The 141,294-nt window shown below is 42.5% G+C and overlaps 2 protein-coding genes, 1 long non-coding RNA gene and 1 pseudogene across 6 annotated transcripts; 2 read left to right on the top strand and 2 right to left on the bottom strand.

Moving 5' to 3' along the window:
* Window positions 1–18,220: 18,220 nt before the first annotated feature.
* LOC138834707 (uncharacterized) lies at window positions 18,221–39,252 on the bottom strand. Of its 3 annotated transcripts, none has more exons than XR_011374235.1 (5): window positions 39,145–39,252; window positions 37,825–37,962; window positions 36,492–36,652; window positions 36,212–36,379; window positions 18,221–18,820 (listed from the first exon to the last, which is right to left on the bottom strand). It is a non-coding gene; the product is annotated as an uncharacterized lncRNA (long non-coding RNA). The 3 variants fall into 3 exon arrangements; XR_011374236.1 differs by lacking the exon at window positions 18,221–18,820 and adding an exon at window positions 29,807–29,993; XR_011374234.1 differs by lacking the exon at window positions 18,221–18,820 and having other exon boundaries at window positions 33,654–36,379.
* Window positions 39,253–54,835: 15,583 nt separating this feature from the next.
* Window positions 54,836–64,962, top strand: LOC138834706 (periphilin-1-like). The gene is made up of 2 exons (XM_070033342.1): window positions 54,836–55,062; window positions 64,294–64,962. Exons 1-2 carry the CDS (start codon window positions 54,957–54,959, stop codon window positions 64,917–64,919), a joined length of 732 nt encoding a protein of 243 aa, XP_069889443.1. The 5' UTR covers window positions 54,836–54,956; the 3' UTR covers window positions 64,920–64,962.
* A 28,344-nt stretch (window positions 64,963–93,306) lies between these two features.
* On the top strand, window positions 93,307–120,929 carry LOC138834918 (semaphorin-4D-like). Its single transcript, XM_070033717.1, has 15 exons — window positions 93,307–93,412; window positions 95,233–95,378; window positions 99,345–99,407; window positions 101,097–101,195; window positions 102,412–102,505; window positions 103,494–103,607; window positions 104,461–104,612; window positions 108,339–108,514; window positions 108,599–108,746; window positions 110,631–110,853; window positions 111,723–111,838; window positions 119,021–119,193; window positions 119,268–119,315; window positions 119,926–119,941; window positions 120,639–120,929. The coding sequence occupies exons 1-15, from the start codon at window positions 93,307–93,309 to the stop codon at window positions 120,927–120,929; spliced, it is 1,965 nt and encodes a 654-aa protein (XP_069889818.1).
* LOC138834708 (ubiquitin-conjugating enzyme E2 D3 pseudogene) lies at window positions 112,886–114,308 on the bottom strand (annotated as a pseudogene). Its single transcript, XR_011374237.1, has one exon. The product of XR_011374237.1 is annotated as a ubiquitin-conjugating enzyme E2 D3 pseudogene (transcript).
* Window positions 120,930–141,294: the final 20,365 nt, after the last annotated feature.

Raw genomic sequence — 141,294 nt, forward strand, 5'->3', positions numbered from 1 at the left:
CTGGATTAAGACATTGAAAATTGGATTGTTTTGTGACCATTTTGGTGACCAAGTTCACTATGGAACCTGAGGATTTTGAAGAAATCCATAGAATTGGGCAACATTTGGGTTTTGGATAATGTGACTTCTGGTTTTGAAACTGTGAGGTCACTGCCCTGATGTTGAACAGGGCTGTGTGTCACTGTCCCAGAATATCTTGCAGACAGAAGACTTCCTAAGACAACTGCACTTAGGTCTGCCAGTGGTGACATCATTGAGTGACCCCAAGCACCTCCCTAGAAGTCCATCCATTGCACAGGTAGAGCCTGTGCTTCTGATGTGAATCCATCTATTTCCTCCTGCTGTATACAGCCCTCTCCCTTGACTGCACATATATGCACCCATTATAACCTAAATATTCTGGCTTGGTAGAGCCCAAGCAGATTATTCTTTGCAAATCATAATTTCAGGAGTGGAAGTATGTGTGTGTATGGGGAGGAGACTGTACATTTGTAACATACCCTGGGTGTTTTACAGTGTTTTTGAAGTTACCTACAGGGTTCCCCAGACAGGGTCTGACAGGCCTAGCCAGGGGAGATGGGAGATCCAGGCAAGTACAGGCACAGGACTCAGTGCTTTGGGGCAGAGGTCTCTCATAGTCTCCTTCAAGTCTGTGTTTAAAAAGGGCTGTTTGTACAACTCTGAGAAACTGCTGCTTTGCCTATTCTCTGTATTTTCTTTTCACTGAATGGTCCAACCTTGACAGACTATGCAGAAGATATGGGTCCTTTCAGAGAGTGGGGTGTGGTGGGTTGTTGAATGTAGCTGGGACTGAAATGTCTCCTGAAGGGGGAGCCTGCCTGGCAGCAGAGGGAAGCCTTGCTCTTAGTCTCTGCTGTCCTGACTCCTGCTGTCACTCCTCTACCTTCCATCTGGCCTGGCCAATGAGGACTGCATAGCTCTCCTCTTAGGGTTCATTCAGTCCTCTACAGCAGTATATGTACAGTCAGTATGTGTTAATGGTGAAATAAAGCATAGATAACAGAGATTTGTAGAAAGTTGTACAGGGGTTCTTAGAACAGTGGTCAGTGTAATTTAGGAAATACTCACCAAATGCCAACTGTGGGACAAGCAGTGTAATGAAAGCTGAGGAAATAAAGATTAAGATTAAATCTGGTTCCTTATGAAAATGTCCTGATTTATTTAAGGGGCACTGGCAGTGACTTTTAGAGACATCTCACTAGTTTGCAACCTGTTTCTTCTGCTAAATGCAGAACTTCTCTTTTTCCTTTAGAATCATTATGCTTCTCAGAAACTTGTCCTGGGTACATTTAAACCACAGAGTCATGGAGTGAATTGGGAAGTTGCCATTTTTTTTTAATAATCATACATTGGAATACTTATTCTGGAGAGAAGTAAATTTCTTGAGCCTTGCTGTAGCATTCTCCAGTTTTATGTGCTTATTATTGTACCTAGCTTGTTTCCCCCTAATGTGACTATTCTCCAAGTGTTACTGTGGGAAAATAGGAATTTGAGAACACTCTGGAATGGAGAGGTTTTCTGCAGGCACGACTGCTCTCTTGCCTGGGGTGCTCACATGGAAAGAGCTCAGGTGCCAGTCTGTGTTTAGCAGACCAGCTACACTGTTCCTTTTGTGTAGAAAGGGACCCAGGAAGGGAATCACCTTCCCTAAAGACATAGCACTGGCTGAGGCCAAGAGAGGATGAACTCCCTTAGCTGTGTAACTGAGCCACCTGTGCCATTTCCCCTCTACACTACTTTTTTCATGTCCTCTGGAAGCAGCAGCTCATGCCCCCGCTCTGTCCCCTCTGCTCACATTGTACTTCTCTCACCACTCTGCTGCCCCCTTGGCTTGCTGCTTCCAGAACAGACTACAGAAAGCTCTGGGTCAGGCACCAGTTGTCTGATCTTGGAATGCTTTTCACTCTTCAAAGCCTGGGTTTTCTCACCCACACAAGTTACTGAGAATCTTACCCAGCTCGCAAGGTTTGCTTTGCCTATTTTCATGATGTTGAAACCACTCACCATACATTCAGTTCCCTGACATTTTTGTGAGGATATTGCCCCCATGTAAAGAATGCTTATAATTTTGTGCTGTCTTCATATTCATTTTTAACTGTAATTGAACTAGTCCTCACAAAGGCAGGGGCTGCTCACTGTGACACCCTTTCTGAAGGGGTCCAGCTGGAGGCCAGAGCAAAACAGACACATCTCTCTCCGCTTTCTCCCAACTCCTTTTACAGAAAGAATTCAAACACTTGTACTGAAAATAAATGTGACCACATTAAGCTCCTCCTGAACTATCATGTGTGCCTCATACTCCAGGATAGAGCACCCCTGGGAGCCTATTTGGATATCATCCTCAATTCTCAACTTCCTGAATAGGTAGGATTACAGAGGTGAGCCTGAGGCTCAAGGCTGAATTAAGGTTTTATAATCAACATGTTCAAGGCTCAATGCTCATCCAGTTACAAACATAAAGATATAAAGCTTTTGGGACTTCAACTGACCTCCATAAAAGCATACATGAAAGAAAGAAAAAAATGAAATGAAATCTCAAAGTCCAGAATCATCAAAGGACAAAGAAGAAAGAGAGGGAGGAGGGGAGGAAAGTAAAGCACTAAAGTCAGTGCTGCCCTCTTTTCTATTTACAGCACAGAATAGAAATAATGCCACGCCGACCCCAGTGGAGTCTGCTTAGCATGGGAAACCATCTATCAGACCAAGATAGGGGCTTCAGAGACCTATCTCTGAGTCTTGGGACTTCACTGAAGTCTACCTCAGAGAATGGGGCTTTTCAGAAACCTATCTCCAAGTTTTGGGACTTCACGGAAGTCTACCTCGGAGAATAGGGCTTCTAAGAGGCCTACTCCTGGAAAAAGGCTGGCAAACCCCTGGGAAAGATGTGTTTCTGCCTTTCTTCTCCTCATAAGAGTGCCTATCAATCTTTTACTGTTTCTGCTGTTCATTGTACTTACTCATTGTCAACGTTCCCTTAATCAAAGCTCTTTCTTTTTTATTTATTTTTTTTAAATTTTATTTTATTTTATTTGAGAACATACTGTACAGAGGGGCTACAATTACATGGGCAGGATAATGCATACATTTCTTACCAAGCATTGCAGCCTCCTCCTTTCTTTTTTATTTTTTTATTTTATTTATTTATTTATTTATTTACTTTTTTTTGTGAAAATACCATACAGAGGGGTTACAATTACATGGGCAAGATAACGAATACATTTCTTATCAAGCATTGTAGCCTCCTCCTTTGTTTCCCCTTCCCATCCCTTCTCATACCCGCCCCCCTGTCCCCCCTTCCTGATCCCCCTCCCCCACCAAAGTTGTAAAGTTCCTTTTTTGACATAACAACTTGTACGTCTCATTGTTGCAGTGGGTCCATCTGTATCCCTATTTAAACAATTTGTTTTTTCCCCTCCACAAATTATAACAACATTAAATACAGTGAAAAGCAGGGTTATACCATGGGGGAGGGACATACAAAGCAACAAAGAAATAATCTTATAAATGTGTTAGAAACAATCGCATGAAAGAAAAAAAAAACATTTGAATACTTATCTTGGGGTTCATTTCCCTGACATCAACTTATCTGACCTTTTCTGCTTGACTCAGACATACACAGGTTATTGCAAATGAGGGAAACCATGGGACCTATGTTTCTTTGGGCCTGGCTTACTTCACTTAATATAATTTTTTCCAAGTTCAAAGCTCTTTCTTAAGAGTGTTGACGACTACAATATCTGATGAGTTTCTTAAAAACATGACTAACTCACCAGAGTTAAGTGCTACCCTGAAACCCCTCTTATGGAGGCTAGTAGACAAGCCATAAGCAAATATAAAAGTGTTGGGGGTTTCACGAAGTCATTTCAGCAGAAGGAATTGTTTGTAAGAAATTTACAAGAAGCTATAGGTGCGGCTAGAACAGAAGGAATGTATGGCAATTGCGGAGATAACTACTTAGGAGAAAGAACTTCCTGGTACTCTCATTTACTAAGAGACTTGCTAGATCTAGGCCTCCATGACCTTACTATTAAAGAAGGAACAGGAAAAAATCTTATGGGATAATTAAGGCCTCTATAGAAATAAGGTAATGGTTAGTTGGTGACAAACGTCGAAACCCATTATATTTCTTAGAGATAAGCCGGAAACAAGTGCCTTTCAGGCGACCAGCTGGTGACCACCAAGAATGAAGTCCTGCAGCAAGATTGTGTAAACCTTTGCTCTTTCCGGCGACCAGCTGGTGATCATCCAAGAATGAAGCCCTGCAACAAGATTATGTAACCTTTTGCCTTTTCTTATGAAGACTTCTGTTATAAAAGTTTGTTATCCTCTGCATTAAATCGCACTCAGCACTCAGCACTCGGCACTCAGCATCCACTCCTAATGTGTGTGAGTTGTCTGTTTGCCATCTCCCCATCCTATTCAAGATTCCTCCCTTAGGTATCCTCCGTCGTCCCGACAGAACCCGGTCGGCGGCAAAATTCCATGGAAGTACACTCAAATAAGTATATTACAGGCATCCCATACTACAGGTATTGTCATAGTTTATAAAATACATCACATACATATTCCTGATAAATTATACATGTACTTTTTACCAGTGATAAGGTGTGATCTCAGAGCCTTACACTTGCTGATACTAAGATTGAGAAATGTTGGCCCTGAGCACTGGCATTTTAGCCCTCTGCTTCCTGGCTACCATGCTGTGAACCACTCTGCTGTCACAAACTCTCTGTGGCCTTGGAAAGAAATACCAGAAACGGCGAGCCTAAATGACACTTTTCTTTCCTTAAGTTATGTATGACAGCTTGGCAGAGCCATGACAGAGCCAACACAAACACACATCCAAGTATTCTCCCCTGCTCCTCAGGAAGGCTTTACATACTATGGAGAGAAACGTACTAAAACGGTGACTGAAATAAGAACTTTTCAACTTCCAGTACTTAGAACGTGGTAAACACCTAAGAAAGATTTCTTTGGCAATTCTTCCTAGAAACCCCGTGTGCTTCCAGCACCATCTCCTGGACAGATCCTCATTTGCCTCATCCCTTTCAGTCCAAGGTGCTGAGCTGAACTTTTTTGTGCTGCAGTGCAAAAGACAGCCCTAAGTGACCCAGGACAAGATCTGGAGCAGGTGAGGACAAGACTTCCAAAGTCTAGACCCTCCAATGCCCAAAGACTGACACCCTTCAGTTAACCGGAACCCTTCTGACAGCCATAGACAGCCTCATAACCTAGAAGCCTTAGAAATGCATGCTTCCTCAGATGTAGCTGTTCTTGCTGAGGCAGAGGGCAGCAACAGAAAACTACCAGGGAGCACATGGCTCAGCCCCAGTCACCTGTGACCCCATCAGTCCTCCAGCCCCACCCACATCATAGGGTGCTGCATACCCTCACAATGCACACTGATGTTTAAGAGTACCTGCAAACTTCAATTGCCTTGGATCCAAGCGCGAGAGCGAAGGCGCAAGCCAGAGCATATTACTTGGATACCTCATTTGCTTTTTTGCGTTAGAGTTCAGAGAGTTAGGAAGAGGGCCTGGGACGTGAAGGGAGAGCCAGAGGGGCACATAGCATTGCTTTTGGTGATGGAGCCCAATGGGCTAGGAGCACAGGGCCAAGCCACCACCAGCCAGCCATCCAGATCCCCAGGGGCGGCTCCGACCGACATCAAGGAGGCCACACCACGCAAGTGTTCTTTTGCTAGTTACCATCGGCGCTCTGCTACTGTGGGCACCCAGGCAGTAAGCGTCCCAGGGGATCCAGGGGCTTTCTTGAGGGAGGATTATTTGACCAAGCCCCCCTGGCTATTCGATATCGGGCGGTATCCAGTCACCCTGTGCCCGCACTTAGGGAGTGATGGAGTCCCCCAGAAAACACCCTCGGGGGCCCCAATCTACAAAGCTGAGGAGCACAACGTGCGCAAGCCTTCCTGGCTTGTTGATACGAGCCAGTGCGCCCGCATTGTCCATTATGGCCCTCGAAGAACATCTGCCACCGGGGCTCCCCACTTTGTGACTGCGGAGCAGGCTGAGCGAAGACCAGGTTCACTACATAGGTAGGTCTCATTAGGTAGCCAATGAAGAGAACACCACGCGGTATACAGGCAGGAAAAGAGGTTTATTTACCCAACTGCTGCCCCTGAAAGGCATGGTGGAGAGGCATGGCTGAAAGGGGAGACCCACCCCCAGGCCAGGATTTATCCAGGTCAGGGACAGGAAGAGGTGTGGCCAGGTGGGGGAAAGGGGTGGCCACATTGGATCTGGACAGGACCTGAGGGCCTGGACCATCCTGTGGTCAGATGGGAGGATGACCAGAGGTGGCCCAGGATGTAACCTAGGAGGAGGGGGAGATGACTGCTTCCAGGTGTGCCAGTTACCTAGGTAACACAGATAATGGGCAGAAACCTAGCCAAGGGGTAGGGAGGTGTCTGCACAGGGCCTGCATGGCTCAGGGCAGACCTCACATTCCAGCCTTTAGATAATTATGAAAAAGGGCACAGATTCTCTCTGGCTACTTCCTGCTGACAAGGGGCATGCAATGAGGGTAAAAGGCAAGGCAGAGGTGTGGTCCCCTCTGGGAGAGGGCAGCAGGCAGCAGCTGTCCCTTGGTGGTAGCCCTTGAATGGAGTCTGGAAGAAGTCTCATGGGCCAGGGAGGGGATGGGCAAAGAAAAACAATACTGGAGAGCAAACAAATGGCAAGAGGAAGGGTTTGGGGCAGAAAACTAAACACTGGATGACTCGGCTAGAATGGCTACTTTTTTTTTTTGGGTCCGGTTGTGGGGCCTGAACTCTGGGCCTGGGCGCTGTCCCTCCTCAGCTCTTCAGCTCAAGGCAAGCGCTCTACCACTGAGCCACGTTCCCAGCCCTAGAATCGCCGGTTCTTATCTGCTGCATTCCAGGCTGTCCTGGATTTGGTGGAAATGTCCCTAGCTACTTCTGACATCTGACAACTAGGTAAAGGGAGAGTGTCAGGTAACAAAGGCAAGACTGTCCAACTAAAAGGTAGACAGCTATGGACATTAGGACATTAGATGAGCGGGCTTCTAACTTCTATTGACCTCCTGGCTCTGGTTAGTTTTGAAAGGTCAGTCACAACAATCCCTCATGTGACATCATCTCCTCTTATTCCTCTCCATGGCCCCTTGATCCCCAGACTGGCTGAGTCCCAGGGGTCTAAGTGCTCATTTCTGGGATTGCTCGTCCCAGTTGGTATTCACCGAGGTTTGAACTCAAGGCCTGGGCACTGTCCCTGAGCACTTCTGCTTGAGGCTAGGGCTCTACCACTTTGAGTTATAGTACCACTTGCAGTGTTTGGCTGGCTAATTAGAGATAAGAGTCTCTTGAGCCATGCTTCCAGCCTGGCTCTTTGCTGGTTAGTTGGGAGATGGAGTCTCAGGGGTTTCTCTGCCTGGGCTGGCTTTGAACTGCAATCTTTGCCACAAAAACCCTTTATTATTTCCAATGAAAGCAACAAGCAGGTGAAATAGAAATAAGTAGAGCTTATCAGCTCCTTACCAAGAATTGGTGAACAAATATTCTGCAATGACAAAACTCATCAGATTCGATGTGATGAGAATTTTAGCACAGATATTGTATTGATTTCTGGGGACCCTAACAATGCCTAAGTTAACCAAAGTTCACCAGAGGCTCCCCTGTCCTACACTTGTTTCACTAACATAACAACATAGCCAGCCTTTTCCGGGTCAGGCTGGGTAAGATTACAAATGTAATATTATAGAAAGAATGCCACACAAGAGACTTAGTTTTCACAAATGCAAAACAATATTTCACCAGCAATCAGCTGTGTGAGGTGGAGTCAAGCAGGAGTCCAGTCTACTTTTACCATGGTGGAAGTAGTCAGGATGGTCTAGGCAATAGGAAGGCCATCTTCCAGGTTGGAAGAGATGGACTGGATCTGGACTACATGTAGACTAGCTGGCACTGAACTATGAATCCAAACTGAACAAACTTCAGGAATCTCAGACCATTTAATCCGAATAACTTGATTACAATGCCAGATACGTGGTTTATACATAGCTTAGTTCTGGTGATTATTCCTGTAATCCTAGCTATTCAGGAGGATCTGAAGATAGGGGTTCAAAGCCAGCCTGGGCAGGAAAGTCCATGAAACTGTAATGTCCTAAACCAGTAGAATGCTGGAAGTGGTGCTATGGCTCAAGTAGTAGAGCGCTAACCTGAGCTGAAGAGCTAAAGGACAGTGCTCAGGCCCAGAGTTCAAGCTCCAAAACTGACCAAAAAAAAAAAAGAAAAAAAAGAAATTGACACAGACACAGATATACACACACACAGTGTGCACATTAAGTTTTCCAGCACACACACACTCTTGGAATTCCAGCAGTAAGATGACATTGTTTTGTCCAGTATTCTAGCACCACATGGTCAGTGCTAGAATAGGCAACACCAAACAAAAAAGGCATAACTGAAACCCCAAAATTTTTGACAACAATATTTAGACAGCTTTGCTTACAAGCCTCATTTTCCAGGGCCTGTTTAAAGAGGCAGAATCTTATTAGCAAGGCACATTAGAATAACTGGATGGAGGAGTAGTAACCTTGGTAGAAGGGTAGGGGTCACATGAGGCCAAACTCTTAACCTATCATGTGGCCAAGATGGTGAATTTCTGAAAAAGTCATGATGGTAAGAAAACTGGGTGGAGCTTTATTAAATAAGCAAGCAAGCAGACAAGCAGACAAAGCAGCAGAAAGGAAGGAGCAAAGGAGCACTCTCTAACACTGTGGTATGCTCAATAAAAGAGAGACACAGAGAGATACAGAGAGAGAGACAGAGATAATGATAGAGAGAGAGAAATTGAGAGAGAGAGAGAGTCAGAGACAGAGATCGAAATATAAGACAAGGAAAGTTACCTTTCTAGAGGAGATGGCTGGGAGGCAGTGGTGAAGGGCTTAGCGAGATAGAGGACAGGCAAAGAAACATACAGAAACTCTGACAACTTTCAAACCTAGAATGGCTAGCCTTTTAGGGTCTCCGGGACCCAACCTGCATCATCCTCTTCATGGCACAAACCAAAAGGTTGTAGAAAAGAGAAAGAGGGAGAGATAGGGAAAAGTTTGACATGATTGGCAGAAAGAGAGCAAAGAGAGCCTGAAAGTAAAGACTTCTGACCTTTTACCATTGCAGTGGCAAAAACTGTCAAAATCTGAGAATGGTATAAAAAAATTAGGTGTTCTGGATTTCCAGGGAGCACAAGAGACATTTCAAAGGGGCTTCTGGTGTGACTCACAGCACCCTAGAGAATCAGTGTGGTGAATGAAGGAGAGCTGATCAGGCAGAAGTGGCATCCCAACTTCCCCCAGAGCTTTCTAGAGAGAAAGGGCCAAGTCCCCCAAACCTAGCATCCTTGGTTCCAGGACTCACCAGCCTCTCAGTTAAAGGCCATGTGAGCTCTCTGGTATGGCGCCACATCTGGACAGAGAGTGAACAACAGAGAACCAGTAGAGAGTAGTTTCACTCACCATAGTAGAGAAGTGGTATGGATGTGGAGGTGAAGGCCAGCAATGGTATTAGTGAAAAGTCTTGAGTGGTGGCTCAAGCAGTTTGGTTCATGGAAAGGGCGTGGTCAGGAAATTTAACATTTCCAACTCAAAAACCCCATCTGAGTCACGACACCACATGTAACATACATTAAATAAGTAGGTCTTATTGGGTAGCCAATGAAGAGTACATCACGGTATATTCAAGCTGGAATAGAGGTTTATTTACCCAACTGCTGCCCCTGCCATGCATGGGGGAGAGGCATGGCTTAGAGGGGAGACCCACCCCCAGGCCAGACTTATCTAGGCCAGGGACAGGAAGAGGTGTGGCCAGGTGGGGAAAGGGGTGGCCACATTGGATCTGGATGTGATCTCAGGGCCTGGAACCCTCCTGTGGTCAGATGGGAGGAGGAGTGACCAGAGGCAGCCCAGGATGTTACCTAGGAGGAGGGGGAGATGACTGCTTCCAGGTGTGCCAGTTACCTAGGTAACACAGATACTGGGCAGAGGTAGGGAGGTGTCTGCACAGGGCCTGCATGGCCCAGGGCAGACCTTACACACTCTGACAATTTTCCACCCTTGTCCAGTGTCTCCTCAGTGGAGGAAAAACATCAGAGAAAATCGTTTCTGGCTTTCACAACTGAAGATGGCCACCTTCACACACCCTCCTGGCTGGAGAACACCAAGAAATATACCACCATCTCAGGGCCCCAACCGCCGGGGGGTGGAGCCCACAGGAGAACATCTATTGGGGCTCCTGCTTTGGGTACCCCAGAAGACCTTCCAAATGGATCCTCCCAGGTGGCGGCTGGTGAGGTCAGCCCGGAAAAACATCCCCGGAGACCATCAGACCTATCTGACCAAGTCCCGGCTGGCCTCCGTGTAGCACACCTAGGATCCCTAGGGGCTACTGGTCTATTGGCCACACCGGATGATCATCCCCACTGCCCCTCAGAAATTTCTGACCAAATCATTAGTGCCAGGGGAGTACACAGAGCATCCCGAAGATCCCTTGGGGCTGCTGGATCAGCCACCCAAGAGGATCATGCTTGCCTCCCCAAGTTGGTTGAGGATGATGGGCCAGTCACCAGGGAGCATCATTCCCGCAGACACTCCGTGGTGGCCGACCGTGAGGTCAGCCCGGAACAACATCCCCGGAGACTGTCAGCCCTGCCTGACCAAGTCCTGCCTGGCCGACAGGGAGTGTACGGAGCACCCCAACAATCCCTTGGGGCTGGTCTATTGGTCACACCAGATGATCATGCCCGCCGCCCCTCAGAAATATCTGACCAAGTCATCAGTGCGGGGGGAGTGCACAGAGCACCCCGAAGATCCCCTGGATCAACAACCCAAGAGGATCATCCTCGCCTACCCATGTTGGTTGAGGGTGATGGGCCGGTCATCAGGGAGCATCATCCCCGCAGACACTCCGCGGTGACCAACGACAACGGTGAGGGCGGCCCAGAAAAACATCCCCGGAGACCGTCAGACCTGTCTGACCAAGTCCTGGCTGGCCGCCTGGTAGTGTACGGAGCACCCCAAGAATCCCTTGGGGCTGCTGGATTGGTCACACCGGATGATCATCCCCGGCGCCCCTCAGAAATTTCTGACCACGTCATCAGTGCTGGAGGAGTGTACAGAGCACCCCGAATATCCCTTGGGGCTGCTGGATCGGCCACCAAAGAGGATCATCCCCTCCAACCCACGTTGGTTGGGGTTGATGGTCCGGTCTCCCCGGACCATCGTCCATGCAGACCCTCCATGGGTCTTCCTAAATACATGTGCACTGCCCCCTATATAGGGGACAAAGCACCCGATAAAATACCAACAGCGGCCCCTGTGTTGGCCGCCAAGAACCATCATGTGCACAGAGCCTCCAGTGCACAGGGAGAGGACGGAGCACCCCGACAAACATCTCTGGGGACTCCTGTTTGGGCCACCGAGGACAAACGTCTGTGCAGGATCTCCCAGCTCAAGGAGAACTACCCATTCTGTTCCATTCTCAACAAAGTGGATGGAGCACCCCAAAAAACATCCACGGGGGCTCCTGTTGCAGCCACCAAGCAACATCATCCACCAAAGTCCTCTTGGATTTTAGACAGCAACTGGAAGGACGGAATGCACCACACCTCTGTGGAGGTGGCCAGACCCAGCACAGGTGCCCAGCTGGAGGAGGAGCAGCTCTTGTCTCTAGGGAGCAGCGATGACGACAGGAGCAGCATGGACACCCAATCATCATCTGCATCCCTCACTCCTCTCATCAAAGGGGGAAGCATTGGGAATCCAGCTGCCAGTGACACTCGGGCAAGCAAGGGCAAAGTGTCCCCTGAGGTGCCCAAGACAATGGGGTCTCACCTGAGCTCCTGCAGAGGCTCCAGAACTCCTCCTGCCAGGCTTAAGGCCACAGTGGAAGAAAATTCTCTGCTTCTGGCCCACTCACACCCCAAAATAGGGCACCAGCAAAAACAGAGAAAGAAGTCCCTAAGGACTCCCACCTCCACTACAGAAATCCAAAAGGGACTAGAAACAAAAACACCTGCCCCCTCTCTAGCTCTTAGGGGCATATCTGCAAATATCTCTACTTCAAAAGTAGATCATGCTCAGTTGAGTGGGTCATCCCTGAAAACCACTAAGAGGGTGTCCTTTGCCATGACCCCCAGCAGAGCTGAGCACCAAGCCACTGAACACCTGGCTGATAGGGATGCAGTCAAGAAGCTGAAACCTGGCAAGGCTGTGGTTACATCTGCTGCTGCTATCCAGGATGCTGGAACTCATTCAATACCCCAGGACACTACAGTGGACAAGGCCACTGAAAGCTCCAAGATTCCCGATCAAAAGGCTAGCCCCACAAAATTAGCAGGCAAGCCCACTCGCCTTCAACCTCTTCGGGCTAAAGAATTAGCCCCACTCACTGTCCGCAGTGCCCATAGTGAAGATGATAACAGAAGTCCCCAGCGACAAGCCAATGGACTTTTGGCTGGCAGATACCTTCAGAAGCCCAAAGAAACCACACTTCCCCAGCATAGCCCACCCACAAAACGAGTGCTTCAAACCTTGCACATTGGCCGTGTAAAACTGCTGCCTACAATGTATAAGCCGGTACAGGAGTGTGCTCTCCAAATCAAAGGCACTAACATCTGTGCCCCAATGGAGAGATCACAGGAAAACCCACAAGATATTAGTAAGCCTAGAGAAAAATCTCGGGGCAGTGTGAATCGGTGCCCAGCACCTCCCCCCAGTCCAGGCTCTACCATCTCAAGTGAAAGACTGAATTCTAACTTCCTCATAAATCACCACATAAGTCACAGAGAGTCATCCAACAGGAAAATCATCAATGAAACCTGCAAATCAGATAAATTTCCGCAGCTGAATGATGCCTTACAGCAAAAGAGGTTGAGTACTCTAAGGAAAATAGTTGTATAAGAAAAAGAATTTCGTCTTCAAAAGCAGCTGCAATGAGAAACAAGAAGCAGAAAAAAAGAAATATCCAAGTATAACACATCCTTTAGGGAACATTGAGACACCAGTAATGGACTGTATAAGAAAAATACGGATCATTGAGGATTTGTTGTTGGGTGGTTTAATTTTTTGAGTTCCAAGTATATTTTAGATATGAGACCCTTGTCCGTTGTATGGCTAGTAAAGATCTTCTCCCAATCGGTGGGCTTTCTATTGATCTTGCCAGCTATGTCATTTGCCCTGCAGAAGCTCTGCAACCTTATGCAATCCCATTTGTCCAACCTTTCTTTGATTTGTTGTGCTTCCGGGTCTCTATTCAGAAAATTTCGACCTGAGCCAAGGAGACCTAGGGTTTCTCCTATTCCATCCTGTAATGTTTTCAGAGTGTCTGCTTTGAGTTCAAGGTCTTTGATCCATTTGGAGTTGATTCTGGTGCAGGGTGATATATAAGGATCTAGCTTTAGTTTTCTACATGTAGTTAACCAATTTTGCCAGCACCATTTACTGAAGAGGCTGTCTTTCTTCCATTCTATTGTTTTAGCTTCCTTATCGAAGATTAGATGGCTATAGGTCTGTAGGTTCATTTCTGGGTTTTCAAATCAACTGCCCAATAAATAAGTGGGCGAAAGACTTAAAGAGAAGCTTCTCTGAAGAAGAAAGAAGGATGGCCAATAGACACATGAAGAAATGTTCAACATCCCTAGCCATAAAAGAAATGCAAATCAAAACAACATTGAGATATCACCTCACTCCAGTTAGAACAGCAAAAATCAAGAACTCTAATAACAACAGATGCTGGAGGGGATGTGGACTGAAAGGAACCTTACTTCATTGTTGGTGGGAATGTAAACTTGTTCAACCACTTTGGAAAGCAGTATGGAGGTTCCTCAAAAGACTTCACATAGATCTCCCCTATGATCCAGCAATCCCACTTTTGGGCATTTACCCAAATGTTTACAAACAAGACCACACTAAAGCTACCAGCACAACTATGTTTATTGCAGCATTATTTACCATAGCTAAGATATGGAACCAACCCAGATGCCCCTCAGTAGATGAATGGATCAAGAAAATGTGGTATATATACACAATGGAATTCTATGCCTCCATCAGAAAGAATGACATTTCCCCATTTGTTAGGAAATGGAAAGGTTTGGAAAAAATTCTATTAAGTGAAGTAAGCCAGGCCCAAAGAAGCATAGGTCCCATGGTTTCCCTTATTTGCAATATCTAGTATAGGTATGAGTCAAGCGGAAAAGGCCAGATAATGTGATGTTAGGAAAATGAAACCTTAAATATGTATTTTAATGTTTTCGTTTCTTTCATGCATGTGTTTCTAATGCATTTATAAGATTATTTCTTTGTTGCTTTGTATGTCCCTCCCCCACAGTGTAACCCCCGCTTTCACTATATTTGATGTTAGTATAACATGTGGAGGAGATGGGGACAAACAAGTCGTTTAAGGATTCAGGTGGACCTGTTGCAACAATGAGAAGTACAAAATGTCATGTCAAAACCAGCTTTACAATTTCGGTGTGGGGGGGGAGGGGGGTATAATTGGGTGGGGGGAGGGGGGTAAAATTGGGTGGGGGGAGGGGGGAGGCGGGGAAGGGAAGTGAAGGGTAAACAAAGGAGGAGGCTGCAATGCTTGGTAAGAAATGTATGCATTATCCTGCCCATGTAATTGTTGCCCCTCTGTACAGTATGTTCTCAAATAAAATAAAATACAATTAAAAAAAAAAAAATTAAACAGACATGCATGCTACACATGGAGCTTTCATGATTAGATTTATAACAAAATAAGATCACTAATAACCACAATGCATTTACTATGTAAGATTCTTGACAACAACTACAAAAGTAATAAAAAGCAACAGGAATTCAGGGAAGGGAAAGAGATCACTTGTGGCTGGGATGAGGGAAAAGTCAAGGTCATAGTTGATTGGCTACTTGATGGGATGGCTAACACTTAGTAACTCTCAGGATGAAAATCCAGGAACTAAGGAATAATGCAAATAAAGGCATCCTGTGAATGAGAAGACTTAATAAAACTGATGTGTCCATATCACCAAAAAAAAAAAAAAAAAAAAAAAAAAGAAAAATACGGATCAGCCACCATAAGGAGATTTTCAAAAAAGAAAATTCTAGAATGCAAACTCATACTTTAAAGACCAGAAGTTACAATTATTAACATTTACAACTGAAGACAACAAGTAGCAAAACACCTTCACAGTTTTTAAGTAATGGAGGTACCGACACACACAGGTCACAGCACAGGAAGGAAAAAAAAAAGGAAGATACACCTGCTGGGGAATGGAATGAACCCCAACAACAATAACTTCAACAGAGAAACAGTTGACAAAATAAAGTGAATGAACTACACACTAGCCACCCGAGAGACTACCAAACAAAAAGACAAAAGACAAAGCCACGATTGTGAACAGAGATCTTAGGAAGGATTTCTGACAACACAGACAAGGAAAAAATGGTGGGATTCTAATCAGAAGCAAGAGAAATAATGTATAGGTAGGAATGAAGGGAAGATATTAAAACAAGGAAAGGAGTGTTCATGAGAGAGAAAAGAGCCCGTAAAAATGATATGAGCATAATCAATGCCCAATAGAAGATGCTCAAAGTATCACAAAGAACCATCCAGAAGATGCCAAGAGTAACTCCAATATGGTTCCAATGACTACACATAAACAGAACACTGGAAGAGAGATGCATGAATTCTCTAGAAGATAATATAGAATTATCCTACTAGATAATACTAGTCTAGAATCTTACTAGGCATATTATGAAGTAGAAAATTTTTTCAACATTTTGTTTGAAAATTTTCCTCAGAATTTGCTAGATAAAGTATACTCATTTCCAGTATCAGGAAAAAATTTTCAAATGGCTACAGTCTCACTAATGACTGATTAAGTGTACTTCTATCATTCTTGACAGACTGCGTTTTGAGGACCAGTTATCTGTGGGGCTGTGAACCCCAGCCTTGGAACAGGAGCCCAAGCTGCAGCAATGCTCCTGAATAGGAAAGTCTGGTCAATTGTGTGGTCCAGAATTGTCAGTGATGGAAAAGTCCAAACATAAATTTCCATTTTTTTTATTTTTAGCTAAGACCATTCAAACCAATTTATGTTTAATATTATTTATATTTTGTATTTTTTACTTTTATTTATGTTCCCATTAGTAAATACTTTGTTAAAATGTAAATTTAATTTATATTTATTTTTATTATTCCTTATTTTTAATTATTTTTATTTTTATTATTCTTATTTTTTAGTTTTTGTTTAATATTAAAATATTTCTATTTAAAATTATCTATTTTTATTTGTTTATGCTTATACTATCAAAATTTATGTTTAAAATAGTTTATTTGTTCATATTTCATTTTTCATTTTCATTTATATTAACTTCTTTGTTTTGTTTGTTTCCATTAAAATATTCGTTTAAAATTATTTTACTCAATTTATATTATTGATTTTAGTTACATTCATCTATACTTTTATATTTATTATTTATATTTAATTTATATTTCCTCTTATTTATGCTCATATATCTCGTATTTTTCCTTTTATACCTCTTTCTAATTTTCATATTAATATATTTATGTTTATACTTATCTGGTTTATTTTTTATATTTACTTTATTTTAATTTTATCAAAATATTTACATTTTTAGTTTGCATATTATTTGTATTTAAATTTTCATTTTTTTCTGGCTTTTATTTTTTATTTATGTTTTATTAAAATATTTATAATTTATTATTTACTTTCATTTTTACTTATATTTTATTTTACATCTAAACTGCTTGTATTTGATGTAGATTTTTTATATTTCTATTTTTATTTAAAATTGTTTATATTTATCTAAAATATGCAAGATACTGTGACATTGGTTTCAATGAAAATTTTTTTTACAATTTTGAAAAATGGCAAACCACAAAAGTCTTTGAAACAAATTTCTGGAAATCTTCATTTGTATTTGAAATGAGTTTATATACAATTGGATACAAGGTAGCATTGCCCTTCCAAGTGCTTTACTTTGTACATGAGCATTTTGTATATGTTCTTTGTGACGCTTATAAGAACATGGAAGAACTGCAAAATTTCCAACTGTCTTTTCCCTGAAAGGTCCAGAAAAAAATTGCACTATCATCGAAATCACCTTCAAGTCAATTTTAATTACTAGTCTTTACTTTCACCAGTAGTATGTGCTGTTAACATGTTATTAATAAAATCATTGAAATCCTACTTGTGATGTAATTTTGAAAAGAAAACATTTTCCTGAGAGTGAGAGAATGGCCTATGTGAGAGAATGGAGTCGGAGGGATGGGGTGAAGGGGAAAGTAGAGACGCGGCCTAGGGGAGACCAAGTTTGAGGTTCGCGAGGGAGTGGGGCATCTGTAATAAAGCAAAGAACACTAGGGGTACTGAGGCATCAGTCTTCCCAGTGAATTTGATGTGGGACCGGACTGTAACATGGAAGACAAAGTCACAGAAGAAGAGTCCAGAGGATAAAGTCATGAAACTGTGCTAATGACTTTTTCCTTGCTGTGAAAACAGCTTAAGGGGAGTCAAGTGTGATCTGGCTCACTATTTCAGACAGATATGGCATGGAGGGAATGGCAGAAAAAGGAAAAGGGAGGGAGGAGGGAAGAGACAGAAAGAAGGTGAAGAGAAGGAGGGAAAGGAAGAGAGGGGAAGAGGCTAAGGGAAGAATGGAAGGAGGGAGGAAGAAGAAAAGAGGGCAGAAGTGAGAGAAGAGGAGGGAGAGGAAGGGAGAAGAGAAAAAGGCAGCCCTATTCCTTTATCTCGTGTGTGTGTGTGTGTGTGTGTGTGTGTGTGTGTGTGTGTGTGTGTGTGTGTGTCTGTCTGTCTGTCTGTCTGTCTGTCTGTCTGTCTCATGGCAAGTGGGGCGGGGGAGGGGAGGTGGTCAAGGGACTTGAACTCGGGGGCTAGGGCTCTACCACTCTGAGGCACAGTGTCATGTCCGGTTTGCTGGTGGTTTATAGGAGATAATTTCCGGATAGAGCTTACTTCAAACTATGACCCTCAGATCTCAGCCACTTAAGTAGCTAGGATTATAGGTGTGAGTCACATGGCAGTTAATGGTAGAGGTTTATTTCTTTGTAATGAAGTAAAAAAAAATTAAGAACAGGAAGAAAGAGATCAAAAACATTGCTTTTCAAAAATGTTTTTATTATAAAAATGGTGTACAGAGGGATTACAGTTACATCATGTGAAGAGTAAGTTTCTATCTGGACAACGTCAAGCCTTTCCTCCCTCTCTTCCAGCTTTTGCCTCCTGTCCCCACAGACAATGCTTGTAGTGGAACATAGGAATTCTATCAAACTTTCTGTGCACTGGGTTTTAATTTTATTTATTCTATTCTCCATGCCCCAGTATTTTGTCCATTAAACTACCTTTACAGAGCATACTAAGATTTACAGGAAATACACTTGTTGGAAAGCTTATCTTGCAGATGAATGAGTTCTAGCTTGAAGGCCATTGTTCCATAGATAGGCAACGCCATACAGTAGTTTTGAACAGGACTTTAGAATCAGATAAACTTGAGTTTGTATTTCCAAGGGGTCCTCTCACCGATATATGATCTTAACTGTGCCTCAGTGGCATTGCATACACTGGGTTCTCACACAGTTGTAAAGACTAAATGAAGAACACATCTAAACAAGCATGAATCTGAATTTAAAAATTGTTGGGGCTCATCCTGATAATCCCATTTACTCTGTAGGCAGTTTGGGAGGATTTCGGACTGAGGCTGGCTCCAGGCAAAAGTTGGAGATCCCCACCTGAAAAAATAACTAAAGCAAAAAGCAGAGAGCGTGACTTAAGCGGAAGCACTTTCTGTCTTTTCTTTGGCAAGTTTGAGTAGTGTTTGGGGTCATTATCAAGTAAAAGGTTACTGACACACAAACGCACACTTGGATACTGGAGCAGTGACTTCACCCTGGTAAGGAGTACCTATTGAGATTTCCCTATGCTCCTTGGAATAGTATACAGTGTCAGAGACTGGAACTGTTTTACCTCTGGAATTTTCCAAAGGATATTTTCAGATCACAGCTGAGTTCAGGTAACTGAAACCTTGATCAATACAACCACAGATATGTGGAGGGGGCTACTGCTATCAACTGAATACAAGCAATAATCTTGGAGGGAGAGGGAGAAGGGTGGGAGGAGGTATTTATGGGGAGAGGGAGAAGGAGGGCGGAGAAGGGGAAGAACAGGGAAGCAGGGGGAAGTGAGGCAGGAGCAGGGGGAAGAGGAGGAAGAGGGACAGGAGGAGGGGATGGCTGTGCAAATTCTTGGATGTGGGAGCCTTTGCACTACAAATCCCCAGGAGAGCCTTGCCCTGGTACACACCAGCATGTAGCAGGAGAGAACCAGGCCTCCCAAGAAGGAGGTTAAGGGAGATACAAAATGGAGGTAAAGAGAAGGCTGGATCATCTAGGGCAGAAGAGCAGAGAGAAACTCTTAGAGGTGATGGAAATGGATGTCACCTGGGTTGTAGTGACAGTTTTGTAATAGACATATTCAAGACTCAAAGCTCATCCAAATACAAACATCACAGGGTATTAGCTTCTTGTACTTCAAATGATGTCCAAAAAGTGAAAAAGAAAAAGAAAAAAAACTTAGAGTCTCTGAGTCCAAAAGGGAAGAAATCAGCAAAGAAGGAAAGCAGTAAAGTCAGTGATGCCCTCTCCTCACTGACCACACAGAATGGAAATTCCATGGAAGCACACTGAAATGAATCTATCACCTACAATAGGTATTGCATTTTATGAGGTAAATACATATTGTATGATGTATAGAGACAGTGATAGGATTTGATCTCAGAGCCTACCACTTGCTCTGGTGTAACATTAAGAAACCTTTGGGCTGAGCGCTGGCATTTTAGCCCTCTGCTTCCTGGCAGCCATGCTGTGAGAGGCTCTCCTCTCACAAACTCTCTGTGGCCTTGGAAAGATGCACTAGAAACTGTGAGCCTAAATGACACTTTCCTTCCCTCTGACGCTATGTGTGTCAGCTTGGCCCAGCCAGGACAGAGTTGTCAAACATACCACTAAATATTCTCTCGTGCTCCTCAGGGCCTCTTTACTTAGAGACACATGTACTTAAACACTGACTTAAAGGAATTCGGAACTTTCAACTTCAAGTATTTAGAACATGGTAAGCACATAAGAATAGCAACTACCAGAGACAGAGCATGCTGCAGATAATCTGGACCCTTCCGGCAGCCATAGACAACCTCATAACTGCTAGGTCTACCTGGGAGAAATGGCCCCTTCCTTTTGCTCTCTCTCTCTCTCTGAGAAGGACTGTACAAGGCACTTCCTGACAAGTTCCTATCCAGCACCTATAACCCAGGCAAGAGGCACACCTCGCAGCCCCCCAGGCTCTGAGGTCACCCCTCCTCATCCACTGTAGCCACACCTCCTACTCACCCTCCCCTATATAATCTCTCTCCCCACCATAGTTCTCCCTCTTGAGAGAATTCAGCTGGTCCTGTGTGGGCTGGTAGTACAGTTTTTGCTAATGAGCTGTGTTCTCCCTGAATGGTGTGGGGGTCTCCTTTTCACAACTTTTATGATAACAGTGAAGCCAAATGAATCAAAGATGTCTCAGATGTCCCTGTTCTGACACACAGGGGACTAACAGAAACTATCAGGCTCTCGCCTATAATCCTAGCTACTCATGAGGCTGAAATCTGAGGATCGCTATTCAAAGCCAGCCTGGGCAGGAAAGTCGTTGAGACTCTTACCTCCAATACACTACCAGAAAACCAGAAGTGATGCTGTGGGTCAAGTGGTAGAGCCATAGCGTTGGGCTGAAGAGATGAGGGACAGCACTCAGGCCCAGAGTTCAAGACCCACCACTTACAAAAAACAAAAAACAAAAAAAAACAAACAAAAAAACCCTACCAGGGAGCACATGGCTCAGCCTCAATCACCTGTGACACCATCTTTCTCCAGTCCCACCCACAGCAGCATAGAGTTGCTTCAGGGCTAGAGATTCACAATGTAGACTGGTAGTCTGACTCAATGCAAAGTTTAATTGCCTCAGATCCCAGAGTGAGAGCCAAGGCACAAGCCACAGCTCATTATTAGATATTTGGTTGCAAAATTTGGACTGCTTTGGCATAGCAGTTGAGCAAGTTTCCATCTTATTTTAATGTAACTGCTTCCTCACCTCTGGCAGAATCTTGGCACACTTGTGATGCTTCCCTAGGGACATGAAAGGCTGACAGAAATTGACAGGTGTGGGCTGGGCCCACCTTACTCTGACCCGTGATTAATAAAAATGACCACTGGTCCTGCTGCCCCAGGGTGGACACTGCCCTAAAATACATGATCATGTCACAAAAAGGAGACTTACTAAGGTGAACAGCGAAAAAAGTTCATGTCTTCCTGAAGTTTCAATGAGCACAAGAGCAGAGATGCACAGGGGGACAAATCCTAAGTGATCTAATGAAATAAACGGAAGACCCATTCTTCAGGGCATGTACAGACCAAGCAAGAAACACTACATTGAAACTTGTGCCACACTAAGCTTCTCTCCAAGGCCACTGTAATATTGTTTCAATGCAATGTCATCTAGCTACATGCCTTCCTTTCCCCCTAATGACTCATTGGGGTTCCAGGACATGATATGGCAAGTGGGGAGCGGGTGAGGGAAGCAGGGTGTTCCCTCAAAGGTCAAAGGTGTCTTCAGGGAAGACACAATCAGCTCAGTGCCTGCTTCCAGGACACCTGCTCAGAACTCTGGGCTTAACCTTGAGGATTCTTTACCACTCATCCTATTTCATGGTGAGTTAAAGCCTTTGCGTTAGCTTCTTTTATCTTGGGAAACGATTTCAGTTATTCACATGCAACATTTCTGGATATGAAAATGAAAACAGTGAGAACCCTGCTCTAGACTGGTCCAAGTGTTTGCTGACTGACCTCTCTTGTGCCTACAGTGACTGTCCAGAGCACCAGCTGGAGGTAAAGGGCTGCTTTCCCAGAGACTGTAGACAGCCAAAACATTATCTGTTCAACCCATCCTACAGTAAACTAGAGCAAGTCCAGCCTGTTCTCATCACAGAACCTCTAGGAAAATCACAAGAAAAGATTTCAAATATGAACTCTAGGAGTATTTAATTCTACATTAAATAACACTAACCTGTTACCATCTCTACAATCACCAGCTTTTTCATTAGGGAGTTCTTAATCTCCCTAATGTTTCTTTTAAACCTCATTTAAGTATATAAAGTACCCCAAAATAGAAGATAAACTTTGTATGATCATTTAATAGACATTTCATATCATAGTGGCATATCAATTGTGAGTTGTTTTCATTAAATATATTGGAAATAAGTTGAACTTGTACTTTGAAATGTTTCTTCCTAGTGTTTATAGCCTCTACAGTACCCAGGGCTCAAAGCAAGGGACCCACACTCTTAAGCTTCTGTCTCTACAAATCAGAAACAGAGTACACAACCCTTTAGCCTCTTTGTTGTTTTGTTGTTGTTGGTAGTGGTGGTGGTCGTAGGGCTTGAACTCTGGGCCTGGGTGCTGTACTTCAGCTCTTCAACTTCAGGCTAGTGCTCTACCATTTGAGCCACAGCACCCCTTCCCACTCTCTGGTGGTTATTGGAGATCAGAGTCTCACAGATTTTTCTGCCTGGGCTGGCTTTGAATTGCAATCTTCGGATCTCAGCTTCCTGAATAGTAGGATTACAGGAGTGAGCTACCAGCCCCCTGCTTGAGCCTCTTTAAATAACTTCAATGCTTCCTCATTTATTATAATCATTTGGAAAGTACTAGGCAGTTGAGATGTTAGGTTGATATAGAGTGACCACTAGAATAGGATTATTATTTTGAAGACATAACTTCAGTTGTCATTTGGTTTCAATACCAATGTTTCAGGAAGAGCTAGAAATGATCGACATGGTGCTGAAAGCCTAAATCTGAGGCTCCAAAGGCTTCATGATGGTAAAAGACCATGGTGGGGCCCAGATGTGGCAGTGCTCCCCAACCTGAAGTCACTGACATTTTCATTTGTGTTCTTCCTACCAGAGTTCTTGATCATGACCAAGACCCCACACTTGACAGTGAACAGACACAGTGAACTCAAGCTATTGACTAATCCCTGATCTTTGAAATATTCTAAAACAAGGAGAAATAATCAGTTCTATAGTTATTCTACTATAACAATTAAGTTACGTGCGGTAGCATTATCCTTAAGTTGTAGTTCCCAAATTCATTCATCATGTGTAGAAAAATTAACCTTCCCATTAAAAGGTTAACTCCACAACTAATCAACTGTTTAACAAAACGAATACCAGGAAGGAGAAACTGGTAGAGGGGGGCCCAACCAAAGGGAGTCACATGAAAAGAGGGAGAAAGTTGAACAAACACAGTCATGTTCAGTGGATGTTATATAAAAGTTGAGCTATGTAACTTTAGGGTATGGAAGGGATGGGAGTAATTGAGAATGATAGAGGGATAACATCCATCAAGATGTGTTGTACTCAAATCCTGACAAGTAAGGAATTGAAATCTCTTTGTACATCTAATTAGTAGAAGGAGAGAAAGAAAGAAAAGAAAGGAAAGAAAGAAAGAAAGAAAGAAAGAAAGAAAGAAAGAAAGAAAGAAAGAAAGAAAGAAAGAAAGAAAGAAAAGAAAGAAAGAAAGAAATAGAAAAGAAAGTACCATAACAAGTGAGTTCCCAGTGCATTCAATGGTTTAATCTACCAAACTATTATTTGCTCAATAGGAAAAGCAAAGTACACAGTAATACTAGATTGGCATGAATAGACTGATACATCTTCAAAGACTGAGCCTAGTCATCCTTCACATAGTTATGATGGACAGGAATCCTTCTTTTCAATAATAGATTTCTGGCTTCCTTCCACTGAGGTACTGGGAGTGGGGCATCTCCCTATCACAAGCCTTGGCTCCTACATACCAGAGAGGCATCATGTGCTACCTTGCTTACTTTACCCATTAGTTCTGAAATTGGATCATGTCTTTGCTTTATTGATTTTAGTTTTGGTCATTTTTTTATTATGACTAGCTCACTTGACCAGTCAAATGATATTTTAAAACTGAAAAGGATGAAATAATTGGAAATAATCTATGACCTTCAATATTTTTTTGAGTTTCCCTCATCAGCACTTACTGTCATTCAGTACAGGGGAAAGATAGCCAAACAAAATCAACACAAACTTATAAGCAAGAAGAAAGCTAACAACTGATAATATGATGAGTTCTTTCCTTGAATTTCAGTATAACTAGTTTTTCATCTCTAAGAATGGAAAATAGCTAAGGATATAAAGTCTTTGGAAGAGATCAGGGAGGACTGAAAATAGCAGACTCACCATCTCTCCAATTTAGACTAGCAAATCCAGGGCCCCGGCTGCTGGACAGCTCTGAGCTGCTGCTGAAGGATGCCAGGGCCCAGGCAGAGGCCAGTGGAGCATGGCAGTTGTCTGAACAACGACAAAGACATCGTCATCCCTCACAGGCTACAGACACACTGCTAAAACTTTTCCAACCCTCTACTTCCTCATCTCCTCATTTTGAGTAAACAGGTAGAAAAATGCTTGAATTTGTAGCAAACAAACATTAGTTTTGACTGAGATATGCTAGTAGCTGTTTAACTACAGGCTCTCACTGAGAATTAAACCCTCATTTGTAGCAATTGCTGTTTCCCACGGAGTAGTTATGTCAACTTTGACCAGCATCAAACCTATCCATGGGGGTTACTGACCAACAGGTTGCATAGTTTCACTTGCAAATAGACGATATGTAAATAGCCATTGTGCTTAAAGCATAGGCGTCATGAAATAAATAACTAGTGGTGAATTTTGAGAATTTGCTTCTGTTTTGCTTTAATGAAAGTGTATATAATTTTATTTAGAAAAATGACTGGTTTGTAAAAGTAATGATTGGCTCATACTAGTAACTAAAATTAATACCAGCGACTAATTATTGAGTAGAGAAAGAAGCATTTCTTTCAAGATCAGGAATCAAACCTTATGTTAAACATTGACCTGAAAATCTTACCAGTATATAAAAGAAAAAAAAGTAAGAATAACAGGAAATAAACTGTCAACAATTCTAGATACTTTCATTGTATAGATAGAAAATCTGAAATTAATTGTTCAGCTATTACCTTAATATACAAGAACTCAGTATACTTCTAAACATTATCTGTATTTTGAAAATATGAAAGAATATCAAATGACAGATGCATAAGAAATATCTGAGAAAAAATTTACAAAATGCTGTAAGACTTCTATATCATCTTATAATATAGTATAACCTTTATATTAAAAGATGTATTTAAGCTTCATAACTCTGTGCCATTGGCTCATGGCTGTAATCGTAGCTTCTAAATAGATGTGGTTATAGACAGATGCCCATTATGAACACATCCTAAAGAGTTAAACATACTTCCCTCTGAGGAGGTCAGTTTTGACATGAGCAACACCTGTGCATTAGTCTTGCACAGCACAATAATATCAAGCATTGACTTTAGTAAATAGTAAATTAGTTGAAAATGAGAGGTTAGGACAGAATTAACTACTGTGGCTTTCAGAAACTAATTACATAGAACAAAATAGGGTTAGTGTTTTATTTTGTCTATTCCTGCTTGGAAACTTGAGAGTTATAGTCACTAAATGAACAAAAACCTATGAACTGCTGGGCACTGCTGTCTCATTCCTATAATCCTAACAACTCAGGAGGCTGAGATTGGACAATCAAAGATTGAAGCCAGCTTGGTCATGAAAGCACTTGAGAGTTTATGGCCAATTAGTCTTTCCCCGTCCCCCCTCATTCCCTCTCTCTCTCTCTCTCTCTCTCTCTCTCTCTCTCTCTCTCTCTCTGTCTCTCTCGCACACACACACACACACACACACACACACACACACACACACACACACACACACACAGTCAAAGTACAGCTGTGTCTCAAGTACCAGATGAGAAAAAAAGCTCAGGAAAGGCACAAAATAACCAAATAAAACAAAAAGAAACCTAATTTGAAAATGGCACATGACATCAACTGGAATTTTTCCAGTGCAGTTGTACAACCTCATGAAACATCACTAGTCATTAGGAAAAAGCAAAGCCATGGGGTAGTACTCCTTTATGTCCACTAGGATAGCTGATATATGGCTTAAGTGGCACAGTACTACCCTTGAGCAAAAACTCAGAGACAATGCCTAGGTTCTGGGTTCAAGCCCCAGAAGCAGCGCACACAAAAAACTAAGTGAAGCCCATCCTCCTAGGCCTATCTGTTGGTGAATAAAGTTTGTCTCCTGTCTGCTACAGCCATCTAGGGAAGTTCAATGACCCCAGCAGCTTTTAGCACTTCTTAAAAGGAGATGCCCTAGGTGAAGTTTTCAACTCACAATCTGCTACAGCCTACCCATCAGTGAGGCACTCTGAGGAGGACACATTCTCCAGCACTGTGTCTTCAAAGGCTTGAACAGCTCCTTTAACCAAGACCTTGCAGTCTCCGGAATCTACCTTGTCACCAGTTCAGTTAGGTTCCTCAGTTTTTGTTGAGTCACACGCATCTCAGAGTGTGTCTCAGCCTCCAGAGCCATTGATTGGTCTAGGAAAACAGTCTTCTCCCTGTTCTCATTCTCCTCAACCTGTGCCTGCACTCCACCCAGACACCACTCAAACTCAAGTCTTCCTCCATGTAACATCACGGAAGTCCCACCAGAAACCACCCCACAGAGCTCTCCAGCCAGTAGCTCTAGGGTGCCTTTTCCTATCCCAGCCCTGGACTCTGACATCCTGGCACTGCTGGAGATAGCTATTAGGAAGAGAGCAAAGCTGAAATCTTGTCAGGAGAAAGAACACCCTCTGGATTCTCTGGGGAACATGGTTAAGTCACTGGGCAGTGCACAAGGCAATGCCATCCCTCAGCCCTTCTGGAACACAGAGAGGGAGAACCACAGCAGCTTCCTGATTCTCAGGAGCTGGTTCCCCCATGGTCTTGCAGAAATGCAGCCAGCTGTTCTGGCCCTACCTTTCTGCACAGTGAGTCCCTGGTGGCTCCTGTCAAAATGTCTGGTCACCCACTAGACTTACCCTCCATTTTATTCAATAGTTTTTCTCATTTCATGCCAGTACGAGTCCAGCTAAAGCACCTCCACAACACTTTCCACCCCAGCCCTTACTCATCACTTGGCCGAATCACAACACTTCACTCCAACCTTACCCTGGCCTCAGCCTTCCCCAGTGGCTGAGATCCAGGGCTATGCCCATGGCCCATTCCCTATACTGATCCTATCATGTCATTCACCGCCAGTGAGGTCCTGTACTGTCCCACTGTAGTTCAACAGCTAGAACATCATCTTAAGAAGAAGCACCTGGAAAGTCATAGAATTTTACCCTCTGTGGTCAAACAGTCTCACAAAACCTTTTGTCAAGATCAGGGCCCCTGGAACCAGAGAGGCTTTATCAACCATTCAGGTGATTTATCTGCTCTGAGATGAGGAAAAAGCTAGAACATCACCTCCAAGAGAGGTTCCTGCAGCACCTCTGTAAAACAAATGGCAAGATCCAGCTGTCTTCTGCTAAGAATTTCCCAGGAACAGATCAGAGAGATGACAAGCATGAGTCTTTACAGAACTCGACAGATGTAGACAATTGCTACTGGAATATTCAGAAAGCAACCTCAGAGTGCCCAGTATCCCAGGGATGGGAGAACTCTAGAAAAGACCTGGAATACTATGTGAGCACAGTAGTGAGACCTAGACCGGGATGCAGAAAGCTCCTCAGTGGATTTCCTAGATGCCAAAACTGAGAGAGAATTAGAAAGTGACCATTAGAAAGGAGACCATCAAGTAGTGATTCAGAATATGTTCCCCCAACTTACTCAAATAAGAACTATCGAGGAGAAACTCTAATAGCCCATCTCATCACTAAATGGGAGCAGATCAATAGGAACAAGGTCCCTAATCATGTTAGTCATTCCTGGGGCATGATAGATCATGCCTTGTTCCCCCTTGAAAACGCCAACTCTAGCATGAACATTGGCAGAGATCACCCTTGAGACTAGGGAAACCTGCAAGAGCTCCTCCCACTTAGGGCCGCCCCTCGACAGCTGCTAGACGCACAGATTAAGAAGCTTTGGGTTAAGCACCAGTGGGGCTTGTGCCTCAAGATTCTCAAGCCCATAAATGCCCTTACTTTGAAAAAGGCTCCCCCTGTGCCAGCTTCACAGGGAGCTTCTCAGAACCTGGCCTGTAGTGATTTCAAGGCCAATCCCACAGTGAAAGGTGGAGCGTGCCAGGGAGAAGCTCTTCACAAAGTAAAAATAAAGAGATAGGAGAAAACTGAAGGCCACACCATATAGCCTTCTCAACTACCATCACCACATGAAACCCTGAGAGAAACACTGAGTAGTCACAACTGTGGTCCCTCAGAGGTTTCTCCAACTGCAGAGGAAGATAGACTGCTTTCTGAGACCTGATCTTAAAGCCTAGTAGGAAGAGTGCCAGGATCAGAGGGGAGCAGTCTAGACCCAACTAAAAGCCCAGTAATGCAAGAGAAAGAAAGACTCTGCCACAATGTGTCGATACGAGAGGTCTTTTTGAATCCACATCTGAAAGGACAGAAGATCTCAGGGAAATGGCAGAGAATGAAGAGGAACAGCCCACTAACTTGACAGTCAACATGGATTCCAATAACTTGAACCTCAGAAGTTTAGAACTTCTGAGGACCACTCAAACGCCATCCCCTCCAGAATTTCTATTTCTAAGCACTCGCGAGATTCATGCCTAAAGAACAGGCAGAGTCAAGCAGTACTAGCGAAAGCCCACCCTTCGGTGTTATCCTGCAGGACTGTGATGCTGACGCATTCCTGCAAGGTCGTGCCCCTGAGGTGGTGAGCACAAGTTGGCTTCCCAGAGATCTCTGACTAGCTCACAGAACCTTTCCAGAAGCAGCACATCCACTTTCTATGAGCCACGTTCTCCCTTGCCAAGGAAGGGCACATCATGAAGCAGCAAGAGCCTAAGACATCTAACCTCCAGCACCCATGGTACAGCAAAGTGTTTCCTGGCCCTGATATAACACAGAGCCGCAAGAGGCCCAAAGCTACAACACAGAAGGCAAAGCCTGCAGGAATGAGGCCCTCACAAGGCTGGAAGCTGAACTCTCCTGCCCAGGTCTGGAAAACAAGAACTGTGAGGAAGAATCCTCCCCACTTATGCCCGAGAAAGGACAGCAGCCCCCAGCGAGTCATTTTGGAAACTGGATAAAGAATTTTTTATGTCCATTTTTCCTACAAAAGACAAAAGTCAGGCAGACTCACTACCAAATTCAAAGATCCAGACAGCCAATAGCAAAAACCAAGACTTAAGCACAAGCAGAAGGTCCAAGACAACTCAAGAACACTATTGGGCAAAGAAGAGGAAATGGGATTTCACCGTGGGCCTTCTGCCTCCAAGAAAACTTTACACAAAGAATTTCAAGCCCTCACAGGTAGACATTCTCACTACCACATGGCTCCTCCTTACCAAGAAGGAGGCCCAGTGAAGAAAAGCAGGATCTCTTTTCTCCAAACCAACCCTACTGGCCATAGCCGTCCTGTCAATGATAGGAGAGTCTCATACTGTAATGATCCTGGGACAGACCTGCCTCCCAGAAAGCCTGTGTCTCTACTCAGCCATGCCTGCCAGCATAGGCAAAGGGGGACAAATGTCTCAGGCCAGAATATCCACTGCCCACAGCATTGTCATCCTAGTGGTTTAGTGGTCAGGCAAGCATACCATGGTTCCCTGTGAGGTGCATTTTTCTCAGGAGAAACTCCAGTCCATACACAGCAAATATGATTTTTGCTGCCATCTCCCTCCTCAAATGCGTATTGCTTAATACAGTCTTTGCATGTCATGAGATGTAGTGGCTTCTCTTTGTGCCTTTGGCTGGGGTTGGGATGGGTAGTATGTCGTCTTCCTCAAAGCAGCTTCTAGAAGGGATGGGCACACAACATGAGCTGCTGAAGACTCACCCTCGATCCCCCATTTCACCTATCATGTCCATTTAATCACTACAAAAACAAACTTCACAAAGCCTTTTGGGTTTGTCAGGATGAGGAAGCCTGTGAAGACATCTTACTAGGATGTTCTTCAACCTGATGAACTCAGTTCATTTGAACATCTTCTGTTCTCCTTGCTGGCTACTCACCTAGTACAGAATATTTTCTAGCAAAGCTTATATCCGCCATTGATACTTCTCTGGGAATCTTCACAGAAGCTGTCTCAGCCGCTGCATGCTAGGGGTCTGCAGGGAAGGCAATGCTGCCAATCATGTCTAGTGATCCTTGGCCCTGTTGGGTCACTGGTTTGAGCTGAATTCCAGAAAGCATAGCAGCAAATTAGCCTGTTCTCCAGAATGTTGACAGTCAACTAGCTAATGATTTATTGAGAATTTTGGAGTTAGATGTTAAATCCTTTCATTATTCCTTTTGCTGGAATGTAGAACCCTAATTAGGGATGGAGAATAGTGTAGTTGGTTTGGGACAAATTATGGGACATGGGCCTTGTCCTGACCTGAGCCACTTTGGGTAGGGGCAAGGTTTTATCTAAAATTCAGGTTAATTCACCATGATTAAAAGCTTTACCTGGATAGTCTGTTCATTATTCTTGGTGTGGGGGCGGGGATATGGGGCTTGTACTCAGGGTCTGGGCACTGTCCCTGAGCTTTATTTGCTCAAGGCTAGCATTCTACCACTTTGAGCAAGAGTGCCACTTTCAATTTTTTGAGTCTCAGACTTTCCTGCCTGGGCTGCCTTTGAACTGTAATCCTTAGATTTCAGCCTCGGGAGTAAGGTGGTTTGCAGGCAGGAGCCCTAAGTGCCTAGCAATGTACCAGCTCTATCAGTGGGAAGCTGAACTGGGAATGTGTGACAAAGTAACAAGTTTGAGTTGTTTCTTCTATGGACTCAGGCAGTCTAGACCAGAAACTGCACAGAGAGGCTAGGCCCAGTACAGGTATGTACATTTCTGCAACACATGTTTTTCACATAAATCCACATGCCATTTTGAAGTAAGCAGTAACAGTACACATTCTGATGATCCCTGCTGACCCACCCAAAAAGAGGCTATGTTTAGTAGGTTCTGGATATAGGCTAAGCTTATAATCTCAGGATAAATGCACAGCTGGTATTGAAAAATTCAGACCTTCCCTTTCTGAAGGCTGGTGATAACACTGAGAGAGTGTGTGTGTGTGTGTGTGTGTGTGTGTGTGTGTGTGTGTGTGTGTGTGTGTGTGTGTGTGTGTGTAGGGGGGGGTTACATGGACCTTCTGATGCTGGGGAAAGAATGTGAGAGGATCTGAGCAGAGAGCGTTCCCCTTCCATCACACGACTCCACACCAACATCTGTCCAAGCTTGCTCTGTTGTGTCCTATCTCCTTCCAAGAGCTGCTATCATTTCAGACAAGCTTTGGTATTCAGTAAGTTATATTACTATTGAAGAGCCCGTGGGCACATTCTACAGGAATCTTGTTACCTTTGTCCTATTAATATTCATAATATATCTGCAGGACCCTTTGGTTGAATAGAAAAAATACTGGCTTAAAAATAGATGACTGTATGTTGAAAATGAACTATACAATTGTGTCTGAGTATGGGTGGGAAAAACAATTGTTGAAAAGAAATGTACTCTTTATCTGACATTTGTAACTGTAAACCTTCTGTACATCACCTTTATAATTAAGTGAAATGATATGACATAAGAGAAAACAGAACATCATTTGCCCCTTTTAAGCCTAAAACCTTTTTGGAAAGCAAAATAAATAATTCAGAATATGAGGCACCCACCTTTAGGGAAATTTGTGTGTTTCTTTACTGTGGTTTGAGTTTGCTTCATATCAGAACCATAGGGCAATTGCACTGGGTTCTGAAGAAAAGATTAGAACACTATCGTGACTAATTATGAGTCTAAGAAAAATATAAGGAAATTTTACTGTCATAAGATTTACATACTATATATTATAATTATATGTTATAATCTATATATTATATGTATATATATATATATATATATATATATATATATATATACTATTTTGCAAATAAATTTTTACTGGATAACGCTCCTGAAAAGTCTTTTCAAAACTAATCTAGTGACTTTAAACAAATTGTCTCAGTTTGTTACACAGGGGAGAAGTGTTAAATAGACATCACATGAAATTTGTTTTCCTATAACTCAGAACATCCTGGTGCTGGGAAAAGAATCCTATCCTTCTTCCTTAATGTGAAGAAGAACCTCTGCAGTTGCCCAAAAGAACATACTTTCACAGATACTGCACTTTACATGGGATCTGGGAAGCTCTGACACCTGAGCTTTTATTAAAGATATAGGATTGGCCATGTGACTAAAATCTGTCCATCAGCCACCATCAAGGAGATTTTACCATAATATGGGGGATAGAAGAGTGGAGAGGTAAGAGGAGTGGCTAGAACCCCACTTTTCTATGAGATTTGTTGGGATTTTTGTAGAAATGGACATTGATTTTGTATAAATAGAGACTAATAACTTGGAGTACTCCTGCCTTCCAGTTTCTTGTGAACATCAACTTCTCTCCTCTTTCCTCTGCAGCTAAGGATTTCTTGATTTAATTTCCAGTTGGACTCACTTAATAAAAAATGAACCCATGAATTCTCCCCTCGGTTTTTGTTGTTTCCTTGGGAACCAACAGGCTGCTGTTCAGAGCAGCAGCTGCCATTTGGCCTGGTCAGGTTCAATGGTGGATAGAGCCGAGACAGTCAGCAGGTTTTCTCACTTAACCTCCTGGAGAGGTGGCCCAAGAGCAACTACTAAACCTCTACTTTAAAGTTTTATTTTATTTTTTTTGGGGGGGGGTCCGGTCATGGGGCCTGACCTCTGGGCCTGGGCGCTGTCCCTCAGCTCTTCAGCTCAAGGCTAGCGCTCTACCACTTGAGCCACAGCGCCACTTCCGGCTTTTTTCTTTTTTGCTTATGTGGTGCTGAGGAATCGAACCCAGGGCCTCTTGCATGCAAGGCAAGCACTCCACCACTGAGCCACCTTCCCAGCCCTACTTTAAAGTTTGAATGTCGATATTTTGAATAAGTCTGTTGAACTCTATTATACATTTCAAAACAAGACAATAACAAGCTCCTTGTATTCACTAACAACTGAGTAAACATCACAATCATTTTCTGCACTTGAGAGTGAAACAAAGGGTTTCTTGTTCTTTAAATACTTTAGAATGAAATTTGCACATATTGATTTTCAAATATATTAATGGGGAGTGAAAAAGATTATCTCATAGGGAAAGAAGATAATTTTCAACAACAATGCTAGGAAAACCACCCATGTAACATGGGTACAGAAATTAATCAGATGAATGAAATATTTAAATGCAATGGTTAAAAACTACAAAAGAAGGAAAAAATAGGGTAAAGGATTTTTTCTATGAGTTTGGTAATGATTTTCAAATATAATAAGAGTAACAATTGAGAAAGTAGATAAATTGGATCCCATTGGAATAAAAATTTGTGTCCATTCAATGGCTCTAGAATAGAATGGAAAGTGAATCCATATAAAACATTTGCAAATAATGAAGAATCAAAATCAAGAAAATATAAAGAACTCTGAAAACTCAACACCACCATGACTAACAGAATAACTCTGTTATTCTTCTCCTAAATATAAGCAAATTGCAAATAAGCACATGAAAGTATGTTTCATATCACCAATCATCAGGAAAATATAAATTGTAATCACAATGAGATACCAGTTCACAGATATTAGGATAACCACTGAAAGGAAAGAAGGAGAAAGAGGGAAAAAAGAGAGTAGTAGAAAGAAAAAGAGGACATGAGGGAGAGAGAGAAAGGGAGGGGTAGGAAGGAAGGAGGGAGGGAAGAAAAAATTCTGAAGAGGTGATTAGAACTGGAAACCCTTGTACAATGCTGGTGTTAATGAAAATGGTACATCTACCATGGAAAAAAAATCAAGCATACAATTATCTCTAGCAATTCCAGTTCCAAAAGAATCAAAAGCAGAGATGTGACTAGAGATTTATGATGATAAGAGTATTATTAATGGAATTAATATGCTCAAACAAAGCACCCAAATAAACAAGAAATGGTTCTACATATAATATTACTCAGCTTTGACAGAAAGATATTCTGGCAGATGCTACAACATGGATGAATCTAGTTAGTATTATGCTAAGTGACTTCTAGAGAGACAAAAGGACAAATACTGTGTTGTTCTACTCATGCAGTACTTAGTCTATTATAGATGGCTGTATCCGGAGACAACAGATTGTGTGTGTAATTTATGGCTTTTAGGTGTGGAGACTGAGAAGTTCAATATCAAGATGCCAGCAGCTGGAAAGGGCCTTCTTTGGGGCTTATACCATAACAGAGGGTATCATATTGCAGAAGGGCTGAGGATGAATGAGACAAAAGTGGAACTGATCTTGTCAGAGGGCTGAACAGGGCTGAGTCTGGGGCAGGAGTATTTAGTCACAGTTCAAAAAGTGGGAGGACCTCAGGTCAGTTAGCAGACCTGAGGCTGTAAAGCCCCAGTTAGGTATTAGGAACAGGAGCTTTTAGGACAGCAATCTTTAGAAAGTTACATTGCAGAGTGCACTTGCATAGTTTCAATCTCAGGTGAGCATCCCAAACCCACAGAAGCATGGTGGGAACGGGATGGAAGCAGACACCATCTCCAGAAACAAGAGTTTCTGCCCTAATTCTAGCACTGGGGACATCAGAGAAGGATAGCAGGGCGGGGGTGGTGTGGTGGAATGAAACCCTGGGTGGCTATAAGATCACTCAGAAGATCTCAGGTTGTGCAGTTCAGTCAGGCTCAGGGTCTAGCCTGGTTGGATAGGGAGGTGGGTCCCTGCAAACTGCACTGTGATGCTCATTCCTTCTTGGGTAAAATCATCTTGTCTATTACTACCAAGTAACATCCTCTCTTAAGGAAATGTGCAGAGGGAAAAAGATATCCTTGGATAGTTACTACCCAGAGTCCCATATGCACTGACCAAATCTGAGCCACAGGCTGCCGGCTCCTGACCAGGTGCTTGTACTGGGGGTTCAGACTTGCATTTGCTTGAGTACATGAACATTGGAGGCTGCTGTGTGAAGCTGTGGTAATGTGGAGAGCTGTCTTCCCAGTTTGTCTAGGAGGGCTATTCCAGAAGGTTTCACTCAAGAAAGACAGATGCCAAGGCACAGCTCATCTATTGCCTGATGTGTGTTGATCAAGAAAACGTCAGGTGGTCTCTGAACTCTGATCTCTGAACTGAGATCAGACATTTCATTTAGTGAGATTTTTGCCTAAATGACACTACTTGAACCAACCATTATCCTTGTAAACTTTGCTTCAACCCCTAGAGCTCTGGGCAGGATACCCTTCATGTTGATAGCTTGACAACGTACCTCCAGTTGTCTGTTTAAATCAAGCTACATTCTTAAACCTTTACATAGCTTTAGATACATATTTGAAAGAAGAGTTTGAATATTTCAACATAACGGTGATCCTACTTTTCCAGATGAGACAAAGAAGGCTACTAAAAAGCATGAGTCACATGAGATCCCAGCTTCCTTTCCCTTCCTAGGCTTTACAATGTGGATCCTTCGCTGTGGCTGGCCATCCTTGGCTAGGGAATGGCCACAGCTGTTCCACTGTTTGATCCCACTTTGCATGCACAATGTATGGAGTGGAAGACAAAGGAGAGGAAAAGCTACAGCGTGGGAGGTAGGTGGTTACCCACCCACCTCAAACGTGTTCAGAGACAAGATTCTTGCTGATGGAACTTCATAGCTAGAAAGTAGCTTCTAGATGCCAGGTCTTATAAAGGCAGTAACCTAATGGTAGTCATATAAGCACAATATGGGGAGACATCCTGCTCTTCTCTGACTATAAACAATAGCTTCCAAAAGTACACAGCATCCTGGCCGGAGTCTCTCTCCATCTTTTTCAGCAGGTTCATTTAGTGAACAGGGGTTGGGTTTAAACAGAAAAAGCAATTATTACTTGTATTCTTTCCTAAGATGAAGAGGGACAGAGGAGAGCAGCATGGGAGGCAAACATGAAAATGATTGAATTGCACAATGGAGAATACAGCCAAGGGAAACATGGCTTCACCTTGTTGATGAATGCCTTGAGACTCATGGTAAGTGTTGCGTGCATTGCTTACCACTTGCTCTCTTCAGTTCTACACAAAATGGTATTACTTTTCAACATTTCCTTTACTCTTCTTGGAAGATCACTGAAGAATTCAAACAGGTAAGGTACGTTTTTCAGCTCGATGTGCACAACAAGGGACAGATGTATCTGAAACTTCTATTTGGTGAGCTGCCAGCATCTATGACGGAGAGAGAGAAAGGCTATGTGACTCCTGTGCAGGCTCAGGTGTCACACTGTCACAGTAGACCCTCTCACTGCCCATAGGAAAGCCAGGAATAGGTGTCACTTACTTTTGCAGACTCTGGAGTGACATGGAGTTCATCTTTCTTTTTGAAGGCCGTTCCAACATAGGAGCTGATGTCAATGTCTTGCTATTTGCTTTGTGTATGACAGACTCTTGTTCTCCTATCAGAGTAGGCGTAGTTCTTGTGCTTTTACCTCAGTTGGCGCACTAGAAGGACAAAAGTAACAGAAAACTGCTGATTCCCCCATTGACCAGAACCTAGTCAGCTATTCTGTTTCTTAGCACAATTGGGGCTGCAGGCTTTCCAGTGTGTCAAGGAAAATGGAGGAATGGACTCAGAGGATTCCTACCCATATGAAGACAGGGTAATTGCTGCTCTTTAACTTTGTTAGCATTCCTGCTTGAATTAAACAATGGACCCACTTCAGAGAAAAGATGCCTTCTTCTGAAGTTCGGCTTTAGAAGATAGGATCTTTTTCTGTCAACTGTCTGGTCTGTCACTGTAATCAATTGCCTTTCAGAGTTTTGTGAGTTAACAGTTAACATATAGGTGATCTTATTTCTACAGACTATAAAGTATAGTCATGCTATTCTGTAGCTAGTGTATGTGTCCATTGTGAATGGTTTGTATGAACCACTATTGGTAGAACAACCCATTAAAGAAATATGAGAAGATTTTCTGTTTCAAATCAAGTATTAGCATTGTGTGGCCCAAGACACAGGGATCTTTACACAGAAAACTTTTTTTGATTGAGACACTCTTGTGATTCTTGTCTGATCTGTGTCCGGTTTATGTCTACATCACTGTGGCAGTTAAATGCTTGTTCTTTACTCAGGGAAAAACCCTTCTGGATTAATCCCCGCTTTTCCAAAGAGAAGATACAAATCCAATATACTACTGCAATAGGAACTAAGTTCAAAGACAATGAGAAAAAGGTGCTCAATGAATCAATAGGGTCTATCTCTAGAATACTGGAGGAAAAAATTAAGAGTCCAGAAGAAGACAAAGTGGTTGTGTGTGGGGGGGTCATTTAAAAATCCTGAGCAATGCCTGGATAGTATCCCTGTTAGCATGCCCTCCCCTATTCTGGCTTCACATCTTCCATCTCAGGTCCTCAGCCCCTCCCCCAAAACCAGTTGGTCTGGCCAAGCCGAACCACCACTGGCTGTTCGGCCCTGGTTGTTCCTTTACTTCACTTCCTAGAGTCACATGCTATCTCTAGCCAGCAGCTGCAATCATAAATTGTAGCCCCCACCATAGTGGAATTCCTCGCCTTCATGTACCTCACATACTCCACGACTCACACAAACCACAGAGTATTCCCTGCCCCTGGTCGTATAAGACAACCCCTTGCACAAAGACAGGCTGCTGTCCCTACCTGAGAGGATCAGCTGGTCAGCTTGCTGACATTACACTTCGCTGTACGAGACTTGGTATCCATGTGGTCTTCTGGGCCGAGGCGTTCATTGGTGCTGTCACTCGGATCTAGGTTCCCCTAGTGGTCCTTGCTCTTCCCCTAGGGAAATTTGAGCAGACCCAGGCAGTCTCAGACCCACCCAGAGGACCCCTGACCAAGTGCTTTTTCTTCATCCACCAGTGACCAAACTGACATTTTTTTCTGGATGAGTGACCATTCAGTGTTGGGGCTTGGAGTTCACAAAGGTGAAAGCTTGGTACCGAGTTCTGAGCTCTTCCTCGGAGGCCTATGCCTCCTAGCTGGTTGGTATAGGCCAGGGGATCCAACAATTGCACAGTGACAACCTCTCTTGTTGCATCCCTTTGTGTTCAGGACCCAGCAATTGTGGGTGACGACCCCTCCCCCCTTGCTGCCGGCTCCCTCTGTTAGTTGCCCAGAGTCCCTCTGGGGATGCCCATGGATCTCTAGCATCAACTCTGCACACTCACCATGGGAGGGGGCCAATCCAAAATTCCTCGGGATTCCCCTCTGGGCTGCCTGGTACACAAACTAGAGGCCCTGAAGCTTTTGCCTGACGTTGAGCCTCATGAGCTTATACACTTACGTAATCACATTGAGACCCAATGTTCACTAGACCATGAGTACTCGTGGCCTTTACATGGGACACTGGACCCGATACTTTACGGGACCTATACAATTTCTGCAAGCACACATATAAATGGAAGGAAATCATCTAAGTACAAGCTTTTCCTCTCTCTCTGCCTCGGGCCCTTGAGAGTTGAGACACGGGCAGGGTCACAGGGTTGTTGGCCTCTTGGTTCCCTCTCTCAAGGCTAGCCATCTTGGCTTAATGTTTTCTTAGCTAAAACTAGGTCTCTCTACTCACCCCCCCCACCTCCAGCCACCCCCCCCACCCTCCACCCTTTCTTCCACTTTAGTTCCAGTAACTACATTCTTCCCCTTTGCAGTCGGTAAACTGTCTGTCCTCTTTAAGCAAACTCTCCTCTGTGCCTGCCTGCCTGCTTGTGTAGCTGACCCAAGGTGGGGTGCGCCGCCAAGCCTCAAACGGTAAGGCAACTTTGTCTTTAAATGTCACTGCAACAAGCCAACGGCCCTGCTTGAACTCCCATCACTTGACAGTCCCTGGCCAGCGAACACATTGGGGCCAGCTTCTCCTTTTTACCTCTCTTCTCCTTTTCTCACCTCCAAATCCATTAATGGGTGCCATTAGATATCCTATCTAAAATACACTAGTCCTTTTCCTTTCCTGAGTCTGCTCACCTTAGAATCTGGATGCTTAGTTTCTGCCTTAATTTCTGCTGCAGGAAATGGCGGCAGGTGACCGGTGTGGCCCCAGCAGAACCTGGTGGGCAGCAGCAAGCAGCGGGGTCCGGGTGGGGAGGGGTGGGCAGCAGGTGGAAATTGGGTGGGGGCCGGCAGCCGCTGGCGGCTGGCGGGCAGCGCAGCGGGTGGTGCCAGGCAGATGGTGCGGGAGGCCGAGGCGGTGCAGCCAGCGGCGGAAACCGTTAGGTGGCGGTTAGCTGCTACTGGCAGGCGGTGGCCGGTGGCGGTGACGGGTGCCGGGTGGGGACAGTGGCAGAAGGTGGCAGCAGGAGGAAGGCAGTGGGCAGCCGCAGGGGCTTCTGGTGGAAATCAGCAGAGTGCGTAACCGCAGCGCGTCAAGACGCAGGGCGCAGGCTCCGGCGGGGGCGGGGGGCGGCGTGCTGCGTGGCCAGAGGCAACCCGAGCCGCAGAGGGCGCCCAGGGGCAAGCAGCGGGAGGTGGGCAGCGAGCTGTGCGCGGGGCAAGATGGTACGACAGTGGGTGGCAAGCTCTGCAGCCTGGCTGGCCGCAAGCTACTGCACGTGGCGGCGAGCTGTGGTCGGCGATGACAAGCGGTCAGAAGCTGCAGGCCGCGGCAGGGGGCACGGAGTGGCAGTTGGAGCGCGCAGTTGGAGCGTGCAGTTGGCGCGTGAAGCGGAGGTGAGTGCTTGTGGGCATGGATGGAAGCCGGGATGCACGCTGCGGGTGGAGCCCTGCAATGGCTTGAGCTGCCCAATCAGGTCCAGCTCCTGGTGCGGAGCCCCTAATGTGGTCTCTGCACCCTCAGAACCTCGAGCCATCTGATCCTCTGGGTCTGGGGTGCAACCTAGGCCCTGGCCCCGGCCGATCCTCTTCTTCTCGTCCTGCAGTTGTGGGATACCTATCCGGCCAGTCCTCAGCCACTTTGCCCAGGGCTTCCCTGGAACCTCCGCCAGCTCTTAGCCCCCTGCTGCCCTGAGAAGCAAGTGGTTCCTCAACTCCTCATCCCCTTGTGCCTGTAGACCCTTGTTGGCCTTCAGCTGCTCAGCCCAGCTGTCCTGAGACCTGTCCTCAGCCCTTTGCCTAAGTTTTTCCTGAGACCCTTATTGACCATTATCCTTTACTCTGGCACTTTCTGGAGATTCCAGCAGGCACTAACACCCTTGGCTTGGGCTTCCCTGAGACCACCTCAGCACTCAGTCTGCCCTAAGACCCCAGCTTGCTCTCAGCCCCTTGCTTCAGGCCTCATAGAGAACCAAGCAACCTGCAGCTTGAGCTACCCTAAGACTTCCCTGGCCCCAGACCATCCTGAGATCTACCAGATCCTCAGTCCCTACCCTCTCATTGCCCATGAGACACTGCTGGGACCCAGGCTTCCCCGAGACCTGGGTAGACCCTAGGGCCTCTGGTCCTGGGCTGCTCTGAGACCCTGACTGATCCTTAGTTGCCCCAAGCTGCTCTGAGACCCTCCTGGCCAGTCCCTGGCCTGTCATGCCAGCTGCCCCCTTACCTGCTAGACTGGCCCTTAGCCTCTTCACCTGTTACTCAGATGGAATGTAATGCACTCCATCTGCCAGATGCCCCTCCCTGACCTAGCTTCTGTGCTTATTGCACTCACAAAGCATGCCCCCTTGTCTACTTATTCATGCGCATGTAATGACCCAAACTCTAGTGGCCCAAGGAAAAAGAACAGAGGCAATAAAAATCACTAAACATGAATGGTGGCATTGCCTTTCCTACAGACCTTTAGCATCCAGTGGCTGAGACAGCTTCTGTCTATCCATGGCGGATATAGGACAAACATACATATAATTAGTCAACACTTCTGTACACATTGTGTACAGAAGATATTCCAACTGAACAGAGTTCATCAGGTTGAAAAACATCTTAGTAAACGTTCCATGTATCCTCAGCCTGACAAATCCTGAAGGCTTTCTGAAGTTTCGTTTACAGTGATTGAATAAAGGATTCTTAAGGTGCAATGAGAGATCTAAGCTGAAGGTGAGCCTTCAGTGGCATTATCTCATGTGCCCATTCCTTCTAGAAGCTGCTTTGAGGAAGACCACATACTGACCATCCCTACTCTGAGTGGTGGCACAAAGAAAAGATACAACGTCTCATGAGAATACAGTATGTATTAAGAAGCAACACACCGTTGAGGAGAGAGCCATCATCAGTTTGCTGAGGATGATCTTATACACAAAGGTATTTGCCATGCATGGACTGGAGTTTCTCCTGAGAAAAACGCACCTCACAAGAAGCTACATAGAAAACCAGAAGTGGCACTGTGGTGCAAGCGGTAGAGTGCTCGCCTTGAGCTGAAGAGCGCAGGGACAGCACCCAAGCCTAGAGTTCAAGCCTCACGACCGACTAAAAAAAAAAAAAAAGCATGGTATGCATGCCTGACCACTAAACCACTAAGATGACAGGGCCAGGGCACTGCTGGCCTGAGGCATTTGTCCCCCTTTGCCTATGCTGGCTGAGTAGAGACACAGGCTTTCTGGGAGGCAGGTCTGTCCCAGGGTTGTGATAGTATGAGACTCTCCTATCATTGACAGGATGGCTACAGCCAGTGGGGCTGGTTTGGGGAAAAGCTGTTCTTCATTTGGCTTCCTTCTAGGTAGAAAGATTCCATATGGTAACGAGGAAGGTGAGCTGTATGGCAGTGGAAATGTCTACAGATGGGAGGCTGAAATTCTTCTTTGTGCAAAGTTTCCTTGGAGGTAGAAGACTCATGTTGAAATATCATTTTCTTCTCTAGGATTCACCCAACAGTGCTCATGAGTGTCTGGGCTTCGGGAACTCCACTGTCCTTTAACCACATTCTGCTTGTGGTTCATTTCAGTCTTGCTTCTGGGTACTGGCTGACTGGATCTTTGAATGTACAGTGACTCTGCCTAACTTTTGTCTTTACTAAGAAAAAAAAAAGACAAAAAATATTCATCTGGTTTCTGAAATGACTTTCTAGAGATGCTTTTCTGTGTTATAGATAAGGAAGAGTTCTTCCTTGTGGTTCTTATTTTCCTGACCAGGGCAGGAGAGTTCAGCTTCCAGCCTTGTGAGAGCCTCATTCCTGCAGACTTTGCTTTCTGTGTTCTAGTTTTGGGCCTCTCACAGCTCTGTGTTTCATCAGGTCCATGAAAGATCTTGCTGTACCATGGGTCCTGGAGGTTCGATGTCTTGGCTTCTTGTGTCCTCTCCTTAGTAATGCAGAGCTTAGCTAATAAGCAGTGGATGGAAGGCAGCATGTGTGCAGCAAGCAGCACCTTGAAGACACAGTCCTATGACTTTCCAGGCGTTTCTATACCTTCTACCTGTTCAACAGCAGGTAGACTAGGACATTTGATCTTTTTCTGGGCTGTAAAGTCAGAAAATGTACAGGTCCACATTGGAGGTGAATGGCATGTTAGGAATGGTGCACGAGATATAACATGGGCAAGGGCCTCAGACTCAGCCATTGGTGGAGGCTGCGGCCAGGGCCAAGTTGGCCTGAAGTGTTGAGATTGGACCAAATGAGGCAGCAAAGCTGGGGTGGAAAGAACTGTGGAGGTACTTTAATCTGTATTTAGAGAATCTGTTGAATAAAATCGAGGGCAAGTTGAATGGATGACCAGACATTTTCACAGGAGCCAGCAGGGACTCACTGTTCAGAAAGGGAAGCCTCCCAAGACAGTGGGGAAAAGTAGCTCCTGAGAATCAGGAGGCTGCTGTGGTTTTCCCTTTGTGTTCCAGAAGGGCTGCAGGAAGGAAATGCCTTTTTGACTGCCCAGTGACGGCATCGGGTTCCCCAGAGGATCCAGAGGCTTTCTCTGACCTGACAAGCCTTCAGCTTTGCTCTTTCTAATCACTATCTCTGGCAGCTCCAGGATATCACAGTTGAGGGCTGGGATAGGAGAAGGCACCGTAGAGCTGGTGGTTGGAGAGCTCTGTGGGCTGGTTTCTGGTGGGACTTCCCTGAAGTTACATGGAGGAAGACCCAGTTTGAGTCAGGTTGAGTGGAGTACAGGCCACAGGTTGAGGAGACTGAGAAGGAGGAGAAGAATGTGCAGGTGAGCACAACAAATGTTGTCTAGAGCAATCAAAGGTTCAGAGATTGAGACACATTCTGGGATGAGCGTGACCCAGCAGAAACTGAGAAACAACCCATGCGCACTTGTGACAAGGTAGAGGCCAGAGTCTGAGAGAACTCAGGTAAAGGAGTTGGGGAAGTCTTCAGGGACAAAATGCTAGAGAAAATGTCGTCCTTGGAGTGCCTAGGTGACTGTTGGGCTGTAGCAGATTCTGAGTTGAAAACTTCACCTAGGGCATCTCTTTTTCTTTAGTTAACCTTAATTTTTTAATTGTTATTATAAAGGATGTACAAAGAGGTTGCAATTGCATATGTCAGGTAAGGGGAATGTTTCTTTTTGGACAATGTCACACCTTCCCTTGCTCTCTCCCATTTTGCCCCTCCTGTCCCCACCCACAGGTTGTATAGTTCATTTTCAACATAGGATTCAGTGAGTACCATTGCTGAATTTATTTACCTGTTGTTCTTCAATATCTGTGTCTCCATTTATACTCCTTTTAAGAAATGCGGAAAGCTGCTGGGGTCATTGAGCTTCAGTAGGTGGCTGTAGGAGACAGGAGACAAACTTTATTCAAAGATGGGCAAGGGTGATTACCTGCTCTCAAGGATACCCACTGAACCACAGCCCTTACGTCTCTACATCCTATGACTTCAGCCACATGCAAGGCCAACCTGAAGTGTTCCTCAACCCCAAGGTAACTCCATTCCCTAGTCACAGGGAAACTAGATCATGAATCTCCTCAAGCTGTTCCCAACTGTTTCCACAAGCTAGACACCAGACTGTGGTTATGGCAGATGAGGGAGGCCTCTGGATCTTTCAGGAGGCTAAATGAGACAGCTTTTGTTAGAGAACATGGAAGATTAAACTGGATGTCAAATCTTAGTTCATGGCCACAAGACTGGTGCCAGTGCTGGGAAGGCAAAGGAGAAGGTAGTGCTTCTTTATTTTAAGGCAGCTCCTGCTCTGCAAACCTCTATAACCTACAGAACGTCCCTTGTGGGTTAGGGAGAAAGGACGTGTCATCTCTAATACTCAGACTTCTTAGAGAAGGGATTTGGTCTACAAGTGGGCCTGGAGGGCACTCCTCCATATCAAGGCATCTCGTAAACCCTTCTGGCTTTGTGATGAAATGCATCACCATCTCATATCAAGCAGAGAACCTGAGAATTGTCCACAGTTCCTATTTCTTTCCCAGGAGCCTCCTTTTAAGAGCTATACAAACTGACATCCTTGGTACCCTGGCTCTGGTTGTCAGAGACTGAGATCAGATCTCCTTGGGAGAAGGTACTTTTCAGAGCACTTCTTTTCTTCCTGCTCTTGATCTGGCCTCTCCACACGATGCAGAGAGATGAGTAAAACAGGACTTCTATAGACCTCTTTACTCTTCTCCTGTCCCTGGACAAGTTCAGATAGCTGGTGCTTATGGACAAAACGATGTCTTCACCTGTGTCCCTGTATTTCCTTTCCTCATAGTTAGTGTGGCTGAAAAATGACTCCTGTCTGTTTTTATGAAAAAATATATTGGGTTTTCTATATGAGACAACACAGATAACCTCAGTACTTTTTCTGTTCTCGGGATCACAGACCCTGATTTCTTTTCTTCTTTTTTTAAAGGTTTTTTTTAATTGTGAAAATACCATATGAGGGGTTACAACCACATGAGCAAGGTAATGAGTACATTTCTTATCAAACATTGTTACCTCCTCCTTTGTTTCCCCTTACAATCCCTGCCCTCCCATCCCCTTTTCCCCTCCAAAGTTGTAAAGTTCGTTTTCGACCTAATGTCTTGGATGTCTCCTTGTTGCAATGGGTTCACCTGTATCCTTATTTAAACAATTTGCTTTTTCCCTTCCCCTCTACAAATTTTACCAGCATCAAATACAGTGAAAACAGGGGTTATACCGCAAGGGAGGGACATACAAAGCAACAAAGAAATCATCTTATAAATACGTTAGAAACAATAGCAAGAAAGAAAATCCATTTGAGTCCTTATCTTGGGGTTCATTTCGCCTAACATCAACTTATCTGACCATTTATAGACCCTGATTTCTAGGTGCCTCTCAGCTCCCAGGTTGACTTTTGTTTCCTGAGTCCAAAGGTGACCTTAGCCTGTGATGGGAAGCTCTCATCCCAGGGCTTTGGACAGCCCTCTAATCAATCTAACTCTGGGGAAACTGTGGTGTTCAGGCCCCTGGTGTGACATGGGATTGAGAGCTCAAGTCCCCAGCTCTCAGGACCCCGGTCCTTTATTGCTGGGTTTCAGGGTTTGATTTAACCTCGGCACTTGCTGCACACTGCACAAATGTTTTGAGAGCTCAGTATATTATCTTATGTTACTCTTACCCTGCTGTATTCTCACAGTGCCTAGGACAAAGTCCCTCTCCATGGCCTTGCTACTTGATTTGGAGAAGTGGAAACATCTGTAGAGAAAAGATCCATTTTTCCTTAACTTTAAGTAGTTGTACAAAGAAGTTACCATTTAACAAACACTCTATGAAGGCAATATATCTTTTTGTTTTTTGGGTCCAGTTGTGGGGCCTGAACTCTGGGCCTGGGCGCTGTCCCTCAGCTCTTCAGCTCAAGGCTAGCGCTCTACAACTTGAGCCACAGCACCACTCCAGGCTTTTTACTTTTTTGCTTATGTGGTGTTGAGGAGTCGAGCCCAGGGCCTCATGCATGCAAGGCAAGCGCTCTACCACTGAGCCACCTTCCCAGCCCTGAATGCAATATATCTTGATCAATGATAACCCTTCCAACATCCGTACCCATCCCTGTCCCACTGACTCTTTCCTTCGTTCTTCTTAATTCCCTAGGACATACATTGGAATCTTGTCTGTGTTTTCCCCCTCTTCTCTTCTTCATTGACTACCCTTTCCACTTGACCCCACTCTATCCCTTTCAAGAACCTATTTCCTGGTGGTTTATTTTAATGAAGTTTGATTATGGGTTTTAAAGAAACTACACTTTGAGATCTCCCCTGAATATACTGTATTCCCTTAATACATTTATATGCACTTACCTACAACCCAACTTATTTACTTATGAAGCTAAACCTACCTTCCATATATAAAGGAAAGCATGGATCCTTTCTGTCTCTGAGCCTAACTAAATCACTTTAATGTAATTTTTCCGGTTATTCCTATTATTTGCAAATTATGTGATATCATTCTTTCTAATGGTTAAGCAAAATTCCATTGCATACACACACACACACACACACACACACACACACACACACACACATCCATTTTGGGGTGTTGTTTCTCCATGGTTATTACCTTCTTCAGCTTGTTCTATCTCTCCAGTGTTGATGAGGATGGATTTCTCTGGAAGCAGAGATATAGTAACATAAGAAGAGTTCCACTCCTCACACAATGGCAAAGGGCTCAGCCCTGGGACATCAATACTTTTCAGAGAAAAGAGAGGATTCTGCATGATGTGAATCACGCTGTTGCTCTCGAGCAACTGAGCTCTGGAAGTTGCCTTTGGAAAAACATAGTAAATGAAGGCTTGTGCCTGGCTTTCTCGCAAGTCCCTAAGGGCAGGAGTGATGTGTGGCCAGCTCAGCACATGCACCTTCACCTGCTCAACCTGTCAGAGGCAGGTGGAAAAGAGAGGAGCAAACCCCGTTTTCTGTGCCTTCCCCTTTGCATCCAAACATTAGCTGTTCTTTGGAGATCACTGTTTGAAGTCCCTATTTTCCAGAGGTTTGAAAGTTTGGACTTCACTCTGGAAATTGTGTTGTTTCACAAAGCTTTGTAGTCTCAAGATGATCTCTGTCTGCAACTCCCAACTTTCCTGTGTTACTGGAAATTCAGTTTCCTGAATTCAATATCCATTCACAAATAGTGAGATTAGTATCTCTAGCTAAAGGAAATAAAGGCTTATGAATTTGCAGGCAAAATGAGAACTACTTGAGCTATTGTGTGAGAAAGAAGAGCAGTCCTGCTGGGTAGGGGAAGAAGGACAGTTTTTATAGGAAGGCCCAGGAGCATGGACTTCCTGATAGATTTAAGTGTTGAGGCCTGCTGTAGGCCTAATGGTGGTCTTGGGCCTGCTTATTTCTAAAAGTGCTGACCATTAGTCTCTGGAGAGGTATCACTTGTCCTGAATGCTCCTTCAGTTAGAGGAGTGTGGTGACCTTGCCTGGAGCTGTAAAAGCCATCCTGAATATCTTCTCTTGGGAAATTGCAAGGGGGTACAATAGAGTGAGCAAGACAAGAAAATGCTGCCTTTTAAAACCTCAAGCATCCCGGTTAATTCACACGTGAGCTAAAACTTCACACATGAGCACATTTAGATGTCAGTTCCTGTTACATTTTTCCCATCTCAATTTTACCCACCAATTTCGTTGAAAAGGGGTATTATAGATGTCTTGCTGCTTCCTTCTGAAATGAGTAATTCCCGGATGACTTGGTGTCTCACATCTGCAATCCCAGCTAAGCAGGAGGCACAGGTAGAGGACTGAAGTTCAAGTCGGCTTTGGGAAAAACTACCAGGAAAGTAACTAAAAAGCAAGAAACAAATGGGGCCCTAGCTCTGCCTCGTTCCACACTACTTCCAAAAGGAAGGAAATAAAAGAGAAAGGTAGCATGGAATTAGGATTCAAATATTTTTAAACATTTCTACCAACATCAATTTTTTGTTGTGATTGTTTTTTTGTATGTGTTGGTTCTGGGGCTTGATCCTAGAGCCTAGGCATTGTCTCTGAGTTTTTGCTTAAGGCTAGCACTGTTCCACTTAAGCCATATAACAGCTATCCTAGTGGACATAAAGAAGTACTACCCTGTGGCTTTGCTTTTTCCTAATGACTAGTGATGTTTCATGAGGTTGTACAATTGCACTGGAAAAATTCCAGTTGATGTCCTATGCCGTTTTCAAATTAGTTTTCTTTTTGTTGTATTTAGTTAATTAATTTTGTTATTTTGTGCCTTTCCTGAGGCTTGAACTCAAAGCCTGGGTTCTGTCCCTGAGCCTTTTCTCAAGTCTGGTACTTGAGCCACAGCTCTACTCTTGCTTTGTGTGTGTGTGTGTGTGTGTGTGTGTGTGTGTGTGTGTGTGTGTGTGTGTGTGTGTGTGTGTGTGATAGAGAGAGAGAGAGAGAGAGACAGACAGACAGACAGACAGTGACACAGAGTGGGAGAAACAGAGAAAGAAAGAGAGAGAGAGAGAGAGACTAATTGGCAATAAACTTTCACATGCTTTCCTATCCAAGCTAGCTTCAACCTGTGATGGTCAGATCTCAACAGGCCTAAGCTACCAGTACCCAGCAATTCACAGGTTTTTGTTCATGTAGTGGCTATAACTCTCAAGTTTCCAAGCAGAAATAGACAAAATAAAACACTAACTCTATTTTATTCTAAGTAATTAGTTTCTGAAAGCCACAGTAGTTCATTCTGTCCTAACTGCTCATTTTCAACTAGTTTCCTATTTACCAAGGTCAATGCTTGATATTATTGTGCTGTGCAAGACTAATGCACAGGCGTCCCTCATCTCATATCTGACCTCCTCAGAGGGAAGTACACAGAACTGTTTAGGATCTGTTCATAGTGGGCGTCAGTCAATGACCACAGCTATTTATAAGAACTCTTTGCCAGTCTCCTAGCCTGGCAAGTCGTGAGGGATTTTGTGGTCTGGTATGCACATTCTCGTGGACACCACCAGGGCACCACTGGCACTGGGGCAGCCACCACCAAGAGCAGCAGGCTTGCTTGTCTCACGGTGTTCCAGGGCACAATGTAGTGTGCCAGCAAGTTGGGAAATGGTTATGGCTCACCCTCTTTGACACATAGCCTCCCCTAAAACATAGAAGAAAAGAGAGGAGCAAGGAAGCATTAGTACCAAGCAGAGGACTGAAGGACTAAAACCCAGTGGGAGAAGCCCCCAAAGTGTGGACATGGACCCTATGGCAGGAACCTAGCTAGGGACCTTTGTACTTCTTTCTACACAGCCCTGGAACCCAGGAATGTCCCAGGAACACTGGTGAGTGCAGCAAATCATTTAAAACTTACACAGGAAACCCAGAAAAGGCCATTGCTTCACTAATACATTTTTATGAATAGAATTGCTGGCCTCCTTCTGAAAATGAAGGTAACACGAGGTGGTTTATAATTAATTTGCCTTGTCAGTCTACGAGATAGAAAGCATGTGTTGATGGTAGACGTTCAAGTCTAGGCTGCTGTTTTGCAGTCACTGAGAAAACTGCTGTTTTGATGTTGATAAATCTTACCGGAATTATGTTAAAGAAAGTAAATCACTGGCCCTGACCCAAGGGGCTTGGTCCTGCATTAGTATGGTAGATGTATGGAATTGGCACTCTACCCGGTAGGCAGACCAGAGAAGTGCAGGCCTGCCCCAGCAGGCACAGCATCCTTAGGCACAGAGAGCAGGTTCAGGGATGTACCTTCTCCTGTCATTTTGTGAGGCTTGTTTAAAGGAGAAACAGTTTGCTTGGATCCCAACTCTCTTACAGTGTCTGTGGTGTGTTTCTTGATTTCGTGTACTGCTGATTCTGGAGTTTTCTTTATAGCAACATTCATTTCTCACTTCTACACTGGCACCGAAAAATTCTAGTTAAGCAGAGTGGCAGGAAATTAATCCTACAATTAAGAAAAGGTCCAAAAAGTTTCAATCAGAATCTCCATCAGAGGAGCTTTCTTTCCTGGAGGAATTTCAAGAACGTCCCTTGTGTCCTTCTCTCTGCTAAATTTTTTTTTCTGCTAATTTTTTTTTAAAAAAGGGATTTACAGGAAGGAGTATAGCCTGGTATATGAAAACACTTGGTTATGAAAACAGTGACTGCAATAACATTCTTTGAAGATATTCTGACATAATTAATGACTCACACTTGTTGACACACAATGGAGTGGCATACTTAGCAACAGAGTCTCTGAGTAGTAGGATAATGTGACTTCTGGTTTTGAAACTGTGAGGTCACTGCCCTGATGTTGAACAGGGCTGTGTGGTACTGTCCCAGAACATCTCACAGACAGAAGACTTCCTAAGATAACTGCAGGTTAAGTCTGCCAGTAGTGACATCATTGAGTGACCCCAAGCACCTCCCTAGAAGTCCATCCACTGCACAGATAGAGCTTGTGCTTCTAATGTGAATCCATCTATTTCCTCCTGCTATACACAGCCCTCTCTCTTGACTGCACATATATCCACCTACTGTATCCTATAATCTAAATATTTTGGCTTGGTAGAGCCCAAAACAAATCACACGTCACAAACCACAATTTCAGGAGTGAAAGTATGAGTAAGGGGAGGAGGTTGTACATTTGTAAAATGCCGTAGTATTTTATATTGTTTTTGAAGTTACCTACAGGGTTCTCTGACGAATGACAGGGTCTGACAGTCCTACCCAGGGGAGATGGGAGACCCGGGTAAGTATACTCAGTGCTTTCAGGCAGAGGTCTCTCAAAGTCTTCAAGTATGTGTATAAAGAATGGTTCCTGAAACTGCTGCTTTGCCTATTCTCTGTATTTTCTTTTCACTGAATGGTCCAACCTTGACAAACTATGCAGAAGTTATGGGTCCTTTCAGAGAGTGGGGTGTGGTGGGTTGTTGAATGTAGCTGGGACTGGAATGTCTCCTGAAGGGAATGTTGTGGGGGAGCCTGCCTGGCAGCAGAGGGAAGCCTTGCTCTTAGTCTCTGCTGTCCTGACTCCTGCTGTCACTCCTCTACCTTCCATCTGGCCTGGCCAATGAGGACTACAATTTGATTTGGGGGTCTCTTTAAAAATAACCTATCTGGGGCTAGGAAGGTGGCTCAGTGGTAGAACGCTTGCCTTGCATGCACAAGGCCCTGGGTTCAATTCCTCAGCACCACACAAGCAGAAAAAGCCGGAAGTGGTGCTGTGGCTCAAGTGGTAGAGCGCTAGCCTTGAGCCGAAGAGCTGAGGGACAGCGCCCAGGCCCAGAGTTCAGGCCCCATGACTGCCAAAAAAAAAAAAAAAAAAGGAAAAAATAAATGCATTTCTAGGGAAACAGCAATTACACTCAAGATTGGAGGAGGTGTTTTTGACTATCCATACATACCCTTGTTGCCTCAGGAATGGGATCAGATTTAGAAATCAGGGGAGTATTTCATAGAAAGGGAGTTAAGGGAACATCTGTTGGCCACTGCTGACAAGAGACAATGGAACAGAAAAATCAGTAAGTTCACTCACTGAGAAATCCAGGCTTCAGAAAATCATTTACCAATGTCACCACAGACATAGGAGACTGGAACCTTCCACAAGGCACTAACCCAGGTTTCCAGCGGGAGGCCATTGTGTACTTTGCCACATGCTAGCCCATACCTTCCTATACTCCCAATGAACCATGACCAATCCACTATGGATAATCAAAGAGAACTATATAATACAGTGTATAACAACAGCATGGCATGTTGGAGTTATGTACTTGCTTCTCTCTCTCTCTCTCTCTCTCTCTCTCTCTCTCTCTCTCTCTCTCTCTCTCTCTCTCTCTCTCTCTCTCTCTCTCTCTCTCTCTCTCTCTCTCTTTTAGTCTAAGATGTCTTCAAATACTTCCCCCTGCCTTGTCCTCTGGAGTGCTGGTGTGGAGGTGGTACAGCCCTCTGAAACTAGCTCAGGCTCCCTCTGTGTGTATCTCGGGCCAGTCGCCTGTATTCCTGCTGTTTCCCTGCCTCTCCATAGTTCTTTTTACTCAGTGCCTTGTTGTCCTCCTCGGGCTTGGGAGGCACAGGTTTGGTATCAGCTTCCTTGGGTGTTGCCACAGCTCCCACTACATGTCATAGACACTCACGCAGTCACTGTCCAGCCAAGGAGGGATGCCTACACATGGTGTTGAGCTCTGGCTACTTCTGCTATTGTTCAGCTCTGGTGTAGCTTCACTTCATTTCTCTCTCCTAGCTCAGTGAACTAACAGGTCTGTACCTGGCCTGAGATGCTTTTTTGTGGCACCTACTCCCTGGAGTCCAGCCTTTCCCCTCTTTCCATTATCAGCTGGCCCATGGGCCCAGGTAGTTCATGGCTGTGCTCCAGAGCCCAGTTTCACCTGAGAGTGAGAGAGAGGTGGTAGCCATCTTGTCTCCATCTTGTCTCTCATGGGTGCTCAGTCTGCCAACACTTTCCCCTGGATCTACAGCACCATCTCCCTGCTGTGACTGTCTGTCCTATATCCCTGGTGGCCTAGGAAGATGCTGCCATGAGGTACCCTGTAGTCCCTGCTGGCTACCTCTGCAATCATCCCTGCTATGGGGCATCAGGGAGCACTTGGCCTGTTCTGAATCCTGCTGCATATGCCAATTGTGATGCAAACTGATCCAGATTCTTGGAAATTTTATTGAACACAGTTTAGCACAACCACAGAATGCTTATTTTGGATACATTTTTTTTTTTTAAATCAGTGCTGGCAACAGAGGCGAATAAAGAGATATAAGCTCACCCTACTGGGCTTTACTCAGCTTGCTATCGATGTGGGTAGTTACTACATGACAATCTCATTACTATTTGAGAAATGCAAAAGGTAAATATATGTTGCTCAATAACCTAAGCTTTCACTGAGACACAGAACAACTCCAAATCAGTGGCAGAGCCTTCACTTTATTAGTACAATGGTTAGTGCTAACAAGTGAAGATTTGGTAATAAATGATAAGGAAAGCAATTTTTTCTGCACAAACTTTCAACACAGATTAAAACACTATGTGTTTAAAAATTATTTTCAAGTTACATTATTTTCTCCATGTACTGTGGGTTCTGTGAAGAGAGGTACATGACTCCCTTTCTCATCCCTTATCTACTGAGTGACATTGTATTATGTACAAAGATGTGTATTGATTAGTCTCCCTTTCCTGAGTGTCTCCAGGTCTCACTGCCTTTTGAACTTTGTGATGATGTGTTTGGTCTTCTCTTCTGGCAGCTCGGAACCTTCATTGGTATCTTAATTTTCTCTACCAAAGTGTGGACAGGATCAGATTTTCTTTGGCCCAGAAAATGCCTTTCTCATGGTAAATTCTTGGGATCTTAGTGAATCCAAGGAAGGGATGAATGATTAGAACTAGGTAAAAGCACTGGTGTGAAGATATGTCTAATACGTGTCAAATCACAAGATAAATTTTATTATGCATTGACTGTAATTTTTCTCTTAGTTTTTGTCTTCTATCCAGTTCTTTTTTATTTTTCCTTGTTAGCTGTGTGTATGTGTGTACATGTGTATGTGTATACCAGTAATGGGGCTTGAACTCAGGCCTGGGCACTATCCCTTAGCTTTTTCCATTCAAGACTGGCACTTTACACTTGAGTCAGAGCTCCACTTCTAGCTTTTTGGTGGTTAATTGTTGATAATTGTTTCACTGACTTGGCTTCTTAGGTTGATTTTGAACAGAGATCCCCCAATTTGAGTTTTCTGAGGAGCTAGGATTACATGTGTGGCTCTTTCTTAGCTTTTCTTAAGTAATTCAAAAGCTTAATGCACAATTGAATAGCACTACATACTGAGGAGAACCAACTACTACTCAGACAACATTACTCACATTTTCTTTCTATAGTACTTGGGGGGAGAGGAGGGGATAGTATTGGTTTTCAAAGAGCAAATGTCTTAAGAACATAGAGTAACAAATTACCAGCATCTCTACTCATTCATCAGGATTGCTTATTATAAAATCATAAATATTTTATAAGGAGCAATTGTTAACACTAAAAGTCTAGCACGTAGAATATTTGATCCTTGATACTCTGTACAAGTTTATAAATCACTTGTCCTCCACAGCATCCTGACTCCCCAGGAGAAACTAATGCCCTGGTAACTGATCAGTTCAGATTTATTCACCAGGGCAGCTGATACCAGGAAGCAGGCTTGGCCATTCCTTTGTTTTGTACAACTCAAAATGTGGTTTGTGAATTAGAAAACTTCCCAATAAAAATGCACCATCTCAGGCATCCCTCACCATCCCATAACTACCAGATCAGAATCCCAACTTTCACAATATCCCATGATGTTTTCTGTATACAATAAAGTTTGAGACAAACACTTATAAGTCATAGAATAAGAAGGACAGGAGATTGTGTGTGTGTGTGTGTGTGTGTGTGTGTGTGAGAGAGAGAGAGAGAGAGAGAGAGAGAGAGAGAGAGAGAGAGAGAGAGAGAGAGAGAGAGAGCGCTCAACTGAAGGGACTCGTAGATGTCTAGATGCAGAACACGTCTATTCTCAGTAGCTTCTTGCAGTCTCTGCAACTGTTGTCTGAATGGCTAGCGTTCGCAGCTGAACACGAGAGGGTGGGAACACTGCACCCAAACCAGGAGGATAAGGCACCGAAGCCCACAGGGAAAGCTTCTTTTCAGAGACTTCAGAAGCCCCCACGGGAGCGCATTTCCCCATCTCCAGGTTCTGGGTGCATTTCTCCTTGTACTTCCTCTCACTCTCCTGCCTCCTCTCATTCCCTTAAAGCTAGGTTTTCAGCTGGAAGCTGGTGTCTGCCTCCAGCCTCTCGGGCCGCGCCCCTCCCTGCACGCCCCGCTGGCCCTCTCCAGCCCAGTGCACCTGGGGCTGGCGTGGACTTGAATCTCAGGCCCAGCCCAGCTGGCGCAGACCCCGCCAGCCCGCGCCAGGGCACGGCACGCGCCTGAGAGAAACGGACAACGATCTTGGCCGCCGCCGCTGCTCTGGGCTTGTGGTATCTATCTGCCACGGGGAAGCCACGGGCAGGCAGCCGTGGGCTCCAGGGCTCAGACAGCCCTAGGGCCTGCTGTTCCAGGATGCCGGGGTCGGGGTACAGGGCGCCTGCCAGCAGGAGGATGAAGAACTTGGCAGGAAGAAGGCGAGAGAAGTTCTTGGGGAAGCCTAAAGCGCGCCCCAGCCCTGGTGAGTGGAGCCGCAGAGGGCGGTGTCTGGGCGCAGGCAGCACAGTTGGCCCTTCGAGGCCCGGGACATGGGGACAGGGGTTCTCCCGGGTGGGCCAGGGGCCCGCTGAGCCAGAAAGGGCATCGCCTGCACCACCAGGCACTGGCCCGCCTCGTGTGCGCCTGCATGAGCGGGTTTGTGATCTCACACAAGCAATTTGAGGGTCCTGGGCTTTAGAATGTGTCCAACTTTTAGGCAGATTAGGAAGAATTTATAACTCTCTGGAGAGAGAACTAAGGACCGTGGAGTTAGAGCTGTTCTAGAACAATCCTTTGGTTTGTCCCTTGAAGGGACTGTGATAGAGAAAATTACCTCTAAGCATTATGCCAGGGCCATTTGCCTGATCACTCTACAGGACTAAACGCTGAGATCTCGGTGTTCACCTTGATGAGGACCCCCTGAGACCCCTCACTGCAGATCAATGGTTCTGTACGTGAGAGTGTGCTGCAGGCATCGCAGGCCGCCTTACAGCCATCCCGAGATCTACGTGAGAGCTCTCATGCTTCAACCAGCTTCTAATGAGAGCGTGGATCCTAACAGTGTTAAATTTCTACTAAGAGGATACGAGCAGCTTGTGCTAAACGTTCCTATTCCAATGGTATTCTCAAAACAACTACTCTTCCTTCTGTGATTTTGTTCTTTACCTGGTGCATCAAAAGTTCAATTATGAATAATATTTGCAACTAGAGAAAACATTTTGTTTTATCGACAGTGACAACAGTTAGACCATGTACTTCTCTACTTAGAGTTTATCTATTTGGAATTTAATTCTCCACAGCGTGACTATGAGTAGAAACAGACAGCAGTCAGCCACACAATACTCCTTAACAGACCTTTCAAACTAGAAAGTGGTATTCAAGGCGAATGCTTTCATCTGTTCTATGAAGCTTTCTAGCCCATCTGGGCTGGGACTCAACTCCGCACACTTTGATTGTTTATTAGACCACTTTTGTGTCCTTGAAAGGAGGAATTACCACTACAGTTCTGTGTTAGGAGCTCTGCCTACAGGTTCATGAGTGTCTCCATAACATGGAATCAGACCTTCTCTAATGTTTGTGATCTTCTATGTATTCCCTTTATTTATTACTATGAGTCATTCATTGCCATGTTGTTAGTGCATTCGTAAAATTTATTCAAGATTTCTTTCTTCTTCACTTACAAGACAGCATTAGTATCTGAATGCTGGCAAACAAAAATGTGTAATCACCTTTATGAAGAAACTATCATCTCCTTATGATCCCCTTTCTTTTTAAGCAACAGGCACTTTTCACTTCTGAACCTCAAATGGTCAAATGAAATAGGTTTTGAGAAAAATGACACATAAATGTCTAGCCTTTAATGGCAACATTATGTGATTTTGGCTGAAATTTCTACACTACTGAACCAGATGTGGTGGTACAGACTGCAATCCCAGCTATTCAAGAGGTAAAAATTGGATGATCACAATCTGAGACTGGCTTAACATTTGGTATCTATTGGCTAACATTTGGTATCTATTGGCTAACTGAAAAGGTGAAACCGTGTTGACAAAGACAGTGGAAAATGACAGGAGTTAAGAGTAAGTGTTCCCAATGTAACCAACCTTCTTAAGTACTTTACAAATGCTTCAGCATTTGCCCACATAGCACTTGGGCAACTTCAATTTCTCTTCATTATTATATGGACATTTTCACCATTTCATTATTTATACATTAGTAAATCATGCTTTCATGGGTTTTTTTTCCTATGAAAGTGTGACTTGAGCCTATGTATGTCTTCAGTCACTAAGCTGCTAGGGAATTCCATGTTATCGGAACTCTCAAACTTCGTTTCATCATTCTTTGTACTATTAAAATTGCAATCCATGTGGAAATGATGTATTTGCAAAGTTTTCTGTGAGTTTCCAAGTATTCCTTACTTGTACTAAGTTTTATACTGTGTACTTTCTTCAATACTAATAGTCATTTTTCTTCTAGCTTCTCTTCATGTCTCTCACTTTATTTAAAAATTAACTTAAGGCTGATGCCAGTGGCTTAAGTCTGTAATCCTAAGTACTCAGGAGGCTGAGATCATAGGAACAGAACTCAAAGCCAATTGGGGCAGGAAAGTCTATATGACTCTTATCTCCAAGTAAGTAGCAAAAAGCCAGAAGTGGAGCTGTGGATCAAATGGTAGAGCACTAGCCTTGGGGGAAAAAGTTCAGGGACTGTGCCCAGACATAGAGATCAAGTACGTTGAAATCTTTGCATTTAGCAAGATAAAAATACACAGTTTTCTCTGTAGGTTACCAGCTTAACTTCTAAAGATAATTATTTGAATTTTTTCAGCAAACTCATAGTGGATGTAAAAATAGTCGGTTGTAATTAAAATAATTCAGAAGGTGTGAAGTAACAGAGTTATTGCTGAGTAAGTCAGTTCCATAAAGCTATTTTTGATACAGTTGAGTTAGTTTATGAATCTAATAATAAACAAGTTTTTAAAATGTTTTTTATTGTAAAAATACTGTACAGAGGGGTTACAGTTACATGAGTAAGGTAATGAGTACATTTCCTATCGAAAATAAACAGGTTTTCAATGTTATAGAAATTTCAGTATTTTTTCAGGCATCGCTCTAGAAAGATATATCTATTTTAAATATGTTACTTAAAGGTTAACAGCATTGTTAAATCAAATTATACAAAGTCTATGGGAAGAAATAGAAGATATATAAAGGAAAAAATGAGAAATATTAGGATTTAAAAAATAGTATAATAACAAAATAAACCTCTATGATGGACTAACTGGCAGAATGGAAATAACAGAAGAAAAAGTAAGTAAATTTGAGGATAGAACTATAGTACTTATGCAATATGAACAGCATAAAAAGTTGGAAAAACTGAACAGCACATTAGAGACTGATGGGACAATATTGATTCTAATATTTATATCATAAAAACCAGAAGAAATGGAGTCAAATAAACATACAAAAATAATGAAAAAACTCCATAAGTATGGAGAATAGCATATACCACTATATTATACCTGTATATTTATGCATTGAACAAATGCCAAACAAAATGGATCAACAGAAATATTTTCTAGGCTTTCTTATTCCTTCAAGCTAAGAATAACAATAATATGCTAAACAATCACTACAACAAAAAATCTGGAAAAGCAGAGAAGAATTTGCCTGGAGACAATGACTTAAAATAGATTTTTGAGCAGAAATTATGGAAGTCAAAATAAATTGGGTATATTTAAAATGCTAATAATTGTCAATCTAGAATTCTTTTTTTTTGGAGGGGGGGTTTGGTCATGGGGCTTGAACTCTGGGCCTGGGTGTTGTCCCTCAGCTCTTCAGCTCAAGGCTTAGCGCTCTACCACTTGAGCCACAGTGCCACTTCTGGCTTTTTCTTTTTGCTTATGTGGTGCTGAGGAATCGAACCTAGGGCTTCAGGCATGCAAGGCAAGGGCTCTACCACTAAGCCACCTTCCTAGCCCTTGTCAATCTAGAATTCTATGTCTAGCAGAAATATGGTTTTTGATTGAATGTAAAATGAAGACATTCTCTGATGAGCAAAGTATTAGGCTTTGTTGGCCTCATTTACTTGTGATTTAAATTCATAATCCTCAATGTTTATTGTTTTCTTTTTTAATCTCCAATTCACTTTTAAAGTCTACTGTTAATTTTTAGCTTATAATCTATTCTTTGTGTTTCTCACTGTGTGTGTGTGTGTGTGTGTATAGGGGCTTGAACTCTTTTTTTGTACCATTCTAGTTATGGCTAGTACTCTACATCTTGAGACCTGCCCGCACTTCTGACATTTTTCTGGTCCATTAGCATTTCAAGTTCTAGGGCTTATCTGCCTGGAAATTGCTTTATGCCAGGAACCTCAAATCACAACCTCCTGAATAGCTAGGATTACAGGATTACCTAGTGGTCAATTCTTAAATCAACATATGGTAAACTGGTGTAGGAAATCCAAGCTTCAATAAATCTCTGCTACAGACACAATGCAATGTGTTTGTGTGCACACACATGCATGAATATGTTAATATCTACATACATAATTTTAATTTAAAAATTAAGAGCAAAAAGAAATGTGCAGAAGCATAATAAGGTCAGTCTAAGCACAGACTAGAAACCAGACAGACATTCTGTGCCAGAAGTGGAGCTGATACTACAGGCTTCCTGAGATGTGGTTCTGAATTTAAAATTTGATCTGAGTTTTAAATGTATAGTGATGCAGGAACTAAATGTATTGAGTATAGACAAACTATCTAAAGCAAGACTTCACCAGAGTTTCCATTTATTCAAGATTGCTTTCAACATGTTCTGCACCTGCTATAGGTCTAATTTGGAAAATGTTCTATGTGCTGCTGAGAAAAACGTGTATTCTGATGCTGCTGGGTGAAATATTCGGTAGATGTCTGTTAAATCTAGTTCATCCATGCAGTTGTTTAGATCTGCAGTTTCTCTGTTGAGTTTTTGCTGAGTTGATCTATCTAGTGGGGATAGTGGTATGTTAAAATCCCCAACAATTAATGTCTTTGGATCTATGTGAAATTTGAGGGAAAGTAGTGTTTCTTGGATGAATTTGGGTGCTCCGTTGTTTGGTGAATAGATATTTAGAATTGTAATATCCTCCTGAAGGAGAGATCCCTTAATTAGTATGTAGTAAACTTATCTCTTCTCACTAATTTTAATCCTGATATTAGGATTGCAACTCCCGCCTGTTTATGGGGGCCATTTGCTTGGTAGATTTTATTCCAGCCTTTCACTTTCAGAATATGTTTGTTGTTATGAGCAAGGTGGACTCTTGCAGGCAGCAGATCGAAGGATCTTGCTTTTTAATCCAACTAGACAGTCTGTGTCCCTTAATTGGAGAGTTTAGTCCATTAATGTTCGTTGTTAGGACTGAGAGGTGTTTGGTAGTTCCTGACATGTTATCCACCTTCTTGGGGGCTGCAACAGCTGGGTTCTTCCTATGGTTCTTGGATTCTCAGTTTGGGTGTGGTTTCTTGGTCGTTATTGTGGTCTTGTTGGTTTTCTATATGTAGGACATCTTTATCTTTTGTAGGGCTGGTTTGGTGGAGATATATTGTTTCAGTTTTTCTTTGCTGTGGAAGGTTTTTATTTGACCTTCTGTTATGAAGGGGAGTTTAGCTGGGTACAGTATTCTTGGTTGATAGTTGTTTGTCTTTAGGGCATGGCATACATCATTCCAGGCTCTTCTTGCTTTGTCTCTGGTAAGAAATCTGAAGTTGTTATAATAATTGGTTTTCTTTTATAAGTGATTGATCTTTTCTCCTTGACAGCTTTAGGGATCTTTTCCTTGGTCTGAATTGATCCTGTGCAAATTATCATGTGACAGTGGGATGTCCTGTTCTGGTCTGGTCTATTTGGGGTTCTAAAAGCTTCTTGTATCTGAATAGACCTATCTTCTTGCATGTTTGGGAAGTTCTCTGCTAGGATCATGTTAAAATAAATTTCCTAGACCATTAACTTCTGTCTCTAGGTGCTCATCTATACCCATTATCCTCAGATTAGGCCTTCTGATGGTGTCTTCCAAATGTTGAATAGATCTATCATATTTCTTGGATTTGTCTTGGATAGCTGTATGTTCTTTCTCTATAATAGCTAGACTGTCTTCAATACACGAGATTCAATTGTCTTCATGGTCTAACCTACTGTCAAGACTTTCTACTTTGTTTTTTATTTCATTTCCTTCTAATTGGTCAGCTTTGATGGCTTCAAATTCTTTGCGGAGCTTTGTTTTAGATCTTGTATGAACTTCTTTACTTCCTTAATTTGGTGTTCAGTGTTTATTCTTAAATCACTTAGTTGATTAGTCATGGTTTCCTTGGACTCCCTTTCCTTCTGATGGGCTCCATTCAGCATTCCCTTTGTGGTCTCACTGGATTCCTTCAGCTCTCTGTTTATGGATTCCATGAATGTCTCTATTGATCTTTGTCTATTGTCATCCCGCTCGTGCAATTCCTGTATTACTCTTTGGTTAGCTTCCTCATGATTATGAAATTCCTGTCTTTCTCTTAGACTGTTCTCAGCCTGATCACACAATTCCTGTATTAATTTTTGAGTAGCTTTCTCAAGCTCATGAGATTCCTGTAGTAATTTTTGGTTAGCCTCAACATGCTCGTGAAGTTCCTGTATTAATCTTTGGTTTGCCTTGTCTTGCACCCTATCACACTCACACTGAGTCCTTTGCAGGTTTACAGTCTTTTCATTCACCATGTTTACCAGTAGTGTTTGTAGGGCTTTTTGAGAACTCTCCTCTGGATTATTCATTAACTGTTCTGTCACCTGATTATCCTGAGTGGGAGCTGAGATACCCAGACTTGTCATTTTTTCTTGTGTTTCTCTGTCTTGTTCTGCCCATTTGGCATGAAAATAACACCAATTTTGTGCTAGAACACTATATTAAGGCAAGCATCAACCAGAGCCCTGTAGTTGCACAGTCAAAATGGCAGATACAATTTAGTTCAAAAGATATAATCTATTCAGCATCAAACAACTATGGATTAATGGGCTAAGAACATCCAAGAGGGATTCAGCAAACCAGAAATTATTAGGTTTAGGGAGAATTGTGGGGAAAAATAGGATTAGAGGGATGTGGAGAGATAAAAGGAGAGTGAATTTAACCAAGTCCTAATCTCAGAGAGGGAAATGGATGGGACAAAATGATAGGAGAGAGATTTACAAAAATAAGAAAAATGATTAAACAAAAATTTAAATTTAAAAAATGATACACTTAAAATTATATAAGTATAAAGAAATGATATTGAGAGAAGAAAAGGATAGGATGAGAGGAGGGAAAAGATAAAAATGAAAAATGAAAAATAAAAATTCTTAAAATTGGAATACTTGAAAGTTATATAAGTATGAAGAAATAATACCTAAGAAATAATACTTAAGAAATAATAGCTTAAGAGGTTGTGAATTGAATAATAAGTTTCTGGATTTAGTATGTACATGATGAGGTATAAGGTCTAATAATCAACGATGGATATATATCTGGGGATAAGCAGAACAGCAATTAAGTCACAGAAAAAAGAAAGAGAAAAGAAAAAAGAAAAAGAAAAAGAAAAGGTCAAAAAGAGATTTTAAGAAAAGCACACACACACACACACACACACACACACACACACACACACACACACACACACACACTCCTAAAATAAAAATTGTAAAAGGAAAAAGGAAAAAAATAGAAAACAATTAAAAACTAATAAATAGGTAGAAAAAAGAGTTCGTTGATTTTTTTTCTAGTAGGAGGAGGAAGAGCTTGTATGTCCCCTGTGTCAGTAACCAGTCTCTTGGTGGGGTCTCTGGTGTTTGGTTTTCCTGTGGCTTGATTGGTTTCTTAAGTTGGATTGTTTGAGCCAGGCAGACAGCTCTACCTTACCCAGGACTTTGTGATCTTCCTCCCACGCTAGTTCAGTGGGAGGGAGATCTGCTTTGAGTATCACAAAAGAAGGAGATGGCTGTTTCCTCTAGTTTGGAGATGCTGTGATGAGGCTAGGTTCTGGGTAGGGGTGAGGCCTTTCAGCAAACAGTAGCTTTTCCTTGAGAGGCTAGCTCCTGAGACACACACAGAGCCCAGCCTGGAGCCATTCTCAGGGCTTATGTTTACTGAGTTTCAATTGTTTGGCTAGGCTGCAGCATGGGGAGGGGCAGCCTCTGGCTCTGTTTACCCAGTGAAGAAAGTCACTCTTCCAGGGGCAGAGCTTTCTCTGCCTGGGCAGGGTGACTTTCCCCTGTGTGGAGCTAAGCCTGGCAGGTTAGGTCAGGTTCCTGTGACTTGCTAATGGCTCCAATTGTTTCCTTCCAAGGCCTGGGTTGGAGCTAGTTGCTTGGCCAGGCCTTTGTCCATATCAAAGATGGAGATTTTTTCTGGTGGTGGGGGAGGAGCTGCCTTCCTACTGAGGCTTCGCTTCGTGAGAAGGAGTGAGGATGTCAGAGCTCTACTCATGCCAGACTCTTGGTTCCTGGGTTGTCCCTGGTATGTGATCTGCAGGATGAAGATTTCTGCTCCTTGTCAGTTCATGCTGGTAGTGAGTAGAATCTGCTCGCATGATGCGTCTGGCACCTTTGTCCCAGACTTTCTCTGTTGGTATGGTGGCTGCAGCTGCCGCAGCTGCGGCTACCAACAAGTGCTCAGATCTGTCTCCTTGACCAAGCTGCCTGGATTTTCCCTCTCTGGCCAAACTCTCTGTACTGTGATGGCACACTTGGTGTGATTCTCTAGCCTAGGACTGTTCACTGGAACACTAAAACTGCTTTCTATGTGAGAGCTTGTTTAGCCTCCAGCTTCTCCTCTGCCATCTTCCTTGGGTCTCCTAGTACTTACTGGTGTGTAAGAGTCCCCCTAAATGATATGAGAGGGAAAGGTCTAGAAGAAATATTTGAAAAATGGAATTTTTGTACAATTGTAAAGGTAGATATGAGCACTTTAAGATGGTATTATCAGATAATATTTAGTAAAGCCATGCTTAAGAAATTTCCATGAAATTGAACAACCTTGGGTATAAAGAGAAAATTTAAAACTAGAGGTTTGTACTGAGAGCTGGCCTTTGACAGTGGACTTGAATTTATTTTTCTAGAGAACACAGAAAATACAATGGAGAAATATTTAAATTATGTGCAAAGATAACAATCCAGGTATTCTGTAACAAACCCAAAACATTGTTCAAGGATAAAGAAAAGAGAATATACAAACAAAATTTCCAATAAACAACATCAAGTTAATTTCATCTAGGTAATTAACATAAATGAATCTCCCATTCATTTATCTTCTCCAGAGTAGTTAGGGAATGCTGTTCATAAGCAAGCAACTGGAATAGAGAAAGACTTTATCTATGGGAAATAGCATAGAAAATTTTACAGTATTACTGAGTTTAATGTTTCCTGATTAACTATACTTTTTCACTTCACAATAAAGTTAATCTTTGAAAAGATAGTAGAAAGCAGTGAAACAGATGGTTGATATGTAGAGTGTGATAATGCTAGGAATACAGAAATGTTAAGTCATTTGATGATGTTTGAAACTGATTAATCCCAGGAGAACATAAAGTTCAGAGGAAAAAACAATGTGTCTAGCCAGCAAGAAACATGAAATAAAATGTATTTCATTTCAAAATGGATCAGTAACCATAGTTTACATCAGTAGATTAAAGCTCTGATTATCTGGTTCTTTTCTATTTGCTGTCTAGCCACTATGAGGGACCAGAGAGATGGTGTTAGAAGCAACAGTTTCTACACTTCACATTATTCGTGGGATCATTATCCCCATAAAAGGGATGCTGCATTTTTCAGAGAATCACCTGGAGGTCGAAAGGACTCTCCACACAGCAGATCTGGCTCCAGTGTTGGCAGCAGAAGCTACTCTCCAGAACGGAGCAAACCTTATTCATTCCACCAGTCTCAGCACAGAAGAAGAGAGAGATCTGCTCAGTCTTTGAAAACATCAGGAGACACTTCAACTTGGAGCTCTTCAGCACTTCCTTCCTCAAAGAGGGTACCTGCTGTACCATTAGTCACTGAGAAGCCTGAAGAACCTGAGTCAAACACAACAGATTGGATAGAATTATTTGAAGATGCTCAGCTAGACAGTCGCTCTAAAGCAATAGCATCAAAAATGAAGGAGATTGAACGGATTTACAGGCAAGACTGTGAAACTTTCGGGATGGTGGTGAAAATGCTGATTGCAAAAGAACCCTCATTAGAACAGACTATACAGTTTGCTCTGAGGCAGAATTTGCAAGACATAGGTAAGCGGTGTATTGAAGAGCTGAAGAATTTCATTGCAGAGTATGATAATGCTACTCAAGGTTTTTGAAATCCTTTTTAGAAGTTACTGTTCAGGAAAAATAAATAAACAAACAAACAAGGAAGTGTTTCTAGATTTAATAACCCCTGCCTCTGGAGTGTGTAAATCCTTAATATGTGGAACTTTTGTGGTGAAGAGAAATACTTTATAATATACGACCACATTTCCAATTCAGTTAAACATCTAAATTAGTTTTGTAAAGATAGTGTAATTAGATTTTTTTCTTAATGTAAAGCCAACTAGTCCTTACTCATAATCACATCTCCTCATTCCAAAAATGAGGGTTAATTTATTAATCTTTGAAAAACAGTTTCTTTGTAAAGCAGTTTTTGTACTTTCTACTCTTCCATGTAGTGGTTTGTTTGGCCATGTGAGTATATTTTCTACTTAGAGATCATTCCATTTAAACATGAGTAGTCTTTTGCATTCTTTTTTTTTTTTTTTTTTTTGGGTCCGGTTGTGGGCCTGAACTCTGGGCCTGGTGCTGTCCCTCAGCTCTTCAGCTCAAGGCTAGAGCTCTACCACTTGAGCCACAGCACCATTTCCGGCTTTTTTTTCCCTGCTTATGTGGTGCTGAGGAATCAAACCCAGGGCCTCATGCATGCAAGGCAAGTGTTCTACCACTGAGCCACCTTCCCAGCCCTCTTTTGCATTCTTGTAGCAGAAAATGCCATATGAAAATCATTAGCATTTGAGTTGTGATTTTATACTGATTCTTTGTGTTTGTTAGGCCTTGTAACATTGAGCAAGTCAAGGGTACTGTCTTAATAAATTAGTACTCTGCTATTTTAGTGAATTCTCATTCAGCAACAAAACAAGTTTAAAACCTCTATAGTACACCTTAAAATTATTTCCCCCACATAAGTGAACTCTCTGTGCTTTCTCCATTAAAATACTCTTGAAACTTTTGAGTACTCTGACAAAATCTTAAACATTATCATGTAATAAGAATAAAAGAAAGGACAATTTGAGATGGAAGATAAATATTTTATTTTTATTTTTTTGGGTCTGGTCATGGGGCCTGAACTCTGGGTCTGGGCGCTGTCTCTGAGCTCTTCAGCTCAAGGCTAGCACTCTACCACTTGAGCCACAGCACCACTCCTGGCTTTTTTTTTCCTGCGTATGTTTTACTGAGGAATCGAACCCAGGGCCTCATGCATGCAAGGCAAGCGCTCTACCACTGAACCACCTTCCCAGCCCTCGAAGATAAGTATTTTAATGATGTGATTCCTCAAACATCTTTCTGAGGAAAAATTCAACATACACCAGAGGATTGGAGATTTACGTTTTCATAAGCTCATAATTAAAAATGGGTGATTGATCACATGATCATGATTAAACTATTTATAGATTAGTCATGCATTAATCTCTGTAATCTGAGTGTTTTGTTCTGCTTACTTATAGATGTTCCTAAACCATCAAAAGAGTTCTTGAAAGAAACAAAGGACAATAAACAGTAAGCTAGCAAACAGTCCTGTGTACCAATCCTTCATGAGTGAGCCAACCAATGTTCTAATGGTCCCAGTTAGTTTCTGAAACTTGGTTGCTTTTTGATTATTTTTTAAGATCTCAAAAAACTTTATAATATCTGCTTTCCCTCTGCTGATCATCAGGCTTTATGATAGGACAATGAAAGTTTTGTCACATCAGTTGGGAAATGAAAAAACAATAACCTACAAACAATAAGAACATTAAAAAAAATATACTGTCAGGAACACATCTGAATTTATGTACCATAAATTAGACTTTAAAAGGCATTTAAAAAGCGAAAACCCAAACAAGTTGAATTAACACTGATAAGCCTAACAGAATGCTGACAGTGGCAAGCATTGTGCAGCTTGAAATGCTTGTACCTATAACAAAATTTATGTTAGGAAAGGAATTTTTATTTAAATATAGATCAAGATAGAAACAGAATCCCAGGAGCAAATCAAGTTACCCCCTAAAGAGAGGGATGGAAGAGAAACAGAGATGAATCAGAGCAGAACAATGTGTTATAGCAGCAAATGGGCTTTGGAACTAAGAAAGAAAACCAGAACCACCTCCCAGCTTCAGAACCTCTGAGTTTCCTTATCTCTGTTTACAAAACTCTGAAAGACTGAATATATAATACTCAATGAGCATTAAAACATGGGCTAACTAGCTCACTCCTCATATGTGCACCCTCTAGCCAAACACCATCATGACTTTAGCCAAGAGAGATTGGGTGTAATGGCTTGTTACTGTTTGGAGGACCATGAATGATGTAGCTTCACAGCCAGTGAGTGTAAGCAAAGACTGGGGTGCAGGCTCATGTTTCAGTGGTTGGGGAGAAATTCACAGAAGTGGAATGTTGATCCAGATTGGAAGCTGGTAGAAAGTAGAGGTGATTCTATAATTGATTTTCCAGTAATTATTATCTAGAAAGCAGGAAGAGTAGACTAAGACTAGATGGTTAAATGGTAAGGAAATAATAAGCACTTGGAAGAGGAGTTGTGGCTCAAAATGACAGAGCACTAGCCTTAAGGAAAAGAGCTCAGGGATAGCACCCACGCCTTGAGTTCAAGCTCCACAACTGACAAAAAAATGTTAGTTAAAAAAAAAGAAATTATACATGCTCCTCTTATTCAGGAGAGAAGAGTGTTTGGTCATTTTCATGGGGGGGCATTAATTTTTATATTTGTCTGTGTTTAGACAGGATTATTGAGTACTATTATTATTGGCCTAATTCATCTCAGTTGTCTGATTCATCTCAGAGGAGTCTGATGTTGATGTTGGAGAAAGTTCTTCATGGTCAGCAGGTCAAGACATAAGGCCAGGAACTTCACAGTCCAGCTGATAGAGGTGGCCATCTCCGCTGGTACATGCTACCTTCCTTTACCACCCATAACAATCTATTAAATCTTTAGTTATTATTGAGATATTCTCATTTTAATTTACAGAAGAGTAGGTATTCACGATGTACACCATTATGTTTTCAATTATGTATATATTGTGGGAAAGCTAAATCAGACCACACAACATATAAATTACTTAGTGTACATTTTTGTGATGATACAACTTAAAATGTACTCTCAATCATGTCCAAAAATATAGTACATTGCTGCTAATGATACTCACCATGGTGAATCACAGGTATCTTGAACAAATAATTATTCTCAAAAAGTTTGTAGCTATTGGCCAATACTGCCATAACCCCACCACTCCAGTCTCTCATTTCACACATGTCTACAGCATACAGATAAAGAAGCCAAGCCTACCCAGCCACTAAAAAGGAAGAATGGTATTTGAATCCAGGTGCACCTCTGGGGGATCCTGACCAGTGCCTATAACTTCTATATAATTTGATCTCTTGATGATAGTTGGCATCACCTTAAAATCTGTACTTGAGGCATGGATGTACCCGACTTATGAAAAGCCTTCAACAAAGAAATGTGGGACCAAGTTGCTATTATTATAGGCATATTTTTCATTTTTCAGGATGCCTGCATTTTGAGTTAAGCATCTGAGAAGGAATTGGAAACTTGCTTCTGGGCCAGATTTCATCATGAGCTGACTTGGGAGGAGCTACAGAATTACTAAAAAACTCTAAAAGTCCTGTTGTCTAAAGAAGATTAAGAATGCTGAGTGAAACCAATTTGATTCTGTTTTGGAAAAGGACCATCTCTAAATAGTCTGGGTTAGGAACACAAAACAAAAATATAAAGATTCTTTCATTATTTATCCTTAAGAAACATAAATTTGATTTTAAAGTTTCCTATAGTGTTGACTGCAATTTCAAAATCAAGGTGTAACAGATAGGGCCCCTCTATGGAGCCAACATCTGAAGCAGGAATAAAACCATGGAGCTTCAGAATAACATGCATCCGTAAGGACATGCTTTTCCTCAGAATGCAAATACTATTAGAAAACTCTCTAAGTACAATTATTTGCTAAACTGCTGTCGGTGTCATTCCATTATCGTGCCACCAACTCCAGGCTCCTGGTGACTCCACAGAAAAATCTGGTGGTTACAGCTTGTCACTTGGGTGCCTTGAATCCCGTTGTCCATCTCACTACTTCTCCAATTTTTATCTTTCTTACTTCTCATCTCAATTCTCTACTAGTCAGGCTGGCAAACAAAATAGATCACATGGGCTTGGTTGTGCTGATAAATCATTGCATTTGCCCACCAACGTGAAATAATTTTATTTTTAAAAAAACCTTTTTGATAACGAGATTCCAGCATCTTGGCAGGGACAGTAAGAGATATATTATTTTGCATACCAGGAAGAGTGTACTTCCTGAGTAAAAGAGTATGTCAACTATTCTCTAATATTTTCAAGATGCTCAAAATAGGTTTTCTCTCCTAACTCTAAAAATTTCCAATTTGAATACCATGTTTGTAGGCTGGGAGAGGGAGGAGCTACTTATGAAATCAATAAATACAGAAATATAATATTACTACCTGGCTTCTATGGAATAAGAAATTAGTATTTTAACTTTATGAGTTTCTGTGAAATAACGTTCAAGTAATAAACTTCACTTGCTGACCGTCATATGTGACACACTGATGAAACAAAATAACTCTCAATCTCAAATGATTCAAAAAGAGTAGAGAACACTAATTTGAAATTATTTTTTTCAGAAAACATCTATAATTTAATTCTGTGCAGATCATACCTGGAATGTCTCCTAAACTTTCTACCTGTTTAGTTTAAATGCCACCTAAGGAGAAAAGAAAAAAAATCAACCCAAATGGTCCAGATTCACCTTTTTTTTTTTTTTAAAGAAAAATCAACTGGAATTCTTAATTGCCATAAATTGTAATGAACAAGCTTACAAAAGAGGCCACAGTCAGTACTATAAGGAAAGCACTGGGCTTGCATCTACATGAGAGTTGTGGGAAAGTACAGATGCTGATAGACTTACCAAGGGCTTAGCCTCTGATTAAAAAAAATATACAAATGCAGAGGGTTTTTTTAAGGCACAGATTTGTTGAAATTCAATATTCAGGATGGTGTTTTTGCTTTAGCCATTTTACTTCATTACTGTTTTAACAAATCACATGAAATTTATCATGGGATTTAAAAAAATTAACAGCAAACTTGATACTTCATAATAGGAAATGAGTGAATTTAAAGACATAACAAACTGTTCAAAACTAAGCAAAGATACTGCTTTGACCATGTTATGGAGATGAGTAGTTGTATGTGTTTCCAGTTTATTTAAAATAGAAAACCTAATTATCATTGAAGAAGTGTTGGGAGAGGGGCGAACAAAATATTTAAAAATGTTGAATCACAGAAAGAAAATAATTAAAAGATTGCTTTGCAGAGAAAGGCCAAGAAAGGCCATTGTATCAGACAATGTCTGTGGTATCTTGCAGCTTTAAAAATCATTTTGACTCTGAATCATTTTAATTCTTATGTAAGTTTTATATAGATTACATTTTTTTAAAGTTCAGATTTTTGTCTCTATACAGTTTTAGAGTTGCTTGATAATTTTAAATATCTATATGCTACAAGAAAATACAAGAGAATAGTTTATCAAAAAAATTGTACTGTGATAATTCCAAATAGCCTCTTTAGATTTATACATTAACTACAGTTTGTCATAAAGGTGAACAAGTCACATTGCAGTAAGGTCCATTTTGAGACAATCTTACATGTAATTTAAAAGACCTTTGAAAACAAAAGTTATTTTGGTCATGTACTGATTGTTGGAAGAGAGGAAATGGTGGTCCTTTGACATTGCATTTATCATTATATTATTACTGTGGAATTTGGAAGCATAAGCTCTAGTTTTAGAAATTTGAGCTATCTTTATTATCTGTGAACGCCTTCTCAACCCCATGACCCAAAGTATTAATAACTCAAATGTTTAAGCTGTAGCGGGGAATTTTAATGAATTGTTCTACAAATCTTTTAAAGATGTTACAAAGAGACATGTCTATTTAAAACAGAATCAAAGTATCACAGGAAACCTTGTCTTTCTGTTCCTTTCATACAAATGCTTAATATGAAACATCATTTACGCTGGCTTTGTTTCTTTTACACACAGAGGAATGGTAGGTTTGTAACACTAGTCACACAAGACAAGGGCAGAGACTACAGAAGGATTATGTCAGATGGGTGTCTCAATTTGACTACATAGTGTCACTGGTGATCATGTGGGCTAAGCACCCATCAACCCAGTCCTTGAATTTCAAATATCTCATATTTCATCCATTATCTGATCCCCAATTTGTTTGAGAAACCAAAAGTCCAATAAACGTAAATGACTTATTAATGGTACTATAGCTATTTTTAAAAAGAGAGCTTGGAATCTAAGTCCTAGGTCTCTTGACCAGGTGTTCCTTCTACTATAAAAAGCTAGAACCCAATGTACTAAAATGTGCCCCCACACACAACAATCCTGTCATGTCTGTCTGTTCCCTTCCCATCTGAACTTCTCTTGTTACCCTTGTAAATGGCCTCTTTTAAGAGAGGGTCTGCTCATCTATTAGTCCTATTGTCCCTCCCCTTTCACATCCAAAGCCCCTAAAAAGATACCTGCTTCGATAACACAAGTGCACACAGCATTAACTTTGCCCTTTCCTTCAGATAGACTCGTAGTTACCCAAGCCTTTTGTTTTAAACTTGGTGATTCTTCCTAATCTTCATTTGTTTCAGTCTCCCAAAGGAACAGATCAAAGTGCACGCCACACACTTAAACCATAATGGCATGGCTCTACCCCGCTTATTGAGTAAACTCTTTATTGTAGACCCCTTGAACTCAAACTTGCCTTTCTGACCCCTAGGAGATGGTTTCCAGGTCAGCGATGTTGGCTAATCGTTTATTCTCCCTGCCTGTTCCTGCCTTCTGCTGCCCTCTAGCAACCATTGAGTAGCATGACAGGATTGGAAGCAATAAAGTCATATTCATTGAATTGAGCTATTGGATAGGTTGTTTTGGCTTCATACAAGTAAAAGTCAATACCTGTGATGTGATCAGTGACACTATCCTAAGGTTTCCTTGTCCAAGGTTTGACTTAGAACTCAATTTTAAAGTTAGAGCTGTGAGTTGGGAATGGTAACAACTGCTTATTATTACAGCACTTGCAAGACTAAGCTGAGATTCATGAGATCACAGCCGGCCTACCCTACATCCCACGTTCCAAACGAGTCTGCCATACAAAGTGAGACTTTGCCTCAAAAAAAAAAAAAAGAGCTGAAGAAATACTATCAATTCAGTCTAAATTTCTAAAATGTTTTGGTCCAACTCTGATGATCATCAATTCTTCAATTCTCTTATCTTCAAATGTAAAACTCAGGCATAGGACTGATTCAAAAGGAAGAGAGGCAAAACAAGCTAATTTCCCCCAAATCAGAAATTACTTAAATATATAGCAAAATGCCCCTCAATAAGAAATTTTGAAACTACAAAAAAAATTCCATTTTCAGGCAGATGCCAGTAGCGCAAGTCAAGAGGCTGAGAGCTGGAGGATCAGAGATGGAGGCCAGCCTCGGCAGGTTTTCTTTGAGTGCTGAGGATAAAACACAGGACCTTGCATATACTAGGCATATATTCTATGGCTAAGCTATAGCTCCAGCTCTAAAAAAGTTGTTTTAATTAAAGAGTATTTTAAAAAGACATTTTACTGAAATACATGTTTCTGGCTACAATGCTTTCATTAAGAATTTTGTTAAAGCAGGGAGCTGGTGGCTCACTCCTATAATTCTAGCTACTCAGGGGGCTGAGATCTGAGGATCGCGGTTCAAAGCCAGCCCGGGCAAGAAAGTCCGAGAGACTTTCCAATAAAGCATCATAAAACCAGAAGTGGTGCTGTGACTTAAGTGGTAGAGCTCTTGCCTTGAGCTGAAGAGCTGAGGGATAGTGCCCAGGCCCAGAGTTCAAGCCCCACAACCAACCAAATAATAATAATAATTTTATTGAGAAGATTTCTGAAATCAATGAGATGGAAGTGAACAATCGTGCTAACTAATTGGGATAGGGGTTTTATATTATGTAGAAAAACGTCCTTGTGGGAAAATAAAAGTACTAAAGACCTATAACAATTTAAAATAAAATCGATCATGAAAACAGAAGTTTCTTATTCTTGTCTTGCATTTCGTTGTGGAGAATAGAAACTGCATATGTAATAAGTGAATAAAAGAAAATATAAATCTACTCAATCGTTGCCTCTTTTCCATTTTTTTGCAGATACTTATGAACATTTGGTGTATTGGTGCTGTTGTTGATGTAGTGGTGGTGTTAGTGTTTATGGATTTATATATAATTTTTACAACAAAATTCTACCATTTGCAGCAATGTCTGGTCCATAGTTGATGCTCAATACCTTTGTCCAATGAATCAACAATGTCTTCAGTTGTAGACGCACTATCAGCAGATGAGCAAGCAAAGTGCAATCTCATCAAGCCAGATAGCAGATACAGTTGTACTCAGTGATAGGCAAGGAAAAGAGTCTCTGTGTAAAGACAGAAAAATAATAAAGCACTTAGCATAAAGCTAGCATATGGTATTAAGCACATAAACATTAGTTTTTAATTTTGTATATGTAATTCAACATAAATAAGGAACAATGTACAAGCTAGTTAGACTATTCTTCCAAGTATCATCTTTGCAATTTTACACATGGAATCTAATTGTAAGCAGCAAGCATTGCATATTCTTAGAAATTATCATAAAAGTATCATAATCTTACATATCATAGTCTTATTAGATCATAGTCTCAAATAGATGTAAAGAATTGCACATATTTTCTTTCCCACTAATTAAATAATTTCCTACCACATAGAATGACTACGAATATTTTTCATATTTTTCAAAACCCTTCCATACCTCCTCCTACCTTCGCTATTATGTCAGTGAAGGGTTTTTTTTTGGGGGGGGGGGGGTCCGGTCGTGGGGCCTGAACTCTGGGCCTGGGCGCTGTCCCTCAGCTCTTCAGCTCAAAGCTAGCGCTCTACCACTTGAGCCACAGCGCCACTTTCCAGCTTTTTTCTTTTTTGCTTATTTGGTGCTGAGGAATCGAACCCAGGGCCTCAGGCATGCAAAGCAAGCACTTCTACCACTAAGCCAACTTCCCAGCCCTTCAGTGAAGGTTTTGATGTTCCTTTTAGCACAGCATTATGCAGCTATCTTCCTTAAGGTGATGAATAAACTTAAGTATATATTCCAGTCTATCTTAAAAATTGTGTTGTACTTATGAATGAGTTATTCTTAAAGGAGTTTGGACAAAAGAAACAGGAATGAACTCTTTCAGACATAAGACTATAAAAGCTCCCATGCATGACTTTCCATTCATTATACCCAATTACAAAGTAAATGCAAAGAACTCTAAACCCTACAAGAAGGTACACTTGTAACCCAGACAATCCCCTGAATGACTCATTTTGGAAATTGCCTAGCAATAAAACCTGTTTCATACTTTACTTTGTTTTTTTGTCAGTCATGGGGCCTGAACTCTGGGCCTGGGCACTGTCCCTCAGCTCTTCAGGTCCAGGCTAGCGCTCTACCACTTGAGCAACAGCACTACTTCTGGCTTTTTCTGTTTATGTGGTGCTAAGGAATCTAATCCAGGGCTTCATGCATATGAGGCAAGCACTCTACCACTGAGCCACCTTCACAGCGCCGACCCCCCCCCCACTTTACCTTTTTTTTTTACATAAGGAGGAGATGAAGTCTCAAGAGTGGAGCTATTCTAATAGAATTACTTAACTTTAAGAAATGAAATGGAGTGCCTGGCGCCGGTGGCTCACGCCTGTAATCCTATCTACTCAGGAGGCTGAGATCTGAGTATCTTGGTTCAAAGCCAGCCCGGGCAGGAAACTCCGTGAGACTCTTATCTCCAATAAACCACTAGAAAACCGGAAGTGGAGCTGTGGCTCAAGTGGTAGAGCCCTCTCCTTGAGCTGAAGAGTGTAGGGACAGCACCCAAGCCCAGAGTTCAAGCCCCATGAGTGACCAAAAAACAACAACAACAACAAAAAACAAGAAATGGAGTGTTCTCTCTCCTGTCTCTCTCCCATTATTCTCTTTCTCCCAAGGAATTACAAGGAGGTAGAGCTATCAGTCCTCCTAAGAAAACAAATCATGAAGCAGCAAACTCTTAAAATTCTACCCTCCAAAATACATATGAAAACACTGATTATTTAAAACATCTAGTCAGTGACATTTTTATGGCATCCCAAGCTGGCAAAGATAGAGTAGATTATCTCTTACATTATGACAAGTAGTTGAAGCAATAAGAAATGAATACCTGACCACAGGTTAACAACACATGGCTCATGGAAGCTAGTATACACTGAATCCATCCATACCACTAAGTAGATTCAAATCAGAGAAGATACGAATAATTTATTTGCTTGTTTTCATTAGAATAGAAATATATAATATATAATATAATATATATATATGTATAAACTATCTGTGTCCTGGAGATCTAGGTTGGCATTTGAGTCCTTCCTCACCAAGTACTCATGGTTCAGTCAGATCTCTAAGATTGAAAGCAAACATTTGCCACAAGAATAATGACAGCTAGTTACTGCCTGTGAGTTTCAGAAGTACCAGTCTCTGGTACTTCTTAGCTGGCTATAATTCTATGTAAGGATTTTACAAGTTCCACAGACTTAATCACTCACTAGAACACAATCCATAGAGAGGCATGGCAAGGTCTGATCAGCTGACACCCAAATCTTCCATTATATAACCCTGCAGGGAAAATTTTAGCTTCACACCATAACAGATACAAATCCTGACACTTAGTGATATAAATACGTATATTCTAATAGATGGTATATTTGTTATTCAAAACTTCTGTTGCAGTAAAGAACATTCTTAGAATCATCACCTAAGCTATTGCACAAGATCCCAAGCCTAATGTTTGTGGGTGTAAAATGCCTGAAGTATGATAAAGCACTGTTTCTTAGCCTTTGTGCTTAAGACTAGTGCTCTACAACTTTAGTCACAGGTCCAATTTTGACTGTTTGGTGGCTAATTGTTGACAAAAATCTCAGGTACTTTTTCTTCCCAGGCTGGCTGTAAACCACTCAAACAATGATCCTGAATAGCTACTGTTATAGGCATGAGCCAACAGTTCCTGGCTCTAAATCTAAATCTAACTTCTAATCAATATCTCAAAGTGAATATGAATCATATTTTAAAGCAGCATCAAACCAATATTGTGATTCTCAAATGATGAGACAATAGCTCAGAAAAAATCACTTAAAATACACACATAACTATGTTTAAGAATAACTTATTGTTTCAAATATAACATCAAATTGAAATAGATTCTAAGTCATCAGTGTTTTGGGTTACATATATTGGATAAGTACACATGAAGAACAGAAGAAAGGAACATTCTGGGAGATGGAGGGACAGAATATGGGCCAAAACTTCAGTGCTGGAAAGTAGCAGATACTCCTTGTGCTATTTTTGGGAGTTCTGGTCATCTGGTCGTCTGGAACCTGGTCAAGTGTCAAAAGTACAATAACAACAACTAGGAACACAACTTGGTGATTTGAATTTAAAAAGTCAGTTAAGGTACCCAGTAGCTAATACACCTGCAATTCTAATTGTGAATGGGAGACTGATATTAAGAAGGATTACAGTTGGAAAGCATCTTGGGAGAAAAAAAAATGTCAGGAGGGCCCAACTCAACAACACTGTGATGAATAGTCATCACAGGGTAGTACAAACCTAACAGAAAATTTAAACAGAAAAATTATTCTCATGCCAACTCAGATGAATTATAAAACCTTGAAAGAGAGACAAAGCAAAAAGGCCTAGGGCATATGTCAAAAAGCTCAGCACCTATCTAGGAAGGCCCAATTTCAATCCAAAGTGCCAATAAAAAGAAAAAAGTATCTTACAACATCTTCTTAACTAAAGAAATTTATTCAACAGTAATATGAGGGTAATATAAAGTATTTCATAAAGCATCAAAACACCTAAGGATATTCTAAACAAACATGTTTCTTCTGTATCTAAGTATTAAACTCCATCACAGCAGCATTGGCTATAGTGTGAGAAGGAACATCCTGTGATTTATCCATTTGGACAGACAAATGGAAATCAAGATCAATAACACAATCAATATATACAATCTCAACCATGACATTTTATATACCAGGAACATTAGGTTAGATAAGTGGTCCTGTTTTACACTGGCTAATTGAAGGGGACAATATAGAAAAGTAAACTTGAAGAAGAAAAGAAGAAAGAAGAGGGGAGGAGGAGGGAGATAAAGAGGGGGAAGGATGGGGGAGGGGACAACATTTACACCTAAGTTTCTTAAAATAAGATTAGAAAAACGAATGGATTCTATTTTAAAACCAAGTTCACTTGGGGACAAAACTATGATGAGAAATGTGGTCAAGACTGAATAGGAACATGCATCTTGGAGTAGAGATGGCAATGCATCACTGGCATCCAGGAATCCTTCTGTGTGAACACTGAAAGATGACAAATTCATCTGTCCATGGGGAGCCTGAAGGAAACATGAATATAAGCAGAAGAGACTTTCAAATGGTTTTGAAAGTTAAGTTAGACAAAGCATTTAAGCGATCTCAGATATCACTACATTGGGACAGCAAAATACAACATTATAAAGGATAGTAAAAGTAGAAAAATGAGGCAAAACATTTATAAAGTCCAGCTAAAGAATGACTTATGGTTTTCTAATAAAAAGTAAACAAGAAAAATAATCTCCTCAACCAATATGTGGAAGTAGCATCAAGGTGAAGGTGAGGGGGTGGGGTGGGGTTAGAACTCTGTGTATGCTTTACAGATGAGGACAAAGAAGTCCCTTGTAGACAGAGAGACTGACTCACATATGTCCAAAGGAACCCCCATACAATCACTTTAATACACTACATTCGAGCTCCAAAACAGAATCTTTCTATGCATGTTTCATTCTAAAAATCTTCCTTCAAGACAAATTTAAGATCAAACTGAAATGATCTGTAAGTAGAGGAATCATATCTGGTGCTACTCAACTGCCCAGTTCTCGAGGGAATCTATGGTCTGCAGCACTCACTAACCTGAAGGAGGCATTTAAAGGTGGTAGAGGATACATGCATAGACAAATCATAGCCCAGCACTAGGAAGTGACATTGCCAACACTACCTTCCACGTGAATGGTCTTTTCTCCATTTTCATATCACCAGCAACAATGCCCAGATGGCTAATTTAAAGATAATCAGGGTCAAGAGAGTCTGGATCACACTAAGACAAAAGCGTTTGATGGTCGAATTCTTTGAATCTATGGTTTAGCCAGGGAACAAGAGACTGATAACATCCATACCCATAGTGATGGAACTTCTCTCACAGTCAAAACCTCATTCTGAAATCTCAAATAACACCGAGGGTAACATGCTGGCCCACTCATGACACTTTCCTAGCAATCTACAGTTCTTTTCAAATGTCTCCAAACAAATCTTAATCATAACCATAAATATAGAACCCAGAGTTCACCCCTCATTTCTAGATGCCACCTCTTTGCCTGAACCTCCCTTCCTTAGATGAGTTCAATGCCTCTGAAATATGCTGGAATCTCTCTCAACCTCACAGTCTGTTCAGCCTCTTTGAGAATGTATCACATATCTATATATTCCATAGCTAAATAGCAAATGGTATCATGGCCAGTTTTTAATCCTTCATGATTGATGCCATGTTGATCAAATCTGATTCTCACCACCTAGCTCTACACAGAGACAAAGGAACATAAAAGAAAATTAACAAAGATTTTACACAGTTCTGTGAACTAAGAAAACATATCACAGGCCATTCATTTTCTAGCTCTTTTAAAAAGGTTGGGACATGGCAGGGATTAATTAACTCAGAAGCAGGCTAAGTCAAGAACTCACTTGTTTGAATATCCAGGGGGTGTTTTCAACAGCACAGAGTCTAGGTGGTATGTACAGCACTCCATTTCATAATGGAAGAGAAATCAGTGCAGCTGTACCCACCACATTAGGGAAGGTTTAGTTATGTCTTCTAGAAACACTTGGTCAATGTCTCCCACCTGAACCATGATCCTAATAAAGACTAAGAACCTCATGAAACCACATTAAACAGAAATTAGAAAGCTTGTTGTGCCTGAGCAAGGAACTGAAAGCACACCCAGATTTTTAATGTAGAAATGTTACTTCCCCATTGTCACAAACATCTCTGTGTCCCGGTCTTCCAGTATCTTCACTATGCTGTAGAATCTACACAGAATAGCTCCTCAGGACAGCAACATCCACCCTATGTCAGCACCATTGAAGTTTCCTGCACTACCACCTGTGAAAGAAGAAAGAACAGCACAATAATTAACTATGAAAACAGGGCTTTGAGATTGTGGCTCAAGTGGTAGAAAACTTCCCTACAAACTATAAATTCAAACTCCAATATCAATAAGAGGAAGGGAAAGAGGGAGGGAGAAAGAAAATAATAATTCACAAGAGTGAACACAACAGGAAGCACTACAACTTACTAACACCGATGGGGGTAATAATGGGAGACCAGAAGACAGTGGGGAAACATTCCTGTTCACCTTCAAAGTTTCAAATCATTAGAACAACATGACTAGATATCCATTGAAAAGTAGATTCAAATTAACTGCATACCACAATCATACCAGCTGCCCAGGCAGAGGACCTTTATCCTCTGCAGGAAGCAGGAAGATGCAGTGAGGTGATTCTTGAGTAGCCAGAAAACAACAGAACTGACCTGTCCAAGGATCCCACAGCAGCTTGGTGACCATGAGCAGCAATGAATTCAAGGACAATACTAAAGACAAGTAAAAGAGAGATCTAAAAGTGACACCCACAATTTTTCAACTGTGCAATGTTTTTCCACGAGGAAACAATTTGCTGACATCTGAAATTCTATTTTGTTTTCAACTAGTCGGTAGACATAAAGTACAGTTACTGGAGTAAGTACAAATGAGGACTATGTAAAACTTATCAACCTTACTTTTTAATATCAGAATTTAAAATAATACCGTTCCCAGACATCAAAATTCCCATAGAAATTATAGTGAATTCTTTTGACTTGGACACCATCACTCACTGCATTACAAAATATCCGGGAAAACCTATACTGCTACACAAAAGGAAGTTTCAAATGTTTCATTAATTATATTGAAATAACATTCCATAGAAATGTAAGAGCACGAAAGGTCATGAAAAATAAGGCTCAAAAAATCTAAATACCAACATTGTGTCCAGACTTCTCTGAACAAACACTGAAGGACTTACCTCTGCAGGTCCATCTCCTTCCTGTAAGGGAAGAAATCTGTCTACCAATAAAGCTCAGAGTTCAAGGGTAGGAATTAGGTAGCAGGTAGACTTGCTGAGAGGAGTCAAGGGAGAAAAAGAACTATATATCAGAGGAAGCTGGACTGAGGAAGACACTGAGCTTCTTAACCCACCAACAGATTCAGAACAGGTTGGGGCTTTCCGCAGGTAATCAGTTCAAATTCACTTAATGCGCTGTCTTCTGCTGAACCTCCATGTTGTATAGGGCAGACACTGTATGAGCACCACGCAGAGGATTGGTTGTAGCTGGCTTCATATTCTACAGGGTGAGTGAAGCAGAGAACCATAGTGTTCTGGATGAGAGTGAGGAATGACTAAAAGGAACAGAATAGCAACACAAGAGACAAGACAGGATTGTAAACAGGAGGCCTGGTGGCTACCATACCATTGGTAAGTCTGAGGGTCTTGATCAGTGAATAAAACAGAGAAATGTACAGGATACTTCAGAGCACTCAGCATGACTTCATCAAATTTCCTGCAAGAAAATTATTTGCAAGACAAAGTGAGTTTTTATACAAATTCAGATCAGCTATATGTGATCTGCTAGCAATTCCGCTCAGGAAGTAGTAGATGAACATGAATGACCTCAGATAAAATTCATTCTAGAACTGTACAAACTGTAAAATGACCGAAGACATAGGAATACAACCTCCTCAACTTGTTTCTCCTTCCACATGCAGAAATCCGTTGAGCATTATTATATTATGGCTTTGAAACTTAGTGGCAAGGGCATGCACCTGTATAATATGGACTGAGTTGCCACTGTAAACAACTACTTTCACTCAAACACTCAATGTACCTCAGTAAGGGGGGAAAACCATGGGGCTTGGAATGGTGAATTATCATTGACAAGGAATGCAAGTGATCATTAGCGTTTTCTTTTCTTTTTTGGGGGGGCTGTCTGGTTGTGGGGCCTGAACTCTGGGCCTGGGTGCTGTCCCTCAGTTCTTCAGCTCAAGGCTAGCTCTCTACCACTTGAGCCACAGCGTCACTTCCGGCTTTTTTTTTCTTTTCGCTTATGTGGTGCTGGGGAATCAAACGCAGGCCTCATGCATACAAGACAAGCGCTCTACCACTGAGCTGCCGGAGCCTACCGGCAACGAAAGGGAAACCTGAATTAGGGGGCGAAGATGCGGAAAAATAAAGACATAAGACAAAGGATGGGGTCGGGAGGTCTGCAGCTCAAGACTGCAGCCCCATTTATTTTTAACTTTCCCTATTATATACTATTAGAACTCAAGAGGTAACCATAGTGCAGAAAAACAAGGAAATTTTTAATAAAAACAAAGTGCAGTAAAAACAAGGTCAACTGGTAGAAAGTAAAACAAACTCTGCAGACATAGCAAAGCAATCCTGGGCACCTGGTGATTTTCATGAAAGCCAGTTCCTTGTACATGCCTTCAAGTGAGCACAGGGGTCAAGATGACCTTAGAGCTTTACTGTCGGTTCCCAACACTGAGCTGCCTTCCCAGCCCCAGCATTTTCTTTTTTGTTACATTTTCTGCCCAATTACACATAGTACACCAATGCCAAAGGTTTTCATGAACTTAGAAACAGACTTCTAAATCATGCTCCCTTAAATTTTCCAGGACTACCATTCTTAATATTCTTCATTAGCTTCAAATATATTAGCCAACAGAAAATAACAATTAACAGCATATCTATCAGGGCCATCAGGAAAAAAATATTTTAAAAACCATCCTACTAAAGGGGTAATAGAGCCAAACCAACAAGAAGAATCCTCAGGTCACAAGAACATCATTGATGCTACAAAATTTTCATTGCCTAGGACAAGTCACCCCGCTGAAGAGGAGTCAGGCCTTACAGAATCAATACTCATTAAAAAGTTGTACCAATTGAAGAACATGCTGATAGCAGAATTTTCAATGCATTACAAAATGTATGCAACATAAAATATTTAAAACCTTGGAAAACAAAAATCAATCTAACCAAAAATATTCACCCCATCTACTTTTGTCACCAAGTAAAAAGAAGGTATTTTGTTCTCAAGAAAATGTTAGAATTCAGGGCTGGGAAGATGGCTCAGTGGTAGAGCACTTGCCTTGCATGCCTGAAGCCCTGGGTTCGATTCCTCAGCACCACATAAGCAAAAAAAAAGCCAGAAGTGGAACTGTAGCTCAAGTGGTAGAGCGCTAGCCTTGAGCTGAAGAGCTGAGGGACAGCGCCCAGGCCCAGAGTTCAGGCCCCATGACCAGACCCCCTTCCCCTCCCCAAAAAATGTTAGAATTCAATGGCAGGTTTTGGAATGCAAACACCCACTTAAAAAATGAAAACTAATCAAAGACTCTGTACAATATATTTCCAGTACACTCACAGGACAGCAAAAAATCCACTTCTGTAGAACTTATCAATGATGAAGTTAGCTTTACCATGAAACTAATTTTAGTCAGTGGGATGGTGATATATGAAAATGGAAATACTTTGATGAAGTATAAAAATGAATAAATGGAATACATAGAGTGGGTCTTTTTTAATAAGAGTAGTCATGTTAACAAGTTCTAATACAATAGTAATGACACTATATACAAGAATACTAGAATGACATGAGAAACATTGGTGTCAAGTCCAACTGCCATCTTCAAAGATGAGCGAAACAACTGGAGCAGTTGCTTATAGAATCTGTTTTTGAACTATTGGAGATTACATGACCATTAGTAAGGGGCGTTACAAGGAGAAATTCGAATACCTTCACTTCAGAATGTAACATCTTTTCTCAGTCTCAATTGATTATATGTATCACCCAAGCCCAAGCTACAGTCTTGAAAAGTGTAGGGTGGGAGAGCATGACACCATCACAGAATCCTAGTTTCTAGGGTGGACACTGTAAACTGGGGGACTAAACCCAGGAACCATCCAAGAAGTATCTATCCATTACATAGCTTAGCAACATCCTAAGAACAAGACACATGAAGTGACCAAGAGTCTCAAAGCAAACAATAGACATTAGAGACAAAGGGTGAACAAATGCAGCAGTGGTACTCACTAGAAACTATGTTGAAAATGAACGACATAACTTGTGGGTGAGGCTAGGAGGGAAAGAGTAGGAGAGAGCAAGGGAAGAGGTGACATTCTTTAAAACAAAATGCACTCATTACCTGACATAACTGAAACCCCTCTGTACATCACCTTTATAATAATAATAATAAAAAGGATGCATTGTATACATAAACTGTTTTGTTAAGTGGCAGAAAATTTTAATACATAATCTAAAAATTAAAGAAAGTGAGGGAAGGTGTAGGTGAAAATGTCACAAGGGGGTAAAATTGATCAAGACACGTTGTATTCATAAACTGCTTTGTTCTATAGCAGCTCCTTTTGATAATAAAAATATTTAAAATAAAAAAAGAAAGGAAGAGAAAAACCCAGGGAAAAGAGGCCAAGTAGAACAGTGTGTTTGGATGAATATTTAAGCAGACACCTTTGCGTGTTTTGATAGGTGTTAAGATGTCTAACCATGTGTCCTTTTGCATGATGTGTTGTGTCTTTGGTTTTAAGGTACAAAGTAGAAACTATTTGATTGACATATTATTTTGGTTATTTTTATTATTTTATTTTATTTATATTTATCATTATTTGTTTATTTTGGTTTCGGACTCTGATATATTATTGTGATATCTGTTCAATGAAGGAGAAACAAAAAGATTGGAGGCGCAGCTCAAGTGACAGAATGCCTCTCTCTCAAGCATGAATCACTAAGTTCAAACCCTGATCCTGCTGACAAAAATGAAAACAAATGACAACCACCAGTGAAGGCCCTGAGTTCAAGAAAAGAAAAAAGAAAGAGTTAAGGACAAGCGGATGCCTGGGATGTATCTTCAGTGCACTACTGGGAGGGTAGAAAGGTAAGCAGCCTAACAGGACAATGACTATCTTAGGGCAGACCCCTGCAGGGGGAAGGCTTTCACTTACCATCCCAGCTACTGCAGCCATTGGGAGAGGAGCTTTGTGTGAACACATGAGTCCTTGGCAAACCTGGGCAACATAGGGATACCTTCTATCCACAAAAGGTTAGATAGACCACACTTGGCAAAATAAGGAAGGACCACAACAGAGTTTCTCTCTCTCTCTCTCTCTCTCTCTCTCTCTCTCTCTCTCTCTCTCTCTCTCTCTCTCTCTCTCTCTCTCTCTCTCTCTCTCTCTCTCTCTCTCTCTCTCTCTCTCTCTCTCTCTGTCTGTCTGTCTAAACTATGTCTGCCTCCAGGACATGTAGAAAAAAGTGTTAGAGGAAACCTTATCTTCGTGGTTGTGTTGAGCTTCTTTGGGGATTGAAGGAATTATCAACCTCAACACTTGCCTGTAATCTGGATCCTGGCTGTTTGCCAGTGCTCTCTGAGTAGGGATGGTTTCAGGTGCAGAGTGCTGAAGCACGGCAGGAAAGATTTGACCCAGGGCCTTTCTGCAGAGAATAGTAAAAGAAAGGGGACTGAGGGTTCTCTTTCTTGATTTGCATGAACATATTCTGGCCTGCTGTAGCTTGGATCCAGGGACTGGTGCTTAAGCCTTAGGGGTCACTAATGTTGCTGCTCATGCTGCCCTGCCCTGTCTCAGACTCCAAGACTCCACAGCAAGTCTCCACCTCTGCCACTTCAATGCTCATTCTCTGCTTCAGAGAACCCCAGGCCTTCCACTGGGGGCTCAGGGTCATCTTTCCTGATCTGTTTCTGACAGGCTTGGCATCATGGCCTGGGGTGGGTGGGTGCGTAGGTGGTAATAAGTTTCAGCTATAGCAGATTTTCTGTGTGCGCTGAGGCAGCAGCTTCTCTCCTCTGTGGATACATTCAGCTTGAATGAGACCCCTTCCAGAATTGTGGTGCTGGTATAGGATGCCTGTTTCTGAATGATGAACCTCAGTCCCCACAGAACCTGTTTGTGGTGGGATATGACTTCATTCAGGGAGGGAAGGGTTAATGTAAGAACAAGCCCAAGAATGCTGACTTCCTGGGAGATCATCTGACACTGCCCCAAGGTGAGCTAGAAGCATACTCTTTCCCCACAGGAGACCATCTGACATGCTCTTTCTCCCTGCGGGAGAAGACCATCTGACACTGCCCTGAGGTGAGTTAGAAATATGCTTCTTCCCCAGTCAGGAAGGCTTCTGGGACTGAGTTATCTCTCCTTAACCCATAGGCCACTCATGAGACAGATGACCAGTTACTGTCTGGAGTCTTTCCTTACTTACAGTCAGTTCTCAGATAGATAGTGATAAGGGTGTCATGAGCTCATTGTCAGTCATATGCAAGGACCTGGGCCTCCCCCGTGGGGTTGTAGAGAAGGCTCTGCAAGTGCTGAGGGGTAGCCTCGCCAGCCTGGAGTTCCCCAGGAATCAGAAGGCAGCAGCACTGGGCATTGGTTGTATTGATATTTCAAGTGACCTCTTCCGGGCAATGGTGGTCGCAGTCTTCTGCCTTTTGGAGCTGTCTCCTACTAACAAGGCTACCATCTGTGCTGAGGTGCTATAGGATCTGAAGCCCACGTAGAGCCTTCTAGGCTCTCATAGAAATGGATTATGAGCAGGACACTCAGACAGCTGCTCTTTGGTTGCTGTGCCTGTTGTTGTACACTGGAAATGCAAGTGTCTCTGGTTGTGTTATCTGTATCTCTGTAGGCATACCCAGAAAAGATCTCACAGAACTCATGGCAATCCATGTTCTGTTTCCTACTCCTGAATTCCCAGTGCCTGGCCTAGCGTTGGGCCCACCTAAACATGGCATGGGTTCTGAGCTCCTACTCAGAAACCTTAGTACCTGGCTTGTCGCTCTTGCTGTTCTCTTTCATTTTGCGAACTCTACTGGCTTTTTTAAAACTTTATTTGAAGTTCACACTACAAAAGTAAGTAATCCTGATGTCAAACATATACACAACTAATATTGGAGAAGACCATTTTTTTTATTGACAGTCTTATAATGTTCCCAACTCTAGCTTTGAACTCCCAGACTCAATTCCTACTTCCATCTACAGAGTAGATGGAACCACAGACAAATGCCTCCATAATGGCTGGAGACAGCCTTCTCCCTGAGACTCTCTGGGAGAGAATGAGCGATCTTATTGGTAACCAGGCCTGGCTCACTCATTACTGAATATTTTATAGCTAAGCCCATGAAGTGACCACAAAGCACAAGGTGTCTGTGTGGTGAAAAGCTGTTGGGATGTCAGATTGGCAGCTGCTCCCTGATGTGACTGGAAGTGCTCAAGGCCACGAGCAGCAACCTGAAGTTGGGTTTCTTTAGGCCCTGAGGACAATATCTTCCTGTATCCCTTTAGTTTCTTTGAAGGAAAAGTCAGTTAGAATAGGTAAAATGATCATTTTGAAGAGTTTATTTTATAGTACTGAAGTTTGAACTCAAGTCCGTGCTGATTAGGCAGGTACTCCAACACTTGAGCCATGCCCCTATCCCACCAGATAGGATCTCAGTTTTGGTGATCTATGCCAGGACCTCCTACGTATATGTCTTATGTAGTTGTGGTAACAAGCACACACCACCAGTTGATTTGAGATAGGTTCTCCCTAACCCTTTCCCCAGGCTGATTCAAGGTCTATTTCTCCTAATATAGGCCTCTCAAGTAGATGGGATTAGATGAGCTTCCATGCATCCCTATAGGAGTTGTTTTTAAGCACCTGCTCTTGGAAGGGTTAGATGGGCTAGTTGAAGGCTTGGTAGATGATCATAGCAATGCCATGGTGGTAAATCTTAATGTTATTACAGTTAGGCATGTTGGGACACTAGCTCAAACTTATAGAAAGAAGCTGAGCTGGACCCTGGATACAGCTAGTACAGATGAGGTGATTGGTCTGTGGTCTGTGGTCTGTGACTTTCTGTAATGTGCAACAGAATTTACCAGAGCTGAGCATCACAGGAGAGCAGGTGGACAAGGTGCAGTCCCAAGAGTGATAAGGACCTTGGAAGTGAACCCAAACTCACACCAAGGTTTGAGGGTATGGATCTGATTAGGCTGAGGGAAGGTTGGACATGTGCCTTCATGGAAACTATGGATTCAAGGACACTTCCCCTGCCCTGTGAGACACCTAGTGGCAGGACCATTGAAAGAGAGAACGAAGGTGGCTACTGCTGTTGAAAAAATAAAATGGATTCTGCGGACAGTACTGGAAAGTGGGCCTACAACTCCATGTCTAGCAACTGGGTGCATGTCGCTTTTGGTCGCTCCTTGTGGAGTTCTCTCCACGTATGGCATTCTCCAGACGGAGGATGTAAGCCCAGCAGAGCCCAGCTAGACTCCTGCTACCGCCGAGGTCATTTTCTCCCTCCCTTGGTGAGCCACAAACTGGGCTGGTTTCTCACTCTGCCTGGGAAGATGTGGCCCATTTGTCCTGACTGCAGGCAGCAGCCAGCCCTAGGCAACAATCACAGTAAATTGTCTCCTGCCAAGCACTGGAGTGCTTTGAACTGCCTGCCTGGTGTGGCTGTCAGTCCTCCCTGAAGGTTAATGTGTGAGGTGGGTAGTGAGTGTGGGAGGGAGACTGTTCTTTGGCATTTTCATGGAAAGATGCTCCTTATGGAGAGGAAGGCAAGCTCTCATCTCTTCTAACTGAATAAACACATCACCAGGGCTGATGAGTGAGTACGATGTACAGACTTCCAAATCTTTTAAACATTTGTAAGTCTTAGAGAGTCCTAAATCATGAGGCCTGTGTGGTGCCCGGTCTCAGGCCTCATCTTCTTATCATTGCTGGGTCAGTTTGGGCCTCTGGAATAGCACCATTTAAAGAGGATACCTGGCCATAATCCAGGTAACGTGCCCTTGGCTTCATGAGTGAACATTGAACTCAGCCAGTGCCAGGCCTTGTTCTGAATAAGGGAAGTGGCAAAATTTAGAATAGGCAAAATTATGATTTGGAATAGTTTATTTTATAGTACTGAAATTTGAACTCTGTTTGCCATCTTTCCAGCTGTAGATGAAGGCTATCTGATCTTAGTATAAGAATATTCTAGGGGCTGGGAAGGTGGCTCAGTGGTAGAGTGCTTGCCTTGCGTGCCTGAGGCCCTGGGTTCGATTCCTCAGCACTACATAAGCAAAAAGAAAAAAAAAAAAGCCGGGTGGGGAGGATTGAGTGGGGGTGGGGTGGGGGAGAGGATGGGAAGGGATGGGAAGGGGAAACAAAGGAGGAGGCTACAATGCTTGATAAGAAATGTACTCATTATCTTGCCCATGTAATTGTAACCCCTCTGTACAGTATTTTCACAATTTAAAAAAAAAAGCCAGAAGTGGTGCTGTGGCTCAAGTGGTAGAGTGCTAGCCTTGAGCTGAAGAGCTGAGGGACAGCGCCCAGGCCCAGAGTTCAGGCCCCACGACCAGACCCTCCCCCCCAAAAAAAAGAATGTTCTAGATCTATTTTGAGACCTTTTTTGGAAAATAGTTCCACTTTGTTCACAGGTCATTCCTACCCCAGTCGTGGCATTGAGTCAACTTCCTTACTGCCCTCAAGGTATCAGCAAGGGTTAGATGACTCTGATGATGGTGTAGGATTGTGTAGGTGAATGCGTACTGTTACCTTTCTCAACTTCACGCTTTTCTTAGCCAATTGGAAAGAGATGCACCTATGGTAGCATTTCCTGCTTGGAGGAGCCACACTATTTATTGTGGGCCAGCAGACCACAATTTGTGAATTCATCCTGCAGAATTCCAAGTCAGGTACCATCGCCGAGGGATCTGGGTTGCCAGGACTGGTATGCTCTGGTAAGCATACCAGGGAGACAAGAATGGGATAATTTTCTGTTTTCTGAGTATGAGACTGGGGTTCCTGTGATTACAATATTGGGAGACTTGGGGTAGTTAACACAGCTCACTTCCTCCACCCTCTCTGCTACCTCAAGTTCACATGTGTGCTTAGGATAGAGCTCTCTGCCAGGGCCATGTCCCTCTTTCTTCCCACCTTCTTTAGCAACAGCAGCAGTGCTGGGTCAGACTTCTGGGGTCCTCAAAGTTGTGAACTTAGGATCTTCATTTGTTCCCCATATTTGTGACTCCTTGTGCGGAAGTCTAGAAGAATGACTACCTCCATGGTCTGCAGGGAGGATAGGGTGGGTAACAAGATCAGATAAGATAACTGGTTACAGCTCATCAACCTTAAATTCGATGTTGAATTTGCCACAGTTTTCTAGAGGGTCATTTGGCTATTTGGAAACTAGAAACAAGTGGGAAATCTGTCTGCTAGCATGGTGCAAAGGGCATTGGGGTAAGGAGAACCCTGGTACTCTCAGCTGGAAAAGGCTTAGGCCTTCCAGGGAGAGATGTAGCCCCAGCATTGCTCACTCCAGTCCAAGGCAGATGGAGGGTGGTATTGTTGTTTCACTTTTAATGCCTTGGTGTTGCTACTTAATGGGATATGGGACATTTTGTTTTGAATGTGAAGAAGTAGCAGAGGTATGCTTCATAGCAGATTTCTGAGTAGTCCCAGCTTCTCAGGAGGCTGAGGCTAAAGGGTTTCCTAAGGCTGAGAGTTTGAGGACAGCTTGGCAGAGTTTCAAGCTGCCTACCTGATACCAAGGACCAAGGTGAAGTTCCTGGAGGTTCTTCAGACTGGTAGTTTCCAGTGAATTGGTTGAGGTGACACACATATAGCATGTTCAGAACTCTGTGGTCTTCAGCAGGAAGATGGCACCTGGCATCCCCACAGATCAGTGTTCCTTCTCCTGCCAGGAGTAAGTTGAAACTCAGCCTTCCAGGAGCAGGTGGTTCTTCTCATACACATGGCCATGATCTAGTGACTGTATTCCCAGGAAGAGCCTTGTATTGGCTCAGGCAACCTTCACACTGGGTCTTGTTTACAAGCCCTGGTTAAACTGGTCTTATTTTGTAGTTGGACTGTATATTTCCAAGAAAACTGCTAGTGGTGGAAGCATCTTGCTAAACAGTAGCATTTTTGGTTTTGAAACTTTAAAAGAAATTCTCACTTGAGCCTGGACCTATCCTGACTTGCTATACTATAATACCTACATAATGCAGAAGGGTTTCACTTGCCTGTGCAGCTGGGCTAGGTCAGGGGTGGCAGGGCAGGAGGCTCTCAGCCTAGAGAAGAAGGTGGTATGATAAATAGCATCATCTCCTTCCTCCACTGGCACGTGCAACACACCAGGAGTCCTGTACAATGTGCAACTAATACCCTGGAAAAGGTTGGAGCCTCTGTCTCCAAGGAAAATGCCCTATGGGTCCTTGGGAAACAGTGCTGGGTGTCCCGGGTGGAGAAGGGGGCCTGTGCACAGGCAGAAAGGTAGTGGGCTGCAGGATGCAGGCAGCGCCTAGTCTGGTGTCTAGTCTGGCTCTCACACTTGTTTGCTCTTTACAGAGCTTGAGCACATCCTGAGCAAGCTGTTGACAATACTTGGGGCCTGGAACTAGGCTGCTGTGTGTGTGTGTGTGTTTTTAAACTCCATCACCTCAAGGAAAAGGCATGTGCCTGCCATGTTGTGGGTTACCTTTTAGGGAAAAACCGGCTGGAGGCTAAGCCCATTTTCTACACACCCTGCAGGGGCGTAGGAAGGATTGAGGCAGACAGTAGGATAATGACACCTACCCTGTCAGAAAGGATGAAATAGGGGTGGGGGACTTAGAGACACACTTAGCACATGATAACTCATTTCCCTCTCTGGTAGCAGGAGCCAGATGAAGGCTACACAGCAAGGAATAGGAGGTGGCCTGAAGTAATGAGGATGTAGGGGAGTATGGGGGCAGAACCAGGAGCTATGTGTAGCTAAGACCTGTCAGGATTCATGAGAAAGAACATGAAGTAAGGACGATGAGATTTCTCATCAGAGAAAGTTCAGCTTGAGAAATCACAGAAGATGCTTAGTACATGTGAACCCCTGGATTCAATCCCTGGTACTGCAACTATAAAGAAAGAAAGAGGAAAAAGAACATAATTCTCATTGATATGGAAGAGTACCAAGAGTATTCCCTTGTAAAAGTATATGGTATGTGAACATGTATGCATGTAATTCAACCAGAAGAACAATTCATTAGGTCAAAACTTAACCAAGGACACGCTGGCAGGGATGACTACAGAGTGGGTCTAAACTACAGTAGAAAGCACCAGGTCTTTCACAATTTGGGATTTTTTTTTAGTGGTGGTGGGGGGTAGTTAAGGTGTTTCTGTATAGCCTAGGCTGCCCTTGAACTCATGATCTTCCTACCTCAGCTTCTCAAGAGGGAGGGCTAGGAACCATGCCCAATTAGAGAATTTTTAATCTGATATCAAATACAAGATAATGTAATCACAGAAAGTTCTAACTACTAAGAAAGGAAAAGTAGTTGTTTTTCAAATACGAAAATAGAACAACAAAACCTGCTGAAATTATTTTTAAAAGAGTTTGAAGCAATGAAGAGTAATGACATGGGCTGCGGGATTGATTGGGATACATGGGTGAATATGAATATATGTGAAACTGTCATAATCAAATGCATGTGAACAACTAATGTAAAATGATTGTATGTGCTAGGCAAGCGCTCCACCTTTTGAGAAAAGTATCTAGCCCTTTTGATTTTTATTTGTCTTTGACACCACACACGTATGCTGCTTTGACTGGTCTTAGGGTTTTCAGGATGGAGGGTATAAGGAACTTGTAGGCATTATTATATCGAAGCAAAGTCAGAAAGGGTTAGAGGTGACATCTACGCAATACCTCATTCTGAGAAGACTGTTATACTATTTCCGACTGGTATATCTATTTCTGCTTTCCCTCTTTGCCCTTGTACTTGGCTGTGGAAATGGTGCAGGGAAGAAGGCTGCTTTGAGATATTGTTCCACAACTGTTTCCCTAAAGCAGTGCTGGGGGTTCATGCCTAGGTCATAGCTCCTCAGGCAGCGAGCTGGAGAGTCTTGGTTCAAAGCAAGTCTGGGGAAAAATGTCCACGAGACTCCATTTCCAATTCAGCAGCCAAAGCTGGGCTGGGGCATAACTTCAGTGGAAAACCACTGGCCTAGCAAACAAGCCAGAGTCAGAGGCCATGAGTTTTCAAGCCCTGGTACAGTCAAAAAAGAAAAGAAAACATGTTCCCTTAGTTCTGTGAGACGGTGACATGATGGAGCCATAAGGAGAAAGACATTGAGAGCACCCTGCCTCACCCAACACGGCTTCTTCCTTCACATTTGCTCCCTGCATTCACTGGGGGCCTTGTGTAACCTCTTACCCTCCTTTTATATCTTCATCCCTTATTTTCTCTCAGTTTTCCCCTCTTTTCCCCACCAAGTTATATGGTTCATTTTAAACACAGTTTCTGCATTTATTCACCCTTTGTCCCACCACTTCTGTGCTCTCCCTAAGCCTCTCCCAAACAGATAGGACAAAAGATACAGAAATAAAAATAATTGTAACAAAGGGGAGGAAAAAAAGAAAAAGAGAGAAAAAAGAAAAATAACAAAAAAACCCTCTTGTTTCCACTTCTTGGAGTTCATTTCATTAAGTATCATTTTATATGATCATATTCACATAGCTATTGAGCACTTGTGATCCTCTCCTAAGAATATCCTCCTTTGATCTCAATGTGAATGTCTGGCATCCTGTATAATTTATCATGTCTAAGGTACACTTCATCCTTGCAACTCTCTACTCTCTCTGGCCATTTTCCTTTGATGGCCATTACAGGATGTGGAAAATCTAGGTCTTTGGGGGAAATAAACTCTGGTTCTGTGTCCTTCCTGTGTGTCTGGTTACCCACCATCCATGGAAGCCAGGTAGGAAGGAAGCCCATCAGTGAAGAGCAGCCTGCATCCCTGCAGCCTGAGTCAGGCCCCCCACTGAGTCTGACACATATGCCAGGTGGAGGTGGGAGAAGGTACTGGAGTCTTGTGGCTACAGCATTGTCCTGTGTCTTTGGGCAACTACCCTCCAGGAGCCCTTGCCCTACAACTTCTGTCCACAGCAGATGGACTTGTGCAAAAGAAGCGGCAGAGGAGAGATGAAGGGAAACTGAGAAGTAGGGGCAGCATGTGGCCACAGAGTCTGATGGGTAACCTTGCTTTTCCCTCTTCCAATGGTGTGTCTGCAGGCTGTAAGAAAGCAGTGGTGGATGTTGACACCCAGCAGGTGAGGGTGGCCAGATCTCAGCTCGCAGCCCTGAGCTGTGAACATCATCTCACCTAAAGCAGCACCATGAGGATGCGCAGCCTCATTGGAGGGCTTCTGACCGCCCTCGTGATGACGTTTGGGACAGTGACAGCATATGGACCAATACCACGCATCAACTGGAATCTTGAAGGTGAGGGGCAGGACTATGTAGATTCCAGTGTTATTGCTGCGATGCCAGGATGCTGGGATGGATGGCTGAGTTCCCAGCCCTTGACCTGTTGTGTACTCACTGGGGTCTTTGTGTGATCAGGTGGTCTACGCAGTACTTTAGTAACTGGAAATGTAGTACACAGAGCTTGCTCAGGAATTGGGGAACCCTGAAGGGAAGCCTCCTACTGAGAACCCTGTCATGTCCAAAATGATATCCTCCAAGGCAAGTGTCTGCTCCACATACCCGGAGAGAATGGAGAGGCAAGGACAGCTCCTCAGACGGACACAAAGCTGAACTATTGACCGTGATCATTTGTTCCTGCTTATTGGTCTCAACTGTGATTATTTCTTCTCCTAGGGCCTGTTTTGGCCCCCAGGTCTCTGGCTCAGGGAATGGAGAACTTCCATACTGAATGCTGAATAACGTCCTCGACATGTCTAGGCTGATATTTTTCAGAGCTAGAACTTGTGTCTGGAGTGCACTTAGCCTTAGCGCAGTGAGCCTTGTCATGTTTTTTCCTGTTCTGTGTTGTTTTGAGTTGTCTTAAGTTATTGGATATCTACCATGTGCTGGGCAATTTGAAGGGTACTGGGAATTTCAGAAAATACTATTCATGCTTTCTAGGGCTTAATAAGAAAAATTGTAGGACAAATGATGGAGCTACAGCGAGATAACAGCTGCTGAAATTAGTCACCGCTTTGGAGAAGAGACGCCGGAGGTTGGGCTCCCAGCCTCAAATGAATGTGACACAGTCATAAGCGGTAGTGCAGGCAGAGGGAACATCATGGGGGAGAAGTAATGTGCTATAAGGAACTGAAGACAATTCCTGAACCCTTGATTCCAACTAGATAGACATGTATCACAAATGCGTGAAAGACAACCTAGAATTAACACTAGTACAGACAGATTAAATGACTCTTTATACGTGTGTGTGTGTGTGTGTGTGTGTGTGTGTGTGTGTGTGTGTGTGTGTGTGTGTGTGTGTACTGGAGCTTGAACTCAAGGCCTCACACTTTCACTTGTCCCCCCCCCCCCCCCGGCTCACGAGTGGCTCTGTACCGCTTGAGCCACAACTCCACTTCTGGCTTTTTGCTGATTAGCTAGAGATAAGAGTCTCAGGGACTCTTTTGCCCAACCTGGCTTTTAATTGGGATTCTCAGATCTCATCCTCCTGAGTAGCTAGGATTACAGGCATGAACAACAAGCACCTAGCTAAACAACTTCTTTAAAAATACTGCTTAGTTGGGTATGGTGGTGCACCCCTGTAATCCTAGCTCTCAGGAGGTTGAGGTGAGATGTTCAGGCTAGACTGAGTCATGTACAGTCCTTTTGAGTCACAGGCATGAATGTAGTTATCTCAGAATTGGGGCTTTATCTCATTTTAAAAAAAACTTCTAAATCACTGTATTTTTTCCCTACACCTAATCTATAGATAGTGAAAGACACATAGCTGAGGTAGGAAATGTCAGGTGAAGAGATCTGGCCTGTGTTTCCCTGAGAAGCCACTGAATAGGGGGCTTGAAGTTTGTAGGAAAAAAAAGAAAGGTGTGCCACAGACTCATCTCTCTCTCTCTCTCTCTCTCTCTCTCTCTCTCTCTCTCTCCCTCTCTCACACACACACACACACACACACACACACACACACACACACACACACACTGCAGAGATTAGCTGTGAGCTGACCATTGGCAGGCAGGTGATGGCACTATTGCAAGAATGGACTGTCCAGGCTCAACATGTCTATATTCTGTCTTTCCTTCCTCCTTCCTGCTTCTGATCCCTCTTCTTCTCTCCCACAGAGGTAGATCTGATGGAGTTTCATGAACCAGACATCTTCAACTACTCAGTTTTGCTGCTCAATGAAGATCAGAACACACTGTACGTGGGGGCCCGGGAGGCCATCTTTGCAGTGAACGCACTCAACATTTCTCAGAAGCAGAATGAGGTGGGTCCTGAGCCTCACTCCCCTAGCTCTGTGCAGCCTGCTGAAGCAGGTAGCCTTTCTCATTCTCCGAACATCATTCCTCTCCTGTCATTTCGCAACATCATTTCGGGTATCCACCAAAGGTCACCAGTCTCCCTCCATTTTCATCTTTTCCTTTAACCCTATGGATGAATTTTTACTGTGCCCATCTTCTATCTGTGTGGCTTCCACAGACCAGACTTCATTCCCATCTGGCATATTTCCTGCCACTGATGGCACTGAGGAAAATTCCAGTTCCACACTCATCTGTGCAGTTCTTTAAAAAAAATTATTATCTTTAAGTAGATGAACAAAGGGTTTTCAATTCAACATGTCCATCTATGAGTACAGTGCATCGTGATCCACCACCTTCCCCCATCTAAAGGGACCCCACCCAGCCCCTCAAGTTACCTAATTCCATTTTCACATATGATTTTTGAGTATTATGTCTATATTTGCTCACCATTTCTTTCTCTATTTGTCCACTTCCAACCCTCTCAGACAAAAAAAATAGTTTCAGCTTTCTGGTATTCATTTGCTTAAACTGTCAGTTAATTGCTCAAAGTAGTAACACCACTGGAATCCACCTCTGCACATGCAATTCTCTTGTCAGTTTGATTGTGTGTGTGGTTGTATGTGTATACAGATACATATATATGTATATATGCTTATGGCCTTGTATATGTTTTCATACACATTGATAATTTAGAGCTAATTTTGACATACAAGAGAAAACAACAAGCTTTGTCTCTGAGCCTGATACTTCACATATTTTTTTCCAGGTCCATCTATTTCCCTGAAAATACCATAATATCATCCTTCCTGATAGATGAATATATCTATATCTATATCTATATCTATATATTACACACATGTTCATGAATCTATATATGTATCACATTTTCTTCACCTACTTGTCCTTACAGGGCAAGTTTCTATAACTTCACTATGGTAAATATTACGCAACAAACATGTTTGTGCAAGTGTCTTTTTATTTATTTATATTGTATTGTCTTTTAGTTGTACAAAGGAGGTGCCTTTTAACGAAGCAGTTCATGAATATAATGCATCTTGATCATTCTCACCCATCTCTCCCAATCCACCTTTTCTCTTACACTTCTTAATTTTGTAGTATCTACATTGCATTCTTGGCTGCATTTCCACTCTTCATTCATCTTCTGTAAGTTATTTTATAGCATCTTGACTTGTTTTGAAAAATGTTCAAGAAGGTTATCACTGAATCATAACATAGTTCTTTATTTTTTTGAGGAATCTCCATAGTAGTTGCACTATCTTCCATAGTGATTGCACTAATTTACATTCTTACCAACAGTGTAATGGGATCCCTTTTTCCCTCACATCTTTACCAACGTTTGTTGTTGTTTGTATTCTTGATGATGGCCATTCTTACTGAAGATGAACTCTCAATGTGGTTTTGAATTGCACTTCCCTTTTGGTCAGAGACGTTGGACATTTCTTCTTGTGTTTATTGACTTCTTTTTTACTTCTTCTAAAATATTTCTCTTTAAATATTTTCACTTCTTCTAAAAAGTCTCTATTTAGCTCCTTTACCCATTCATTAATTGGGTTACTGATTGAGGGTTTATTTTTTGAGCTCCTTGTATATTCTGGTTATTAGGCCTTTGTCAGACATGTAGCTGGCAAAGATTGTCTCCCAATCTGTATACTGTCTTCTTAGCTTGATAACTGCATCCTTCACTGTGCAGAAACGTTTTCCTTAGTGCAATCCCATTAGTCAACTATTTGCAATCAAATTTCACCAAATTGCTCAATAATACTTTTGTTTATTCAGAGATAAGTCTAAATCCAGGGGAAGTCAGTGATAGATCCATTCTATCCATCTCTGTTCCTCGGGCCAGCTTCAGCTTCCTTATTGTGAAAGCCACTCTGTACTCTGGTTTGTGTCCAAGCCTTGATATTACTTCTTGTATCCTTACACTAGAAGAAGCAGGCCTCTGGCATTTCCTGTCTTCCTCTAGGGATGGCTTGGGACCAGAACTTGCCCTGATAAGGGGCCAGAAAAGTCAGGCGCTTTCTGCAGACAGATTCTTCTCTACTGAGCCACTGTGACATGTGAACATCAAATGCAGGCTTGGATTTGTTTTCCAGTTTTCAGAATAAGGAGTTCAGGACTTAGTTCCACCCAGAGGGCAAGAGAGAGGTTTTGATGGTTTGATGGTTTAATGTTTGTTTGTTTTTTAATCACAGAGACTTTTAACATTTTGATTTCACCTCATGCTGACCAAGTCTATTTTCTTTGATTTGTGTAGTTCTGGGGGTAGAACCACACCTCATGCGTGTTGGGCTACACCCCCAGTCCTGGGTCTTTCTTTGATGCTCAGTGTCAATCATTGGCCAGAGGCAGGCCTTGGGTTGGCTCCTGGGACCTAGTAGCCTTAGGATCATTTCTTTCCTCTCTGAGTGAGGCTGGTCCAGGCTGATATTGAGTGTCTTCTGTTCCCAATTGCTATGTCTCTGTTCTGTCTTTGTTTCCAGAGTATTCCTTATTCTCATTTTCTGGATAACAGACACATCAATGAGTTTCTGGCCTTACCCTTTGGAAATAGTATGTATCTCACAAGTCACCAAGCACAGGGTGTTGTGGGCTCAATTCTCACTCAGCTACTCTTCTGTCTGGGTTGTGTTTTCCTTTTCACCAGGGACAGGGCCCTGTCTGGCCCTAGGAAATTGATACAGTGCCAGTTATGGATTTTGCCCTGACCTTGGGGACTTCACACAGGTGGATGAGGAAACTTCAGCTGCCCTTTCTATCCTTGAGAGAAACTGACAGTTACATAGTACCTTGTTCTAAGCATTAGGTCTCAGTTAGATGTCTGTGGTTGTGACATTACCTGCCACAGAGACCCTTGTAGGAACCCACTGTTAGTTTGGAAAAATCCCTCGCCTGGGCTCTCCTCTCAAAAGTGTTTCCTGACTGTAAATCTCCGCAACTGTGTGGCCAGATTGTTACGTCTTCTCATTTTGGGGACTGCACAAAGAAGAGACTGATGGTCATTCCTGGTAAGTGAAGACAGGAGCCTAGGGATCTCTTCCATGTTGAGCTGTTCCCTTTCTGTCCTGTGATGGCCTTGGAATGTGGGCCCCACCTCAACAGCTCCTGTATGGAAAATCTTCTGAAGAATAGCACTGAGTGACAGTGCTGTGAACACTGTCACTGTCCACTGCTGCCAGCACATGTAGAGAATCAGAATTGCTCTGTCCTCTGAAGGAGACAAATACAGGGCTCACATTTTAAACTGGTGTCAAAGTCGCCTTTTAATTAGCATGTCTTAATTATAGGAATTAATATTTTCATATCCATAAAATGTATTCTGCCCAGATCTAGGAATTTTGACCCAACCACACCCTTCCTAACTACTGAAATTCTAGGTTGATTATTGCTAGCTTCTACATATGAGAGAGAACTTGCAGTCTTTGTCCTTGTATGTCTGGATTTTTCACTGAACATGATCGAGTTCCATGCATTTTGCTGAAAGTGACTGGCATTCATTCCCTGTTGTGGATGAATCATACTTCATTGTGTAGATATATACTCATATATCTCATATTTCATCCATTCATCTACTGGTGGGCACCAAGGCTATTTCCAAATCTTAGTTTTCATGAATAGTGCTGCATATAGTCTGTTAAAGAGGATGAAATAACCACTTCAATGTTTACGTTTTTTGACAAAAGCAATTTTTTCCACTTTGAACATTTGAGTTTCTGCTTTGCTTTCATAGTGAGCCAAAGGCTGCGATTCTCAGAATGTTCAGAAAAGCCCTACATGGCTTCCCAGCCCTCTTCCCAATCTGAAGGGTTTCCCCCCACCCCAGTTTAGCAACTTCTGGGATCTGAACTCTTGTGTGGTTTTGAAGCTGGGCATTTTAACCCCATTTTTAATTTATTATTCATTCTTCCTAACAGGTATACTGGAAGGTCTCACAAGGCAACCGAACAGAGTGCTTAAGAAAAGACCCATCAAAAGAAGTAAGTGCTTTTGCCTATTACAAAGCCCCACACATATGTCTTGGTTGTTGAATCCTATGAATGCTGCATCTTCTGCATGCAGCTGGGCATGGTATGTGGTGGAATGGTCCTGACAGGCTCTGTTAGACAGTGACAGCTCATTCCTTCTGCTCCTGCACAGATAAGGTAGGAACTTAGGAAATATGCTCTACTTCATATGATATTAGATTTATTTCAGTCTGAGAATCTGACTGTGGAAAATGGTTTCAAATGCCCATTGACCCATGGTGTAAAATTTAAGATGCCTGGTCTTCCCTGAAGCCTGACATCTGGGGCCATAGTGAAGATTTGAGGATTCTGAGTAGAAGCCCATCCCTTAAGCACCTTGGCATAACCATCCAGGGAGCCCTGAGAGAGTGTCCCTTCCCTCCACAGCACTGAGTTATCCTTACCCACAGAGCCACTGTTGTCTCTGCCTGGTGCCAGGCAGACATCTGTGTTCCCAGACTGTGAGAGTTCAGTTGACCCGGATCATTGCTTGTGACAGCTGAAGTGCAGCAAATTTCAACAAATGTCAACTAATTGCAAAGCAGATCCTTTTTAACCCCAAAGGTTTTCTTTTCAACTATCTTTTCTTTCTTTCTTTTGCCAGTCCTGGGGCTTGAACTCTGGGTCTAAACTCCTTTTGCTCAAGTGTAGCACTCTACCACTTGAGCCACAACTCTACTTCTGGCTTTTTCTGTGACTAATTGGAGATAAGAGTCTCCCAGACTTTCCTACCTGGGCTGGTGTTGAACCACAATCCTTACATCTCAGCCACTTGAGGAGCTAAGATTACAGGCATGAGCAACCAGCACCTGTCTCCTTTAACTTCCTTAGAGAAATGCTAAATGCTTTTTCTCAGGCATTAAACCTAGTGTTCCCTGAAGAAGGGAGAGGACAGCAGACACTGAAGGAATCTTACACAGCGCAGGCTCTTTAGAGAGAAATGAAATTTATTTAAGAGGTCCCTAGTGTGTAGAGGACAGACAGTGATAGGGAGCCCCACCCTCCTTGCCCCTGGGAGTGGAGCTCACTATGAATTCCATCCCACCAGTTTGGAAACAGTCACAGCCAAAAGAATCTTTCTTAATTTGAGACAATTTCAGACTGGAGAAAATAGGATCCAAGTTGTGTTCTCCCTAATATAGTATGTGTGCTCCTGAATGGCATCTTTGTTTTCCTGCGTGGGCCTCTACGATGAAGAGCTGAGCACAGCTGTTCTCAACCCAATCTCTCCCCGCCTGTGTTCTGGAGCCCCAACAATGCTGTTTCCAGCTCTGTGTATGGGAATGAAGCTTGGGATTCCCTGAGCAGCAGAGGCCTTCTATGATAAGCCACTATGATAGGTTTAGTAACCAAAGAAATGTTGTGTGTATTTAATGAATGAGAGTGAAATACATTTTTCCCTACAATGGTTTCTCTAGAACAATTTTGAGTTCAACTCATTCCTTTCTTGGGTCTCCAGGTCTTTGCCAAGCGTCAGAGACTGAATTGAAATTGTGCCAGCTTAAAGTCTAGGCAGAGTGGCTGTGGTATCAGATGCTGCTCTCTAAGAGCAGGCCATCATGTGATTAAGTCAGAAGGAAAGGCAGGACAGTAAAAAGTGGATGTTAGGTGAGGACATGGAGCGTGTGTCTATAGCTATTGATGGTGTTTCTCTCCCCACAGGCAGAATGCTTCAACTTTATCCGGGTGCTTCAGCCCCTCAATGCCAGCTTGCTCTATGTGTGTGGAACCAATGCACACCGGCCCATATGTGACCACCTGGTAAGTCCACAGGTACTTCGCTATTAGTTGTGAGTGTTGAAGTGTGGTGAAATGGTCAGTGTTTACGCAGAATGAAGCCATGGGAAAACACAAAGCAAACTTCATCATAAAAGCACTATTGTTGTCTCAAACCAGCAGTTTGAGGGCTGGAACAGCTCAAGACCCCTCTCTGGAAAGACTCCCCAAGCCATGAGAGAGTGATGCAGGCCATGTGCTCCTCTGAGCCTTACTGTCCTTAACCAAGAGTGTGAATTGAGTCTGGATCAGGGCATAGGCGGTCCTGGAAATTTTAGAAGAACATTCTAGAAAGTGGACTGCTGACAGGCCCCCATGTGCTTTGAAGAAAGGACCTGCTCCTTTGTGGTGTGTGTCCTTGCCCAGCGCATTGGTGGGGCTTGGGTTGTCACCGCATGGTGTCAACTTTCATGGGATCTTGTCCACTGAGTGCTCATGCTAGGACCACATGCCCTGAATGTGTTGAGCAGAGCATTTACTGTCCTTCCTCGAGTCACGACATCTTGTACATCCTGTGGTGTGGGAGCAGTGTCTTCTTACCTCCACATTCATTACCCGTCATTTCAGTTTGTCTCACTTTTCCAATTGAGAATTTTCACTTTTTTTTATACTTGAGCAGTTCCATCTTATTCTATGTACATCTTAGAATTTCCTGTGTATATAAAGAGATTATACCAAGGTTGAATTATTGGACTATACTTTCTTTCAATGTGGCTTGAGTTTGCCAAGAGCATGGATCCATCTGGCATATGTTTTTGTGGGTGAAAGGAAGGAGAGATTCTGCTTCTTGTTTTTATTTCTACTTTCTGATCCTGATTGACTTGATACTGGCATTCTCCATGTGTTTTTGGTAGCTAAATTCTGCACACGGACTCTGGTCACTGGCTGAACATGTCCTGCATTTGGTTCTCCCTGGCCTCCTAACAGCCCTAAAGCTACCAGTGTCTAGGTCTACATTTTCCAGATGAGGAGACTGTTATCTTGGGTAGCTGAGTTAGGGCCTGAGGCACTGGTGCACACACTGAGCTGAATGCCATACAGCTCAGGTCTGAAAGCTGGCCCTATGTGGTCCAGCGCCCATTTCCTCCACCTTATTGGTCTTCCAGGAACAGTGAATCTATAAGGTTAAATGGAACAAAGATACCCTGTTATAATGGAAAATCAGATATTTGTGAAGCCTTTTCTCTTTATTCCATTGTAGAACTTAGCATTCTTTAAGTTTCTGGGAATAAATGAAAATGGCAGAGGAAAGTGTCCCTACAGCCCTACATATAGCTCTACATCTGTCATGCTTGGTGAGTTCCACTACTAAGGCTCCTTCACTCCCAAAAGTGATGGCTACATGTTTTGTCCTGCATGGGATTCTTGGCTTCCATATCTTCCTCAGTCTTTTCTTCCCTGGCCTCTGGTTAACATCAGTTGCCCATACAGAAAGTGGTAGGTCCCTCGGTACAGACTCTTTAGGAGTTTTGAATTCATTGTTTAAAGAGCTAATCAGTCACTACCATGGTAGTACACAACTCTCTAGCCTTCTTTGGTATACATTGTGTGTGTGTGTGTGTGTGTGTGTGTGTGTGTGTGTGTGTATTCCTTTTTGCAAGGGAGGAGAGCTATGGAGCTCCATGCTGTCTGCTGTGGTCTCAGACATCTTCAGTGAGCAGGCTGTGTACATTTTATGCACCCAGTCCTATGCCCAACTTATATCTATTTACAGTTTTTAACTTTATGGTGCTATGACATGCCCCATACATACATAAGTCTTCCTTTTCAAAGCAATGTTCAGTGAAACACATCAGATACTTAGTACATTCTTACAAAACAAGCTTTGGGTAAGGAAATTCTGTCTCTTTGCAGACTGATATAAGTGTTCTAAGTATACTTACAGGGAAGAGATGAACTATTAAAGAGGAGCTTATTACATGCATTTCAGGTTCGAATGTTTTCACTTAGGAAGGTTTTTTTTTTAATCAAATGTAGCCTGTGATAAATTGAGGAACATCTGTGTTTGCTGTCATTTTAGTAGATGTGGGAAGTTCTCACTTGTGTTTTCTTATTACCTTTTAAATTGGAAAATGCAGCTCATGGTGGCTCCTGATTCTATCTTCATCAAAGAAAAGACATAGATGTAGACAGCTGTGTCAGCATTCAGAAATTGGGAAATGTCTCTTTTCTTTGAGTGGATGAGAGTACCTAATTCAGTTGTGAAATAAGCACGTTTGCTACCACAGTAGAAAGACTAATCTGATTCCTTTCCTTCCTTCCTCTACTTCTGGGCTGCTATAGATGGACAGATTTATGCAGGGACATCAACTGATTATTTTGGAAAACTGCAGGTTATCTCTCGATATTCTCACGTACATCCTGTGCGGACAGAATATGACACCAATTTGCTATATGGTAAGACACAATGGATCTAACATAGCAGTGTGCACCAGGTCTATCCTTGGAGTGTCCTGAGCTTTAGTCAGCCCGTAGGCAGTAAGACAACTGGAACCCTTCCATATCCCAGCTCTAGTGAGGGATAGGAATGAGTCCTGCATGGGATTCTTTGCCCTAAGTGTACTGTTTGAAGACCGCTATTATCTCCCACCCTGAGAAGAGAGAGTCTGTAAGCCTAAATTGTAAAACTAAGACTGCTCACCTCGGGAGTGCAGTGTCATTTTGACATGAAATTAAAGATGAAGCCTTTGGGTCAAGCTTCCACATCCTGGTCAAATGGGATCAGGGTGCCTTGATGCCCCCAAGTAATACTTGGTAAATGTCTGACTTTGGTGAGTGGGTGGTAGGAGGCTGCTGAGTTCTTGGATGTGTAGGGGAGTGCAGGGGGAAAGGGGGTGGCTAAAGGACTTTGGGCCTTCAAAGCCTCTTGGTCTCCAGGAAGAATTTAGTGTGCAGGAACCCTGAGCTCATCTCCTAGAGGGCCACTTGTTTTAGTAGCTGGGGCTACCAAACAACCTACAGTGTTGTCTACCAGCTGAGACGCTCCAGCAGGTTTATATTACACGTGGGTGATTGTCTTGCAGGGCCATAGCCTGGACCACCTCTCTAAGGCTGAGGAGAATGACACAAGAATGAGCAGGCTCAGCACTGTCATCATTCCCAACACTAGCATTTGGAATATGGCACACACAGTCCAGGCATCCTTGCAGGAAGGTTCCCAGCCTCCATGGCTGCACTAACTACCAGTATGGGGAAACAGGCAGTGACACCTCTCTGTGTACAAAGACAATCCTGTGTCACCCCTCTGCAGAACCTAACTTCGTCTTTGCTGATGTGATTCGAAAAAGCCCGGATGGTCCCGAGACTGACAATGACAAGGTCTACTTCTTCTTCACCGAAGTGTCTGTGGAGTATGACTTCTTTTACAAGTTAACGATACCCCGAGTTGCAAGAGTGTGCAAGGTGAGTGCTGTGCTACTGGCCCAGGGCTTCTCGTCCTGGGAAAGCAGGCCTGGGAATGTACCTTTTCCTGCCATCCAAATCTCTTTCTGTCACAGCAGCCATCATCGAGGGGCCTGGAAAATGCTATTCTTTTGTTTGTCAGGAGCCCCTCCGTAGTCCATGGATACTGAGATGATGATGGCGCCCCGCCTGTAGTCTAGTAGCTTGTGGTTCTCAAGCTCAGGCCTCAGATCTCCCCAGGCTGTAAGAGAAGTAGAGATTCGTCAAATGTGCCTGCCAGATTCCATGGGAATTGGAATCTGATAGTCTGAAACTCTCAAATCAGCCTGAGAGTGAACCATGAACCAACAACTAAAGGTTAAGAAACCAGAACTACATTGATATGTTTGTCAGGATCAGTCTTAACGTTTGATATGAGCCAAGGTTTAGCGTGCTTGTGAAAGTTGGTTCTTAGAAGAAAAGCACTTGAGTTAGGAAATCTCAAGGTTCGTAAGCTGGCATTTTCAGGCATTTTCTGATGGTCTTAAACCATCAGAACCAATAGAAAACACAGGCAGCAGTAGTCAGGCCCACATATTCACCCCTCTCCACCATGGAAGTCATGAGATGCTGGTTGCCATATGGGTCTTTTTTAAATTTATTTTCCTTTTTGTTTATTGCAAAGGTGATGAGCAGGGGGTTGCAGTTACATAGGTAAGACAATAAGTACATTTGTTTTTAATCATTGTTACCCCATCCCTCATTGTCCCCCACTTACCCTTCCCTATTCTCCTCCCCCCCAAGTGGTAATGTTCATATTCAACATAATGCCAAATGAGTATCAATGTTGCTGTGGTTCATCCCTTGTCCTGCCGTTTCTGATTCCCTTTCCATATTGCATTATCTAATATGCAAAACACGAGGTACCAAAGATGAAGAGAAACAAAGAAAAAATAAAACAATAGAGAAAAAAGAACAAACTACATCAGGATCTAATAAGAACCTCTTGTTTCCATAAATTGGAGTTCATGTTGATACGCTTCATTACATATAGTCGTATGCACGAAGCAGTTGTTTTATTGAGAACCCCTGTAAGAATATCATACACATATTCTAGTTCTTACAAATGAGGGAGCTCATGCAACCTACTTTTCTTTGGGTCTGGCATACTTCACTTAATCTAATTTTTTCCAAGTCTTTCCATTTCCTTATGAATGAAACAATGTTATTCTTTCTGATGGACGCATAGGATTCTATTGTGTATATGTGCCACATTCATCTACTGGGGGGCATTTGGGTTGGTTCTTAGCTATGGTAAATAATGCTGCAATGAACATTGTCGTACTAGTGGGTTTAATGTAACCTTGTTTGTGGTCATTTGGGTAAATTCCTAGAAATAGGATTGGTGGATCATAGGGAAGCTTTATGTTTAGTCATTTGAGGAGCCTCCACACTGCTTTCCAGAGTGGTTGAAGTTTGTACTCCCACTAACACTGTAGTAGTGTTCCCCTTTGGCCACATTCCTGCCAGCATCTGTTATTGTTAGATTGTGTCAGGTGGAATCTCAATGTTGTTTTGATTTGCCATTTGTTTTATAGCCAGAGATGTTGAGCAATTCTTCATGTGTCTCTTGGCCATTTGTATTTCTTCTTCAGAGAGGTCTCTCTTAAGGTCATTTTTAATGGGGTGGTTGTTTCGGGGTTTGTTTGGGGGGAATTTAATTTCTTGAGCTGTAGGTATATTTTAGATATGAGACCTTTTTCTATTGTATGTCTGGTGAAGATCTTCTAGTCTGTGGGGTTTTTTAAAAATATATTTTGCTAGGTATGTCCTTTGCTGTGCAGAAGCTCTGCAGTTTAATGCAGTCCCATTTATCCAGCCTTTCTTTGATTTTTTGTGTTTCTGGGTCTTTATTAAGAAAGTTTTGATCTGTGTCAAAGAGCCCTAGTGTTTCTCTTATTCCTTCTTGTAATATTTTCAGGGTATCTGCTTTTACCTTGAGGTCTTTGATCCATTTGGAGTTGATTCTGGTGCAGGGTGATATTATAAGGATCTAACTTTAGTTTTCTACATGTGTTTAGCCAATTCTATCAATACCATATATTGACTACATGGACCTTTGATGTGGTGATCACCATGAGTCACCCTCATCAGAAAAGACCCATATGTGCATTACACAACTGGGTACTTCAAGGTGCTGCACCCTTGAGAGTCCAATGAACAATTCATAAAACACTACACACACTGAAGTGTCTGCCTAGCACTCTACCAGCTGCCTAGACCTCTATCCAGGACTCAATGATTCAGTCCTTTGTTTGTCCTCTACTCATGGCTGCCTCACTCCACATCTTGCAGAAATGAGTACTATCAGTGTCCAGGCCAGGCTGTGGAATGTGGTGAGGTGTTCAGGTGATAAGTAAGCAGAACTCTTAACAGAGGCCAGCCAGATGGTCTCTACAGCTCTGTGGTTGTCAGGAGGAGAGAACTAGCCTTGCCTTGTTAGCCTGCCTTCCACCTATACCAAATCAAACACAAGCTGCAGATCTGGAGTGATTTCTGTTGTGCCTTCTGAGTCCTTTTCTTGTCTTGAACTTGTTCTTTCTGCTGGACTAGTTGTGTATAAACACAACTCTTAGTCTCTTTCACCCTATGTACACAACCTTCTATTGCTCCAGAAGACCTGAAAGCCCGTAAGCAAAATGGCCACAGACATCCTGGAAATTTCCCCCACTAAACATCAGAAGATGAAGTCCTCTTAGAAGGTCAACATTTATCTTTTGTTCTTTGGTGATTTAACAGTAGAAAGGAGAATAGGATGGGTCTTCATTGTGTCCAGGATAAACAAGGCTTTCATCTCATATTCTGAATGCCCATTTTCTTCTTTCAGTTCAATGATTCTCCCCTGACTGACAGGATATTCATTTCACAAACCCAGTGGATGTTTGAATTCATTGATAGTACAAAATCCATCTATGCTGTTCTCTTGTGCCTAAAGTACTTATAGAAAGTTTAATATACAAATTAGGTACAATAAGAGATTAGCAATAGTAACCAGTACTAAGTAGAACAATGATAACAATATACTACAATAAAAAGTCATGTGAATATGGTTTCTATCTCAAAGGAATGTTTGTAGTCTGAGGCTGTGGAAAACCACTGGTAACCAAAACTGCAGGAAGGAAAACATGGATATGGGTAGAGGTGTGGGGGTCTCAAATGAGTTCTCTGCAGACCACACATCATATACCCTTCATAGTTGTCTCTCCGTCAGAGGCCCCAAAAACAATGTTTAAGAGAAACCTATCATCTCCAAACTACTTGAGCCATAATTTTGCAGGTAGAATAGAAGCAGAGGCTTGATTTCTCAAATCACAACCACGTCTTCATGCAAGGTAAGTTTCAATACTGGAGGTTACCTGATATTCCTTTATCCCTGACACATTGTTTGATATATCAGGGTTATAATGTCACAGGAGACAAGAGTCTTCCCAGCATGGAGCCAGAGCTCCATTGGTTGATTCAGCTGTCATTCAGCGACAAGGCTTTTATATTTTGTTTTGTTTTGGTGCAGATTCTGATTCAAGTCAATATGGATCAGAAGAGAGAACAAAGCATTGTTTTTCCCCAGCAAAGCTAGGTTGGACCATGCTGAGCACCAGCAAGAACAAGAAGGCAGTGGAATTTACATGCAAACCACATGCTTTGGAAGCAATGTGGGCACTGCAATGTCCTGTGTCTGGGTTTCAGGGTGATGTGGGTGGCCAGAGAAACTTGCAGAAGAGATGGACCTCCTTCCTGAAGGCCAAGCTGATCTGTTCCCAGCCAGACCTGGGCCTGATCTTCAACACGGTGCAAGATGTTTTTGTGCTGCGAACCCCAGATCTCAAGGAGCCAATATTCTATGCCCTCTTCACCCTGCGGATGTAAGTGCCTTTTGCAGGTAGTGTGAATGACCCCCTAACTGACCTGCTGCTCTGTGAACACTCAACATGGTCTCTCCTTTGCAGGGACAAGTTGGGGCTAGTGCAATTGTCAGCCGTCTGTGCCTACACACAGTCCAAAATAGAGGAAGTCTTCTCCCAAGGGAACTACATGGGGTTTGAGGGCACATGGATGCCCTACAATGGCCCAATACCTACCCCACGGCCAGGTGCGGTAAGTGAGGTGGGGCTTCAGGAAAGGGCTCTTCTTTCCATTCAAGTGTCCAGGCCAGAGGGTGAAACTAAACACAGAACCCATGCAGGTGGGTCATCTGGCCAGATGATTCTCTCTGCCAAAAGTTGGCTGTTTGGTCAACTCTCAGGCTCAGCCTGAGAGCTGACAATCCCAGCTTGGGCCTTCTCTTTCCTTTGTGCGATGTAAAACCTGTCTCACCATACCATCCTGTGAAATTAACACTATATAATACAATTACAACTATTTCATTTCAAGTTTCTATCAAGAAACATACAATTACCAGTTGTCAGTAGCTTACATCTGTACTTCTACTTACTGAGGAAGCTGAGGTCTGAGGATCCCTGTTTAAGGCCAGTTCCAGTGAGGCTTTTATCTCTAAACAACTAGCAAAAAGCCAGAATTGAAGGTGTATCTCAAGTGGGTAGAGTGCCAGCCTCAAGCAAAAAAAAAAAAAAAAAAAAAAGCTAAGCCTAGGTCTTGAGTTCAAGTGTTGGAAGGAAGGAAGGAAGGAAGGAAGGAAAGAAAAAGGGGAGGAGGGAGGGAGGGGAAGGGAAGGAAGGAAAAGAGGGAGGGAGGGTGGGAAAGAAGGAAGGAAAGGAGAGTGGGAGGGAGGAAAGAAGAGAGGAGAGAAGAGGAGGGGAAGGAAGGAATGAAAGAGGAAGGAAGGGAAGAAGGGAAGGGGGAGAGAAGAGGAAGGAAGTGAAGAAAGGGAGGAAGGGAAAAAGGGAGGAAGGGGGGAAGGAAGGAATGAGAGAAGGAACAAATTAAAGAAGGAGGGAGAGAAGGGAAGAAGGAAAGGAGAGAGAGAAAGAGAAAGAAAGAAGGAGAGAAGGGAGGAAGGAAGGGAAGAAGAGAGAAAGAGAGAGAGAAAGATGGAGGGATAGAAAAGGAGGGAGGGAGGCAGAGGCAAAGGCCTCTGCACGTAACTGAGCTATCTTGTCCACTAGTCAATAAGAGCCATGCATTTTCCTACTACAGAGTCAATTTTAGGTAAAGGGAATAGAAATTTCCAGAGTTGATCTGGCTGCCTACTTCTTGTATACCAAGTAGTAAATAAGTGTTTTTTGTAGATCTTGGATCAACCCTGCCCTGGTCTTCACAGCTTCTCCAAGACTAGCGCTCTCTCTCTCTCTCTCTCTCTCTCTCTCTCTCTCTCTCTCTCTCTCTCTCTCTCTCTCTCTCTCTCTCTCTCTCTCTCTCTCTCTCTCAGTGTCTGGCATTGTCACTGACATTGTCATCATTCTTCTGTGTGAATTAAATTGTTTTATGCACATCAAGAAGCTGGTACCAAAAGAATCCTTCTTTCCATATCTTTTACACTATTTAAAACAATGCTGTTTTCATCAATACTTGACAGGGAAAAGCTATCATATGATGTTTTCAGTTTCAAAAGCTTGTTCTTTTTTTTTGTTTTTTTTTTGGGGGGGGGAGGGGGTCCGGTCGTGGGGCCTGAACTCTGGGCCTGGGCGCTGTCCCTCAGCTCTTCAGCTCAAGGCTAGTGCTCTATCACCTGAGCCACAGTGCCACTTCCGGCTTTTTTTCTTTTTGCTTATGTGGTGCTGAGGAATTGAACCCAGGGCCTCAGGCATGCAAGGCAAGCGCTCTACCACTGAGCCAACTTCCCAGCCCTTGTTCTTTTTTTTATATCAATAGATAATTCCTTTCCTGATGATGTCTCAAAAGCATAGTTTTATCTGGTAGATGTGTTTAGGATTGTGTCCTCTGATTATGGAGGAAGCGTACCTCAAGTTTCCACCGTCCTTCTTTTGCGAGGACCTTCTGTGCTGCACCTAAGCTGACTCCCAGTGCTGGGCTAAGTCAGAGCTAGGCAGGCTCATTAACCAGTGATTTTTTTCTTCACAGTGTACCAACAGTGAAGCACATGGAAGCAAATACACCAGCTCTATGAATTTACCAGATGAGACAGTACAATTTGTCAAAGATCACCCTTTGATGGCCGACTCAATAACTCCAATAAATGACAGGACTGAGTTTATCAAAAAAGGTGTGAACTACACCCAGATTGTGGTGGACAGGACCCAGGCTTTGGATGGGAAATTCTATGATGTCATGTTTATCAGCACAGGTGAGATCCAAGGGCTTCACAGTCATTGTATGTTTCATCTTAACATAAGAAAAAGGAAAATTCACATGAAACCTTTATGGATAGATACAGAATTTTTCTTCATGTGATCCTTGTAGTGGATGACACTGTGAAAGGATTATTGAGATATTGCCACATCCAAGTCTCTATGACCATCATGTTACCTGTGGGTCTTGTTAAACATGCAAGTCTGGCCTGTGTCTGCGATGAGCTGCTGTAAAGAAGTCCCTAGTATCTTGGAAGGGAAGAGATAGGCATCCCAACATCAATTGTGATCACTTATCAGCCTGGCATTTCCAAAGTACTGGCAGTAGGCCTTCTCCCTGAAATCTGGGATGAGAGCTGTGGGAGATACACCTCCCCTCATCTGTACACTCTAAAGCCAGTATTTTCCAATAATGATAGTGGCACACACCCCAGCAGGTGTCAGAGCATAAAGCCTACCACAATGCTTCCCGGCTAACTTGTGTGTCCCACTCTCAGCTGCCCATAGTCCCAGTGGAGTAGAGTCTCTGGATAGCCAATGAATCCTGGGAGCCACTTTACGTGGGATGTGCCTTTCACTGTCTCAGTGTCAACTTCATTGATGAAAGAAGTTGGAGGGGGCTTACGCTTCACAAGACAAGTTAGAATAACAACGAATGTGATTTTCTAATTTATTGTTTTTGTGAAGGGTATTCATTGCAGTGCCCTTCATTCTTAATGCAATGTCATTCTCTTAAACATCTCATTGAACAAGGAACTGAGAGTAGGGAAGGGGGAGCCTTGCTGCTGAGACCAGAATCCATAGTGTATGTCCTCCCTCCTCAACCCTGTGGCAGCCCCACTGACCCCTGGCTTTGACCTCACAGATCAGGGCACCCTGCACAAAATTATCAGACTTGAGAACGTGGTGCACATGATTGAGGAGACCCAGATTCTCCAGAAATCCGAACCTGTCCAAACCCTGGTGCTGTCTTCAAAGAAGGTAAAGTGGCCTAGGAAACAAGACTGGTCAACTGCTTGCTGAGTGACTTTGCATGTCTGTGAGTCTGGTTGGTGAACTTGGCCACTGAAGTCTGCCTGGCCCAGGTGATCTAGTCTCTGGGACCACACACAAAGCTGCTGGAGGAACATGGGATTTAAAGCTTAGGAAGGAGACAGGCAGAACTGGAGAGACAGAAGCACTGAGTCCTTGGTGCATATGGTGGCCACCAATGGGAGACACTCCCTGACTTGTGAAAAAAAATTCTTATGTTCCTAGTCTGTGAGATTGCAGATTGTATAAGTGGAATGTTAGGTTGTACAGAGACACATCAGTGTACTAACTGGTAAGAGAAATGATACATCACTCTACAGTTCTCCCGTATGTCAACACCCTACTTCCTTCGTAACCAGGGGCAGAAAATGTCTTATGTGAGGGTCTAACAGTCGGTTTTGGAGGTTTGGAGGTGGAAAGTGCCAACCTCCAAACAAAAGCCATCATCTTGGCCCTATGGCTACAGGTGGCTAAATGAGTGAGCCTGCTGCTGAACCCCAAGCCTAGTATGGCCCAAACTTTTCATAGATGACAAAATATCCCTTTATTTTCAACCTTTAAAAAATACAAAATTCTTTAGCTAGAGGGATGAGCAGAAACATTTGGGGGTTAGGAATTCCAGATTTGATTTTTTAAAAAAATTTTTATTGTGAGAATACCGTACAGAGGAGTTACAATTACATGGGCAAGATAACGAGTACATTTCTTATCAAGCATTGTTGCCTCCTCTTTGTTTCCCCTTCCCATCCCTTCCCATACTCCCCCCCTTCCCCACCTGATCCTCCCCCCCCACCAAAGTTGTAAAGTTCGTTTTTGACATAACGACTTGTACATCTCATTGTTGCAATGGATCCACCTGTTTCCCTATTTAAACGATTTGTTTTTTTCCCTTCCCCTCCACAAATTATACCAACATCAAATACAGTGAAAGCATGGGTTATACCATGGGGGAGGGACATACAAAGCAACATAGAAATCATCTTTTTTTTCCATTGGTTTATGCAACTTTATTGAAGAAAAATAAATCAATTACTAGCAGAGCTATTAGTTGATCACTCATCCATTAACACCTTGCATAATTTATTCAGTGCTATATTAAACAGTGTATTGGAAGATACATTAACTAATAGCTCCAAGCCTCCTAACAATTTAAAAGAAAATTACAAAATGTTTCAGACCCTATTTTGGAATACAAAGGGTGTTTGACTTCCAATTTCCATTCTCTGTAGAACAAGAACAGGTCATTCCTTTATTGACATGCATAAAATACATCACATTTTCTGTTCTGCTGATGCTATAAATTCAATACCAATTCTCCAGCCACATCAGTTATGAGCATAAAGTATATCATGTAACCTCAAATCTCTACCAGTGAAAGGCTTAAACAAGAATGGATGCTGCAAGAATGTTGTTTCCTTTGATGTGACAACTGAGCATCCATGTCCCTCCCCCTCAGATGGCTTCTTCAGCATGTTAGAGCAGTGAGGAATGGTTTAGTCTCATAACCAAGTTAAGAGTGAAGATATTGGCCACATAATACACATGCTCCATTTTTTTTAAAAAAAATGTCTGAATCTTGGGCAACTGTTCTCTTGTAACTACTTTACAGTTTCTAAAAGCAGTTATTGTCCAAAGCTGGAAGAACTTAAGTCTTCTCAGATGAGTATGTGAATGAATGGAGGGAGTTAAACAAAAAATAAAATTAAAAAAAAAGATGAGGTCTGGTAGAGGAGCAATCAAAAAAGGAACAGTAATTTAAAGTTTATTCCAGCTATAATGCAGGTTATTCTCACTTTAAGGTAGCATCACATGGCATACTTCTGAGTCCATTCCCAAGATATTCTGTTGTACTTATCTCTGTCTGTTTTATAGATCCGTGCAATCTCTGGCACTAGGGGGTCATCTGGGTTCGGATCACATAGCAGTGAACAAATGGATAAAAGAACTTTAGAAATAGTTAAAGCAGGAGACCACTGTGACCTTAGAATATCAAGACAAATGCTGCCATTACTGTTAATATTTGGATGGTAAATTCTTGTTGTAAATGCAACCTTAGGTGGTTTGAAGGGGTAGTCTGTAGGAAAATGAATTGTCAAAAAGAATACACCGCCTTGATATGGGCTGTCATTAGGTCCCATAATTGTGGCTTGCCAGTGAAACATGTCATCCCCAACTGGACCTGCAGAGCACTGTGCTGGAGGATCACGGGCCAAATCACTAAGTTCCTTATTAATCCGTTTCAGCACCATAGTCTGTGCTTTTCGCTTGGCTCCTCACTCTATCTCAGTGTGTGCTCAAAGGGTCCGGCCAAAACTCTTGATTATCCGGGCGTCTGGGGAAGGACTGTATCTTCGTCTCACACCGGTTCTGCCAGACACAGGCACTTAGTGTTGAGGCGGATCTCGCGAGAACCTCGTGGCAGGCTAACCCTAGAAATCATCTTATAAATATGTTAGAAACAATTGCATGAAAGGAAAAAAACAAAAAACATTTGAATACTTATCTTGGGGTTCATCCCCCTAACATCAACTTATCTCACCTTTTCTGCTTGACTCAGACATATACTAGACTCAGTTGCTGCAGCTTCCATCTCCTGCCAAATGTCCACATGACTGGAACAAGAGTTATTACGCCATTTTATACTTGGGCTGGAGCAGTGAGAAGCAGAATACAGGCAGTTCCAGATCCTGACTTGCCATATATGGTCCAGTAATGCCAGAAAGGCCAGCTTTGTGTTCTGTGTTTAGTTTCCTCACTGTATATTAAGAGTAAAAGCTGTGAGGATTACACAAGTCTGGTGGAGCAGTTTCTGCTGAGAATCTGTGAGTTGGGCTAGCACCTGTTCTTTGTAAGAGATGGCACAGGGTAAGGAGCCTTCATGATACCTGTCACTCCAATATATTCCCTTCTCTTTAATGGGGTTCCCTGAAGTCCTAATACGCAGTTCCCAGGATAAGATCTACTGATCTGGGCTAGTTATGTGACCTGGGTCATTCTTGTGTTCAGTTGGCCCTGCCATGCAGTGTCTCTGAAGGTACTCCTTTACAAATCCTAGCTCTGGAGTACAAGCTCTTTGGTTTGGTATGGCTTTCTAGGTGGCAGAGAATCTCAGTGTGCCAGAGAAGCTTGTGGCAGCTTCTGCACTCCTGTGCAGAGCTGTCTTCTTGGAGCTGATGTCTGCTCAGGGCACATGGCACAAGTGAGGTCCTATCAATCCTCATCCACTCAGTGGGACAGAGCTGACCTTTCAGTAGACCCACATGTATTTGCATCCTTCTAAAGCCGCCCCTCTTCTCCCCATATCCGTGTCCAGGAAGCATGAGAAGCTGAGCCTTCAAAACTCCCGTTACGCTTCCCCCTTCCCTCTTAGCCACTGTAAACTCTATTCACTCAAAGTTTCTGAGGGGGAAATAAATAAAGTCCCCTAGATAAGCTGTGAGCCTACCTATTCTAGACATTTCTCTGTGACTGTTTTGTTCTTGCTTCTTGCCCAAATGGGCAGGAGATGTGCAAGATGTCTGAGTTAGCCATTCCTGGCTTTTCTGCAGAAACCTCTTGTGCTTCCATGTAGGAGACTGAAATGGGGTGGTGGCCAGTGAGGTGGCCACACCTCCATACAACCCACTAATGCTTCACACTGCTCCTGGCTGGATAATTTTTTGTCAGTTTTTTTCTTTTTCTTTTTCTTTTCTTCTTCTTCTTTTCTTTTTGTCAGTCATAGGGTTTGAACTCTGGGCCTAGGCACTGTCCCTGAGCTCTCCAGCTCAAGGCTAGTGCTCTACCACTTGAGCCACAGCGCCACTTCTGGTTTTCTTTTTGTGATGGTTAATTGGGGATAAGAGTCTCACAGACTTTCCAGGTCTCGGCTTCCTGAGTAGCTAGGATTGCAGGTATGAGCCCCCGGTACCTGGCTGTTGTCATTTTTTTTTTTTTTTGCAAGTACTACAAGTTGCACTCAGGGCCTTATGCTTGGCACACAGGTCCTGTATTTATTTTTCAAACAGGGTCTTGTACTTTGCCTGGGTTTGATTGGACTCCTTCACCTTATTTACAATTCCTTTGTAATTGAGAAGTTTCATGTGCACCACCACTTGCAGTTTGTTTGTAGAGATGGAATCATGTTAATTTTTTACCAGCAGCCTGGCCTTCTCTTTGCCATTTACAGTATGACTTTGAAACGATGCTGGCATTTCAAAAGCTCGGTGAGGAGGGCCTGCAGGATTCTCACACTCCCACCAGCCTTATCTTGCATAGCATGTCACAGAGGCAGTGTGTAGGATCACCTGCCAGGCTTCGGGCCTGCTCCACTGCCTTCCCTATCACATTGTCTGCAATAGGTAGCAGTCTGCACTTGTCTGTCCTTGCCTCCATAGACCAGAAGAGGGGCCTGTGGCATGTCTAGTGTTTTCTGTGATCATTGGTTGGGGAGATCATAATGGGAAGAGGGGACCTGATAGGACTGTGCTATGCATAAGCCTCCTGGGAAGTGCCCTCAGCCATGCTCTTTGTCCAACTCTTTAGGTATCCTTTCCTTGCCCCATGTATCAGTATGTCTGGATCACACACACAAGGCATCAGAAAGACTAGCTCTCATTTTCCAGGGTAGGAAGATCAAAGAACGTGTAGGGATATGTTAAACTCATATTCATTCATTGATTTAGGAGAATGAACTTTAAAATATGAAATATACTTGGTCCTCTGTATCCAAGGACTCCATATCCATGGTTCCACATTTTACAATTCAGGAAAATTAGACTGAAAACGTGAATGAGAAAATTGGGGGCATACTGAACATTTGTAGATTTTTTTGTTAATATCCCCCAAACATTATGGTATGAGAGTTATTTATGTAGTGCTTACATTGTCTTGGGCATTATAAGCCAACTAGCGATGATTTAAAGTGGAGGGGAGGTTATGTAGGTTCTACACAAACACTACATCAACCTCCATAAGTTACTGAGGGTATGGAGTGAAAGGTTCTTCTTCTTCCTCCTCTTCCTCCTCCTCCTCCTCTTCTTCTTCCTCTTCCTCCTCCTCCTCCTCTTCTTTTTGTCGGTCATGGGGCTTGAACTTTGGGCCTGGGCATTGTCCCTGAGGTCTTCACCTCAAAGCTACTGCTCTACCACTTGAGCCACAGTGCCAATTTTGGTTTTCTGGTGGTTTATTGGAGATAAGAGTCTCACTTGCTGGCTTTGAACCATGATCCTTAGATCTCAGCCTCCTGAGTAGCTAGGATTTCAGGCATGAGCCACCAGTGCCCGGCCAACATCTACTGATATCAGGAAAGTGTCTGCATTTGTTTTCCTTGCTAACCATTAGCATTGTGCCTGGTCCACAGCAAGTACTGCTCACAGTCCTGGTGGAGGCTGTTTCTCTCTCCTTTTTACATTTACCCAGTGCAATGCATAATGTCAGTGGTCACAACTTAGTTCCATTTGAGCTCAAGTCCAGCCCATCAGGTAGAATCAAGGATGAGGGTCCTGTAGGATACAAGCTTTCTGGGATGAACCTACCCTCCTACAGCCCACATTCCCTTCAAAACTATCCTTAGAGACCTCTTCTAACTGGACAGAGGCATTGGGTGGGGCTCCTCAGCCAGCCTGATGCCACCAGTTCTGTTTTGCCGAAGTATGACATTGCAGAGAGGCCCTGAGAGGATCCAGTTCAGTCTTCTTTTCAGGATGTGTTTCCACACTTGCATAGGCATGAGATTCCCCAGATTCTCTGAGAGAGTTAAGTTAGGAACATACTAGACCAAGTCTGCGCCTTCTCAGAGCAGCTAAGTGAGGTTGGGCCAAATCTTGTCTTCTATCCATGGGTACAGCAGTTTTTACCCTTGGGTGGAGTGCTCTCTTTCCCTTTGCATTTGTACTTGATCACATGTGTTCACAACCCCATCCTGAATGTGTTGTCTGAGGGTAATGGTTGTGTTTTGTCTAACTCTAAAATATCAACTTGTATGTACCTTGTGATTCTCTGATACTGGTTGTGTGTGTGTGTGTGTGTGTGTGTGTGTGTGTGTGTGTGTGTGTGTGTGTGTGTGTATGTGTGTGTGTGTGTTGGCACACAGTCTGCTACTCAAGGCCTCAAATTCTTATCAGGGTTGCTTGCTCATGGCTGGTACTATGCCACTTGAGCCATGCCTCCAGTCTGGCATTTGGCTGTTTAATTGCAGATGGAGTCTCACACGCTTCTCTGCCTAGCGGGCTCCCAACCACACACTTCAGGTCTTATCTCCCCAGTAGCTAGGATTACAGGCCTGAGCCACAGGTGCCCAACCAGTTTCAGGTTTACTAGGTTGTTCAAGTGAAACAAAATTCCCACTCTGAGAGTGGAAACACAGTATACTGTCACCCTACGTGTGCCTTCTCTCAGACTATGTTCAGTAGATACAACCACCTGTCCTGATCTCCTGTATTCAGGAGGGCTGCTCAAGTTAACCTGGAATTGGTGACAAAAGGCTGGAGGCACTTGGCTCTGAATGGGTCTGCACTGGAGCATAGCAGCTGATTCCTCCTCTCAAAGAAGGATGAGTAAAAGCCATCGGTTTGGCTTACCAGCCTTCTGCTCACTCTTAGTACACTGTTAATGGTGACTTCACACCTGGATCCTGGGCCTAGGCTCTCATGACACAATGCCCTATTTGCAGGTGTCCATATTTTGACACAAAGTATGAGATTGGCCTTCAGGCTGTGCCATTTGGCTTCCAGATGTGATGCTGTCTCATAGGCAGTGTTGCTAACAGGACATCCTAGGGTGTTAGGCTAATAAGGACAGCTGAAGGACAAGGCAAATGATCACTTTTCTCCCAGAAAAGAAGCTAGCATTGGAGAACCCTCTGCAAACAGCCAGGCTGGCAGGCAGGGGGCGCTCAGGCTAGAGGAAGGGCCAGCTTCAGATCAAAGGCCCAATGAACCTTTATCTTCTTGGACACCAGACACTGCCTTTTCTTTTCACACAGCTATAATAGATAATAGCTTTGGATCCCAACAGCCTTATCTGCTAGCTGGTTCTGACATAGATAGGACATTCCCACTTAATGCAGTACATGCCAAACTCCTGAAGATGCTCAGAGTCTCAGCCATCCATGAGATTTGCCTTACACCTGCTCTGTCTCTGTCTCCTACACAGGGTAACAAGTTTATCTACGCCGGCTCCAATGCAGGAGTGGTCCAGGTCCCCCTGGCCTTCTGCAGGAAGCACAGCAGCTGCAAGGACTGCGTGCTGACACGGGACCCCTACTGTGCCTGGAACCCAACTGAGGGCACCTGTGAGGTTCTGCATAAAACCCAAGGCCCAAACAGGTATGGACAATGGGCCCCTCATGCAAGTACCCACATACATGTACAGTGAGTAATTACTGTCTGTTGTCTTGTAGGAGCTGGATTCAGGATTTGAATGGCAATGTGTCTTCGTGTCCAGGTGAGTTTTTCCCATTGTACCATCCCCTCAGCAACTGGATACTGTCCAATCATCTGCTGGTACTAGTACCTCTGTGTGTGTGTGTGTGTGTGTGTTGTTTTCTTTCTCTACTCTGAACAGAGGTCACCTGTCGTGTGCCAGACCGGTGATCTCCTATGCCCCTCTGATTACAGAGAGTGTATTTGTACCAGAAAGCTTTTCTGTCTCCTACTCTCTTTTCTGTTCTGCTCAGCTGGAGCTTGTTAAAACTATCACCTGTTAAGAATGGGAAGAAAGGGAGTCCCTGAGGGCAAGTTGAGATGCTCTAATCCAAAGTTCCAAAATCTGAAATGTTTTTGAATGCCCGTTGACACCACAACTGGAAAATTCCACACCATAGATCTTTGTACCATACATAAAATTATTAACTATATTATATAAATTTATCTTCAAGTTGTGTATATAAGAAAATATGTAAAACACAAATACATTTTATGTCTGAAGGCCTGTCCTCCACCCCCAAGATATGTCTCATTACACATATACAAACAAAATCCAAAATCTGAACAAACTTGAAATCCAAAATCTTTCTGGTCCCAAACACCTCAGACAAGAGACACACAACATATAATTAGTTCTGATGGCTACAAAGTTTGAATGCAGATTAAGATGGCCTATGCTTGGCTTCCTCTTTTCTCTGAGCAGATAGCAATCTTCAGGTTAGGAAAAATTAAAAAGAAGCGTATGACGCATTGAATGTGGGCCTCCCTGTAAGTGCTAGAAAGAAGCAGTTTGTATTGGGCTGCAAATTCTGCTGCTAGATGTGCACAGCTGCTCAATGCTCGCGCTCCCTGTGTAGGTATGTTTTCTCCTGGAGTGAGAAGTGGGAATTTTGTTACTCAGAGCCACCTGAGTTAGCTCTGCTAACCAGGGGTCATCTTGCATTTGGTCATCTATATCTTTATCTTCTCAGTTGTCCTGAAGTTCCATCTTCCTCCAGCAGGTGATACTCTTGTGTCATCGGCTTTTCTTGCTTTCTTTTCTTTTTCTTTTTCTTTTTTTTTTTCCAGTCATGGGGCCTGTACTCTGGGCCTGGTTGCTGTCCCTCAGCTCTTTAGCTCAAGACTAGCACTCTTACCACTAGAGCCATAGCACCACTTCCAGCTTTTTCTGCTTATGTGGTGCTGAGAAATTGAACCTAGGGCCTCATACATGCAAGGCAAGCACTCTACCACTGAGCCACCATCCCAACCCCTGTCATCAGCTTTTAAAAGCAGTTGAGTAAGTGAACAGAGTTAACATGTACATTTCTCTTGATATCCTAGGTGACAGGGTATTACGTTCCCAGTGGCATATTTCCTTCACTGGTAGCACAGCATATCTCAGATGCTCCCTAAAGTCCAACATGGCCCGGGCGATATGGCAGTTCCAGAATCATGTGATAGAAACTAATGAGGATAAGTACATTCTTATAGAGAAGAAAAACCTGCTCATCACCAACCTCTCCATGAAAGACAGAGGGAGGTACCAGTGCCTGTCTGAAGAGTGGGTCAACAATAAGGCTGTTACTCAGGCACTCAACAGACACATCCTGGAGGTGAAGCTGTCTTCAATACCTTGTTCTACTGGTAAAAGTTAGTAAGGTAACCCTTAAAGGGTCTGTGGCATCCACCAAGAGGTCCTACCCCTGGGCCTTAGTTATAAAGGCAATAGTCAGCAGCCACCAGCATGCCCTGAGAACCAAAGTTTGTCATCAACATGGTTCACCAGTTCCACTTATGAAAGACTGGATCTCTCAAGTGTGGTGACAATGACCCTGCTCCATGTCTCCTTTCCTCTTCCTGTTCATCTTCTTTCTTTGGCTCTCGGACTACAACTGCCACAATAGCTACCTGCCTAGATATTCCTTGAAATTCTGCTCCATCTGCTACTTGAGAAGAAGTTGAAGTCAGACTTTTCTCATCCAGAGAACATAAAGGGGACATTAATAGAGCCTGGGAACTTCTCCCTGAAATAATGGCAAGCTGCTGAAGCCAGCCCTGGGACCCTGCTATGTATGAGACAGAGAAGGACACCATCACCACACAGAAATTATCCATAAGGACATGCAAACCTTCTGTCAGTGACAGCCTCCTGACGACAAGTATGAACTGAAGTTCACTGGCTTGGGTGTGATTGTTGACGGAAGCCTAGCTGTACCTTCCCACCTGTGTCGTGCAGTCTGTGCTTGGAGAATTTTGTGTTTGCCCCTCAGTAGTCCAGTCTCATAATGATAATAAAGCAAATCCCAGTCTTTGTCACTTTCCTCTTGAGTTAAAACATCATTTTTCATACAAATTTTCTTTCTCTGTTCTCTCTTGCTTCCTTTTTCTTTTTGAGGGAGCAACTAGAGGGAGACTCAATTGAAGAGTACTCTCCCATGCCCACAAGAAAGGTTCTGAGTAGAGAAAGCTAGATCTATAGCTCTGGTGGTCAGTAGGACTGAGCCATGAATGCCGGAGCATTTTACGATCTTTCAGCCATGCCTGATGATTTGAACCTCCTGTCCAAATGGAGGGAGCCATTAAAAGACAACGTTGTGTGATCATTTGTCTCTTCTGGCTTCCATGTCAACCCATTAGGCTTCTGCTTTGGTTTCACTAAAGATGTCCTACCTGAAGAGAAGTGAGTTGGGGTGGATTAGGCCTTTGGCTGTAGCCAAGACTACAACATCCTGGTGATGAAGGTGACTGACATTCCAGATGATTCTACCACAATCTTTAAAGATATAATGGGCTATATAAATTTCGCAAGAATCCTATACTCCTTCTCCCCAGCCTATGCTATAAGATGTTCACTCTATGGTAATGAGCAGTAAACTGGGTTTCTGTCTGTTTGTGTGACAGTCACATCTACAGCATGATGTGATTTGGCTATTTTAGTGGAGACAGTTGTGTTTTCTGTGATTTTTCTTCTTATTTTTCTCTTTTGAATTCTATATGTTTGGAAAGTATCCAAAAACCATAGGTTTTTTTGTGGGTTTTTTATTGTGAAATTATTGTACAGAGGGGTTACAATTACATGGGCAAGATAGTGAGTACATTTCTTATCAAGCATTTTTTTCCAAAAACCGTAGGTTTTTGCATGCCCATTACTTAGTTTACTGTGTGATGGCCTGGTAGTGTGGGCCTAGACTCTCCCTTTGCTCATTTACCTGTCTGTCTCCCTCCCCCTGGTGGGATACATGTCTAATTGCTGTCTCAGTGTCCTTTGTTTCTGCCAGACTCATCTCCTAAGACTTCCTCATTGCTCCTCATAGCTGACCTCTCTGGACCTAGAGTTATCTTTCTCTCCCTGGAGTCTTGGCCACACATGGGCTCAGCTCTGATGGCAGCATATGGAGCATCTTGCCACCCTGCCATCCATCCTGAGTGACCTGGCATCTAGGTGCTGGCATGGAGTACTCTCCACTTCTTCAGCCAGGCCACAAGTGAATGGAAACACAGCCTACCTACCACCATCTCCTGCAAGGGATATGTGGGAAGGAGGCATATACAAGAAGCCACTCCATGTCCATTTGGTCTTCTAGCTCTGCCTTTGTCACCTGCTGCTTTCCTGGCTATGCCCCTGAGGTCAAATCATCTCATATTTTCACAGATGTTTATCCTGAGATAAACTGAACAAACAGCACAGGCAATTTCTAACTTACATCAGGAGTCAGCCATAGAGGACCAGGTGTTGACACTTTCAGGTTTTATTGGTACAGGAGACTCTGTCATAGCTTCTCAGCTCAGTCATCATGCCATAAAAGCAGCCATGATAAGCCAGGCACTTGTGGTTCATGCCTGTAATCCTAGCTACTTGGGATTCTGAGATATGAAGATCACGGTTTGAAGCCAGTTCTGCCAGAAAAGTCTGTGAGATTCTTATTTCCAATAAACTACTCAGAAAAAGCTGCAAGTGACACTGTGGGGTAAGTGGTAGAGAGGCTAGCTTTGAACAAAAAAGCTCAAAGACAGTGCCCAGGCCCTGAATTCAATGAGTTCAAGTCCTGAAACTGGCATAAAAGAAAAAAAAGGTAACCATGGTGGTGTATAGTGGCTAGCAGGTACTTACAGAAACTACTCTATGGGTGACATTGATCAAGACGCATTGTATTCATAACCTGATTTGCTGAATGGTAACTCCTTTGTACAACTATTTTAGAAGTATATATGTATATGTGTATGTGTGTGTGAAGAGAGAAAGAAAGAAAGAAAGAAAGAAAGAAAGAGAGAGAGAGAGAGAGAGAGAGAAAGAAAGAAAGAAAGAAAGAAAGAAAGAAAGAAAGAAAGAAAGAAAGAAAGAAAGAAAGAAAGAAAGAAAGAAAGAAAGAAAGGAAGGAAGGAAGAAAGAATGGAAGGAAGGAAGGAAGCACTCTTGTGTGCCGCTGCTCACATGGAAGGAGTTCTCCTGAAATGGGAGAATGCTCCCTTTCCTTGTACTTAGTCTTCTGAGGGGCAACAATTCATGCTGAACTGATACAAAGGTGAGAGAGAAGGGTCCAATTCAGTATTCTACAGGTGAATAACCAAGTTTTCCAGAACATTTGTTGAAGAGGCTATCTTTTCCCCAATACACACACTAGGTTCCTTGACAAAAAATTCAGGTGGCTATCAGATCATTCCGTATCTTCGAATTTGTTCCACAGTTCTTTGGAGATTTACATTTTGGTGGTCTGGCTCCTGAATAGGGAGAGGCAGTATAGTACCTGCTAATCTCCTGGCTGGCATCACACAGCCAGCTGAGTACATGTGTCTTGCAGTCCATAGGCCTGCATGAGCATGTATATTTTAAGGGCATGCCCAATCTTTTCCTAGGTGAAGCAAATGTACTCTGAACTTGCAGACACATGGATTATGTCCACCTGTGCTTTGAATAGGACTTGCCAGGCAGGAGGAGTTGGTATTCCCACTGAAGGGTTTTCTTGCCTCAGCTGCACTGGAAGTAACTTGCAACAGCTTTCAGTTCAGTCTCTGGGTCTTGCTTAGAAGAGGGCCCCTAATCACCAATAGGAAAAGGATAAAACATGTGGGCCCCACTGCCTCTGAACTTCATGCTCTTTCACCTGGTATCTTTAGTCAAATCCCACTGCACATATCACATATATCCCCTGGTATAACTTGTTTCCTTCTGCTTTAAAGTGCTGCCAACTCTAACCACAAGTTCCATTCCATCTACCTACAAACGTATATGAATGTGTACCTACATGCATATGATTATATACATCTCTCCATGTATACAGATATTCATTAGTTGAGATTATAGAAAGTTTTTCATTAATGTCCACAGGATCTCACCCCGGGACCCTTGCAGATATAAAAATTATACATGTTCAAGTCATTGACATAAAATGATGTAGTATTTGCATATAATCTGTACACATGTGACACACACATACTCATACACCTAAGCACTTTAATAAATCATCTCTGAATTGCTTTAGAAAACCTAATGAACTCCAAACACTATGTAAGTAGCTACTATGTCGCATTGCTTAGTGACAGCACTAAGAAAAAAGATTTTGTACATTTAGTACAGATGCAATTTTTCTACTTTGTGAATATTTCTGACCCATCAGTCGACTGAATCCATGGGGAAAGCAGACACTTAGAGCAGCAATTTCTAGTAACCACTGAATGTCTTCCATGATACTATGTCTTATTAGCCATTCTCCAAGCAGATGGATATCTAGCTAGAGTGTAACTTTAAGAAGGTAACCCTCTGTGAGGCCAAGGAATGTGAGAATATTCCACCACATTACACATAAATGTCCGTTCTAAAAGTAGGTAGTCTCCTTCTCCACCCAACAGTTCCCCCAGTAGTGAGGAACAGGGGCCTGTTGAAGGTCCTCAGGACCAAACTTTTAGACGAAGAATTTCCGTAGCTCAAGTTGGAGCCAATTCCCCTCTCACGCTCCATGGGCAGTGAACCACTGCTTCTCACCTGCACTGCACATCGCGCCAAGCTCTCCTGGCTACTCCTTCACATAGAGCAGGAAGCATTTCCCTCTGGGTGGGCTTACCCTGACCTCTCTCTCTTTCCCTGTTGGCTGAATCCGTGGCAATGAGCATGGTTACTCTGGATATGACCATGATGTCTGATGTCTCCAAGACATCACATTTCTTTCTCTTCCCAAACCTTGGGCTTGTGCAAACAACACTAACTAATCCTCTGATTTAATAATATGATAGTTCTTCCCGCACAATGCTGAGGACTCTGTCCTGCCCTCATGTTTGGTTGAAATCACCTTTTACAGTGAAGGAGTCCTGGGGTCTTTGACATGTCTTCAAATTAATGCAACACCAACCTGCCATCCACCACACACATACACCATTGAGGAGGTTTCAGAACATGTTTCTGAAGGCCTCTGCTGTACCCAGGAAGATGTGAAGGAAGATCCTATCCTTCTGCCTGCCTTCTGCCTGAGGTAAAATACTTGACTGAAGAGCAACAAGCAGGTGTATGAATCTAAAGTTTCTCAATAACATTGAGCTGAGCCAGGAGCATTGGACACAGTGCAAACATCTCAGTCTCAGCTACTAGAGAGACTAAGGCAGGAAAGTGGCTTCAGCCCAGGAATTCAAGGTATGCTTAAACCACACTGCAAGACTCCATTAGAGAGAGAAAGAGAGAGAGAGAGAAAGAGGGAGAGAGAGAGAGAGGGAGAGAGAGAGAGACAGAGAGAGACAGAGAGAGACAGAGAGAGACAGAGAGAGACAGAGAGAGGGAGAGACAGAGAGAGGGAGGGACAAGAAAGAAGAGAGAGAGTCAGCTTGGACAACTGGAACCACAGTGCTGAGTCCCAGTAGCTCTTGTTTTTGCTGACTTCCTGGAGAAGCTGTGGAGGGTCACAAGCTGTTGCACATGTGTGGTCACTGGCAGATTCTAAAGCATCTTTTACAGGAAAGAGCAGCAGATTAAAGGATCTGCAGCTTGGAAGACTTGGAAAAAATTATATTAAGTGAAGTAAGCCAGGCCCAAAGAAACATAGGTCCCATGGTTTCCCTTATTTGCAATAACTAGTATATGTCTGAGACAAGCAGAAACGTCAGATAAATTGATGTTAGGGAAATGAACCCTAAGATATATATTCAAATGGTTTGTTTCTTTCATGCAATTGTTCTAACACATTTATAAGATGATTTCTTTGTTGCTTTGTATGTCCCTCCCCCACGGCATAACCCCTGCTTTCACTGTATTTGATGTTGGTATAATTTGTGGAGGGGAAGGGGAAAATCAAATCATTTAAATAGGGATACAGGTGGACCCATGGCAACAATGAGATGTACAAGTCGTTATGTCAAAAATGAACTTTACAACGTTGGCCAGTGGTGGGGGTGGAGGGGGGACATGGGAAGGGATGGGAAGTGGAAACAAAGGAGGAGGCAACAATGCTTGATAAGAAATGTACTCATTATCTTGCCCATGTAATTGTAACTCCTCTGTACGGTATTTTCACAATAAAAAAAAAAAGATACACTGGATTTTCTTTTCTTCCTCAAGAATTTCACGTCACCTCCATGCAGAAGCCTAATCCAGTCAGTGAGACAGAAACCAGATCATTGAAGCCAGGAATACAACGGAAGCACAGTTAAGCATGAATTGTTGCCCCTCAGAAGACTATGTACAAGGAAAGGGAGCATTCTCCCATTTCAGGAGAACTCCTTCCATGTGAGCAGTGGCACACAGGAGTGCTTCCTTCCTTCCTTCCATTCTTCCTTTCGACATAACGACTTGTACATCTCATTGTTGCAATGGGTCCACCTGTATCCCTATTTAAACGATTTGTTTTTTCACTGCTGTGCCTGTTAAAGAACAAGTTTTTAAGTATCTATTTTGAGGACAGAAATACTAACACATACAAGTATGTATTTAGTTTATAAAATTGCCATATCTTTTCCAAATTATTTATACTAGTTAACATGCTCAACAATATGGTATCAAAGTTATGATGGTTCTACATATTTACCTAAATTGAATTGTGTTTTCCTTTCTAATTTTAGTCTCTCTGGTAGGATAATTAAGGAAGTAGTTGAAGTTGGAAATTTAAAGCCATTTTTTTCATGGATCCTTTTATGAGCTATTGAATGATTTACTGAAGATTCCTGGAGTGTACGCTTGTTTTTTTGTTTTTGTTTTTTTTTTGGTTGGTTGTGGGGCTTGAACTCTGGGCCTGGGCACTATACCTCAGCTCTTCAGCTCAAGGTGAGCGCTTTACCACTTGAGCCACAGCACCACTTCTTACTGAAGATTCCTAAGTGGCCTTCCTGTGGCTAATACAGAAGTAGCTTTTAGTTGATTGCTTCATAGTGGCCATTAGTAAAAGTCTTGTGGGAGAATGGCAGCAAGCTTGTGTACATGGCCCCCATGAATGGTGCTTAATGTACATGTATACGTGCAGATGTGTAAAAGACTTTGGTGGGGGGGATCGGGAAGGGGGGGGCGGGGGCGGGGTATGAGAAGGGATGGGAAGGGGAAACAAAGGAGGAGGCAACAATGCTTGATAAGAAATGTACTTGTTATCTTGCCCATGTAATTGTAACCCCTCTGTACGGTATTTTCACAATAATAAAAAAAATAGGCACAGCAGTATGACTTAGAGTAGCCAAACGATAAAAATAAATTCAAATGTCTAATAATAAACAGATAAAATTTCTGATAGTGTATGAAAAATTACTCATCAATAAACATGAACAATATAATGAAATATGTTACAATACTCATAACGTGTCAGACATTCTGCTCAGTGAAATTGTGACCTCTGCCAGAATCATGCATGTAAAATCTAAGCCAAAACTGAAGGAGCAGAGCTTGGAGATACAACCATATAATTATTAATATGCATAATAATTTGACATGAAGGTTTGTGTGGGAAAGGAGTTTATTACTTATTTCTGCATTCTAAAAGTACCTAGAACCTGGCTCTGTATGCAACAGATGTTCAATAAATATTTTATAGATTCTGTTTGTTTCCTTCATAGCTATGTGCCAGAACATGTGTTTGTTTTTAGTTCTTTGTTTATAAGTTCACTTTTGGACTCCCACAAGTTGAACATGAGTTTCATGAAAGGAGGAAGCCTATTTACCTCATTTGTTGCTATACTGGTCGTTAGTTCTTTGAACAGCATCTGACAGTTAACAGAATAAACAGCATTTTAATATTTAAAGAAAGACTGAACTCAGAATCTCCTAAGAAACTGCACCTACATTCAGAGCTTGCAAACTATCTGGCCTTTGCTAACTGTAGCATCATGACTATGGAGAGATGGAATGCTACTAATTAAGAAGCCCTACTTATCTTGGGCTATTTTTAGTCCTTTTTACAGTCACTTACTATCAGCCTATATAGCTGACCTTTGTGACTCTCCATAAAACTCTTGAAATGAATACTAACCTAGCCAGACCTCTGACTACCAAACTGGAAGCTAAGAATGTAATGACATGTGAGTTTGGCAGAGCATTTCCACACTGTGTTGAAAATATTATCTAAATCCTCTAAGAAATCTTTACAAGGCTGGGTGCCTAACACCTTGTAATCTTTACCCAGGAGGCTGAGATCTGAGAGCTGCAATTCAAAGAAGAACAAAAGTCCATGAGACTCTTATCTCCAATGAACTACCAAAAAGCAAGACGTGGAGGTATAGTTCAGGTGAAGCAGGAAGTGGAGGTGTCGCTCAAGTGGTAGAATGCTAGCTTTGAGCAAAGAAGCTCAGAAATAGTGCCCAGGATCTGAATTCAAGCCCCAATACACTCTCTCCTCTCCCTCTCTCTCATTCTATCTCTCTCTTTCTCCCTCTCTCTCTTTATTTCTCCCTCTTTTTCCCCTCTTTTTCTCTCTCCCCCCCACAACAATTTCATTATTTATTAAGCAGATCATAGGAATCCTATATGAATGGCTAATAGTTATTTCTCTAGAGTATAAATGACTTGAAGACTTTAATTTTGTGTATATATAAACATACACCAACCATAATAATATTGTAAATTATTTTCTCTTTATATTCACTGTATACCATCATAACAAAGTCATGTGAAATGTGGACATATTTATTATGATGGTTATTATCATTATTATTGAGGGTACTAGGGTTTAGAACTCAGTGTTTCACTCTTGCTAGACAGGTGTTCAACTGCTATAGCCACACTTCTAGCTCTGTTATTTTTGTGATACAGTCTCACTTTTTGTTTGGGCCGATGTGGACCACAGTCCTCCTATTTATGCTTTACACATAGCACTCCCTGCTTTTCCTGTTGAGATGGAATCTCCACAAATATTTGCTCTGACTGACATGAAACTGTAGACTTCCTAATCTCATCCTTCCAATAGTTGTGACTACAGAAGTAAATTACTATGCTTAGAGTAATTTAGTGTTAACTTGTGTATCTGAGCCAGCTTCTTTGTGACACTATATAAATCTATTGCAAGCTAATGCTGGGCTAACTTCATTTATATTATGAAACATTTCTTGACACTTTCCTTCTAGCAAAGATAATGAATAACAAGTTCTTCCTTACTTCATTGGGTAGAAATTTCTATGAAACCATCTGAGCCTTTTTGGGGGGTGTTGGTGGGGGTGGGGAGGTTTGGTCAGTCCTGGAACTTGAATTCAGGACCTGGGTGCTGTCCCTAGGTCTCTCTGTGCCCAGGATTAGTGCTCTACCACATGAGTCACAGTGCCATTTCTGGCTTTTTCTGAGTAGCTTTTTGGAGATAAGAGTCTCATAGACTCTTAGCTGCCCCGGCTGGCTTCAAACTGTGATCCTCAGATCTTAGCCTCCTGAGTAGGTAGAATCCTAGCTACTCAGGCATGAGGTACTAGTGTCCAGCTTATCTGGGTCTTTTTAGATATCTTTTTCTGGGATGTAAGGTCTCTAACCTACTCCATTTTCTAAAGAACTCCACTTTGTCTGACAGGAAGGAATGCTTTACTGTACTTGGTTTTGCAGAAATCATTCTTTTGAACTCAAGCAGAACCTTACCTGCATCCTGCTTTGACAACATAGTCCTGGAAAAGATTGTACAAGCAAGGAAGCAACGCCTTTGGCAAAATATTGAGAACCCTGACCACCCCAGCAGCTTCCTGGGAACAGTTCCATTCCTTTTATATGTTAAATGCTCATACACACAATACCAAATCCCACTCCTGCCCAACCCTGTCTGTGGTGTCTGATACTTTCCTCTCTTCGAAAATAATAAGCTTTGCCTCCTTATTTGCCATTCTGCCTCTTGTTGAACTCTTTCCTATCCAGTGTACCAGCTGAAGTCCCCGACCTAACATAAAGGTTTTAACCAATAGTCAATTTCTTTCATATTTATAGTGTTACGGATGTTATTTATTTCATATTAGGTGAGTTTTGGTCATTTATATTTATTGAGAAATTTCTTTTCCTCTAGGCATAGAGTTTTCAGAGCATGAAATTTTTTTGCTGATTTTTTTAATTTGGTGGTTTGAAATGGCTGACAGTATGTCCGTGTATATGACTTTTTTTTTTTTCAGTACTGGAATTTGAACTCAGGGCCTAGGTACGGTTCTGTAGATTTTTCACTCAAGGTTATCATTCTACCACTTCAGGCACACTTCCAGTGATTCCAAATCCAAAAATGACTTACTTAATCACTGACTTTTTGGCCAATGCATCAAACATGTAACCTGGAAATTTAGGGCAGATAAATAACTGCAGTCTTTGGATCTGGCCAGACACGAGCATAAACAAAAGTGGTAGAAAATAAATGTGACAGAGCAAGAGAGCACACGGCACAGGTATGACCTGAGGAAGACACTTCAGGCCCTCTCAGCCATCTTGGTCATTTATCATTCCTGAGTTTAGCCTTGGGTTAGGTTAAACAGTGAGAATTGAAGACCATGAAAATGGCTTTCAATGATAGATCTCCTTTCTATTTCCCGTAAAGTTGTGACACCAACAAATTACTATTCTGTTCTGGTTTCCTCGTGCTTTTGTCCTTTTTACTTCCTCCTTTTTTGGTAGCCCTTTGCCCTTATTTCAGGTAGGTTTGGGTTTATCAGCCTATTCTGTCATCTGCAAATTCTGTAGTCCACAATTCCCTAATTGGCGGTTTGTCTACTAGCCTGTATCAGATCCCGTGGCTGCCCCTAAAGCCAAGGACGTGTGAAGACACGTTGTGTCTTCAGTGACACACAACTGACATGGCCTCCCAGGTAACCTCACACAGATGAGCTCTGTAAAATGGAGGCGTACTCTCTCTCTCTCTCTCTCTCAGTGGCCCACACATGTGAAAGTCAGGGAAAGGGACTGATCCATGGTCCTTGAGTGGGGACAGAAATCAGAACTATCTGGGCATGTCCTGGAGACCAAAAGGATGCTGGAAACTTAGGACCCCCAAATTTACCTAGAAATTGGAGCTATGAGTGGGGTCCTGTAAGATTTCCTTGGGGAATGTGCTCTCAAGGGCCATGTGCTCCTTACTAAGCCTGCATTCTTGGCACCCTTGCCTCCCCCTTCCTCCTTTGATTTCCAGGCTGGGTCTAGCCCCACAGTCTCCCCAGGAACTGAGCCTGTGTACAACCACAATGCTCTCCACTAGGAGTCCTTCCTCTGAAGACCACGGAGGACTCTTAAGTGCTCAAGAGGTCAACTCAGACATGTTTGGTGTGGATTTTCTGGTTAATATTTAAAAAGGCCTATCAGTTACTTCCAAATATGAAGGAACCTCACCTCAGATAAACTGATTTTTTTTTCTAGGAAAATGTATCAGGAGTTGCACCTACACAGGGCACACTCCCAAATGCTGGCAGAAGCTACTATCCTGCAGAGAAGGTCCTGGTTCTGTAACTAGTGGAGGCTCAGCCCAGTTACCTGGAATAGACACCAGGAGTCTCAGGATTATAGTGTTCACAGAAACACTTTACCAGGGGTCTGCAGGAGAATGAATAATGGCCTCATCTCTGAAGCCTGTGAATGTGTTAGGTTACATGGATGGACTCTACACACATGTGATTAAGTTCAGGACCTTGAGATAACAAGGTGACTCTGAATAATATAGGGGATCCCTAAGTAAAATCACAAAGGACCTGATGAAAGAAAAGGTAGAAAGGCAGGAAGATGCTGCTACAGGTCCTGTTTGTGGGGGTTGCTAATTAATCTAACAAAAGACAAACTAACAGCTGGAAAGGCTGCATATATTCTACTATTTGTATGTGGTGCTGCTTCACCAGAAGTGAAAAACCAAAGATGCCATTAATGTTAAGCTAGCATACCACTTTAAAAAAGTGTGATAAATTGCAGAGAAGTTACTTAAAACTTGTGGTATGTTGCATAGAATTGATTGGCAAATGTTGGTTGATGAGTTCTTTGGGAAGATTTGTACACAGGCCCACATAGGAGTCTTGTGGGTATGAGTATAGAGAAATGTGTGTGTCTTTTTTAAACTTTCATTCATTTATTTTTCTTACTGTCAAGGGATTACAGAGGGATTACAGTTACATAAGTAAGGTAATAAGTACATTTCTTGTCAAACTTGTTACGTCTTCTCTCATTTTTCTCCTACTTCCCTTCCCCCACCCCCAAGTTGTACAGATCATTTCCACATATTGTCTTGTGTATATCCCTGTTGCATTGGTTTCCCCCTTGTGCTTTATCTCACCATTCTACTGTTCCCCTTCCTTTCCCTAATTCAAATAAATGTATATACAATATCGGGGTACCAAAATCAAATACAGTGACAACAGAGGATATACCATAGGGAGAAGAACATACAAAAGAAACCAAAAATCGCATAGTACATTAGAAACAACAACAACAACAAAAAGCCTCTTGTGTCCAGGTCTTAGAGTTCATTTTGCTTAGCGTCATCTTATATGGTCATGTGTAGATAGCTACTGACCTATTCTCCTCATATGCTAAGATTATCCTAGACATATACTAATTACTGCAAATAAGGAAACCGTGGGACCTATGTTTCTTTGGGTCTGGTTTACTTCATTTAATATGATTTTTTCCAGTCTTTCCATTACAGAAATGTGTGTGACCTTTGTTCCCAGAAAAGCAACATAGATTCCTCAGTTCTTACCTGCTGTGAAAGAACATTTCAGGCTAGTTTCAAAACATAGTGAAAGTAGTAGTAACATTGGTTAAGAACAGTAATGTATATACAAGAAGGCACTGTGTTGTGGGAAAGCACTGTGTTCCCAATTTTGGCAGGCAAAGAAAGATACCAGGCAGAGTGAGAACGGAGCCCATGCTTTATTTACAGGCTCCCCTATTTACAGGCACATCGGTAGCCACAACAGCATGATGGCACCTGGGTTTCTGGCCCTTGACAGCATTGACTGAGAGATTCATTCACATTGGCAGCTGGCCAACTATAGTTGTATAAGGCCACTCATGCATGGATGCTTACGGTTACATGAATACATGGAACCAGCATGGAATCAGGCTTGTCTCTGCTCTCACAGTCTTTGGCAAAACCAAAATTCTGGCCCTCTAAAATTTACAGCAAGAAAGCCTGTTTCTTTTTAGCTTTCAGATGCTTTCAGAAGTAAGAAATAGGTTTTTCTGAGAAAAGTTGAAAATGACCGTTACATCCATTGTGACATAGGCTTTTATGAAGCTTAGGGACTTTGAATGTCCAGTCCCTATATAGGACCAGCCTAGAGGGAGTGATTAATGTGAAAATTGAAAATAAAATATGACAAATCTTAGCCATCAATCACTCTGCACATGTGATTATCCATGACCACTTGAGAAAAATTTCAGGGGGCAAGAATTTAAAAACATAATGAGTTCCTTATGACATGGTAATGGCCAAAAAGTCAGACAGAGTAGCCTACCTTTACTTGATTAGAGCAGAACCTGTTATTCACTAGATTCCACACGTAATGATGACCAACATTCCAGAGCAAAGCTAATCTCGAGAAAGATCAGGCTGCACCAGGTCTTCTTCCTGTCAGTCCACATTTGCTTCTTCCTTATCCATAAAATTTAGCTTGAAGCAAGCAAGCAGTAGACCACTGGGGGGGGGGGGGGGGGAAATAGGTCTCTCAGCACATATTCACTGAAGCAAGAATTCTAAATTTAAGGTTCCCCTTGTGCATTCCCATCACTCATCCAAAGCTGCTATCTATTACTTTTGTAAATGTATGCTTTGTTTTTAAGAGAAAGGAGGAAGGCAGAGATCCCTGTATCCACTATCTCTTGCTTGTCTCTGCTCTCAGAAGTTCTCATGGCAAAGCAGCCCACCTGACATAGCCTATTCTGATCCTACTCTCAGCTGTGAAGATGGAGAAAGAGTCCAGGTATAAAGGAATATAGGCAGCCTGGAGAAGGTAGAACAGGCAAGGGAAGGCATTCTCCTCCCCTGATCTCCAGAGAATATAAGGCCAACTCCTGGTCAGTGTTTTACCAATGTCTGACCTCTGCAACTGTGATATACATAATACTATTTTATTGCCTGATGCTGGTGAGTTTATGTTCATTTTTTGGTTTTCTTTCTTAATTAAAAAGCGTCTTCAGGTAGTTCTACAAAGGAGTTGCCATTCATCGAGCAGTTAATGAATACAGTGCCTCTTGATCAACGTCATCCCATTTACTAGTCTTACCCAACTCTCCCATCTCCCTCCTTTTCTCAATGTTTAGGCTATATACTGGATTTTCTTGCTATCTCACAAAGCAATTCATGTATACAACACATCTTAATCTGTGTCAGCCTTCAACATCTTCACCCCCCTTCCACCTACCCTTTCCCTTTTTTTCTCAGTTCTGTGGAATATACAATGCATTCTTGCCTGCATTCTACTTATTTTCTTCGTTCATTCTTCTACTCCTCTCCTCTTGACCTCCTCCTCTTGCAAGTACCCATTTCCTAGTACTCATTTTGTTAGGCTTTGACTTAATCTTTTGTTTTTATTATTAATACGTTTTTATTGTGAAAAATGCCATACAGAGGGGCTACAATTACATGAGCAAGGTAATGAGTACATTTCTTATCAAGCATTATTGCCTCCTCCTTTGTTTCCCCTTACCATCCCTGCCATCCCATTCCCCCCCCCCAGCCAAAGTTGTAAAGTTTGTTTTTCAACATAGCATCTTGCACATTTCATTGTTGCAATGGGTCCACCTGTATCCCTATTTAAACAATTTGTTTTTTCCTTCCCCTACACAAGTTATACCAACATCAAATACAGTGAAAACAGGGGCTATACTGTGGGGGGGGGGATACAAAGCAACAAAGAAATCATCTTATAAATATGTTAGAAACAATAGCAAGAAAGGAAAAACATTTGAGTCCTTATCTTGGGGTTTGTTTCACCTAACATCAACTTCTCTGACCTTTTCTGCTTGTCTCAGACATATACTAGTTATTGCAAATAAGGGAAACCATGGGACCTATGTTTCTTTGGGACTGGCTTACTTCACTTAATATAATTTTTTCCAAGTCTTTCCATTTCCTAACAAATGGGACAATGCCATTCTTTCTGATGGAGGCATAGAATTCCATTGTGTATATATACCACATTTTCTTGATCCATTCATCTACTGAGGAGCATCTGGGTTGGTTCCATATCTTAGCTATGGTAAATAAGGCTGCAATAAACATAGTCGTGCTGGTAGCTTTAGTGTGGTCTTGTTTGTGAAAATTTGGGTAAATGTCCAAAAGTGGGATTGCTGGGTCATAGGGGAACTCTATGTGGAGTCTTTTGAGGAACCTCCATACCACTTTCCAAAGTGGTTGAACAAGTTTACACTCCCACCAACAATGCAGTAAGGTTCCCTTCTGTCCACATCCCCTCCAGCATCTGTTGTTATTAGAGTTCTTGATTTTAGCCATTCTACCTGGGGTGAGATGGTATCTGAATGTTGTTTTGATTTGCATTTCTTTTATGGCTAGAGAGGTTGAGCATTTCTTCATGTGTCTATTGGCCATCCTTCTTTCCTCTTCAGTTAAGTGTTTAGCCCACTTATTTATTGGGCAGTTGTTTCTTTGAAGATTTGTTGTTGTCCTTTGTATGGCTAGTGAAGATCTTCTCCCAATCCGTGGGCTTTCTATTGATCTTACTAGCTATGTCCTTTGCCATGCAGAAGCTCTGCAATTTCATGCAATCCCATTTGTCCAACCTTTCTTTGATTTGTTGTGTTTCTGGGTCTCTATTAAGAAAATTTCAGCCTGTGCCAAGGAGACCTAAGGTTTCTCCTATTCCATCCTGTAATGTTTTCAGAGTGTCTACTTTGACTCCGAGGTCTTTGATCCATTTGGAGTTGATTCTGGTGCAGGGTGATATATAAGGATCTAGCCTTAGTTTTCTACAAGTAGTTAACCAATTTTGCCAGCACCATTTACTGAAGAGGCTGTCTTTCTTCCATTTTTAGCTCCCTTATCGAAGATTAGATGGCTATAGGTCTGTAGGTTCATTTCTGGGTTTTCAATTCTATTCCATTGGTCCTGAAGTCTGTTCTTGTGCCAGTACCAAGCTGTTTTGATTATTATGGCTTTGTGGTAGAGTTTGAAATTTGGTATTGATATTCCTCCAGCACTGTTCTTTCTGTTGAGGATCGTTTTTGCTATTCGGGGTCTTTTAGTGTTCCATTTGAATTTTTGGATTGCCTCTTCTATTTCCTTGAAGAATGAGGTTGGAATATTGATAGATATTGCATTAAATTTGTAGTTAGCCTTGCAAAGTATTGCCATTTTCACGATTCTGATCTTTCCAATCCAGGAGCATGGGAGTTTTTGCCACTTTCTAAGTTCTGCTTTGATTTTCTTTTTCAAGTTTTTAAAGTTTTCATCATCGAGGTCCTTCACTTCTTTGATTAAGTTAATTCCTAGGTATTTTATTTTCTGTGGGGCTATTACGAATATAGCTGCTTTCCTAATTTCAGCCACACTCTTCTCATTGTTAGCATACAGAAAAGCCATTGATTTTTGAGGGTTAATTTTATACCCTGCTACTTTGCCAAAGTTTTGAATCAGCTTGAGTAATTTGGGAGTAGCGTCTATGGGATTCTTTAAATCCAAGATCATGTCATCTGCAAAGAGGGAGAATTTTACTTCTTCTTTCCCTATTTGGATCCCCTTTATGTTTGCATCTTGTCTTATTGCTGTAGCTAGGCATTCTAATACTAGATTGAAAAGAAGTGGAAAGAGTGGACATCCTTGTCTCGTTCCTGAGTTAAGAGGAAATGGCTTTAGTTTTTCACCTTTAAGTATAATGCTGGCTGTAGGGTTGTCATCTACAGCCTTGTTTTGTTTTTGTTTTTTTTTTTGTCGGTCGTGGGGCTTGAACTCTGGGCCTGGGCGCTGTCCCTCAGCTCTTCAGCTCAAAGCGAGTGCTCTACCACTTGAGCTACAGCGCCACTTCCGGTTTTCTGGTGGTTTATTGGAGATAGGAGTCTCACGGTCTCTCCTGCCCGGGCTGGCTTTGAACCGCGATCCTCAGATCTCAGCCTCCTGAGTAGCTAGGATTACAGGCGTGAGCCACCAGCGCCCGGCTCATCTACAGCCTTTATTGTATTGAGGAATGTTCCGTGGACTCCTAATCTTTCCAGAACCTTCATCATAAAGGGGTGTTGGATCTTGTCAAATGCTTTTTCTGCATCTATTGAGATAACCATGTGGTTCTTGTCCTTGCTCCTATTGATGTGATTAATTATATTAATAGATTTGCATATATTGAACCAGCTTTGCATCCCTGAAATGAATCCTGTTTGATCATGGTGTGTGATTTTTTGGATGAATTGTTGAAGTTGATTGGCCAAAATTTTGTTGAGAAGTTTTGCCTGGCCAAAATTTTGTTGAGAAGTTTTGCATCAATGTTCATCAAAGAAATGGGTCTATAGTTCTCTTTCTTTGATGAGTCCCTGCCTGGTTTTGGGATGAGGGTTATGATGGCTTCATAGAATGAGTTTGGTAGTGAACTTTCTCTTTCAATTTCATTGAAGAGTTGGAGGAGTATTGGTGTGAGCTCTGCTTTGAAGGCCTTGTAGAATTCTGCTGTAAAGCCATCTAGTCCTGGGCTTTTCTTAAATGGGAGGTCTCTTATTGCGTATCTATTTCAATGATTGATATGGGCCTGTTAAGATGGTTTAACTCATCTTGGTTTAGTTTTGGCATGTTAATATTTGCTAGGAAAAGGTCCATTTCTGCCAAGTTCTCAAACTTATTAGCATAAAGTTTTGAGAAGTATTCCCTTATAATGTTCCCTTACATGTTCTGAATCTTGGTTGTTTCTGTGGTGATGTTTCCATTCTCATCTCTGAGTTTATTTATTTGGGTGTGTTCTCTTCTTTTTCTGATAAGATTTGCTAAAGGTCTGTCAATTTTGTTTATTTTTTCGAAGAACCAACTCTTTGTTTTGTTGATTCTTTCTATGTTTTTTTGGATTCTAATTCATTTAATTCTGATTTAATTTTAATTATTTCTTTCCGTAATGCTTACTTTTGATAATGCTAATTCAGAGTGTCAGAAAGCTCTGTGACCCATCAAGGCAATCTTGAGATTATATTAAAGCTTGTAATGATATTGGCTCCTCTGCTTATAATGTTAACCTGTTGGCTGCAGCCATAACTGGACTTAAAGTAAAAAAAAATGTTTTGGATGTGGAAAAATGGGCATATAAAAAGGAATCATCAAAAGTAAAAACTCCTCTAACAGAGATCCCAGTCCACCTGGGATGTGTCCAAAAATGTAACAAAAGAAGACATTGGGCTAATAAGTGCTGTTCTAAGTATGATAGAAATGGCAAACCTCTTGTCCCTTGAGAAAACAGGCAAGGAGGTCACCTTTTGGGGTGCTGGAAATAAATACCTAAGGTTCAACAGAGTCCAGTTATGGAATTTCCCATCATATGAATTTCTCAGACTTGATTGCTGCTACTTCAGGTAGCGCAACAGTTGATCTTAAAACTGTGGTTTTGACTCCTTATCAACGTGTCATTAGGTTATATATGCAGGTCTATGGGCCCATACCTAAATCTACAGTAGGATTAGTTATAGGAAGAAGCAGTTGGACCCTAAGGGCCTATAAATTCATCAGGGCAGGAGAAAGAACTACTCAGATTCTGTTATTTCCATATAAGGACACCTCCTCCCCCCACATTAAAACATCAACAGAAAGGAGAATTTGGAAGCACTCATACTATCATTGGGCCTGAGAGCAATCTCACCATAAGTCATTAAAAGGTTCAGAGGATTAATAGACACAGGGGAAGCTACAATTGCTTAAAAACATTGGCCTGCTAGTTGTATGAAAGAAAAGATATTCAGGTGTCAGGAGTAGGGATGTAGACAAGGTCTGGCAGAGTGCCTCTGTACTGACCTGTGTAGGACCTGATGGTCAAGTGGGACATATAAACCTTCATCTTTAATATAGAAGTCAACCTTTGGGGAAGAGATCTCATATCCCAATGGGATGCTCAGATTACTTTCTGCTCCCCTATAGCGTTTTTTTTTATGGCCATTGATTGGCATCCACAGCCCTTGCCTCTCAGATGGCTTACCACCAACCCCTGTGTGGGGTTGATCAATGGCTATTAACCAAAGAAAAGCTTGATGCTTTACTTCATTTGTCTCAGGAGCAACTCAAGGCTGGACATAATGAGCCCTCAGTCAGCCCTTGGAACACCCCAGTAGTTGTAATAAAGGAAAAAAATCAGGAAAATGGCAAATGCTTTAAGATCTCAGAAAAATAAATGCTGTTACTCAACCCGTGGGCAGTGGGGGCTACCTTCTCCCACAATGATTCCTAGAAATTGGAAATTTACACTTATTGATTTAAAAGATTGGAAGTTTTTTTGTTGTTGTTTTTTGCAGGTCATGGGGCCTGAACTCTGGGTCTGGATACTGTCCCTCAGCTCTTCATCTCAAGGCTAGAGCTCTACCATTTGAGCCACAGCACCACTTCCAGCTATTTCTGCTTATGTGGTGCTGAGGAATCGAACCCAGGGCCTTATGCATGCAAGGCAAGCACTCTACCACTGAGCCACCTTCCCAGTCCCTAAAAGATTGTTTTTTGCTGGGCATGGGTGTCTTGCCTGTAAACCTAGCTACTCAGGAGGCTGAGATCTGAGGATCCCGGTTCAAAGCCAGCCTGGGCAGGAAAATCCATGAGACTCTTAGCTCCAATTAACCATCAGAAAACTGGAAGTAGCACCTTGAGCTGAAGAGCTGAGGGATAGTTCCAAGCTCAGGGTTCAGTACCCATGACCAAAAAAATATCCCACTATCCCTGGGGAAAATGTGCTTTTACTATTCTAAGCATAAATATGAAAGAACTTGCAAAACACTATCAGTGGAAAGTCCTGCCTCAGAGAATGCTCAACAGCCCTGCTATATATCAGTATTACATAGGAGCTGTATTATAACCTGTGTGGGAATCTTTCCCAGATGTGTTTATTGGCCATTATATAAATCATATATTGTTGGCTTTGCCTGATGAGATCATACTAGACAAGCTCTTTACAATGATACAGAAAATATTGTCAGCTGCAGAAGAAAAGGTCCAAAGAGCCTCCCCCAAATCTTATCTGGGAACCAAAATTACCAGTAATGTAATTACCCCACAAAAGATTCAAATCAGTACATATACGTTAAGGGCTCTTAATGACTTGTCAAAAATTATTGGATGATATCAATTGGTTATATCCTTCCCTACAAATTCTGACTTACAAACTGCAGCACCTCTTAAACATATTACAGGTAACTAATGATCTAAATAGCCCTCTGACATTAATCTCACAGGCCCAAGGCAACTATAATAGTCACACCAAAATATTCAAAATATCCAGTTAGAAAGAGTAGATGCTAAATCTGCAGTACAATTATTAATTTCTCCTATCCCACATTCACCATTAGGATTGTTAATTCAAGGAGTAGGTAGAAAGAATGGGGTTTTCTCCCTAGTAACACTGATTTTTTAAAAAATAGAAACTTATTTGTATAAAATAGGTCAAGTGATATTGTGGGGATGGCTTAAAATAATGCTAGGTAAAGATCCACGTAATATCCTGATG

The sequence above is a fragment of the Dipodomys merriami genome, unplaced genomic scaffold (genome assembly GCF_024711535.1).
Source record: "Dipodomys merriami isolate MVZ:Mamm:240054 unplaced genomic scaffold, mDipMer1.0.p SCAF_22, whole genome shotgun sequence".
Taxonomy (NCBI): Eukaryota; Metazoa; Chordata; class Mammalia; order Rodentia; family Heteromyidae; genus Dipodomys; species Dipodomys merriami.

Coding starts and splice junctions, on each gene's coding strand:
- LOC138834706 (XM_070033342.1), top strand. CDS start 54,957: ATGCCGGGGTCGGGGTACAGGGCGCCTGCCAGCAGGAGGATGAAGAAC. Junction 55,063..64,293: donor TAAAGCGCGCCCCAGCCCTG/GTGAGTGGAGCC, acceptor TTTGCTGTCTAG/CCACTATGAGGGACCAGAGA.
- LOC138834918 (XM_070033717.1), top strand. CDS start 93,307: ATGAGGATGCGCAGCCTCATTGGAGGGCTTCTGACCGCCCTCGTGATG. Junction 99,408..101,096: donor GAAAAGACCCATCAAAAGAA/GTAAGTGCTTTT, acceptor CTCTCCCCACAG/GCAGAATGCTTCAACTTTAT. Junction 104,613..108,338: donor GAGTTGCAAGAGTGTGCAAG/GTGAGTGCTGTG, acceptor TCTGGGTTTCAG/GGTGATGTGGGTGGCCAGAG.